Source organism: Carcharhinus amblyrhynchos, chromosome 12 (assembly GCF_965287045.1).
Source record: "Carcharhinus amblyrhynchos chromosome 12, sCarAmb.v2.hapA, whole genome shotgun sequence".
Taxonomy (NCBI): domain Eukaryota; kingdom Metazoa; phylum Chordata; class Chondrichthyes; order Carcharhiniformes; family Carcharhinidae; genus Carcharhinus; species Carcharhinus amblyrhynchos.
In genome coordinates this window covers 87,482,898-87,587,540 of record NC_137335.1, presented here as the reverse complement: position 1 = coordinate 87,587,540, position 104,643 = coordinate 87,482,898, and the positions used below count along the sequence as shown (strand labels likewise).

General features: G+C 45.8%; 2 protein-coding genes across 4 annotated transcripts; one reads left to right on the top strand and one right to left on the bottom strand.

The window, feature by feature from the left end:
* Nucleotides 1–7,342: 7,342 nt before the first annotated feature.
* Nucleotides 7,343–17,915, bottom strand: LOC145350662 (endonuclease 8-like 2). Its single transcript, XM_080199879.1, has 4 exons — nt 17,778–17,915; nt 17,182–17,522; nt 10,464–10,660; nt 7,343–7,645 (listed from the first exon to the last, which is right to left on the bottom strand). Exons 1-4 carry the CDS (start codon nt 17,913–17,915, stop codon nt 7,362–7,364), a joined length of 960 nt encoding a protein of 319 aa, XP_080056005.1. The 3' UTR covers nt 7,343–7,361.
* Nucleotides 17,916–19,300: 1,385 nt separating this feature from the next.
* Nucleotides 19,301–103,977, top strand: gpn1 (GPN-loop GTPase 1). Of its 3 annotated transcripts, XM_080200890.1 has the most exons (14): nt 19,301–19,441; nt 34,474–34,567; nt 34,844–34,883; nt 35,623–35,689; nt 36,087–36,124; nt 47,964–48,042; nt 61,635–61,729; nt 64,455–64,500; nt 65,036–65,182; nt 95,214–95,296; nt 100,269–100,308; nt 100,439–100,535; nt 103,135–103,248; nt 103,531–103,976. In XM_080200890.1, exons 1-14 carry the CDS (start codon nt 19,328–19,330, stop codon nt 103,614–103,616), a joined length of 1,140 nt encoding a protein of 379 aa, XP_080057016.1. In that variant the 5' UTR covers nt 19,301–19,327; the 3' UTR covers nt 103,617–103,976. The 3 variants fall into 3 exon arrangements, with proteins under 3 accessions (XP_080057016.1, XP_080057017.1, XP_080057018.1); XM_080200891.1 differs by lacking the exon at nt 103,135–103,248 and having other exon boundaries at nt 103,531–103,977; XM_080200892.1 differs by lacking the exon at nt 65,036–65,182.
* Nucleotides 103,978–104,643: the final 666 nt, after the last annotated feature.

Below are 104,643 nucleotides of genomic sequence, written 5' to 3'. Positions count from 1 at the left end.
TGGACTGTGTATCGAAGGCATGCAAGACAGCTCAATCATTTCCACATGACTTGTCTTCACAGAATATTACGCATCCGTTGGCAAGACAAAGTACCAGACGCTGAAGTTCTCTCTAGAGCAAGTCTACCATCAGTCCACACACTGCTGTTGAGAGCACAGACCCTGTGGGCAGGTCATGTCATCCGTATGTCAGACGAGCGCAAACCCAAGCAGCTCCTTTTTGGGGAACTCTCTGCTGGAAGACGCTCGCACGGAGGGCAGAAGAAATGTTTCAAAGACACACTCAAGACCTCCCTGAAGTCGCTTGACATTGACATGACCACCTGGGAAACGCTGGCACAAAACCACCCGACCTGGCACTGCCTCATCCACAAGGGCTTTCAAACTTACGAAGCAAGGTGTATTGCTGAAGCACAACTTAAGCGCGAGCTGTGCAAGTCCAGAGCCATCAGCGCAACAACTAGCGTCCAATACATGCCAGGACATTCCGTGCCCGAATTGGCCTGATCAGTCATCTTCGGACACACTGCAACCAGCCTCAAAACGACTAATGGTGTCGAGGTCCTCATCGATGATGGTGGACGAACAACAACACTCCCCAAGACATCAATATTTAATTCCCAAGTTTCCTAACATCCATGCTTTTCTCAACAGTAAATACTGATGAGAAATATTCATTTCAGATCTCACCCATCTCTTGTGGATCCGCACATAGATGACCTTGTTGATCCTTAAGAAGCCCTACTTTTGCCTTTTACGTACTTGAAGAAACTCTTTGGATTCTCCTTTGCTTTATCTGCCAAAATAATTTTGTGCCCCCTTTTTGCCCTCCTGATTTCTCTCTTAACCCTCGATACCTCCTACACCCCCTATACTCTTGGAGATTCACTTGATCCCAGCTGCCTGTGCACATCATGTGCCTCTTTCTTCTCTTGACCAGGGCCTCAATATCCCGAGTCATCCAGGGTTCCTGACTTCTGCCAGCCTTGCCCTTCACTCTGTAAGGAATGTGTTTACCCTGAACCCTGGTTCACACAGTTTTGAAAGCCTCCCACTTACCAGACATCCCTTTGCCTTCCCACAGACCCCCCCAATTCACTTTTGAAAGTTCCTGCCTGGTACCATCAAATTTAGCCTTGCCCCAATTTAGAATTTTAACTTTTGGGACAGACCTATCATTCTCCACAGATATCTTAAAACTAATGGAATCATGGCCCAAGTCCCAAAGTGATCCCTCACTAACACTTCTCTCACCTGCCCTTCCTTATTTCCCAACAGGAGGTCAAGTTTTGCCCCCTCTCCAGTCCGGCCATCCACATACTGAATGAGAAATTCCTCCTGATTTCTCTCCATCCGACCCTCTAATACTATGGCTGTCCCAGTCAATGTTGGGAAAGTTAAAATCTCCGAGTATTACCACCCTATTTTACTTGGAGCTATCTGTAATCTCCTTACATATTTGCTCAATTTCTCGCTGACTCTTTCGGGGCTATTAGTACAACCCTATCAAAGTGATTTCCCCCTTATTTCTCAGTTCTACCCATATAGACTCAGTGGCTGAACCCTCGGATATCTCCCCTCTCAGTAAGGCCGTGATGCTTTCCCTAATCAAAAGTGTAACTCCCCCTCCTCTCTTACCTCCTGTTCTATCTTTCCTATAGCATCTGTACCCTAGAACATTGAGCTGCCAGTCCTGTCCCTCCCTTAGCCATGTTTCAGTAACTGCTATAATATTCCAATCCCTCGTACCCATCAATGCCCTGAGTTCACCTGCCTTGCCCATCAGGCCTTTTGCATTGAAATAAAGCCAGTTTAATCTGGACTTCCCACGGTCTCTGTCTTGCTTCTGTCTGATCTATCTGACACTAGGATTACTGACACTGCCTTTACTAATTAATGTGCTCTCTTTAACTTCCATGCTGTCCTCAAACTTCTCTTGTCTCCCTACTGCTTTGGATCCCACCCCCTTGCCAAACTAGTTTAAACCCTCTCGAGTGGCTGCAGCAAATCTCCCCGCCAGGATGTTAATCCCCAGTTGAAATGTAACCCATCCCTCTTGAAATGACTTGATGGGGCACAGACAGGCGTTTCTATGGCCACAAACAAGCCTCCCTAGTGCCAGGGTCCTGGATGTCTCAGAGGGCACAGGGCATCCTGAAACAGGAGGATAAGTAGACAGATGTCATTGTCCACATTGGCACTAATGACATAGGTGGGAAGAGGTCCTGCGAAAACAATTCAGGGAATTAGATCAGGAGCTGAAAAGCAGGACCACTAGGGAATATTCTCAGGATTATGCCACATACCAGTAAGGCTTTGAATAGGGAAATAGTACAGTTGAACATGTGGCTAAAGAGATGGTGTAGGAGAGAGAGCTTTAGGTAGATGGATCACTAGGATGTCTTCTGGGGAAGGTGGGACTTGCATAAGGACAGGTTGTACCTGAATTGGAGGGGCACCAATATCCTTGGGGGGAGGGGGGGTGTGGGGGGTGCGGTTTGCTAGTGCTGTTTGGGAGGATTTAAACTAGTGTGGCAGAGAGTAGGAACCAAAACAGCAGGCCAGGAAGTGTAAGATAGGGAAAAAAATGTGAGACAGAGATAGACATAGCACAGAGTAAGAGCAGGCAGAGGGGGGCCACAGGACTGGGGGTCTGGAGTGTGTTTACTTCAATGCAAGAAGTACAACAGGTAAGACGGATGAACTGAGAGCCTGGATTACTGCATGAAATGATGATGTTATTGCAGTTATGAAGACATGGTTAAAGGAGGGTCATGACTAGCAGAAGGGGAAACAAAAAAGGGTGGGGGAATTGCATTGCTGATTAGAGAGCAGATCACAGCTATGTTGAGGGAGGACACATTGGAAGGATCTTGTAGTGAGGCATTATGGGTGGAGCTCAGGAACAGGAAGGATGAAACAATGTTGGAAATGTATTATAGACTCCCCAACAGCCCACAGCAGAGCAGCTGTGTAGTCGGATACTGAATAGGTGTGAAAAATGCAGGGTAATTGAGGTGGGTGACTTTAACTTCCTCCCAATATTGGCAGGGATTCCCTCACAGCCAGGGGCTTGGATGGAGGACAATTTGTTAGTTGTATCCAGGAGGATCTTCCAACATAGTAGGTTGACAATCCAACCAGAGAGGGAGCCATACAAGACTTGGCATTGGGGAATGAGCCAGGCCAGGTGATCAATATTTCAGTGGGGGAACATTTTGAGCTTAGAGACCATAACTATGTAGAAGATTTTGGGTAGTCATGGAGAAGACATGACTTCGGGTAATCATGTAAAAGCATTAGTAAGGCCACACTTGGAATACTGTGTCCTGTTCTGGTCACCTTATCATAGAAAAGATATTAAAGAACATATCAGACTTGGCCTTTAGTTTCCACCCCAACTCCATAAATCTCTGCTTAATATCCCCTTCCCTTAACCTCCCTATGTCATGCATCCCCACATGAACTATAACTTGGGGTTGATCTCCCTCTCCCCTAAGAGTCCTGAATACCCTTTCCGATACATCCCGGACCCCAGCCCCTGGTAGGCAACACACCAGCCCTGAGTCCCTACCTTTACTTCCAACTCTCCTATCTGTCCCCAGAACTGTGGAGTCCCCAATCACAAGGCCCAATCTTTTACATCCCCTAACCACCTGAGCTTTTACAATAGGCTCACCCCCAGAGACCTGCTCCCTTCGGTTATCTCCAGTTGATTCCTCCTCAACTGTAGCCTCTAGGACCGAAAACCTATTTTGGAGGGGAACAGCCCCAGGGGATTGTCCCCCCGATTGCTTCTTTCCCCTCTTCCTGGCAGTGACCCAAGACTGATTTCTAGGAGTGACTATCTCCTTATAACTCCTATCAATTTCCACCTCCGCCTCCCGAATTATGCGGAGCTCCTCTAATTCCACCTCCAGCTCCTTTACACGCTCCTCCAGAAGCTGCAATCTAACACACTTCCTACAAGTAAAATCACCTGAAACACTACTAGAGTCCCTCACCACATACATCCCACAGGAGATGCAGCTTACTGCCTGAACTGTCATCCCTGAAGCAATTACCAGCAGAAAAATAAAAAAAATAAAAAAAAACAAACTTCCCCCACACTTATAATTAGGTTAGAGGAGGTGGGAGGGTGGGATTCTCTACTAGTGTAGAGGATCGGGTATCCTCTCTGCACTAATTTATAGGGTTAGGGGCCCGAGAAAAAAACAAACTACAACTACCGGCAAGCGTCCTAGTGACGATTTCCGGTTTCTAACTAATTTTAAAAAAAACCCGCCGAAACTCGCGACTTAAACTATAAAAAAAAGTTAAACAAAATAAACAGAAAAATGTACCTTTTTTGCTGCCTCCTCTCACGCCCAAAAATCGCTGCCTCTCGATACTGCTCCTCAGGAACAATGAGGCCGATACACGGAGGTAGGTGCTTATAAACCCGAGAGAAAAAAAAACTACAACTACCGGCAAGCGTCCTAGCGACGATTTCCGGTTTCTAACTAATTTTTAAAAAAAAACCACCGAAACTCGCGACTTTAAAACTATAAATAAAAAGTTAAACAATATAAACAGAAAAATGTACCTTTTTGCTGCCTCCTCATGCCCAAAAATCGCTGCCTCTCGATACTGTTCCTCAGGAATTATTAAACTAGAAAGAGGGCAGAAAAGATTTACTAGGGTGCTACTGGGACTTGAGCTATAAGGAGTTGTAAGGAGAGGCTGGATAGACTGGGAGTTTCTTTTCTGGAATGTAGGAGGCTTGGGGGTGATCTTAGAGGTGTACAAAATAACGAGGGGCATAGATCAACTAGATAGTCGTTACCTTTTCCCAAAAGCAGGGGAGTCTAAAACTAAGGGATATAGGCTTAAGAATCACAGAACCCTACAGTGCAGAAAGAGGCCCTTCGGCCCATTGTGTCCACAATCCCACCCTGACACTACCCCCACGTCCCCACAAGGGTCCAGAGGGGCATTTTTATTTCCTGACACTCACCACCCTCTATGAACAAGCTGCCAGAGATAGTAGTAGAGGCAGGTACAATTTTGTCTTTTAAAAAGTATTTGGACAGTTACGTGGCTTACAATGGGTACAGAGGCTAATGGCCGAAAGTGGGACATTGGGATTAGCTTAGTAGTTAAAGAAAAAGGAGCGACATCGAACATTTCGGCTCTCAATGGTTCCACTGGTCGGTGCAACAATCTAATGACCCTCTAACCTAAACTATTCCAACGTTATCCATATGTTCATCCAATGACCAATTGAATGCCCTTAAAGTTGGCGAGTCCACAATGGCTGCAGGCAGGGCATTCCACACCCTTACTACCCTCTGAGTAAAGAACCTACCTCTGACATCCGTCCTATAATTACCACCCCTCAATTTAAAGCCATGTCCCCTCGTGTTAGCCATCACCATCCGAGGAAAAAGGCTCTCACTGTCCAATCCTCTGATCATCTTGTATGCCTCAATTAAGTCACCTCTTAAGTTTCTTCTCTCTAACAAAAACAACCTCAAGTCCCTCAGCCTTTCCTCATAAGACCTTCCCACCATACCAGGCAACATCCTGGTAAACATCCTCTGCACCCTTTCCAATCCTTCCACATCTTTCTTATAATGCGGTGACCAGAACTGTACGCAATACTCCAAGTGCGGCCGCACCAGAGTTTTGTACAGCTGCAACATCATCTCACGACTCCAAAATTCAATCCCTCTACCAATAAAAGCTAACACACCGCACATCTTCTTAACAACCTTATCAACCTGGGTGCCAACTTTCAGGGATCTACGCACACCGAGATCTTTCTGCTCGTCGACACCATCAAGAGTCCTTCCATTAGCTCTATATTCTGCACTCCTGTTACTCTTTCTAAAGTGAATCACCTCACACTTTTCTGCATTAAATGCCATTTGCCACCTCTCAGCCCAGCTCTGCAGCTTATCTATGTCCCTCTGCAAACTGTAACATCCATCCTCACTGTCTACAACTCCAACTTGTGTCATCTGCAAATTTACTAACCCATCCTTCTACATCCTCATCTAGGTCATTTATAAAAATGACAAACAGCAGTGGCCCCAAAACAGATCCTTGAGGTACACCACTTGTAACTGAACTCCAGGATGAATATTTCCCATCAACCACCACCCTCTGTCTTCTATCAGCTAGCCAATTCCTGATCCAAACTGCTAAATCACCCTCAATCCCATGCATCTGTATTTTCTGCAGTAGCCTACCATGGGGAACCTTATCAAACACTTTGCTAAAATCCATATACACCACGTCAACTGCCTTACCCTTATTCACATCTTTGGTCACCCTTTCAAAGAACTCGATAAGGTTTGTGAGGCACGTCCTACCCTTCACAAAACCGTGTTGACTATCCCTAATCAAATTATTTCCCTCTAGATGATTATAAATCCTATCCCTTATAATTCTTTCCAAAACTTTGCCCACAACAGAAGGAAGGCTCACCGGTCTACAATTCCCAGGATGGTCTCTACTCCCCTTCTCGAGCAAGGGGACATTTGCTATCCTCCAGTCTTCCGGTACTATACCTGTAGCCAATGACGACATGAAGATCAAAGCCAAAGGCTCTGCAATCTCCTCCCTAACTGAAAAGGCAGAGGCTGGGGGGGGGGGGGGGGAAATCTGATAGAGGGCTACAAAATTATGAGCGGCATAGAGAGGGCAGATAGTCAGAGGCTTTTTCTCAGGGTGAAAGTGTCAATTACAAGGAGGCACAGGTTCAAGGTGGGTGGGGGAAGAGAAGGAGTTTAAAGGGAGATATGCAGGGGGAGTTTTTCATGCAGAGAGCAGTGGGTGCCTGGAACATGTGCCAGAGGTGGTGATGGAAGCAGACACACCAGCAACATTTAAGAGGCATCTGGATGGACACTTGAATAGGGAGGGAAAGGGAGGATATGGAGTGAGTAAGGGCAGAAGGTGTTTTGTTTCATCAGGGCATTGGGTAATTGTTGTTTAAAGAAAACTTACAAGTCCACAAGGGTAGGGTGGGTAGATGAATTGTTCTGTCAAAGAGCCTCCACTTCCATGTCTGTGTTGTTCTGTGAGCCATCCAATCAAATTATTGCTTTAAAGCTGTAATGGACATGTAATATTTAAGCCACAAACTGTGCCTAGAGAATGACACAAAGAATGTCCCCTCCCACCAAAAGAGCCAGTTCATGTGATCCATATTATGTGTCAGGTCCCACAGAAGAACAGGACAATTGGAGAAAATACCTTTTTATTTAAAAAGATAAAGAGAAACAATAACAAACTGACAAAATGCAAAATAAATGCTATAAAGAGACCCCGCTTTCTAGACAAGGTGAACAAACAGCACTGTTTAAGCCAGTAGTTCACTGCACTGCAGGCTGGCACACAGGGCACCACCAGGTGGCTCTCTGGAGGCCATGAGGTGGTCCAAACTCTGCCCGTTCCACAGCATGGCCTTTAGGGCACTGCGTCTGTTGATAGATGTGGTATTTTAAGCCCTTTCCCTTCAATTTGTTGTCCAGCCATCCATAACTGAACTGGATCACCTGGTCCAAGAGAGTCTGTAGTTTCTCGACACTGAGCAGGCAGCCCAGAGACATGGGGTGAATCGCAGACAGATACAGCACCTCATTCTTAATGATATTGCCTGCAAATAGAAATTAAAGGCAAATATTATTTTTTAAAAAAAAAATCACTGAATCAAACTGAAAACAAACAGCAGGGCAAAAGATCAGAGTACAGGATTCAGGTAATTACAGGCCAGTGAGCCTTACGTCAGTGATAGGGTAATTATTAGAGAGAATTCTTCGAGACAGGATTTATTCCTACTTGGAAATAAGTGGGCATATCAGTGAGGGAACATGGTTGTGTGAAGGGGAGGACACGCCTACTAACTTGATTGAGTTGAGTTTTGAGGAAGTGACAAAGATGATGGATGAGGGTAGGGCAGTGGATCTTGTCTACATGGACATCAGTAAGGCCTTTGACAAGACCTGTCATGGCAGACTGATGCAGAAAGTGAAGTCACACGGGATCAGAGGTGAGCTGGCAAGGTGGATACAAAACTGGCTCGGTCAAAGGAGGCAAGAGGTCTCAGAACACCAGGATTATTCAGTAGGACAAGCCACTAGCTTTTGGAGCACTGCCCCTTCATCAGGCGAGTGGGAGCTCTATTCACAAACAGGACATACAAAGACAACCTCAGTTTACAAAACAATGGTTGGAATGTGAGTCTTTACAGGTAAAGAAGTCTTAAAAGGTACAGACAGCGTGAGATGGAGAGAGGGTTAAGCACAGGTTAGAGAGATGTGTATTGTCTCCAGCCAGGACAGTTAGTGAGATTTTCCCAGGCAAGTCGTGGGGGGTTACAGATAGTGTGACATGAACCCAAGATCCTGGTTGAGGCTGTCCTCGTGTGCATAACTTGGCTATTAGTCTCTGCTGAGCGACTCTGCATTGTTGTATGTCGTGAATCTGATAAACTCCAACTCACCTGATAAAGGAGCAGTGCTCCGAAAGCTCGTGGCTTGTGCTACCAAATAAACCGATTGGATTTTAATCTGATGTTTTGAGACTTCTTACTGTGTTCGCCCCAGTCCAACGGTGGCATCTCCACATCATCAGTCAAAGAAAGAGGGTAGCAGTGGAAGGGTGTGTTTCTGAATGAAGGGCTGTGACAAGTGGTGTTCCTCAGGGATCAGTGCTGGGACCTTTGCTGTTAAAATGACTTGGGGAAAATGTAACTGGATTGATTATAAGTTTGTAGACAATACAAAAGTTTGGTAGATTTGCAGATAGCGATGAGGACCAGAGGATATAGCAGGATGTAATCAGTTTGAGACTTGGGCAGAGAGATGGCAGATGGAGTTTAATCCAGACAAATGTGAGGTAATGCATTTTGGAAAGTCTAATATATGAAATATACAGCAAGTGGCAGAACCTTTAAGAGTATTGATAGGCAGAAAGGATCTGGGTGTACAAGTTCACAGGTCACTGAAAGTGGCAATACAGGTGGAGAAGGTAGTCAAGAAGGCATTAATGTTAAAGAGATGTGTATTGTCTCCAGACAAGACAGTTAGTGAGATTTTGCAAGCTCAGGCAAGTCGTGGGGGCTACAAGTATGGCCTTCGCAACACGGCAGCGCAGAGTTGCTGAACAGAGACGGATAGCCAAGTTCCACACGAGGATGGCCTCAACTGGGATCTTGGGTTCACATATCTGTACACTATCTGTAACCCCCATGACTGGCCTGGGCTTGCAAAATTTCACAAACTGTCCTGGCTGGAGACATTACACATCTAACTTGTGCTTAACCTTCTCTCTACTCACATTGTCTGTACCTTTAAGACTTGATTACCTGTAAAAATTCATATTCCAACCATTTTGTAAATTGAGCTTGTGTCTTATATGCCCTGTTTACGAACAGAACTCCCACTTAGCTGAAGAAGGATCAGCGCTCTGAAAGCTAGTGGCTTTTGCTACCAAATAAACCTGTTGGACTTTAACCTGGTGTTGGGAGACTTGTTACTATGTTTACCCCCAGACCAACACCAGCATCTCCACTTCTTCACAGAAGTGAAGAGGTTGTAGAGGATTGTTTTTCAAACTGGAGGCCTGTGATCAGCAGTGTGCCTCAGGGATCAGTGCTGGGTCCAATGTTATTCATCATTTATATTAACGATTTGGATGGAATATTGGAGGCATGGTTAGTAAGTTTGCAGGGATCTTGATCAATTGGGCCATTGGACTGACGAATGGCAGATGGAGTTTAATTTAGACAAATGCGAGGTGATGCATTTTGGTAGATTGAACCAGGGCAGGACTTGGTCAGTTAATGGTAGGGTATTGGGGAGAGTTACAGAACAGAGATCTAGGGGTACATGTACATAGCTCCTTGAAAGTGGAGTCACAGGTGGACACAGTGGTGAAGGCAGCATTCTGCATGCTTGGTTTCATCGGTCAGATCGTTGAATACAGGAGTTGGGACGTCTTGTTGAAGTTGTACAAGACATTGGTAAGGCCACACTAGGAATACTGTGTGGGGTTCTGGTCACCCTATTATAGAAAGGATATTATTAAACTAGAAAGAGTGCAGAAAAGATTTACTGGGATGTTATTGGGACTTGATGATTTGAGGCTGGATAGACTGGGACCTTTTTCTCCAGAGTGTAGGAGGTTGAGGGATGGCCTTAGAGGTCTATAAAATAATGAGGGGCATGGATAAGGTAGATAGTCAATCTTTTCCCAAATATAGGGGAGTGTAAAACTAGATGGCATAGGTTTAAGGTGAGAGGGGAGAGATACAAAAGTGTCCAGAGGGACAATTTTTCAGAGGGTGGTGAGTGCCTGAAACAAGCTGCCATATCATTAATATTTAAATCAGCTTGACACTTCTCATTTGCTCCCCCAGTACATAAATTCTCTCCCAATCCTCATTTCTTTCTATGCTGGAGTATATTACTGACCCAGGCCAGAGAAGAGGTGCTGGTTGAGCAGGGTATAGCAGATAGGCTGAGCTAGTTGCAATGCTTGCAGTGCCAGATTCCTGTTAAACTCTGGGCAGAGGATGTCCGAGGTGTGGCTAGAGGCAGGGCTGCCACACCGATAGATCCGGCAGTTATAGAATACAAGGAACTGCCCTCCTGGGAAATACAGAACCAACCTGCAGAGAGGAAGGAAGACAGTGATTGGTATATTTGCTCACAGAACCCCATTTAAAGTTTCAACCTTCTCACAATTTCCACCCCCCCCCCCAATCCCCCAATGATTTTGCCCCCACTCTGACATTCACCCAGCTGCAGTTGTCTAGGTGCTCAGTGCAAGAGATGATCCTGCCAGTAAACAGTGGATGTCAGTGTGCTGTTTCACTATGGGAGAGGGCCAATCACAAAGTGTAATACATCCTTAACCACTACCCTGAACTCCCACTCTCTTACTCTAAGTCTGGACTCCTCTGTAACTCAGAGAGACTAAGTCCAACCGCATCTCTAACTACTGTCCCAGATTAGAACACGCAGGATTATGGGGAGAACGGCACCAAGAGAATTGCCCATTTGGAGATCTGGTGCAGACAATATGGACTAAACGGCTTCCCTCTGTGCTATAATTGTGATTCAGTTCGATTAGGGCAGTGGTGAAAATATAAATAAAAAGGATCTACACAGAAATAAAATCTCAAATGATAAAAGAGGGTAAAGAGATTAAGGATAGTATTTAATTGAAAGTGCTAAGGATAGTCATCCTTCTCAATGTTATTTAAATGAGAGAGATTGCAAAACTTGACAGTAGAGCAAGTGATTGGGGAACAAATGGAATGTTAGTATTTATTGTCCGAGCAATCAGGAACAAGGAGGAGGAATGTTTCTCTTCAGCCACTCAGGGCCTTAGTCAGACCAATCTGGAGTACTGTGTACAGCTTTGGTCGTCTTCATTAGGAGAAGCTGAGAGAAGATTCACCTGACTGATTCCTGTGATGAAGGGAATGTCTAAGGAAAAGTTGGACCTATACATTGCAGTATATTCAGAGTTTAGAAAAAGGACAGGTGATTTTATTGAAACACAAGATCCTGAGGGGATATGACGGAGTGGATACTGAGAGAACAAGAACAAGGAGACAGTTCAAAAATAAAGAGTCTCCCATTTAAGATAGAGGTTTTTTTCATTAGGGTCATGAGTCTTTTTTATTCATTTAAGGGATGGGGGAGTCACTGTCTTGGCCAGCATTGATTGTCCATCCCTAGCTGCCTCCCTGAAACCGCTGCTATCCATGTACACCTACAGTACTGTTAGGGAGGGAGTTCCAGGATTTTGATCCAATGATAGTGAAAGAAGAGCGATATATTTCCAAGGAAGGATGGGGAATAACTTGGGATGGTGGTATTCCCAAGTATCTGCTGCCCTTGTCCTTCTATGTGATACTGGTTGTGGGTTTGGAACCCTGATGAATTTCCTGTAGTGCACCTTGTGGATGGTACACGGCTGCTGCTGTTTGTCATTGGTGGAGGGAGTGAATGTTTGTGGGAGGGGTAGCAATCAAGTGGGCTGCTTTGTTCTGGTAGTGGTAATATTGGGAAAAGCATTAATCAGATGCACATGTTAAAGGAACATCTGTGATTATGAGCGACTTTAATCTGCATGTAGATTGGGGGGAGTCAAATTAGTCACAGTACAAATGAGGAGAAATTTCTGGCATGCACACAGGATAGTTTTCTGGAGCAACAAGGGTGCAGGCCATATTGGACTGGTTGTCATGCAGTGAGAAAGGATTAGTTGGCAATCTAGTTGAGAGAGATCCGGCAGTTATAGAATACAAGGAACTGCCCTCCTGGGAAATACAGAACCAACCTGCAGAGAGGAAGGAAGACAGCGATTGGTATATTTGCTCACAGAACCCCATTTAAAATTTCAACCTTCTCACAATTTCCACCCCCCCCCCCCCCCAAATCCCCCAATGATTTTGCCCCCACTCTGACATTCACCCAGCTGCAGTTGTCTAGGTGCTCAGTTGCTCGTCTTGGGGACGAGTGACCATAATAGTGTAGAGTTCTCTATCAGGGTGGATAGTGATGTAGTGGATTCTGAGACCAGGATCCTGAATCTCAATAAGGGAACTATGATGGTATGAGGCATAAATTGGCCATGACGGATTGGGAAACATTACTGAAAGGGAAGACAGTGGACCGCATTTAAAGAACGAATAAGTGAACTCCAGAAGTTGTTTATTCCTGTTTGGTGCAAGAATGGTAAGGAAATTGTGGCAAAATATTGCTTCCAAGGGAAATTTGAAATAGTATCAGATTCAAGGAAGAAGCATCTAAATTGGCAAGAAAAAGCAATAGGCTTGAGAATTCAGCAAAGGAGGACCAAGAGATTGATTAAGAAGGGAAAAATGGAGTATGAAAGTAAACTGGTGGGGAACATAAAAACTGGCTGTAAAAGTTTCTATAGATATGTAAAGAGAAAAAGATTGACACAAACAAATGTAGGTCCCTCACAGTCAGAAAAAGGGAGAATTCATAACGGGGAATAAAGAAACGATTGAGGAATTAAATTTGTACTTTGCCTCAGTCTTCACAAAAGGAAGACATGAATAATGTGCCAAAAGAACTGAGAAACGTTTCAATGAGGAGCTGAACATGGAACATTACAGCGCAGAACAGGCCCTTCAGCCCACGATGTTGCACCAACCAATTAAAAAGCAATGACCCTCTAACCTAAACCAAACCCTTTCCATCCATAAACCTATCCACGGATCTCTTAAACGCCCCCAAACTAGGTGCATTTACAACTGCAGCAGGCAGGGCATTCCAATCCCTCACCACCCTCTGGCTAAAGAACCTACCCCTGACATCCGTCCTATAACTACCACCCCTTAATTTAAAGCTACGCCCCCTCGTGCTAGCTTTCTCCATCCGAGGAAAAAGGCTATCACTGTCCACCCTATCTAAACCTCTAATCATCTTATATGTTTCAATAAGGTCCCCTCGTAGCCGCCTTCTTTCTAACAAAAACAACCTCAAATCCCTCAGTCTCTCCTCATAGGACCTCCCCTCCATACCAGGCAACATCCTGGTAAACCTCCTCTGCACCCTCTCCAAAGCCTCCACATCCTTCCTGTAATGTGGGGACCAGAACTGCACACAATACTCCAAGTGCGGACGCACCAGAGTTGTGTACAGTTGCGACATGGCGCTGCGGCTCCTAAATTCAATCCCCCTACCAATAAACGCCAAGACACCGTATGCCTTCCTAACAACCTTATCTACTTGATTCCCAACTTTCAGGGATCTATGTACACATACACCTAGATCCCTCTGTTCATCCACATTATTCAGAGTCCTACCGTTAGCCCTATACTCGACACATCTGTTATTCCTGCCAAAGTGAATTACCTCACTTTTCCGCATTAAACTCCATCCGCCACCTCTCGGCCCAGCTCTGAAGGAAATCAGCATTAGTGGAGAAATGGTTTTGATGAAATTAATGGGATTGAAGATGGATATTCTACCTCCTTGGACTTTGAAATAGTTCCAACAGATTGGAGGGTAGCTAATGTAAGCCCGCTATTCAAAAAGGGAGGTAGGGAGAACAGAGGGAACTACAGACCAGTGAACCTAACATTGCTACTGGGGAAGTTGCTAGAGTCTATTATCAAGGGTTTCATAACTTGGCATTTGCAAGGCAGTGGTATAACCAGACACAGTCAACATGGATTTACAAAAGGGAAATCATGCTTGATGAATCTATTGGAATTCTTTGAGGATGTAACTAGTAGAGTTGACCAAAGAGAACCAGTGGATGTGGTTTATTTAGACTTTCAACAAGGTCTCACATAACAGGCTGCTATGTAAAAAGTTAAAGCACATGGGACTACAGGTAATGTCTTGAGATGGATAGAAAGCTGGTTAGCAGATAGGGAGAAAGAGTTGGCATAAATGGGTCTTTTTCTGATTGGCAGTGACTAGTGGGGTTCTGCAGGGATCTGTGGGTAGGAGCCCTACTGTTCCCATTGTATATCAATGGTTTGGAAGAGGGAACTGAATGTACTATCTCCAGATTTGCAGATGATACAAAGTTGGAAGGGTGAGCTGTGGGGAGAATGCAGAGATGCTTCAGCGTGATTTGGACTGGCCAAAAGGTGTGTGCTTGGCAGGTGCAGTATAATGTGGATAAATGTGAGGTTATCCATTTTGGTAGTAATAATAGGAAGACAGATTATTACTTGAATGGGTGTAAATTGGGAGGGGTAGATATTCAACAAGACCTTGGAGCCTCATGCATCAGTTCTTGAAAGCAAGCATGCGGGTACAGCAGGCAGCAAATGCTATGTTGGCCTTCATAGAAAGAGGATTTGATGTTTTACTCCAATTGTATAAGGCTTTGGTGAGGCCACACAAAAACAAAGAAAATTACAGCACAGGAACAGGCTCTTTGGCCCTCCAAATCTGCACCGACCATGCTGCCCAATTTAACTAAAACCCCCTATCCTTTTGGGGACCATCATCTATCCCCATCCTATTCACGTATAGGTCAAGATGCCCCTTAAACGTCACTACTATATCTGCTTCCACTCCCTCCCCCAGTAGAGAGTTCCAGGCACCCACCACTAAAAAAATTTGCCTCATACATCTAAGCATTGTCCCTTCACACCTTAAACCTGTGCCCCTAGTAATTGACTCTTCCACCCTGGGAAAAAGCTTGAGTATTCACTCTGTCCATGCCTTTCAATCTTGTAGACTTCTATCAGGTCTCCCCTCAACCTCCGTCGTTCCAGTGAGAACAAACCAAGTTTCACCAACCTCTCCTCATAGCTAATGCCCTCCATACCAGGCAACATCCTGGTAAATCTTTTCTGTACCCCCTCCAAAGTCTCCACATCCTTCTGTTAGTGTGGTGACCAGCACTGAACACTATATTCCAAGGGCAGACTAAGGTTCAATAAAGCTGCAACATGACTTGCCAATTTTTAAACTCAGTGCCCCAGCCGATGAAGGCAAGCACGCCGTATGCCTTCTTGACTACCTTCTCCACCTGCATTGCCACTTTGTGAGCTGTGTTTCTGTACATCCAGATCCCTTTGCCTATCAATACTCTTAAGGCTTCTGCCATTTACTGTACATTTCCTATCTGTATTAGACCTCACATTTGTCCTGGAGTATTGTGTGCAGCTTTGGTGTTCTTACCTGAGGAAGGGTGTCCTTGGTATAGAGGGAGCACAATGAAGATTTACCAGGCTGATTCCTGAGATGGCATGCATTTCATATGAGGAGAGACTAAGTCGGTTAGAATTATGTTCATTGGAGTTTGGAAGAGAGAGAGAGAGGGGATCTCAGAAACCTATAAAATTCTAACAGGGTTAGACAGGGTAGATTCTGAAAGAACGTTCCCAATGGTGAGGGAGTCCAGAACTTGGGGTCATAGCTTGAGGAGAAGGGGTAAATCTTTTCAAAGTGAGGGGAGGAGAAATTTCTTCACCCAGAGAGTGGTGAATGTGTGGAATTCACTACCATAGAATGTAGTTGAGGCCAAAACATTGTGTAATTTCAAGAAGAAATTAGTTATAGTTCTTGGAGCTAAAGGGATCAGGATATCGAATTCAATAATCAGCCATGATCAAAAATGAATGGCAGAGCAGGTTTGAAGGGCCGATTGTCCTACTCCTGCTTCTAGTTTCTATGTTCTGGATGGTGTCGAGATGCACGAGTGTCGTTGGAGCTACGCTCAACCAGGCAAGTAGAGCGTATTCCATCACGCTCTTGATTTGCACCTTGTAGATGGTGGACAAGCTTCGGGGAATCGTGAGCGAGTTACCTGCCACAGAGTTCCTAACCTTTGACCTGCTCTGATAATTGCAGTATTTGTTTGCTAGTCCGGTTCAGTTTCTACTTAATGGCGACCCCTGGGATGTCGATAGTGGGGGATACAGCAATGGTAATGTCATTGAACATCAAGGGGCGATGTTAGATTTTCTCTTGTTGAAGATGGTCATTGCCTGGCACTTGTACAGTGTGAATGTTTGTCAGCTCAAGTCTGGATATTGTCCAGGTCTTGCTGCATTTGGATATGGACGGTATCTGAGGAGTCGCAAATGATGCTGAACAGCAGAGTCATCAGCAAACATCCCCACTTCTGACCCTATGATGAATTTTCTTCCCCAAAGTGTAGTAGAGGTAGAGTCATTGAACGTTGTTGAGGAGGAGTAAATTCAATTCTTGATCAACTAGGGCACCAAGTTTAAAAGGGGTTAACAGGAAAGTCATTGATGTCAGAATCAGTTCAGCCGTGGTTGTATCAAATGGCAGAACAGGCTCAATGTGCCAAATGGTCTCTTCCTCTTAATTCATACATAAGCCTGATGATCGAGAGAGTTCTAGATAATAGGAAAGAACATCAATTGGTAGAAGAACAATGATAGCCCCACCAAGGGCCAAGCCCTATTCTGCTCTACACATTGGGCTGTCTTGTTCCACTCTCCAAGCTGGACTTCCCGAGGTTTCAATTTCTACTCTCTCCCTACCACTCTTCTTAAAACTGACCTTCTGCAACCTTGTCGCCCAAGGTTATCAGTTGCTCCCAACTTCCAAACCCTCTAGTAATGGGACAGTGTCACCGTATCACCACTCCTCCCAGGCTTGAGAGCCTCGGCAATGATTCCTCACTCTCATCAGTTCCCTTTGCACATACCTGGGTGATGGATCCTGCCAGTTGCCCCTCTTATTGGCACGATTTGCCCGTGAGAACTCATTAGCCCGGACACTTCCGAACATTCCAAAGTGAAATTGCAGCCATTTCCTTTCTCGTTGGGGCGTCGATAGGCCTTGTCCAAGGAGGAAGCTTCCCCGAGCCTCCTCCTGCTCTCCTCCCTGGGGACCAGCATCCATCACTTGCTGCTTTCTGGAGTCATCCAGTATCAGTACACTGGCTGGATCAGACACACTCTGGGTTGGTACAGTAACCATTCCTGGATCTTTGCATTCCTGTCTGTAAGCAGAAGTGAATCCCAGGTACAGCTTTTTGCCATGGGCCTAGAGCAGAGGGAGAGAGATAATTATTAACCAGAGAGAGTGTAGCAAATGAATGTGGCGAGTGAATGAGACAGTGAGTTATAGCAAAGCAGAGACCCACAATGAGAAACAGCCCAAATAAGTGAGAATGTGTGTCAGACAGCCAAAAAGATAAATGTGACAGACAGCAATATCAAAAGGAACAAAGTGAGAGAGGTTAGAAGGGAGAGAAAGCCATATTGCCACTGTTAAGCTCATCACTCCTCTCAAACTTACTTGACACTGCTGTAGCTTCAGGCCCACCAACTGTTCTGGACATATTTGCCTTGTGCTACCTGTAGCCTTCTGCACAACTCCCCCAACAAACAAGCAAGTCACAGAGTGAAACATTTTCACTGAGGGCCCCTCTGGCATCTTTCTCATACAGAGATATCACTCCTCCACTGGCTGTGAGACAAGCTCTTAGTGCTGAGTACACCCTGTCTCTCTCAGACTCAGCAAGGCAACAAATAAATAATCATCCACCTGAATTCCATTCTTTCTAATTGGCCCAGGGTGGGGCAAATGAGGGCCGTTTAGGATCAGTGCATCATGATCCCAACCCAAAGCAATCAGACAGGGAGCAAAGCATTGTTGGAGGGATGCTGAAGGGCACCACGTTGTCATAGGATTGCTACCGAGGGACAGGGTACTGTCCGTGAGCAACAGTATTGAGGGAGTGTCATGCTGTCTTAGCTTCACTATCAAGGAACAGGGCACGGTCCAAGAGATAGTATTGAGGGAGTGCCAAGCTGTCAGAGTGTCAGTATTAAGTGAGTGCTGCACTGCCAGATGGTCAGAACTGAGGGACTGTTGCATTGTTAGAATTTGATTTGATTTATTACTGTCACATGTATTATCATACAGTGAAAAGTACTGTTTCTCGTGTGCTCTAGAGACAAAGCATACCGTTCATAGAGAAGGAAACGAGAGTGCAGAATATAAAAGAGTTAGACTAAAGTTTTAGAAGCATAGGAGAGTAAATGATAGAATTAGAAGGTGTGCTGGACACAGATTGCAAGATGTTACCTCGCTCAGGTGCCATCTTGAGACAAAAAGGGTTGTTGTAGAGGTTTGTTGCTGATGGATTGCTGCACTGCCAGAGGGTTGTTACAGGGGGAGTGCTTCAAAGTTGAAGTGTCAGTACTGAGGGAGTGCTGTATTGTTGGAGGGTCATCATTGAGGGAGTTCTGCATGACCAGAGGGTTGCTACTGAGCGCAGCATTGTCAGATGGTTGTTGTGAAGGGGGTGTTATACTATCGGAGGTTCGATTCCGAGGGAGTGCTGCATTGTTGCAGGTTCGTGACTGAGGCATTATCAGATTGTCAATACTCAAGAGAACGCCACAATATTGCAGAGTTGGAACTGAGGGAGTATTGCATTATCAGAGGGGCAGGAATAGAGTAGATGGGATAAAACTGTTTCCCTCAGAACCGGGGGCATAGATTTAGGATGAGTGGCAGCAAGTGTAGTGAGGACATGAAGAGGGTTTTTTGTGCAGAGGGAGCGCCGCGCTGTCCATGTCCTGAAGATTGGACTAGTTTTCCTGCTGGTGGGTCATTGTGGCGGATGTAAGGGGAAGAATGTATATGTTTGTTACAGTACCAGTTCTGTGAAACATTTCCATTTGTAACTCCTCCCGTCTGTATATATCATCATCATAGATCTGACCACGTGACAGCAAATGGAAGGGGGCGGGGTCTGAAAGGGTGGAGTCGCGTTAGGCCCCGCCCCGTCTGATGCGATGGTCGCAGGCCGATGGCGTCACTGCGGTGTGGCAGCTGCCATGGAGCCGGCGCGAGCGGAGAGCGGCTCGGAGCCGGGGCCTGGCCTCAGGCCCAGCGCCGTCTGCCTGATCGTGCTCGGTATGGCGGGCTCGGGGAAAACCACCCTGGTACAGGTACCGTACTGTGTGAAATCCTTGACTTTGATCAGGTTTCTGCACCGTCTGTTCCAGAGTCTGGATCATTCTGTCTTTGTACACAGGCCATTTGACCCATTGTGTCGGCACTGGCTCTCTACTCAGTGCCGGTCTTCCCCACGTTGCCATCATTAATCGGTTTAATTCGGAAATCTGTCTTTACTTTCAGGCCCATCATTTCAAATCCTAACCACTAGATTTGTGAAAGATTTTCCTCTCATTACCTGTAATTAACCACCTTAACTCAATGACTTCTGGTGCTGGGCCCTTCCTGGAGTTTCTCTCTCTATTGGGTCTAGAGTACACTTTCAATTGGATTTTGAGGCTCACCAAACTTGTGGTGATCAGCTCACCATATTCACCACCTGGTGTAAAATATAGACAAAGGATTTGGTGAATTTTGTAATCCCTGAAGATGATCTGGAGTTTGGGCACTGGACTCAACCTACACATCTTTGGAATGTTGTGTAATGGTGCATTACAGTGCTGTCAAAGAATATTTATAATCATAGCAACTAGTTGTGTTTTTGTAATTAAAATATTCAAACATGCTTTTACTTTCTTCAATTTACCCCAGGGATTGTAACCTAGCCCCATTAATGTTGCAGCTTGTTTTCCCTGCAGAACCTTGGTTACTTTGTGGCTGTGCATTGTGTCAGACTGAGTCTATAATTGTGTGTTCCCAGTCTAATGAGGCTGCTGTACATTCTAAATGTCTATCTGAACCATTTTTACAAATATTTAAAGTTTATTTATTATTGTCACAAGTCGGTTTACATTAACACTGCAGTGAAGTTACTGTGAAAATCCCCTAGTTGCCACACTCCAGCGCCTGTTCGGGTACACTGAGGGAGAATTTAGCATGACCAGTTCACCTAACCAGCACGCCTTTTGGACTGTGGGAGGAAACTGCAGCAATCAGGCACAGCGAGAATGTGCAGACTCCACACAGACAATAACCCAAGTTGGGAATTGAACCCGGGTCCCTGGTGTTGTGAGGCATCAGCGCTAATCTCTGTGCCATGTGCTGTGCTGCCCCATGTGATATTCACCGTAGCATCCTTACTTTTCTACTGTGCCTTTTTTATGAAACCCATGATCCTGTTTGCCTATTTAACCACTTTCTCCACTTGCCTTGCCACCTTCAACGATTTGTGTGCATTCGTCCCGAGCTATGGCTCTGCTCCTGCAACCACTTCAGATTTGTATTCCTGATTTTAAACTGCCACTGCAGTGAAGGAGATAGTCATCGACTTCAGGAAGTGTAGTGGACGGACTGCCCCTGTTTACGTCAATGGGGATGAAGCAAGTTTTTAGGTGTCCAGATCAACAACCTGTCCTGGTCCCTCCATGCAGACACAATGGTTAAGAAAGCCCACCAATGCCTCTACTTTCTCAGGAGACTAAAGAAATTTGGCACGTCTGCTTCACTTCTACAGATGGAGCATAGGAGGCTTAGGGGTGATCTCAGAGGTGTATAAAATAATGAGGGGCATAGGTCAACTAGATAGTCAATATTTTTTCCCAAAGGGAAGTCTAAAACTAGAGGGTATAGGTTAAAGTAAGCAGTGAGAGACACAAAAGGGTCCAGAGGATGATGAATGTCTGGAACAAGCTGCCAGAAGTGGTCGGAGAAGCGGGTATAATTTTGTCTTTTAAAAAATGTTCAGACGGTTACATGAGTAAGATGGCAATCAAGCAACTTGGGCCAAATGTGGGCAATTGGGACTAGCTGAGTTTTTTTTTAAGAAAAAAGAATGGCATGGACAAGTTGGACCGAAGGGCCTGTTTCCACCTCAATGACTCTATGCACCATAGAAAGCATTCTTTCTGGTTGTATCACAGCTTGGTATGGCTCCTGCTCTACCCAAGACTACAGGAAACTACAAACGGTCATGAATGTAGCCCAGTCCATCACTCAAACCAGCCTCCCATCCATTGACACTGTCTATACTTCCTGCTGCCTCAGAAAAGCAGCATAATCAAGGACCCCACACACCCCAGATATACTCGCTTCCACCTTCTTCCATCGGTAAAAAGATACATAAGTTTGAGGTCACGTATCAGGAATAAGGTAGGTGAACTTGGAGCGTGGATTGGTACTTGGGACTATGATGTTGTGGCCATTACAGAGACATGGTTAGAACAGGGACAGGAATGGTTGTTGGCAGTTCCGGGGTATAGATGTTTCAGTAAGAGTAGGGAAGGCGGTAAAAGAGGTGGAGGACTCCCATTGTTAATCAAAGAGAGTTTAACAGCTGCTGAAAGGCATTTCGAGGGGGATCTGCCTACTGAGGTAATATGGGCTGAAGTTAGAAATAGGAAAGGATCGGTCACATTGTTAGGAGTTTCCTATAGGCCCCAGATAGTAATAGAGATGTGGAGGAGGAAATGGCAAAGCAGATTATGGATAGGTGTGGAGGTCACAGGGTAGTTATCATGGGTGACTTTAACTTTCCAAATATTGATTGGAACCTTTATAGGTTGAATAACCTATAAAGGTTCCAGGTGGAGGAGGTGGTCAAGAAGGCGTATGGTGTACTGGCCTTCATTAATCGAGGGATTGAGTTTAGGAGTCGGGAGGTAATGCTGGAACTTTATAAGACCCTTGTCAGGCCTCATTTGGAGTATTGTGCGCAGTTCTGGTCGCCTCACTATAGGAAAGATGTAGAAGCTATTGAAAGGGTGCAGAGGAGATTTACAAGGATGTTGCCTGGACTGGGAGGCATGCCTTATGAAGTTAGGTTGAGGGAGCTGGGACTCTTTTCCCTGGAGAGACGAAGGTTGAGAGGCGACCTGATAGAAGTTTACAAAATGTTGAGAGGGATAGATAGGGTGGACTCTCAGAGGCTATTTCCCCGGTTTGAAATGGTCGCTACGAGAGGACACAGATTTAAGGTGCGGGGAGGGAGGTTCAGAAGTGATGTTAGGGGTAAGTTTTTCACTCAGAGGGTGGTGAGTGAATGGAATCGGCTGCCGTCAGTGGTGGTGGAGGCGAACTCGCTGGGGTCTTTTAAAAGACTTCTGGATGAGTATATGGGGTTTAATGAGATTGAGGGTTATAGATAGGTCTGTAGGTTGGTAGGTGATGTGGTCGGCGCAACTTGTGGGCCGAAGGGCCTGTTTGTGCTGTAGTGTTCTATGTTCTATGTTCTATGAATAATTCGGATGGAACACTTTTTGTACAGTGTGTGCTGGAGAGTTTCCTGACACAATATGTGGATAAGCCGACAAGAGGTGGGGCTACATTGGACTTGGTACTGGGTAATGAACCGGGCCAAGTGTTAGATTTGTTTGTGGGGGAGCACTTTGGAGATAGTGACACAATTCAGTGTCTTTCATTATTGCAATGGAGAGGGATAGGGTCACGTGGCAGGGCAGGGTTTATAATTGGCAGGGGTAATTGTGATACAATTAGGCAAGAATTAGGGAGTGTAAGATGGGAACAGAAACCGTCAGGTTTGGGCACAAACGAAAAGTGGAGCTTTTTCAAGGAACAAATACTGTGTGTCCTTGATAGGTATGTCCTTGTCAGGCAGGGAGGAAATTGCCGAGTGAGGAAACCATGGCTCACAAAGGAGGTTGAATGTATTGTTAAGAGGAAAAAGGAAGCGTATGTAAGGATGAGGAAACAAGGTTCAGTTGGATCGCTCGAGGGTTACAAGGTAGTTAGGAATGGGTTAAAGAAAGGGCTTAGGACGGGGCATGAGAAGTCCTTGGCGGGTCGGATAAGAGAAAACCCCAAGGCTTTTTACTCTTATGTGAGAAACAAAAGAATGACCAGGGTGAGGTTAGGGCCAGTCAAGGATAGTAGTGGGAACTTGTGCATGGAGTCAGAAGAGATAGGTGAGACATAAGAACATAAGAAATAGGAGCAGGAGTAGGCCATCTAGCCCTTCGAGCCTGCCCCGCCATTCAATAAGATCATGGCTGATCTGTCGTGGTTCAGTTCCACATTCCTGCCCTCTCCCCATAACCCTTAATCCCCTCGCTTATCAAAAACCCATTAACCCTTGTCTTAAAAATATTTAGCGAGGCAGCCTCCACCACCTCAACAGGCAGACAATTCCAGAGATTCACCACCCTTTGAGTGAAGAAGTTCCTCCTCAACTCCGTTCTAAACCGCCCCCCTTTTATCTTGAGGCTGTGCCCCCTAGTCCTACTGTCCTTTCTGAGCGGGAAGAGTTTCTCCACCTCTATCCTATCCATCCCATTCATCATCTTATATGTCTCAATGAGATCTCCCCTCATTCTTCTAAACTCTAACGAGTACAAGCCTAGTTTATTCAGCCTCTCCTCATAGCTCAACCCCCTCAACTCCGGTATCAGCCTAGTAAACCTCCTCTGCACTCCCTCCAAGGCCAAAATATCCTTGCGTAAGTGCGGCGACCAAAACTGCACACAGTGCTCCAGCTGCGGCCTCACCAATGCCCTATACAGCTGCAGCAAGACCTCCCTACTTTTATATTCAATCCCCCTCGCTATGAAGGCCAGCATCCCATCTGCCTTCCTGACCACCTGCTGCACCTGCAGGCTGGGTTTTTGCGACTCATGCACAAGGACCCCGAGGTCCCTCTGCACCGTTGCCTGCTGCAGTTTTTCGCCACGTAAGTAATAGTCTTTCCTACCATTATTCCTACCAAAGTGGACCACCTCGCACTTGCCAACATTAAATTCCATTTGCCAGTTCCTGGCCCATTCGCCCAGCCTATCTAGATCCTTCTGCAGATCCTCCACACCCTCCGCGCAATTTGCCGTTCCACCAATCTTGGTGTCATCAGCAAATTTCGACACCATACGCTCGGTTCCCTCCTCCAGATCATCTATATAAATGGTAAATAGCTGAGGCCCCAGCACCGACCCCTGGGGCACTCCACTAGTCACCAACCGCCAATCCGAATAGCACCCATTAACCCCCACTCTCTGCCTCCTATTTGACAACCAATCCTCTATCCACGCTAACACCCTACCCCAACTCCGTGCCCCCTTACCTTCTGCAGAGACGTTGAATGAATATTTTTCTTCAGTGTTCACTAAGGGAGAGGGGCCATGTTTTTGAGGATGAGTGCGTGATACAGGCTGATAGGATGGAGGAGGTAGATGTTCCGGGGGAAGATGTATTAGCAATTTTGAAAAACCTGAAGGTGGATAAGTCCCCTGGGCCAGATGGGATACATCCTAGGATATTTTGAGAGGCAAGGGATGAGATTACGGAGCTTTTAGCTTTGATCTTTGGGTCCTCACTGTCCACAGGGATAGTGCCAGAGGACTGGAGAGTGGCAAATGTTGTTCCTCTGTTCAAGAAAGGAAATAGGAATGACCCTGGTAATTATAGGCCAGTTAGTCTTTCTTCGGTGATTGGTAAGTTAATGGAAAGGGTCCTGAGAGGTAGGATTTATGACCATTTGGAAAGATGCAGTTTAATCTGGGATAGTCAGCACGGTTTTGTGAGGGGTAAGTCCTGCCTCTCAAATTTGATTGAATTCTTTGAGGAGGTAACTAAGTGTGTGGACGAAGGTAGAGCAGTTGATGACTTATGAGGAAAGGCTGAGGGACTTGAGGTTATTTTCATTAAAGAGAAGAAGGTTACGAGGTGACCTGGTTGAGGCATACAAGATGATCAGAGGGTTAGATAGGGTGGACACTGAGAGCCTTTTTCCTCGGATGGTGATGGCTAACACGAGGGCACATAGCTTTAAATTAAGGGGTGGTAATTATAGGACGGATGTCAGAGGTAGGTTCTTTACTCAGAGGTTAGTAAGGGCATGGAATGCCCTGCCTGCAGCAGTTGTGGACTCGCCAACTTTAAGGGTGTTCAAATGGTCAGTGGATAGGCATATGGATAACATTGGAATAGTTTAGGTTAGAGGGTCAATAGATTGGTTCCACTGGTTGGCACAACATCGAGGGCCGAAGGGCCTGTACTGCGCTGTAATGTTCGATGTCGTAGTCGTGGATTTTAGTGAGGTGTTTGATAAGGTTCCCCATGGTAGGCTCATGAAGAAGATAAGGGTGTGCGGGATAGAAGGAAGTTTGGCCAGTTGGGTAAGTAACTGGCTGTCTCATAGAAGACAGAGGGTGGTGGTGGATGGAAAATTTTCAGATTGGAGGCCAGTTACCAGCGGTGTAAGAGCATAAGAACATAAGAAATAGGAGCAGGAGTAGGCCATCTAGCCCTTCGAGCCTGCCCCGCCATTCAATAAGATCATGGCTGATCTGTTGTGGCTCAGTTCCACTTTCCCGCCCTCTCCCCATAACCCTTAATCCCCTCTCTTATCAAAAACCCATCAACCCGCTTCTTAAAAATATTTAGCGAGGCAGCCTCCACCACTTCAACGGGTAGAGAATTCCAGAGATTCACCACCCTTTGAGTGAAGAAGTTCCTCCTCAACTCCGTTCTAAACCGCCTCCCCTTTATCTTGAGGCTGTGCCCCCTAGTCCTACTGTCTTTTTTGAGCGGGAAGAGTCTCTCCACCTCTATCCTATCCATCCCATTCATCATCTTATACGTCTCAATGAGATCTCCCCTCATTCTTCTAAACTCTAACGAGTACAAGCCTAGTTTATTCAGCCTCTCCTCATAGCTCAACCCCCTCAACTCCGGTATCAGCCTAGTAAACCTCCTCTGCACTCCCTCCAGGGCCAAAATATCCTTGCGCAGGTGCGGCGCCCAAAACTGCACACAGTACTCCAGCTGCGGCCTCACCAATGCCCTATACAGCTGCAGCAAGACCTCCCTACTTTTATATTCAATCCCCCTTGCTATGAAGGCCAGCATCCCATTCGCCTTCCTGACCACTTGCTGCACCTGCAAGCTGGGTTTTTGCGACTCATGCACAAGGACCCCGAGGTCCCTCTGCACCGTCGCCTGCTGCAGTTTTTCACCACGTAAGTAATAGTCCTTCCTACCATTCTTCCTACCAAAGTGGACCACCTCACACTTGCCAACATTAAATTCCATTTGCCATTTCCTGGCCCATTCGCCCAGCCTATCTAGATCCTTCTGCAGACTCTCCACACCCTCCGCACAATTTGCCTTTCCCCCAATCTTGGTGTCATCAGCAAATTTCGACACCCTGCACTCGGTTCCCTCCTCCAGATCATCTATATAAATGGTAAATAGCTGAGGCCCCAGCACCGACCCCTGGGGCACCCCACTAGTCACCAACCGCCAATCCGAAGGTGTACCACAGGGGTCAGTGCTGCATCTTCTGCTATTTGTGATATTTATCAATGACTTGGAAGAGGGGGTTGAAGGGTGGGTTAGTAAATTTGCTGATGACACCAAGGTTGGTGGAGTAGTGGATGAGGTGGAGGGCTCTTGTAGGTTGCAAAGAGACATTGATAGGACGCAGAGCTGGGCTGAAAAGTGGCAGATGGAGTTAACCCTGATAAGTGTGAGGTGATTCATTTTGGTAGGACAAACTTGAATGTGGATTACAGGGTCAACGGCAGGGTTCTGAGGAATGTGGAGGAACAGAGAGAACTCGGGGTTCATTTCTACAGAACTCTGAAGGTTGCCACTCAAGCGAATAGAGCTGTCAAGAAGGCTTATAGTGTGTTAGCATTTATTAACAAGGGGTTTGAGTTAAAGAGCCATGGGATTATCCTGCAACTATACCGGATGTTGGTGAGACCACATTTGGAATATTGTGTTCAGTTCTGGTCACCTTACTATAAGAAGGATGTAGGAGCATTGGAGAGAGTGCAGAAGAGATTTACCAGGATGCTGCCTGGTTTGGAGGGTAGGTCTTATGAGGAAAGGTTGAGAGAGCTGGGGCTTTTCTCATTAGAGCAGAGGAGGATGAGAGGCAACTTAAGAGGTTTATAAGATGATGAGGGGGATTGATAGAGTGGACCTGCAAAGACTGTTTCCTCAGGTGGATGTAGCTGTCACTAGGGGGTGTAACTATAAGGTTCATGGTGGGAGATATAGGAGGGATGTCAGAGGTAGATTCTTCACTCAGTGGTTGGGGTGTGGAATAGAATGCCTGCTGTGATAGTGGAATCAGACACTTTAGGAACTTCCAAATGGAAATTGGATAGGCACGTGGAGCACACCAGAATGATAGGGAGTGGGATAGCTTGATCTCGGGATTGGACATAGCTCGGCACAACGTTGAGGGCCGAAGGGCCTGTACTGTGCTGTTATGTTCTGTGTACCAACTGACTCAAGAACAGCTTTTTCCCTGTTACCATCAAACTTTTGAATAGACCTACCCTGTATTAAATTGATGTTCCTCCACACCCTAGCTATGACTGTAACATCACATTCTTCACTCTCTCGTTTCATTTCTGGTCCAAAACCAGGGATTCAGGGTAGACCATTTAGGACGGAGAATTGGAGACATTTCTTCACCCAAAGAGTGGTGAGCCTGTGGAATTCATTACCACAGGAAGTAGGTGATGCTAAAACATTGAATGTATTCAAGAGGTGGCTAGACATAGCAGTTGGTGCAAATGCAATCAAAGATTATGGGGAAAAAGCAGGATTAGGCTATTGAGTTGGATGATCAGCCATGATCGTAATGAATGGCAGAGCAGGCTCGAAAGGCCAAATGGCTTCCTCCAGTTCTGATCTTTTATGTTTCTATGTTTCCTTCTGTATGTACAGTATGTTTTGCCTGTGTAAGAACTAGGAGCAGGAATAGAACATAGAACACTACAGCACAAACAGGCCCTTCGGCCCACAAATTGCGCCCTTCATATCCATACCTACCAGGCCAAAGAACTATCTATAACTCTCAATCCTATTAAATCCCACATACTCATCCAGAAGTCTTTTAAAAGACCCCAGTGAGATCGCCTCTACCACCACTGATGGCAGCCGATTCCACTCACTCACCACCCTCTGAGTGAAAAACTTACCCCTGACATCTCCTCTGTACCTGCTCCCCAGCACCTTAAACCTGTGTCCTCTCGTAGCGACCATTTCAGCCCTGGGAAATAGCCTCCGAGAATCCACCTTATCTATATCTCTCAACATTTTATAAGCCTCTATCAGGTCGCCTCTCAACCTTCTCTCCAGGGAGAAGAGACGTAGCTCCCTCAACTTAACTGCATAAGGCATGCCTCCCAATCCAGGCAACATGCTTGTAAATCTCCTCTGCACCGTCTCAATACCTTCCACATCCTTCCTGTAGTGAGGCGACCAGAACTGTGCACGGTATTCCAAGTGGGGTCCGACAAGGGTCTTATAAAGTTGCAGTATTACCTCCCGACTCCTAAACTCAGTGCCTCGATTAATGAAGGCTAGCACACCATACGCCTTCTTGACCACATCCTCCACGTGCGAGGCCGATTTAAGAGTCCTATGGACCCAGACCCCAAGGCCCTTCTGCTCCTCAACACTGCTAAGAGTCTTGCCGTTGATATTATACTCCTTCATCCCAATGGACCTGCCAAAATGGACCACTACACATTTATCCACGTTGAAGTCCATCTGCCACTTCTCTGTCCAGTCTTGCATCCTATCTATGTCACGCTGCAACTTCTGACATCCCTCCAGACTGTCCACAACACCACCAACCTTCGTGTCATCGGCAAACTTACTAACCCATCCCTCCACTTCCTCATCCAGGTCATTTATGAAAATGACAAACAGCAAGGGTCCTAGAACAGATCCCTGGGGCACTCCACTAGTGACTGACCTCCATGCAGAAAAAGAGCCATCCTCCACCACTCTCTGCCTTCTGCAGGCAAGCCAGTTCTGAATTCACAAGGCCAAAGCCCCTTGGATCCCATGCCCTCTCACCTTCTCAAGAAGTCTTGCATGGGGGACCTTATCAAACGCCTTGTTGAAGTCCATGTAAACCACATCCACCGCTCTTCCTTCGTCACTGTGTTCAGTCACATTTTCAAAGAACTCAACTAGGCTCGTAAGGCACAACCTGCCCTTGACAAAGCCGTGCTGACTCTTTCTGATCATACTAAACTTCTCTAAATGCTCATAAAGGTCAGACTCACCGGTCGGTAATTTCCCGGGCTATCCCTGTTCCCTTTCTTGAAAATAGGAACTGTGTCCGCAATCCTGCAATCCTCCGGAACCTCTCCCATCTCCATCGATGATGCATCTGGCCCCTTGTGCCTGCTTTGCCATTCAATAAGATCATGGCTGATCTCTTTGTGGACTCAGCTCCACTCACCCGCTCGCTCACCATAATTTTTGAACAATAAAGGAATTAAGAGTTATCTGTCCTTGCATTAAAAACATTCAATGAGGTAGCCTCAATTGCTTCACTGGGCAGGGAATTCCACAGATTCGCAACCCTTTGTGTGAAGAAGTTCCTGCCTGACTGAGTCCTAAATCGGCTTCCCCTTATTTTGAGGCTATGCCCCCTAGTCCTAGTTTCACCCGCCAGTGGAAACAACTTCCCTGCTTCTATCTTATCCATTATGTTCATAATCGTATATGTTTCTATAAAATCTCCTCTCATTGTTCTGAATTCCAATGAGTTTAGCCCCAGTCTATTCAGTCTCTCCTCATAAGCTAACCCTCTCAACTCCGGAATCAACCTAGTGAATCTCCTTTGCACCCCCTCCAGTGCCAGTATATCCTTGCTCAAGTAAGGAGACCAAAACTGTACACAGTACTCCAGGTGTGGCCTCACCAGCACCTTATACAGCTGTGACATAACCTCGCTGTTTTTAAACTCCATCCCTCTAGCAATAAAGGACAAAATTCCATTTGCCTTCTTAATTACCTGCTGCACCTGCAAACCAACTCCTTGAGATTCCTGCACAAGGACACCCAGGTCCCTCTGCACAACAACATGCTGCAATCTTTTACCATTTTAAATAAAAGTCCATTTTGCTGTTATTCCTACCAAAATGGATGAACTCACATTACTGACATTACACTCCATCTGCCAGACCCTCGCCCTCTCAGTTAGACTATCTATGTCCCTTTACAATCTTTTACCATTTAAATAATCCGTTTTGCTGTTAATCCTACCAAAATGGATGACCTCAAATGGAAAGAGATAGGACCAGGCAGGCTAGGAAGGTGTTTATCTGGAGTAAGGGGAAATATGAAGCCATCAAGCAGATAATTGGACGAGTAAACTGGAAGGAGATGTTCTTGGGGGAAAAATACTGAAGGAAGGTGGCGGATTTTCAAGGAATGTTTGACCGGAGCTCTGCATGACAACGTTCCGATGAGACAAGGAGGTTTTGGTAGGTTGCGGGAGCCGTGGTGCATGAAGGTTGTGGTGAACCTGGTCAGGAAGAAGACAAAGGCGTATAAAAGGTTCAGAGAGCTAGGAGATGTTAAGGATCTAGATCAGTATAAGGCTTGTAGAAAGCTTAAAAAGGAAATTAGGAAAGCCAGAAAGGGACATGAGAAGGCCTTGGCGGGTAAGATTAAGGAGAATCCCAAGGCGTTCTACAAATATGTGAAGAGTAAAAGGGTGAGAAGAGAAGGGATAGGACCTACAAAAGGTGAAGGGGGAAAAGTCTGTGCGGAACCGGAAGAAATGGCACAGGTGCTTAATGAGTACTTTGCCTAGGTATTCATGGTGGAAAGTGATCTGGGAGGTTGTTCTGCAGGTTTGCGGCAAACTGGAAAGATTGAGTATGTGGACGTTAAGAAAGAGGATGTGTTGGAACTTTTGAATTCTATCAAGATAGATAAGTGGCTGGGACCGGATGGGATGTACTCCAGGTTACTGTGGGAGGTGAGGGAAGTGATTGCAGAGCCCCTGGCAATGATCTTTGCATCGTCGATGGAGACGGGAGAGGTTCCGGAGGATTGCGGATGTGGTTCCTATTTTCAAGAAAGGGAACAGGGATAGCCTGGGAAATTATGGGGGGAGGAGGTTAGCTCCCAGGTAGGGGAGGACTGCGGGCAGTGTGAGAGGGAGGTTAGACAGGGGCTGGAGAAGGGTAATGCCCAGACTGAGGGGCTGAAGTGTATATATTTTAACGCCAGGAGTGTAGTGAATAAGGTAGATGAGCTTAGGGCGTGGATTGCTGCTTGGGAATGTGATGTGGTGGCCATTACAGAGACTTGGATGTCTCAGGGACAGGACTGGGTACTTCAGGTGCCAGGATTCAGATGCTTCAGGAAGGACAGGGAGGGTGGCAGAAGAGGTGGTGGAGTGGCACTGTTGATCAGGGACAGTGTCATGGCTGCAGAGAAAGAGGATGCCGTGGAGGGACTATCTACAGAGTCTCTGTGGGTGGAAGTTAGGAACAGCAAAGGGTCGAAAACTTTGCTGGGTGTATTCTATAGGCCGCCCAATAGTGACAGGGAAGTTGAGGTGCAGATAGGGAAACGGATTCTTGAGAGATGTAGTAGTAACAGAGTTGTCGTGATGGGAGACTTCAATTTCCCAAACATCGACTGGAATATCCCTAGGGTAAGGGGTTTAGATGGGGAGGAGTTTGTTAGGTGTGTTCAGGAAGGTTTCCTGACACAGTACGTGGATAAGCCCACGAGGGGAGAGGCTGTACTTGACCTGGTGCTGGCTAATGAACCAGGACAGGTGATGGATCTCTCGGTAGGAGAGCATCTTGGGAATGGTGATCATAATTCTATCTCCTTCACAACTGCATTGGAACGAGATAGGATCAGGCAAGATAGGAAGGTGTTTGTCTGGAGTAAGGGGAAATACGAAGAAGTCAGGAAGTTACTAGGACAAATAAACTGGAAGGAGGCGTTCTTAGGGAAAAGTACCGAAGGAAGGTGGCGGATATTCAAGGAATGTTTGTCTGGAGCTCTGCATGACAACGTTCCGATGAGACAAGGGGGTTTCGGTAGGTCGCGGGAACCATGGTGCATGAAGGCTGTGTTGAACCTAGTCAGGAGGAAAGGGAAGGTGTACAAAAGGTTCAGGGAACTAGGAGAGGTTAAGGATCTTGAGGAGTATAAGGACTGTAGAAAGGAGCTTAAAAGGGAAATTAGGAGAGCCAGAAGGGGTCATGAGAAGACCTTGGCGGGTAAGATTAAGGAGAATCCCAAGGCCTTCTATAAATATGTGAAAGGTAAAAGGATGAGAAGAGAAGGGATAGGACCTATAAAAGGTGAAGGGGGAAAGGTCTGTGTGGAACCAGAAGAAATGGCAGAGGTGCTTAATGAGTACTTTGCCTCAGTATTCACGGTGGAAGCTGAACTGGGAGATTTTGCTATGGATTTGCAGCAGATGGAAAAGATTGAGTTTGTGGATATTAAGGTGGAGGATGTGTTAGAACTTTTGAAGTCTATCAAGATAGATAAGTCGCTGGGACCAGATGGGATATACCCCAGGATACTGTGGGAGGCGAGGGAAGTGATTGCAGAGCCCCTGGCGATGATCTTTGCGTCGTCAGTGGCGATGGGAGAGGTTCTGGAAGATTGGAGGATTGCGGATGTAGTCCCTATTTTCAAGAAAGGGAACAGAGATAGCCCGGGAAATTACCGACCGGTGAGTCTGACCTCAGTGGTTGGTAAGCTGATGGAGAGGCTTCTGAGGGACAAGATTTACGAGCATTTGGAGAGGTTTGACATGATCAGGAATAGTCAGCATGGTTTTGTCAAGGGCAGGTCGTGCCTTACAAGCCTAGTTGAGTTCTTCGATAATGTGACTGAACACATTGACGAAGGAAGTGCCGTGGACGTGGTGTACATGGACTTCAGCAAGGCGTTTGATAAGGTCCCCCATGCAAGACTTCTTGAGAAGGTGAGAGGGCATGGGATCCAAGGGCCTTTGGCCTTGTGGATCCAGAACTGGCTTGCCTGCAGAAGGCAGAGAGTGGTTGTGGATGGGTCTTTTTCGGCATGGAGGTCAGTCACCAGTGGAGTGTCCCAGGGATCTGTTCTAGGACCCTTGCTGTTTGTCATTTTCATAAATGACCTGGATGAGGAAGTGGAGGGATGGGTAAGTAAGTTCGCTGATGACATGAAGGTTGGTGGTGTTGTGGATGGTCTGGAAGGATGTCAAAAGTTGCAGCAGGACGTAAATAGGATGCAAGACTGGGCGGAGAAGTGGCAGATGGACTTCAACGCGGATAAATGTGTAGTCGTCCATTTTGGCAGAACCAACGGGATGAACGAGTACACTATCAAGGGCAAGAGTCTTAGTAGTGTTGAAGAGCAGAAGGATCTTGGAGTCCGGGTCCACAGGACTCTTAAATCAGCCTCGCAGGTGGAAGAGGTGGTCAAGAAGGCGTATGGTGTACTGGCCTTCATTAATCGAGGGATTGAGTTTAGGAATCGGGAGGTAATGCTGCAACTTTATAAGACCCTTGTCAGGCCTCATTTGGAGTACTGTGCGCAGTTCTGGTCGCCTCACTATAGGAAAGACGTAGAAGCTATTGAAAGGGTACAGAGGAGATTTACAAGGATGTTGCCTGGACTGGGAGGCATGCCTTATGAAGTTAGGTTGAGGGAGCTGGGTCTCTTTTCCCTGGAGAGACGAAGGTTGAGAGGCGACCTGATAGAGGTTTATAAAATGTTGAGAGGAATGGATAGGGTGGATTCTCAGAGGCTATTTCCCCGGGTTGAAATGGTCGCTACGAGAGGTCACAGATTTAAGGTGCGGGGAGGCAAGTACAGAAGTGATGTTAGGGGTAAGTTTTTCACTCAGAGGGTGGTGAGTGAGTGGAATCGGCTGCCGTCAGTGGTGGTGGAGGCGAACTCGCTGGGGTCTTTTAAAAGACTTCTGGATGAGTATATGGGGTTTTATGGGATTGGGGGTTATAGATAGGTGTTGATGTGATCGGCGCAACTTGTGGGCCAAAGGGCCTGTTTGTGCTGTAGTGTTCTATGTTACCAACATTGTACTCCATCTGCCAGACCCTCACCCACTCACTTAGATTATCAATGGCCCTTTGCAGACTTTCAGCGTCATCTGCATGCTTTGCTCTTCCACCCATACGAATGGAGAGAAATGAGCTGTGAGGTTGAGAGATTTAAGATGATTAAAAAGAGAGGAATGGTGAATTGAACAGGGATATGGGGGGTGTTGTCTGTAGTTTGTGTGTCACCTGAAGATAGCTGTGTGATTCTTTTCTGTATTTTTCTTTTCCTACAGAGACTGACTGGCCATCTCCATAGTAAAGGAGCTCCTCCTTACCTTATTAACCTGGACCCAGCAGTACACGAGATTCCTTTTCCAGCCAACATAGGTAGGTGTCCTGGAACGGGGGGGGAGGGGCTAAATGTGGATCAGGGAACAGATTTTTGATCTTCCTGGGATGTGGGAGCTGGACAGGTGGGTCAAATGGGGATCAGGCTGGGGTTTCATTGGGGAGGCGTGGTTGGGATTTTGGTGGGAGGGATTGTAATATTAGGATGGTGCAAAGGTCCTGGGTCATGGCTGAATTGTATCCACTTTCCCATGGGGCCAGGTCTTTGGAAGTTGGTGGGAATGAACCATGGACTGAAGGATCTCTATTTTGCAGATATTCGGGACACCGTGAACTATAAGGAAGTGATGAAGCAGTATCCTTTTCATGAAGGCTATGACTGGGCGCTGCGAAGCATAATGGCAAATTTGTGCATGAAGTGGAGGGTATATTACGTCTAATATACAGAAACTGGCCATTTGGCTCCATAAGACACCCACCCTGCTCTTCTTCCCCCGCCACCACCGCTGTGTCTAACCTCGGTCTAATTACATTAACTTGCATATGGACTGCAGTGATTCACAAAAGCTGCTCACCACCACCTTCTCAATGGCAACTAGGGATGGGCAATAAATATTGGCCAGCCAGCGGCACCCATGTCCCACGAATTAATTTAAAAGAAACTTATCCTTCTGTTTCTTTTTCCCTCAAGTTTATCTAGCTTCTCCTTAAATGCATCAAAGCTTCTTACCTCAACCACTGTCGCCACACAATTGGTAAAGAAGTTACTTTGGGAATTTCCAATTACATGTACTAGTGACTCGGTGTCTATCCTATACAATTCTTGAATAATAATTCAGTCTTTCTGATACATATAACCTCGGTTTCTGGTGTCATCATGGTAAATAATTTTGTCATTCTCTCGTGCCTCTATGACTTTGTTGGAATATGGAGATCAAAACACTTCACTCCCAAGTAAGGTTTAACAAAATCACAACTCTACACTCTATGTGAAATCAATTTCATTGCTTTGTTTACTCTTTGACTGGCCAGCCTGAGTTAGCCCTTAGCCTCAGGTCTGCCAGGTGATTTGTTTTTCTGAACTGCTGCTCCAGGTACGGTCTTGGACCAAATGGTGGCATCGTCACTGCTTTGAATTTATTTGCCACGCGGTTTGATCAGGTGAGAGATAATTCACTGTAGTCTGAAGTGGGGAAGGATGGGGAGCGCAAAACCAAGGGTCGGGGGGCGCCATGGTGCACTCATGGCCTCCATCGCGCACTCATGGCCTCCATCGCTAATACCCTGACTGGACTCTTTCCTTTTCTCCCTCCTGCTGGCCTCTAGGCATACCCCTTCCCATCTCCCTTGTTCTCCCTCTCTCTCCTCTGTCAACTTCACCAGTTCTCTCTCTTTCTCCCCGCTCCCCTCCCCTTCACAGCCGTGCTGCACCCCTGCTCCATGATTCACTGACATTCTAACCCTTCTTGCATTCATCCTCTCCTGTAACAACTTTGAGGAAAGGGTTATTTTATGTATCTTTTGTTAATGCTGTTCCTCTTCACTTTGTTTGCTGCAGGTTATGAAATTTATTGAGAAGAGGCAGCAGGACTGTCGGTGAGTACATTTACAGCACAGATGGAGCTCACTGGAGCCATCAGCTGGACCATTACTGTATCTGTTCCTATCTCCCTGTGAAGTGATTTCCATTCTCTGGGAAACTGCCCCTAAGTTTAAGACATTCTCAATTGCAATAAGCAAAATTCTTCTGATTGTTCGTTGCACGCCTTCATGAAGTTGTTCAGGTGGAATCCATATAGAGAGAACTGAAATGGGCAAACAAATAATGGAAGCAATCGAGTGAATGCAGTACATTTAGGTTGAATGAAAGAACGATCGAGTAGATCAGAATCAAAGATAATTCCCTGGGCTACAAAAATACAACTTTCAGTGAGATAAGGGATCTAAGACAAGTGAATTGGGTTGAAAAGTTGAACAGGTCAATGGACCAACATGAATAAACTTCAAATTGAGTAGAGTCAATGGGTGAATTCTCTATGTTTGTTTCGAAGTGCGGTGGCAGGCGGTTCTGGCAGCACCATTTCCACTGGCTGGATTGGCATGGAGTCACACTTGATTAATTAGGTACCAGGGAGTATCCAAATTGTCTGACGGGTCGGGAGTTGATTCACCCACCCACCGTCAGCTGGCAGGTTTGAAGTCCCTTTTAGAACCACAGAATGTTTACAGCACAGAGCAAAGCCACTGGCTGTTGTGTCTGCGCTGACTGAAAAACAACCAAGCAACTTAATCCTACTTTCCATTATTTGGTCCGGAGCCATGCAGGTTACAGCATTTCAGGTGCATATAGAGACACCTTTTAAATAAGTTTAGGATTTCTGCCTCTAATACCCTTTCCAGCAATGAGTTGCCCCTGAACTCTTTGAAAGACTTCCTCTCATCTCCCCTCCAATCTTTCTACTTATCACTTTACATCTATGCCTGATTCATCCAGGCTTAAAACGTTGCCAGTCCAAGTGAAGGTAGATTCTCTGCTTCAGAATTTTCTCCAATAGTTTCCCTACTACTGATATGAGACTTAAAGAACAGTAAACACAGGAACAGGCCCTTTGGCCCACCACGTCTGTGCTGACAAAGATGCCTCTTTAATATTTTCTTGCCTCTACGTGGCCTATATTCCTCTATTTCCTGCCTATTCATGTATCTACCCAGATGCCTCTTGAACATTGTTATAGAATCTGCTTCCACCTGTGCATTCCAGGCAGTCACCACCCTCTGTGTGAAAAACTTGCCCCTTACATTTCTTTTAAACTCCACCACCGCCCCCCCCCCCCCCCCCCATCCCCCACATTTTCAACTTAAGTCCCCGAGTAATTGACCCTTCAACCCTGGGAAAAAGACTCTGACTATCCACTCTATCAAAGCCTGTCATAATCTTGTAAATCTCAATTGGGTCTCCCCCTCATCCTCTGACAGGCAAATGAAAATCCAAGTTTGTTCAACCTTTTTTCATAATCTATATGCTCCAAACCAGGCAACATCCTGGTAAATCTCTTCTACACCCTTTCCAATGCGTTAGCGTTGGTTTAGCATAGAATCATAAAAACCCTACAGTGCAGAAGGAGGCCATTCGGCCCATTGAGTCTGCACCTACCACAATCCCACCCAGACTCTGTCCCCAAAACCCAAATATTTACCCGCTAATCCCTCTAACCTACGCACCCTAGGATACTAAGGGGCAATTTAGCCTATTAATCTAACCCGCACATCTTCGGACTGTGGGAGGAAACCGGAGCATCCAGAGGAAACCCACGTAGACACAGGAAGATGTGCAACCTCCACATAGGCAATGACCCAAGTCGGGAATTGAACCCAGGTGCCAGGAGCTGTGAAGCAGCAGTGCTACCTACTGTGCTACCCAAAAAAAGGTGTAAACATTTGCAATCCTTTGGTGCAGTGGCACCACCTTGAGCCTAAGAATGACAAAATTATGGCCAGTATCCTTGCAATTTCCATTCCCGCCGTTTCCTTGGATGCAGCTTATCTGATGCTGGTGACTTGTTAACTTTAAGCACAAACAGTCTATCCAATGCCATCATCTTTTAGAAATCCAAATAAGTTACATCTATTGCATTGCTGTTAGCTATTGCCTCCTATTATTCCTCAAAAATTAAATTAATTTGGCCAAGCAAGATTCTGCCCTTTGAAATCCATGTTAAATGTTTGATGTAGTTTTCTCTCTTTTTTTTATTCTTTCCTTCAGTCGAGAATTCCATCATTTCACTTATTACCAGTGTTAAGCCAACTAGTCTACGATTCCCTGAGCATGTTCTATCCTACTTCTTAAATCTTTCATTTTCTTGGACCCAAAGGCTGTGTCTTAGTCCCATTCTGAATTTGTAATACACGACGACCAGTTATCTGATTGGATTAGCCATTATTTTGGAGGATAGCTTTGATGCTCTCTACTTCATCATCAAGCATGAACGGTGAACAAATGGCTCAGCCCCTTTTTCAGAAAATTGCTGGTGTGATTAGTTGGACATTGCTTACTAAGCAGTTGTGATTGTAAACTGGTTATTGGTGTAAATCTTAGCGCAATGATTAATCAGGCTTGCACATGCTAGAAGGGGAGGTGATGGCCTAGTGGTATTATTGCTAAACTGTTAATCCAGAAATTCATCCAATGTTCTGGGAACCTAGGTTTGAATCCTGCCACAATAGATGGTAGAATTTGAATTCAGTAAAACATATCTGAAATTACGAACGTATTGATGACTATGAAACCATTGTCAATTGGCGAGAAAACCTATCTGGTTCACTGATGTCCTTTAGGGAAGGAAATCTGCCATCCTTGCCTGGACTAATTCACCTAACCTGAGGAAACCCACGTAGACAAGAGGAGAACATATGAATACACAGACAGTAACCCAAGGCTTGAATTGAAACTAGGTCCCTGGCACTGCTTCACAATGAATGTTTTGAGGAGCTAACAGTGTGTAACTAACAGTATTGCCAAAAACAAAAAGGCAGGGGACGCTTTTGGAGACCAACTGAGTGACCAAGCAGCCCAGGCTATAAACTAGCAAGTGGAGAAAGGAAAGAGAGACAGCGAAGGAGAGAGAAGAAAGAGAGTGAGAGGGAAAAGAGAAGTGTTCTCGTGTTGGTCCCCACACCTCGACAGGGTGAGAGGGTGTATTCAGGTCGAGGGCCAGGGTGCGTCCACCGATCGGGGAAGGGGGTGGTTTCTGTGGGAGCACTTGGGGTCCTGGGGCCATCAGGTGTCTACTCACCCAGCTCCAACTGCAGTGTCCCAACATGCAGTATAAATGGTTGTCAGGTCTTATAGACCCTGGCAGTGGACCCATGTACTGTGCATCTCATCTTCTCCAGCTTAATGGTACCTACCACTCCTTCACACGCTGAGAATGCATTGGAGGTGCACCTGATTTTTACCTAAACAGGATTAGTCGTTTTGTCAGGAGTGTAGTGACAACTACAAAATCCACTTGGAATTTTGGCAGCGGTGGATTTAAAGGCACAGGGCAGCTGGGGAGTTGGGGGGAGGCACGAGGTACACTTATGTCTTGATCTAACGTTGCTGCAATCGTCTCAGATATTGAAGTCCAGTAGTTATACAGTGATGGGCGAGCCCAGAACTACATAAGAGGGTGGTGGGAGCTTGCTGGCACCGTTCACAAATGGGGCTTGTACCCGAGTACATTCTAGAGATTTTAACCCTAGTCAGGTATGCTCTGTGAAGGAGTTTACATTGTAGCACACCCAGTCGGCACATATTGAGGCGGAGTGTACTCGATGCAGTACCATGGCCCAGTCCTCTTCTGAGAACTCCTCCCGCGGATCTTGTTCCCAGAAAGATTTAACCACTGATAGAGAGGAGCTTTGTTGGGACACAATTTGAGAATAAAGAACAGAAATGATACCATGCGTAGTAATCGAAGACACTAAGAAGATGTCAATGAAGGCACAAGGTGGGAGTGTTGGAAATTGGGGGTTGGCCCTACGCACAGTCTCAAATTTGCAAATATCTGAAAGTGTGTTGCAGGTAAAGCAAACTTATCCACCATTTGCTGGAATGACGCAACACCCCGTCCACGTACAAGTCCCGGAATGCTCTAATCCTGTGCTTGGCCCAATGTTGAAGGTATCTTCTGAAACAGACGGAAGGAAAAAATGGTTCTCCGATACTGGGGAGGCCAGCAACCAAACCTGAAATCCAAAGTGGCATCTTAATGGTGTCCAAATTTTAAGAGTTGACTTAACAAGTGCAATCCTAGTATATGAGCAGGAGGAAAAATTTACCGGGGAATATATCAAAGCAGCCTAGGAAGATGGAGCACAGGAGAAGGATTCTGACTGCAGCCAACAAGGAACCTCCTGTTGCCTCTCCCTCTGCACCCAACACGCTGCCGCCCTCATATTGGCTGCCCAATAGTAAAATAGAAAATTGGGCAATCCCATACCCACCCCCCCTCCCATTTAGGGCTTTGCAAGACTGTCCTTCGCTCTTGTGTTTTTCCTATTCCAGACAAAGCTTGAAGTGAGCTGATCAAGTCTGTGAAAAAAGGATTTGGGGGTGAACACCGGGATGCACTGAAAGAGATATAAAAACTTATGCGGTATGTTCATCATCTTCACTGCATTGATCTGGTCCGCTAACGATAATGGGAGGATGGACCAAAGTTTGAGGTCCTGTTCCGTCCGCCCCATGAGTGGAGCAAAGTTAGCTCCAAAGAGCCCACAAAATTTGCTAGTCGCTTGCACTCCCAAGTAAGTAAACTGCCGTGACAATCTTGAAAGGCAGGATGAGGAGGGGGAAGGCTACGAGCCGCTGCATTCAAAGGAAGAAGCTCACTCTTATTCAAGTTAAGCTTGTACTCTGAAACACAATCAGACCTCTCGAGTATAGATAAAACTTTGGGAATTGAGTTAGACGGGTTGCTGACATACAATAGTAGGTTGTCTGCATACAGCGATACTCTCTGGTCGATTCCCTCCCAACCAATCCTCACCACTATCACTCGTTTGCTGTTGCGAAGAGCTGCAGCTAGAGGTTCAGTAGCAATGGCAAATAACAGGGGAGAGAGGGGACATCCTTTAACATCATAGAATCCCTACAATGCAGAAAGAGGCCATTCAGCCCATCGAGTCTGCACCGACCACAATCCCACCCAGGCCCTATCCCCATATCCCTACATATTTTACCCGCTAATCCCTCTAACCTACGCATCTCAGGACACTAAGGGGCAATTTTTTTTAGCATGGCCAATCAACCTAACCCATGCATTTTTGGACTGTGGGAGGAAACCGGAGAAAACCCACACAGACATGAGGAGAATGTGCAAACTCCACACAGACAGTGACATGAGCTGGGAATCGAACTCAGGTCCGTGGAGCTGCGAAGCAGCAGCGCTAACAACTGTGCTACCATACTGCCCTTTCTTAGTCCCCTGGATAAAGGGGAAAAAAGCCGAGTGCACATTGCTTGTCTGGACCAAGACTAGAGGAGATGAATTTGGGGCCGAACCTAAACCTCCCGAGAGCATAAAATAAATAATTCCATTCCATCCAACCAAATGGTTTTCCAGCATCCGGCGAGATTCACATCTCTGGGAGCTTGAAGGTGGCAGGCGCATACAAAATGTTAAACAGCTGCTGAATATTCAAGTATAAAAGGAGAGCTGGCTAGATGGGTGGAGAACTGGCTTGGCCATAGAAGATAGAGGGTAGCAGTAGAAGGATCTTTTTCTGGCTGGAGGTCTGCGACCAGTGGTGTTCTGCAGGGCTCTGTACTTGGACCTCTACTGTTTGTGATATATATAAATGATTTGGAAGGAGGTGTAACTGGTGTGATAAGTAAGTTTGCGGACGATACAAAGATAGCTGGGCTTGCGGATAGCGATGAACATTGTCAGAGAATACCACAGGATAGATAGGCTGGAAAATTGGGCAGAGAAATGGCAGATGGAATTTAATCCAGATAAATGCAAAATGATGCATTTTGGTAGAACTAACATGGTGAGGGGCTATACAATAAATGGCAGAACCATCAAGAATATAGACACACAGAGGGACCTGGATGTGCAGGTCCACAGATCCTTAAAGGTGGCAACGCAGGTGGAGAAGGTAGTGAAGAAGGCATATGGCATGCTTGCCTTTATAGGACAGGGCATAGAGTATAAAAATTGGCGTATGATGTTGCAGCTGTATAGAACATTGGTTAGGCCACATTTGGAATATTGCATCCAGTTCTGGTCACCACACTATCAGGAGGACGCGGAGGCTTTGGAGAGAATACAGAAAAGGCTTACCAGGATGTTGCCTGGTATGGAGGGTCTTAGCTATGAGGAGAGATTGGGTAAACTGGGGTTGTTCTCCCTGGAAAGACAGAGGACGAGGGGAGACCTCATAGAGGTGTATAAAATTATGAAGGGCATAGATAGGGTGAACAGTGGGAAACTTTTTCCCAGGTCGGAGGTGACGAGCACAAGGGGTTGCAGGTTCAAGGTGAGGGTGGCAAGGTTTAACACAGATGTCAAAGGGACGTATTTTACAGAGGGTGGTGGGGACCTGAAATGCACTGCCAAGCAAGGTGGTAGAAGCGGACACGCTGGGATTGTTTAAGACTTAACTGGATAGTCACATGAACAGACTGGGAATGGAGGGATACAAACAAATAGTTGAGTTGGAAGCAGGAGTGGCGCAGGCTTGGAGGGCCGAAGGGCCTGTTTCCTGTGCTGTATTGTTCTTTGTACTTTATATGGATTTATAGGGATATAGGATTTAATGGGATTGAGAGTTAAAGATAAGCCTGGCAGGTATGGATATGACCGGTGCAACTTGTGGGCCGTAGGGCCTGTTTGTGCTGTAGTGTTCTATGTTCTGTGTCCATTTTTAATGAACCCAGTCTGGTCAGGCGAATATCCTCCAAGCGAATGGCCAGAATCTTAGAGATCAGTTTGAGATCCACATTCAGCAGTGAGATTGGCCTATAAGAGTTGCAGATTTGTGGGTCCTTGTCCTTTTAAGGATAAGCAAAATTGTCGCTTGCCTCAGTCTGCGGGAGAGACCGTTTCTCATACGATTCATTGATCACGCTCAGTCGTGCAGAAGCCAAACTATCCATAAATGTTTTGTAGAATTTGATGGGGTACCCATCTGGTCCCAGACATTTCCCACTTGGCATAGTTCTGGCCACCCTAACAATTTCTTCAATATCGATTGGTTTCTCCAGTGCCGCGGCCTCTCCCCTGTCCATCATGGAGAGATTCAGTGCCCTAAAGAACTCCTGAAAGTCTGCCTCATTGGCGATAGATTCCGAGCTATGGAGGGTTGAATAAAAGTCTCTAAACAGTTTATTTATTTGCTGCGGATCAGTAGGAGACCCCATTCGGAGTCTGCATTTGTGGTATTAGACTTTTGGCAGTGAATTGGCACAGCTGATGAGCTAGTAGTTTGCTTGCCTTGTCTCCATGCTCATAGTGTGTATACTTAACATCTCTTCCACTTGACGTGAGAACAAGGTCTCAAAGTCTGCCTGAACTTGTAAACATTCCTTATATACCTCTGGAAATGGGCTCACAGTGTACATGGTAAGAACATAAGAGTAGGCCATCTAACCCTTCAAGCCTGTCCCGCCATTCAATAAGATCATGGCTGATCTGAAGTGGATCAGTTCCACTTTCCCGCTTTCTCCCCATAACCCTTAATTCCCTTGTCTATCAGAAACCTATCTACCCGTGACTTAAATATATTTAGCGAGATAGCCTCCACCACTTCAATGGGCAGAGAATTCCAGAGATTCACTACCCTCTGAGTGAAGAAGTTCCTCCTCAACTCCGATCTAAAACGTCTCTATAAGATCCCCCCTCATCCTTCTAAACTCCAACAAGTACAGACCCAGTCTATTTAGTCTCCCTTCATAGGCCAACCCCCTCATCTCCGGTATCAGCCTGGTGAACCTCCTCTGCACTCCCTCCAAGGCCAATGTATCCTTCCGCAAGTGCGGTGACCAAAACTGCACACAGTACTCCAGCTACTGTGGCATCAACTTGGGCGATACGCCCCAGCAATTCCAATAATCTCCTACCTCTCTGCTTCGCCTCGTGAATAAGATATGATTTGGCCCCTTAAATAAACCTTCAATGTCTCCCGAAAGATAGCTGCTGAGATTCCCGACAATCATTAAACTCGAAGGAATCATCGATCTGGGTTAACAGAAATCTAACAAATTCATCATCAGAGAGCAGATTAAATCACCAAGGTGTACAGGGGCTCACCCTCCTCCCCACTACCAAGTCCATTGTCAAGAGAGCATGGTCCGAAATTACAGTGGATTTATAGGAACATGAGTGCACAGCTGGGAGTATCTTATTATCTACCAAGAAGTAATCTATACGTGAATATGTTCGGTGGACAAAAAAAAAATTCCCTACTACGGTTAAGAAATCTTCATGAGTCTGATGCTGCGTATTCCATGAGAAATGATGTAATAATTTCTGCCAACTTAGAAGATACAGCAGTGCTGGAGGAGGAGCAGTCCTGGACAGGATTCAACCAACAGTTGAAATCTCTGCCCGGTGTCAACCGATGTGAATTCAGATCTGGAAGTAGCGCAAAAAATGACCAGAAAAAGTATTCACAGTCCCAGTTTGGGGCATACACGTTCGCTGACACCAGGGACGTCTCATATAAGTAACCCATGACAACGTATCAGCCATTTGAGTCAGAAATGACTCAACTGGCTACTACCAAGGATAAGGACTTGTGGATGAGGATTGCTGCCCCCTTCCCCACCCTGTGCCTTGGTGTGAAAAGTTGAGGGAAAGCATTGACACCCTCCATCCTCTACAGAGCCTAAAATAGCGCACTGGCGTGAGATGGGTCTCTTGGAGGAATGCAATTTGAGTACCTAGTTGTTGAAGATGCTGAAATATCTTACCGTGCTGAACCAGACGATTTAATCCTCTGACATTCTGGCTAGTGGACTTGATCGCTCCTAGGTAAGGGCCTCCTAGCCAGTATCCCACAGTCCTAACAGCTTGGTATCCCTCCTCACTGGGGAGTCTCCCCCCAGCTGCTGACATCGACAGATGCCATACCCCAGGGCCCCACGCTCCACCTTCCCCACCAGCCCCAGGGAAAGAAAAAGTGGACTTGAAAGAGGCCAGACCACACCCACAGAGAAAAAAAACCCAGCAAAGACACAAACACTCACAGATTAAACCCGCAAACAGAGTCGTTGCCCCCACGCCCTCCCAAACAGGGTGCCTGTGCCTCCAACACCTCTATCACAATGTCTTCACAACACATCCGCATGGACCACAATTTCCACCTCCATTGCCATCACAGTCTCAAGTGGTCAAACCTGAAAAGGTCTATAGAAATACCAAACACATAACCAAACAGTCGCAAAACACACGACCCTTTTCTGGCTGACAGTTTGATCACAGTACAGCATGCAGGTTCATAAAAAAACAAATATCAGTTTATATCCACCGTGTGGTCACCTGATTCAAAAATCTGCTCCACAAATTTCATCGCTGCCACTGGATCCGTGAACTTGTGCTTGGCTCCATTGTTGACAGTAATCCTCAAGCAAGCTGGAAAGCGAAGCCCAAACCTGACCCCAGGATAGTCATGCAGAATTCGTTTGGCATCAGCGAAGGTTGCCCTTCTAGCCACCACCAGGGTAAAATCTGGAAATATCAACAGCTTATTTTCCTGGTACCTTCAGAGTGGTCGCCTGTGCTACTTGCCGCAGTCTACGTTTGAGGTGTAATGTATCGTTCAATAATGAGCCGAGGAGCTTCTCCTGGTCTGGGCTTTACCAGTTACACTCTGTGTGCGCGATCCAGAAGCGGCTCATCCTCAAGTTCCAGCACATTCTTAATAGCCGGGCAACAAAGTCTGTGATATTTGGGCCCTCAAGGTCTATCAAACAGATGTTATTTCATCTTTAACATCCTTCTATTAGAGATTCTAATTTCAAATGAGTAACTTGGCTCTTCATTCCACTAAATGCCTCCGAGTCCTCAAGCTTCTTCAAGTGGTTCTCACGGGCGACGGTGACACCTTGGAGAGATTTAATAGATGATCTGAGCTCCTCTCTCAGCTTGTCTATCTTGGCCTGCAACTCAGTGGCCCACCGATCCAATTTACAGTCCAATCTTTGCATGGCCTCCATAATAGCTTCCCCTCTCCTTTTGCTCAGCATACTCTGTTCAGGGATCCTTCCAGGATAGCATGGTGGGGGACAAAGCACCCCCCCCACCCCCGACAACTCTGTTGGTTTGCCTCCTGCTATTTTGCCAGCACCTGTGGGCTTACCCATTTTCCTCCAGCCTGGAGCACTATTTCTTAGTCCATGTATCAAGCTGTCTCGTTGTTCGATCTACCAGAGTTCTTCTCGCCTTACTTTCAGCCTTAACAGGGTGAACAGAAGCAGCAAAGGGTTCCCAGCTGAGCTGCAAGTTGCAACTGTTCTCCCTCACTTTAATTCACCTGTGCTTGGATGAAAGAAGAAACAACACAGTGCCTAGGTTGATCTGACAGTTGCAGTTTTTATGAAACAGGAATTCTTCCCTGGGCTGCCCCCTGCCTTTGACTGAGTGAAAAAACTACAAGACGGTTCCAGGCTAAACTGGAAGTCCCAACATGCCCCTCATACAGCTCTAGCTACAAAAAAAAATCCAAAAGTAGAAATAGCAGCTTGCAATTTGCAGCAGGACCTCAGTGGCTCCTGCTTCCCACTTTAATTCACCCTTTCTTGGGTGAAAAAGAGCAGAGAGTTTGTAGACTGAGCTGCAATCCACAGCTCCCTCCCCACTGAGAGCACACAATGAATTCCAACCAGCAGGAAGGAATCTTAAAAATAAACCTTTTCTCTTAGACTTTCGAAGTTCTCTCTTTGCAACTGCCCTCCAGGTATATTTAAAGTTTGCTTTGTGTACATTAACCTCTCTCTCCAGACCTCAACCAACAGCCAGATTTTAAGAAGGATCTTGCCACCTGTAGATCATGCTTCTCACACCAGTGCTATCTTTGATTCCCTATTTTCTCATTTTTATTTCAAAATTTATAGCAGTCTCATTTGATAAACCCTTTCTCAACAATAAGTTTTTCTTAAAAAGAAACATTGAGGAATCCTTGGCCTTTTAAATAGAGCCATAAAAGTTGGGATGGTTTGCCAAACCTGTATAATAAACTGGCTATGCCTCAGCTGGAGTATTGCTCTATTTTAAGAAAACAAGGCAATGAGTGATAGAACTGGAGCTGAAGATTTAAACGTAAGAACTAGGAGCAGGAGTAGGCCATTTGGCCTACTCCGCCATTCAGTAAGATCATGGCTGATCTTTTTGTGGATTCAGCTCCACTTACCCACCTGGCCACCATAACCCTTAATTCCTTCATCGTCCAAAAAGTATCTATCCATCTATCCTTGCCTTAAAAAACACAATATAAGCTGTTATTTAGAAAGAATATTATAAGCACGCACTCCCAATCAGACAACCATACTTTAAGCCTTCTCCTTTGTAAATGTTAGCTCACCCAAGCCTGCCACACAGTAACTTACCATCTACTGTGGTGGGATTCAAGCCAAGGACCCCAGTGCATTGCTCTAGGTTTATAGATTCTCAGTTCAGTGACCTAGACTACTAGTTCACACTTTGCCACTATGGGGGCACAAGCGAATCTCCACTTGGAGCCCATTACCTGAATATAATTAAACATGCAATTAATATACTGTTAACAATTGTTTCCCACATTTTCAGAAGGCTATCAGAGCTTGGTAAGGGCTCTGGAGATTTACTAGAATTATATCAAAAATGAGGAATATCTATGACAAAGAGAGACTGAAGAAACTGGGATTATTCTTCTTAGACAATTGAGTTGTATCATCTTTTATTTGAAGGTTTGTTCTGATAGACACTCCTGGACAGATTGAGGTATTCACCTGGTCTGCATCTGGAACCATCATCACAGAAGCTTTGGTAGGTATTAAAACCTGGAATGAAGCTTTTAAATGTTGTTGCAAATCCTGAGAGCTCATGTCCGATTAGTTCTTATCCCTAAGGACAATCCATCTACCTGTGCTGAACTGCCTGGAATATGTATTTGATGGGGACAGTGCAGAGGGAGCTTTATTCTGTTTCTAACCCCATGAGGGACCAATATCTGTAATATACTTGGATTAAAAGCATTTGATAAGGAGCCTCACAAAGGCTACTTAAGATGGCCCATGGTGTTGGGGTAGTTAGTATGGATTGACTAACTATTGGAAGATAAGAGTGGCATTTTCAGGATGGCAACTTGTAAGTAGCAGAGTACCACAGGATCCAATGCTGAGTCCATAATTATTTACTATATATGTTAATGATTTGGACAAGGGAAGTGAATATACTATTGCCAAGTTTGCAGTTGACACAAAAAGAAATGGAAAGGCAAGTGGTGAGGATAATGCAAAGTCTAGAGAGAGATATGGATGGGTTAAGTAAGTGGGCAGAAACATGGCAGATGGAATATAATGTTGGAAAATGTGAAATTATGCAATTTGGTAGGAAGAATAAAGGAGCTGAATATTTTTAAATGGAGAAAGACAGCAGAAAGCTGCATTCATTGATGGAAGCGTAGAGAATTCCAATATTGACAACACTTTGAGGGAAGAAAATTCTCCTCATTGCAATCCTCTTCTCATCATGGCCAATCAACCTAACCCACACATCTTTGGACAATGGGAAGAAATCTGAACACCCAGAGAAACCTACTCAGACATGAGGAGAATGTGCAAATTCCACATAGACAGTCACCCAAAACTGGAATCAAACCTGTGTTCTCCATGCTGCCCCAAATCCATAGAATCACTCGTGCAAATGGGGGCCATTCAGCCTTTCGAATCTGCACTGATTCTCTGAAAGAGCATCTTAACTTGCCCCCCCCGCCCCTGAGCTTGTCCGCTTGTCCCAGCAAGATCTCTGACTTGACTATCCATTGCTGAATGACCCTTCCTTGGTCATTTAATTGAGGTCCTTAAGTGCCAATCAATGTGAAATTAACGTCCTTATCTCCCACTGATCCGATGTAGCAAGTGCTGGGAGAGACTTGCACCCAATATGTAACCCAGCAAGTTTAACTCTGCAGGCTGTGATTAACAAAATGGTGGGGAATAGCTCCTCCCTAGGCTTCTGTTAGATGCTTGACTCCCATTGTTTTGCCTTCCCAAGTCCACCCTCTTCTGATAAAAGCAAAATACTGTGGATGCTGGAATCTGAAACAAAAACGGAAAATGCTAGAAAATCTCAGCAGGTCTGACAGCATCTGTGGGGAGAGAATAGAGCCAACATTTCAAGTCTGGATGACCCTTTGTTAGATTCCAAAATGTCCTTTGCTGGAGCTTGTCAGCTTGTCCCAGCAAGATCTCTAACTGACTTGACTGTCCATTGCTGAATGACCCTTCCTTGGTATACCTTCATTACCAGCAGTGATCACTCCTCCTCCCAATGTCAGAGCTGCTGTTCTCCGTTGGCCAGCAGATCTGTGAGGTGGGACTTCCTCCTGAAGTCTTGCCTCATAATAATTAAAGCTTCATTGCATGAAAAAATAAAGCAGGGTGAATCAGCTAAATGGAATTGGTGTCAGTCCTGAAATTTATGCTGGGATGTGGGGCACCTGCCCTGAGCTTAAATTCCAACCCAACCTCTGACTCTACCCTTTCAAACTCATTCAGAATCTTTTACGTTACATAGAACAGTACAGCACACATACGGGCCCTTCAGCCCTCAATGTTGTGCTGAGCTATGTCCAAACCCAAGGTCAAGCTATCCCACTCCCTATCATTCTGGTTACATTGACTAGCTTTATCCTTTATCTCTAGTTTATGCTGTACCTGCCCTAGAATTGCTGATAGGACAGCTTGGCAGCTCTGAATGGGGCCACAGGGAGAAGGTGTGATGTGGAGATGGATTTATGGGGAAAACTGGGAAGGTGCTGCTGGGCAAGTGTTTTGTTTGGAATGGTGATTTTACAACATTGAAACAAGCTATTCAGGTTAAGCTCAACTTGAGCCTCCTCGTGCCTTTTTTTAAATCTCAATTCATCAAATAGTCATCTGTTCCCTTTTCCTTCATTTGCTTGTTTCAGAGGCCTGTATCCAATCTATAGCCCAGCCTATGTTTCCCCCTTAAATGCATTTATTCTATCTGCTTGTAGTAGTCATAGAGGTATTCTGAGGTGGCAAGTTCCATCTTTTCGTAAGTCTTTGGGTGGAGAAGTTTCTTCTGATTTCCATATTGGATATAGAGTCTTAGAGGTTTACAGCAAAGAAACAGGCCTTTCGGCCCAACTTGTCCATGCTGCCCTTTTTTTTTTAAAACCCCAAACTAATCCCAATTGCCAGCATTTGGCCCATATCCGTCATACCAATGTAACTATCTAAATGCTTCTTAAAAGACAAAATTGTACCCGCCTCTACTACTACCTCTGGCAGCTTGCTCCAGATACTCACCACCTTTTGTGTGGAAAAAAATTGCCCCAGGGACATTTTTGTATTGCTCCCCTGTCACCTTAAACCTGTGCCCTCTAATATTAGACTACTCTATCTTTGCGAAAAAATATTGACTATAGAACATTACAGCGCAGTACAGGCCCTTCAGCCCTCGATGTTGCACCGACCAGTGGAACCAATCTAATGACCTCTAACCTAAACTATTCCAATGTTATCCATATGCCTATCCACTGACCATTTGAACGCCCTTAAAGTTGGCGAGTCCACAACTGCTGCAGGCAGGGCATTCCACGCCCTTACTACCCTCTGAGTAAAGAACCTACCTCTGACATCTGTCCTATAATTACCACCCCTCAATTTAAAGCTATGTCCCCTTGTGTTAGCCATCACCATCCGAGGTAAAAGGCTCTCACTGTCCACCCTATCCAATCCTCTGATCATCTTGTATGCCTCAATCAGGTCACCTCGTAACTTCCTTCTCTCCAATGAAAATAACCTCAAGTCCCTCAGCCTTTCCTCATAAGACCTTCCCACCATACCAGGCAACATCCTGGTAAACCTCCTCTGCACCCTTTCCAATGCCTCCATATCTTTCGTATAATGCGGCGACCAGAACTGTACGCAATACTCCAAGTGCGGCCGCACCAGAGTTTTGTACAGTTGTAACATGACCTCATGGCTCTGAAATTCAATCCCTCTACCAATAAAAGCTAACACACCGTATGCCTTCTTAACAACCTTATCAACCTGGGTGCCAACTTTCAGGGATCTATGCACATGTACACCGAGATCTCTCTGCTCTTCAACACTACTAAGAGTCCTTCCATTAGCCCTATATTCTGTACTCCTGTTATTCTTACCAAAGTGAATCACCTCACACTTCTCCGTATTAAACTCCATCTGCCAAATCTACCTTGTCAATGCCCCTCATTGTTTTATAGACCTCTATAAAGTCACCCCTCAGCCTCTGTGCTCCAGAGAAAAACGTCCCAGTCTATTCAGCCTCCCCTTATAACTAAAACCATCAAGTCCCAGTAGCATCCTAGTTAATCTTTTCTGCACTCTTTCTAGTTTAATAATATCCTTTCTATAATGGGGTGACCTGAATTGCACACAGTGTGGTCTTACCAATGTCTTGTACAACTTTAACAAGACGTCCCAACTTTTGTATTCAATATTCTGACCGATGAAACCAAGCATGCCAAATGCTGCCTTCACCATTCTGTCCACCTGTGACTCCACTTTCAAGGAGCTATGAACATGTACCCCTAGATCTGTTTGTTCTGTAACTCTCCCCAACGCCCTACCATTAACTGAGTAAGTCCTGCCCTGGTTCAGCCTACCAAAATGCATCACCTCACATTTGTCTAAATTAAATTCCATCTGCCATTCGTCAGTCCAATGGCCCAATTGATCAAGATCCCATTGCAATTGGCGATAATCTTCCTCATTGTCCACCATGCCACCAATCTTGGTGTCATCTGCAAACTTACTGACTGTGCCTCCTACATTCTCATCCAAATCATTAATATAAATGACAAATAACAGTGAGCCCAGCAGTGATCCCTGAGGCACACTGCTGGTCACAGTTCTCCAGTTTGAAATACAATTCTCTACAACCACCCTCTGGCATCTGTCAAGAAGCCAATTTTGTATCCATTTAGGTAACTCACCCTGGATCCCGAGAGATTTAACATTATGTAACAACCTACCATGCAGTACCTTGTCAAAGGTCTTGCTAAAGTCCATGGAGACAACATCAACTATACTGCCCTCATCTACCTTCTTTGTTACTCCTTCAAAAAACTCAATTAAATCTGTGAGACGTGATTTTCCACTCTCAAAGCCATGCTGACTGTCCCTAATCAGTCCTTGCATCTCTAAATACATGTAGATTCTGTCTCTCAAAATATCTTCCAACAATTGACCCATCAAACTGAGGCTCACTGGCCTGTAGTTCCCAGGCTTTTCCCTGCAGCCCTTTTAAACAAAGGCACAACATTTGCCACTTTCCAATCTTCAGGCACCTCACCCGTGACTATTGATGATTCAGATATCTCAGGGGACCCACAATTTCCTTTCTAGCTTCCCACGACATCATGGGACATGCATCATCAAGCCCCGCAGATTTATCTACCGTGATGCGCTTTAAGACTTCCAGCACCACCACCTCTGTAATATGTACACTCCTGAAAACAGCAATATTTGTTTCCCCAAGTTCCCTAACATCCATACTTTTCTCAATAGTAAATACTGATGAGAAATATTCATTTAGGATCTCGCCCATCTCTCGTGGATCCTTAAGAGGCCCTACTTTTTCCCTTGTTACTCTTTTGCCCTTTATGTATTTGTAGAAGCTCTTTGGATTCTCCTTTGCCTTATCTGCCAAAACAATTTCATGTCCCCTTTTTGCCCTCCTGATTTCTCTCTCAATTCTACTCCTACAACCCTTATACACTTCAAGATATTCACTTGATCCCAGCTGCCTATGCATGTTATGTGCCTCTTCTTTCTTCTTGACCAGGGCCTCCATATCCCGAGTCATCCAGGGTTCCTGACTTCTGCCAGCCTTTCCCTTCACTCTAAGAGGAATGTATTTACCCTGAACCCACTTTTGAAAGCATGCCACTTACCAGACATCCCTTTTGCTGGTGACTGCCTTATATTGGTGGTCTCTTTCAGGCTCTTCCCCACAAGAGGAAACACTCTCTCGTCTTCATTCTATCAAAACAGTTAATAATTTTAAAGACCTCTTGGGTCACCCCACAGCTTTCTATTCGAGAGAGAAGAGACCCAGCCTGTTAATCCTTTCCTGAGATGGGTAAATGGCTAAGTTGTAAGAAGGTATTTTGAGAGACAGGATCTACAGGCATTTAGAGGCTTGAGGATTGATTAGGGACAGTCAGCATGAGGGTGTCATCCAGATAGCACTGGACTCAGCTCAGCATCTGATCCATTGTCTTTGAAACATTGCTGGAGCAGATATGAAACCTAACAGCAATCTTCGGTACTGGAACAAGCCTTTGTGTCGTGATTGTTAGAAATTCCTATGACCTTTCATCCATGTTCATTTGCTAGCAGGCTTGGCTCAGGTCAGTTTTGCTAAACTTTTGGCCTGTTGCCAATCCCACAAAAAGGTCTTCAATGTGATGTAATGGGTACTGTTCAGCACATAACACTGGATTTATGGTGACCTTGAATTCCTGCAAATCTTTGCAAATCCATCTTTCTTGATGACTGGAATCATTAGAATGGCCCAATCATTGATGCTGACAGGTTCCAGATCTCCAATCTTCAACAGTAGGCCTCTATCTTTGCACAGCATATGGTCAAACCTTGCCTTCAAGGATTTTGTTTGGCTTCCATCTTGAACTGCTTCAGTGTCTCTATCTTTTCATTATATGGTGACCAGAACTGTGTGGTCTAACCAAGGTTTGATGCATAACTTACCTACTTTTCAATTCTGTCCCTCTACCAATAAAATCCAGTGCTTGGTTTGCTTTTTATGGTTTTGCAACCTTAAGCAATTTGTGTACTTGTACTCCCAGATCTCTATTTTCCTCTATCATGTCTACACTTCCACCTTCCAAATAATAAGTAATCATCTGCAACTTCCTAAAAAAAAACTGTATTACCTTAAGAACATAAGAACATAAGAAATAGGAGCAGGAGTAGGCCATCTGGCCCTTTGAGCCTGCCCCGCCATTCAATAAGATCATGGCTGATCTGTCGTGGCTCAGTTCCACTTTCCGGCCCTCTCCCCATAACCCTTAATCCCCTCTCTTATCAAAAACCCATCAACTCGCTTCTTGAAAATATTTAGCGAGGTAGCCTCCACCACTTCAACGGGTAGAGAATTCCAGAGATTCACCACCCTTTGAGTGAAGAAGTTCCTCCTCAACTCCGTTCTAAAACGCCCCCCCTTTATCTTGAGGCTGTGCCCCCTAGTCCTAGTGTCTTTTTTGAGCGGGAAGAGTCTCTCCACCTCTATCCTATCCATCCCATTCATCATCTTATACGTCTCAATGAGATCTCCCCTCATTCTTCTAAACTCCAACGAGTACAAGCCTAGTTTATTCAGCCTCTCCTCATAGCTCAACCCCCTCAACTCCGGTATCAGCCTAGTAAACCTCCTCTGCACTCCCTCCAAGGCCAAAATATCTTTGCGCAGGTGCGGCGCCCAAAACTGCACACAGTACTCCAGCTGCGGCCTCACCAATGCCCTATACAGCTGCAGCAAGACCTCCCTACTTTTATATTCAATCCCCCTCGCTATGAAGGCCAGCATCCCATTCGCCTTCCTGACCACCTGCTGCACCTGCAAGCTGGGTTTTTGCGACTCATGCACAAGGACCCCGAGGTCCCTCTGCACCGTAGCCTGCTACAGTTTTTCGCCCCGTAAGTAATAGTCCTTCCTACCATTCTTCCTACCAAAGTGGACCACCTCACACTTGCCAACATTAAATTCCATTTGCCATTTCCTGGCCCATTCGCCCAGCCTATCTAGATCCTTCTGCAGACTCTCCACACCCTCCGCACAATTTGCTGTTCCCCCAATCTTGGTGTCATCAGCAAATTTCGACACCCTACACTCGGTTCCCTCCTCCAGATCATCTATATAAATGGTAAAAAGTTGAGGCCCCAGCACCGACCCCTGGGGCACTCCACTCGTCACCATCCGCCAATCCGAATAGCACCCGTTGACCCCCACTCTCTGCCTCCTATTTGACAACCAATCCTCTATCCACGCTAACACCCTACCCCCAACTCCAAGTCCCCTGACCTTCTGCAATAACCTCTTATGAGGTACTTTGTCAAATGCCTTCTGAAAATCCAGAAAGACCACATCCACCGGCTCTCCTCTATCCACTGCCCTAGACACATCCTCATAGAACTCCAGTAAATTTGTCAGACACGACTTCCCTTTAATGAAACCGTGCTGCGTCTGCTCTATCAAGCAATTCCCTTCAAGATGCCTCGCAATTTCCTCCTTAATGACGGATTCTAACATTTTACCTACCACAGACGTTAAACTAACCGGCCTATAATTCCCTGCCTTTTGCCTGGCACCCTTCTTAAACAACGGCGTAACATTAGCCGTTTTCCAATCTTCCGGCACTTCCCCGGAATCCAGCGATGTCTGGAAAATAACCACCAATGCATCCACTATAACCTCCGCCATTTCTTTCAGAACCCTCGGATGCATTCCATCCGGTCCTGGGGACTTGTCCACAGTCAGCCCCTCCAGTCTGTCGAGCACCGCCTCTCTAGTAACAGTAATGTCGTTAAGACCCTCCAGTCCTACCACCTTTCCATCGCTAACACCCGGCAAATTATTCACGTCCTCCTCCGTGAAGACAGAAACAAAAAAGTTATTCAATACCTTAGCCATATCCCCATCCCCTACCACTAGGTCCCCTTTCTCATCCTCTAAAGGACCAACGTTCACCCTAGCCAGCCTCTTCCTTTTTATATATTTATAAAAACTCTTGCTATCCTTTTTTATATTAAGCGCTAGCCCAGCTTCATACTTTCTCCTACCCTTCTTTATCAACTTCTTTGTCAATCTTTGTTGACATTTAAACCTCTCCCAATCCTCTTCTCGCCCACTACTCTTAGCTACTCTAAATTCCTCCGCTTTTAATTTAACACTTTCCTTCACCTCCTTCGTTATCCACGGCTTATCACCTCTCCTCCTACAGTCCTTTTTGACCATCGGAATAAATTTCTGCTGAGCACCAAGAAAGATCTCCTTAAAGATCCTCCACTGCTCCTCAGCAGACCCTCCCTCCAACGCACTCCCCCAGTCCACATTAGCCAATTCTTCTCTCATCCTACCGTACTCCCCTCTATTCAAACAAAGGACGCGTGTCCGGGAACCCACTTTCTCCTCCTCCATCTGCACCAGAAACTCCACCATACAATGATCACTCTCTCCAAGAGGATCCTTCACCGCAAGGATCCTTACATTTATGAAATACGTTTACCAATTATTTACCAGTTAGAACATAGAAAAACTACAGCACAAACAGGCCCTTCAGCCCACAAGTTGTGCCGAGCATGTCCCTACCTACTAGGCTTACCTATAACGCTGTATCTTACTAAGTCCCATGTACTTATCCAAAAGACTCTTAAAAGACCTTATCGAAACCGCCTCCACCACCACTGCCGGCAGCTGATACCACGCACCCACCACCCTCTGAGTGAAAAACTTACCCCTGACATCTCCTTTATAAGACCCTTGTCAGGCCTCATTTGGAGTACTGTGCGCAGTTCTGGTCGCCTCACTATAGGAAAGACGTAGAAGCTATTGAAAGGGTACAGAGGAGATTTACAAGGATGTTGCCTGGACTGGGAGGCATGCCTTATGAAGTTAGGTTGAGGGAGCTGGGTCTCTTTTCCCTGGAGAGACGAAGGTTGAGAGGCGACCTGATAGAGGTTTATAAAATGTTGAGAGGAATGGATAGGGTGGATTCTCAGAGGCTATTTCCCCGGGTTGAAATGGTCGCTACGAGAGGACACTACCAGAAGGATGTGGAGGCTTTAGAGAGAGTGCAGAGGAGGTTTACCAGGATGTTGTCGGTATGGAGGGTCTTAGCTATGAGGAGAGATTGGGTAAACTGGGATTGTTCTCCCTGGAAAGACGGAGAATGAGGAGAAACCTAATAGAGGTGTAGAAAATTATGAAGGGTATGGATAGGGTGAACAGTGGAAAGCTTTTTCCCAGGTCGGAGGTGACGATCACAGGCTCAAGGTGAGGGGGGTGAGGTTTAACTCAGATATCAGAGGGATGTATTTTACACAGAGGGTGGTGGGGGCCTGGAATGCGCTGCCAAGCAGGGTGGTGGAGGCAGACATGCTGGCATCGTTTAAGACTTACCTGGATAGCCACATGAGCAGACTGGGAATGGAGGGATACAAGCGAATGGTCTAGTTGGACCAATGAGTGGTACAGGCTTGGAGGGCCAAAGGGCCTGTTTCCTGTGCTGTACTGTTCTTTGTTTTTTGTTCTATCTATGTCTCATTGCAACTTCTGACATCCCTCCAAACTATCCACAACACCTCCAACCTTTGTGTCATCAGCAAACTTACCAACCCATCCCTCCACTTCCTCATCCAGGTCATTTATAAAAATCACAAACAGTAAGGGTCCCAGAACAGACCCCTGGGGCACTCCTAGGAATAATGGTAGGAAGGATTATTACTTACGTGGAGAAAAACTGCAGCAGGCGACGGTGCAGAGGGACCTCGGGGTCCTTGTGCATGAGTTGCAAAAACCCAGCTTGCAGGTGGTCAGGAAGGCGAATGGGATGCTGGCCTTCATCACGAGGGGGATTGAATATAAAAGTAGGGAGGTCTTGCTGCAGCTGTATAGGGCATTGGTGAGGCCACAGCTGGAGTACTGTGTGCAGTTTTGGGCACCGTACTTGCGCAAGGATATTTTAGCCTTGGAGGGAGTGCAGAGGAGGTTTACTAGGCTGATGCCGGAGTTGAGGGGGTTGAGCTATGAGGAGAGGCTGAATAAATTAGGCTTGTACTCGTTAGAGTTTAGAAGAATGAGGGGAGATCTCATTGAGACGTATGAGATGATGAATGGGATGGATAGGATAGAGGTGGAGAGACTCTTCCCGCTCAGAAAGGATAGTAGGACTAGGGGGCACAGCCTCAAGATAAAGGGGGGGTGGTTTAGAACAGAGTTGAGGAGGAACTTCTTCACTCAAAGGGTGGTGAATCTCTGGAATTCTCTGCCCGTTGAAGTGGTGGAGGCTGCCTCGCTAAATATTTTTAAGACGCGGGTTGATGGGTTTTTGATGAGAGAGGGGATTAAGGGTTATGGGGAGAGGGCGGGAATATGGAACTGAGCCACGACAGATCAGCCATGATCTTATTGAATGGCGGGGCAGGCTCGAAGGGCTAGTTGGCCTACTCCTGCTCCTATTTCTTATGTTCTTATGACCTCCATGCAGAAAAAGACCCGTCTACAACCACTCTTTGCCTTCTGTGGGCAAGCCAGTTCTGGATCCACAAAGCAATGTCCCCTTGGATCCCATGCCCCCTCACTTTCTCAATAAGCCTTGCATGGGGCACCTTATTGAATGCCTTGCTGAAGTCTATATAAACCACATCTACTGTTCTTCCTTTGTCAGTGTGTTTAGTCACATCTTCAAAAAAGCTCAACCAGGCTCGTAAAGCACGATCTGCCTTTGTCAAAGCCGTGCTAACTATTTTTAATCATACAATACCTCTCCAAATGTTCATAAATCCTGCCTTTCAGGATCTTCTCCATCAGCTTACCAACCACTGAGGTTAGACTCACTGGTCTATAATTTCCTGGGCTATCTCTTCTCCCTTTCTTGAATAGAGGAACAACATCCGCAATCCTCCAGTCCTCTGGAACCTCTCCTGTCTCCATTGATGATGCAAAGATCATCGCCAGAGGCTCTGCAATCTCTTCCCTTGCCTCCCACAGTAACCTGGGGTACATCCCATCTGGTCCTGGCGACTTATCTAACTTGGTGCTTTTCAAAAGCTCCGACATATCCTCTTTCTTAATATCTACATGCTCAAGCTTTTCAGTCCGCTGCAAGCCTGCACCACAACCACCAAGATTCTTTTCCACTGTGAATACTGAAGTAAAGTATTCAATGAGTACCTCTGCTACTTCTACCGGTTCCATACAAACTTTCCCACCGTCACATTTGATAGGTCCTATTCCTTCACATTCTTGTAGTTCTGCAAGTTTATTAACGTTCTGTTGTTTTTTTGCTTTCCTCTTCAATATTGACAAGTGTCATCCACAAATTTAGAAATTGTGTTTTTGATTCCAAAGTTTAAATTGTTAATGTAAATTATGCGCAGCAGTGATCCCAGTATTGGTCCTTGTGAATTACCAATGTCCCCTGACCTCGTTTTCTGACCATATTCAATTCTTCTGTTGTGGGTCTTTTTGAAAATCCAGATTAGTTACAGTTACAGCATTACAGTTGTCTACCTGCCCTGTTGTGAAACCATAAAATCCCTACAATGCAGAAAGAAGCCATTCAGCCCATCAAATCTGTGTCATTTCTCTATAGAGTAGCTTACCCAGCCCCCACTCCTCCATTTGCCATGGCTATATCCTCAAAATATTTAATAAGCTTGGTCATGCAAGACTTTTCCTTTTGGAATCCATAGTAACTCTTCATAGTTCACTTCCCAATTTCTAGATGCTCTTTGGTTCTTTAGTAAGAATTCCATTACTTTTCTTATCACTGATGTCAAATTATCTGCTCTATGATTCCCTGAACACGGTCTGTCCCTCTTAATTATAGAAATTGCACCTAGCTGTCCTCTGGTACAAGACCATTTTTAAACAAACTACCAAATGTGGAGGAGAATGTAGGTAGGTGGGGTTGGGGATTTTGGGGACAGATGTGCAGATGGATTGATGGGGTGAAATGTACAGGTGGGCCTGAGGATAGTGAGGCAAAAGGCATGTAGATGGGGAAGAATATATGGTGAGAAGAGATGAGGAGGAATTTCTTCAGCCAGAGAATGGTGAATCTCTGGAATTCTTTGCTGCAGAAGGCTGTGGAGGCCGGGTCATTGAGTATCTTTAAGACCGAGATAGATTGGTTCTTGATTAATAAGGGGATTAGGGGTCTTGGCGAAAACTCAGGAGAATGAGGATGAGAAAAATATCAGCCGTGATTGAATGGCTGAGCAGACTTGATGGGCCGAGTGGCCTAATTCTGCTCCTGTGTCTTGTGATGAAAGATGGGTAGTTGGTGGCTGGGGACATTAGTTGGCAGAGAATGTGGGTGGGTGGGATTTGGTATATTGAGGATAATAATATCCCAGCCCCCACCTCCCCACCATATTAGCAAAGTGTTTGATAAGATTCCCCATGGTAGGCTACTGCAGAAAATACGGATGCATGGGATTGAGGGTGATTTAGCAGTTTGGATCAGGAATTGGCTTGCTGATAGAAGACAGAGGGTGGTGGTTGATGGGAAATATTCAACCTGGAGTTCAGTTACAAGTGGTTTACCTCAAGGATCTGTTTTGGGGCCACTGCTGTTTGTCATTTTTTATAAATGACCTAGGTGAGGGTGTAGAAGGATGGGTTAGTAAATTTGCGGACAACACTAAAGTCGGATTTGTAGACAGTGAGGATGGATGTTACAGTTTGCAGAGGGACATAGATAAACTGCAGAGCTGGGCTGGGAGGTGGCAAATGGCGTTTAATGCGGAAAAGTGTGAGGTGATTCACTTTGGAAAGAGTAACGGGATTACAGAATATAGAGCTAATGGAAGGACTCTTGGTAGTGTCGACAAGCAGAGAGATCTCGGTGTACATGTGCATAGATCTCTGAAAGTTGGCACCCAGGTTGATAAGGTTGTTAAGAAGGCGTACAGTGTGTTAGCTTTTATTGGTAGAGGAGTTGAATTTTGGAGCCGTGAGATCATGTTGCGACTGTACAAAACTCTGATGCGGCCGCACTTGGGAGTATTGCGTACAGTTCTGGTCACCACATTATAAGAAAGATGTGGAAGCATTGGAAAGGGTGCAGAGGAGGTTTCGTTAGAGAGAAGAAGGTTACGAGGTGACCTAATTGAGACATACAAGATGGTCAGAGGATTAGATAGGGTGGACAGTGAGAGCCTTCTTCCTCGGATGGTGATGGCTAACACGAGGGGACGTAGCTTTAAATTGAGGGGTGATAATTATAGGACGGATGTCAGAGGTAGGTTCTTTACTCAGAGGGTAGTAAGGGTGTGGAATGCCCTGCCTGCAGCAGTTGTGGACTCGCCAACTTTAAGGGCATTCAAATGGTCATTGGATAGGCATATGGATAATATTGGAATAGTTTAGGTTTGAGGGTCATTAAATTCGTTCCACTGGTCGGTGCAACATTGAGGGCCGAAGGGCCTGTACTGAGCTGTAATGTTCTATGTTCTATATTCCCCAGTCCCACCTACGCATCTGTCCATATTTAGTGTCAGTTCAAAGGTCGAATGTCCTTCCAGCCTTTTTCTAGGTTTTGTGTTGTAGCCTGATTATACTTCTGTATCTTACATTAACACTGATCTTCCTCACAGGCCTCCACCTTCTCCACAGTTGTCGTCTATGTGATGGACACATCGCGCAGCACAAACCCAGTTACCTTTATGTCTAACATGCTGTACGCATGCAGGTATGGTCCCAGACTCTGAGAAACTTGTCACTCTGAATTGAGTGATTTGGATTTTAGGTGTGGTTGTAGATAATTGTAAAATGGAAGGGATAATAAATAACTGAGAACCAAAGGAAGCTGCAAAGGAACATTAATACAATGATGTGAGGAATCTGTGGATGTGGTATATCTGGATTTCCAGAAAGTGTTTGACAAGGTGCTGCCTAAAAGACTGATCCAGAACTTGAGATCACAGAGAATTAGGGTAGAGTACTGGATTGGATTGAGGATTGGCTGACTGACAGAAAGCAGAGATTTGGGATAAATGGGACCTTCTTTGGTTGACAAAATGTAACTAGTGGGGTGCCGCAGGGGTCAGTCCTCGGATCTCAACTGTTCACAATCTACATAAACAATCTGCAAGCAGGGACAGATTGCAACATAGCAAAGTTTGTGGATTATACTAAAATAGGCGGGAAAGCAGTCAGCGAAGAGAATATAAAGATTTCACAGATGAATATAGATAAGCAAGGAGAAGGGGTGAAAATTTAGCAGATGGAGTTTAATGTGGATAAGTATGAGGTTGTCCATTTTGGCAGAAAGTATAGGCAAATTATTATCTAAATGGAAAGCAGATTCAAAATGTGTCCCGGTAGAGGAATCTGGATGTTTATGTTCATGAATTGCGGAAAGTTAGTATGCAGGAAATGGAATGTTGACGTTTATTGCAAAAGGACTGGACTATAAAAGCAGAGAAGTGTTGTTGCAATTGTATAGGGTGTTGGTGACATCACATCTGGAGTATTATGTCCAGTTTTGGCCTCCCTATTTGAGGAAGGATGTTGTGGCATTGAAGGCACTTCAGAGGAGGTTCACCAAATTGATTCCGGGGATGAAAGGGATGACGTATGAGGAGACATTAAACAGTTTGTGCTTATAGTTGCTGGAATTTAGAAGGATAAGAGGGGATCTGATCAAGGTATATAAAATTTTAAAAGGGATTGATAGTGTAAATGTAGACCAAATGTTTCCTTTTATGGAGCAATCTGGAACAAGCAGTAATAGATTTAAAACTGAGATGAGGAAGAACTACTTCTGGCAGACAGTAGTGAAATTGTGGAACTCGCTGCCCCATAGCACGGTGGAGTCTGAATCATTGAATGGTTTCAAGGAGGAGATAGATATATTTCTAATAAAGGGATAAGGAGATATGGAGAACAGGTAGAGAGATGTATTTGAGACCAGGGAGAGGTCAGCCATGATCTGATTGAATGGTGGAGCAGGCTCGTAGGGCTGAATTTGTCTATCTCTGCTCCTAATTCCTATGTTCCACTGCAGGAGTTCCTCAGGGCAGTGTCCTAGGCCCAGTCATCTTCAGCTGCTTCATCAATGACCTTCTTTCCATCTTAAGATGAGAAATGGGGTTTGCAGGTAATTGGCCGATGTTCAGCATGATTAGTGACTCCTCAGATACTGAAGCAGTCTGTGTCCAAATTCAGAAAGACCTGGACAATATCCAGGTTTGGGCTGACTAGTGGCAAATAATATTTGTGCCACACAAGTGCCAGGCAATGACCAACTCCATCAAGAGAGATCTAACTATCACCTCTCGACTTTCAGTGACATTACCATCGCTGATTCCCCCAATATCAACATTCTGTGGGTTACCATTGATCAGAAACTGAACTGGATTAGTCATATAAGTAATGTGGCTACAAGCACAGGTCAAAGACTAGCAATCCTGCAGTGAGTAACTCACCTCCTGACTCCCCAAAGCCTGTCCACAAGTCAGGAGTATGATGGAACACTCTCCAGTTTCCTGGATGAGTACAGCTCCAATAACAAATGTGAGGTCATCCATTTCATTAGGAATAACAGCAAAATGGATTATTATTTAAATGGTAAAAAATTGCAACATGCTGCTGTGCAGAGGGACCTGGGTGTCCTTGTGCAGGAATCTCAAGGAGTTGGTTTGCAGGTGAAGTAGGTAATTAAGAAGGCAAATGGAATTTTGTCCTTTATTGCTAGAGGGATGGAGTTTAAAAACAGCGAGGTTATGTTACAGCTGAATAAGGTGTTGGTGAGGCCACACCTGGAGTACTGTGTACACTTTTGTTCCCCTTACTTGAGAAAGGATATACTGGTACTGGAAGGGTTGCAGAGGAGATTCACTAGGTTGATTCTGGAGTTGAGAGGGTTGGCTTATGAAGAGAGACTGAGGCTATACTCACTGGAATTCAGAAGAATGAGGAGCGATCTTAAAGAAATACATAAGATTATGAAGGGAATAGATAAGATAGAAGCAGGGAAATTGTTTTCGTTGGCAGGTGAAACTAGAACTAGGGGGCATAACCTCAAAATAAGGGGGAGCAGATTTAGGACTGAGTTGAGGAGGAACTTCTTCACACAAAGGTTGTGAATCTGTGGAATGCCCTGCCCAGCGAAGCAGTTGTGGCTACCTCATTGAATGTTTTTTAGACAAGGGTGAATAAATTTTTGAACAGTAAAGGAATTAAGGGTTATGGTGAGTGGGCAGGAGCTGAGTAACCGTGTGTACCATCTACAAGATGCACTGCAGGAACTAACTAGGTTCCTTAGTGCTTTCCAAACCTACGGCCATAACCATCTAGAAGGACAAAGGCAGCAGATACCTGGGAACATCCCTTTAGTAAGTGCATTGGATTGTCTGTTAATGGATCTACAATAACACTGAGTTAAATTGTAATGTCACTCTCTCCTCTTTTAGTATTCTCTACAAGACCAGACTGCCATTCATTGTCATCATGAATAAGGTAAGAATTACCTTTACCCAGTTGGGTCCAGTAGGAATGACCTCTTTCACCCCTTGGCTTGTGTTCAGAGGTGTCCCCAGTCAGAGTTAAAGCCTTCTACTGGCTATAAAGGACCAATAGTGACTGGGTCCAATGAAGTTTCACCCCAGTTAATAAGGCTACAAAATGGCTGGTGTGGATAACAGGAAATACTGAGCTGGATGGTAGTGGATCAACTTTTGAAAGATGAGTGTTGGGCATACTTAGGGAGTCTTGCTTTGGATCTAACTACTTGCCCTGGGAGTGTTTGAGGGGGCAATGTTGTTGGGGTAGATGAAGGATATGGGAAGAAAATTAAGTGAGCATAGGCAGTGGGTAGATAAATGTGATTAAAGAATATGTTGAGAGGTTGAGTTAAGGAATGTGATGAAGTGAGCAGTTAATGTGTGCATGTGTGACCAGTTTGTTATACTAGAAAGCTGTCTGTTCCCAATCTTAGCAGAAGAAAGTGTAATGCTGTGATTGGAGATTGATAAATACTTTGCTATGATTGTAGGTTGATATTGTGGACCATTGCTTTGCCGTGGAATGGATGAAAGATTTTGAAACTTTTCAGGATGCGCTGAACCAGGAGACGACATTTGCCAGCAATCTGACACGCTCCATGAGCCTGGTCCTGGATGAATTCTACAGCAAATTGAGGGTGAATTGTGTTCTATATTTAAGTGCATTCTTAGTCTTCCTTTACTCTACTTTCTCATCTTCTGTTTTCTCTGCCTTATTGCCAGTGTTAGTTGGAGAGTTGAGACCACTCTCTTTCTTGATTGTTCTGTAAAAAAGGCTTATGACTGTCAGGCTCATGATACAGTCGTGAACCAAGAGAAATGTAAAATGATAAAGGAGAACTGAAGGACAGAGAGAAAGGTGGGAACAGTAGCTAATGTAACAGGGAACCCAAAAGTTCAATAATGGAAATAATAAATGGGTTTTCAAAGGAGTGGAAATATGTGCTCAGCATGATTCCAGCTAGTGGAGAGTTTCACCCTTGTTTTTAGCACTGATATCCTGGGTACCTGCATTGTTGAGGATGGGCTGCTTGTGGAACTTCTTCCCATAATTAGTTTAATTGTCTCCCACAATTCATAGAAATCCTACAATGCAGAAGAAGGTCAAGAGTAAAAGGATGAGATGTGAAGGAATAGGACCTATAAAATGTGAAGGTGGGAAAGTTTGTACAGAACTGGTAGAAATAGCAGAGGCGCTTAATGAACACTTTACCTCGGTATTCACAGTGGAAAAAGATCTGGGTGGTTGTACTGCAGACTTGTGGCGGACTGAAAAGATCGAATATGTGGACATTAAGAAAGAGGATGTGTTGGAAATTTTGAATAGCATCAAGATAAATAAGTCGCCGGGACCAGTTGGGATATACCCCAGGTTACTGTGGGAGGCGAAGGAAGAGATTGCAGAATCTCAGGCGATGATCTTTGCGTTGTTGATGGAGACGGGAGAGGTTCTGGAGGTTTGGAGGATTGCGGTTGTGGTTCCTATATTCAAGAAAGGGAATAGGGATAGCCCAGGAAATTACCGACTGGTGAGTCTAACCTCAGCAGTTGGGAAGTTGATGGAGAAAATCCTGAGGGACAGGATTTATGAACATTTAGAGAAGTTTAGTATGCTCAAAAATAGTCAGCACGATTTTGTCAAAGGCAGATCGTGCCTTACGAGCCTGGTTGAGTTCTTTGAAAATGTGAGTAAACACATTGACGAAGGAAGAGCGGTTGATGTGGTTTATTTGGACTTCAGCAAGGCGTTTGATAAGGTCCCTCATGCAAGACTTCTTGAGAAGGTGAGAGGGCACGGGATCCAAGGGGCTGTTGCCTTATGGATCCAGAACTGGCTTGCCCACAGAAGGCAGAGAGTGGTTGTGGATGGGCCTTTTTCTGCATGGAGGTCTGTCACCAGTGGAGTGCCCCAGAGATCTGTTCTAGGACCCTTGCTGTTTGTAGTTTTCATAAATGACCTGGATAAGGAAGTGGAACATAGAACATAGAACATAGAACATTACAGCGCAGAACAGGCCCTTCGGCCCACGATGTTGCGCCGACCAGTTACAAAAACAATGACCCACTAGCCTATACCAATCCATTTTCGTCCATAAACCTATCCAGAGATCTCTTAAACGCCCCCAAACTAGACGCATTTACAACTGCAGCAGGCAGGGCATTCCAATCCCTCACCACCCGCTGGGTAAAGAACCTACCCCTGACATCCGTCCTGTAGCTACCCCCCCTTAATTTAAAGCCATGCCCCCTCGTGCTAGCTTTCTCCATCCGAGGAAAAAGGCTATCACTATCCACCCTATCTAAACCTCTAATCATCTTATATGTTTCAATAAGATCCCCTCTTAGCCGCCTTCTTTCCAACGAAAACAACCCTAGATCCCTCAGTCTCTCCTCATAGGACCTCCCCACCATACCAGGCAACATCCTAGTAAACCTCCTCTGCACCCTCTCCAACGCCTCCACATCCTTCTTGTAATGCGGGGACCAGAACTGCACACAGTACTCCAAGTGCGGCCGCACTAGAGTAGTGTACAGTTGCAACATTACACTGCGACTCCTAAATTCAATCCCCCTACCAATAAACGCCAAGACACCGTACGCCTTCTTGACAACCTTATCTACTTGATTCCCAACTTTCAGGGATCTATGTACACACACACCTAGATCCCTCTGTTCATCCACACTATTCAAAGTCCTCCCGTTAGCCCTATACTCGACACATCTGTTGCTCCTACCAAAGTGAATTACCTCACACTTCTCCGCATTAAATTCCATCCGCCACCTCTCGGCCCAGCTCTGCAACCTATCTAAGTCTCCCTGCAGACTATGACACCCTTCCTCACAATCTACCACACCTCCAACTTTGGTGTCATCAGCAAATTTACTAATCCACCCAACTATACCCTCATCCAGATCATTAATAAAAATTACAAACAACAGTGGCCCCAAAAACAGATCCCTGAGGCACACCACTCGTAACTGCACTCCATGATGAATATTTACCATCCACCACCACCCTCTGTCTCCTATCTGATAGCCAATTCCTGATCCAACTTCCTAGAGGGATGAGTTGGTAAGTTTGCCGACGACACGAAGGTTGGTGGTGTTGTGGATAGTCTGGAGGGATGTCAGAAGTTGCAGCGTGACATAGATAGGATGCAAGGCTGGGCGGAGAAGTGACAGATGGATTTTGTCGCGGATAAATGTGTAGTGGTCCATTTTGGCAGGTCAAATGGGATGAAGGAGTAGAATATCAAAGTTAAGACTCTTAGCAGTGTAGAGGATCAGAAGGACCTTGGGGTCGGGGTCCATAGGACTTTTAAATTGGCCTCGCAAGTGGAGGATGTGGTCAAGAAGACATATGGTATACTGGCCTTCATTAATCGAGGGATTGAGTTTCGGAGTCGGGAGATGATGCTGCAACTTTATAAGGCGTTGGTCAGACCCCACTTGGAGTACTGTGCTCAGTTCTGGTCGCCTCATTACAGGAGGGATGTGGAAGCTATTGAGAGGGTGCAGAGGAGATTTACAAGGATGTTGCCTGGATTGGGAGGCATGCCTTATGAGGATAGGTTGAGGGAGCTTGGTCTTTTCTCCCTGGAGAGACGAAGGATGAGTGGTGACCTGATAGAGGTTTATAAGATGTTGAGAGGCATAGATTGGGTGGATTCTCAGAGGCTTTTTCCCAGAGCTGAAATGGTTGCCACGAGAGGACACTGGTTTAAGGTGCTGGGGAGTAGGTACAGAGGAGATATCAGGGATAAGTTTTTCACTGAGGTGGTGAGTGAGTGGAATTGGCTGCTGTCGGTGGTGGTGGAGGCAAATTCGATGGGGTCTTTTAAGACACTTCTGGATGAGTACATGGGACTTAATAGGATTGAGGGTTATAGATAGGCCTAGTGGGTAGGGATATGATCCGTGCAGCTTGTGGGCCAAAGGGCCTGTTTGTGCTGTAGTTTTTCTATGTTCTATGGTAATTTGGCCCATTGAGTCTGCACCGACTCTTCAACAGAGCATCCCACCCAGCCCCTATTCCCACATACTTACCCTGCTGATCCCCCTAACCCACACATCTGGGACACTTAAGGGGCCATTCCACTTAAACTGCACAGCTTTAGACAGTGGTTGCAAACTGGAGCACCCGGAGGAAACCCACACAGACATGGGGAGAATGTACAGACTCCACACAGACAGTGACCCAAGGTTAGAATTGAACCCAGATGTCTTGCGCTGTGAGGCAGCAGTGCTAACCACTGTCACTGTGCTGCCCATCATATTGGATGTGGCATCACTTTGATCAATTGGTGTGGGATTGCTTGCCTCTCCCATCCTTTAAATGTTGTTTAGCATTCATGGAATCTTGTGTTATAGATTCACCAAGTTGGCATCTAATTTTTAGCTTCTACCATGCTCTTGCACACTCCATTGATGGAAAAGGTTTGAACTTTGGTTTTTGGTACTGGTAAAGTGAAGAAAATGCTGACCTGTGAGGTTACGGATTATGATGAAATGGTAACTGCTGCTGATTGCCCACAGTATTTCATAGGTGCACAAGTTGATGTGAAGATGCCAGTGTTGGACTGGGGTAGGCACAGCAAGAAGTCTCTCAACACCAAGTTAAAGTCTAACAGGTTTATTTGGTAGCACGAGCTTTCGGAGCACTGCTTCATCACCAATGTTGTATGATAGTCACCAAATCTGTCTTGGGCAGATGACTGTGTCAGATAGATTAGGGTAAGAATGAGATTAAGTACTTTTTTCTTCCTCCTGTTGGGTTCTCATGCCATCTGCCATAGACCCAGTTTGGCAAATTTGTCCTTGAGGGTTCAGCCAACTTGACCAATAAATAATGCTATCTGGCCACCTTTGGTGGTGGACGTTGTATTTCTCCACTCCTGCAACAGTGAGCCAACAGTAATAATATTGAGTCTGGAATCTCTGTCTTGCAGCTGAAGTGTCCACAAACTGCCACCCTTGTCCTTTAGGTGGTAGAGGTTGCTGGTTTGGGAGGTGTTGTTGAAGAAGCCTTGACAAGTTGTTGCAGTGTAACCAGCCAAAAAGTTGCAGGGCAGATTTGTTAGAAATTTACTAGATAAGTGAGTTCAGTAATATGCAGAAGCTGGAGTAGTACAAACATACAAATCAGGAGCAGAAGTAGACAAGATTTAATGGCATTGTTTCAAAACATGAAAGGGTTTGATAGAGTAAAGAAAGGTTTTCAACACTCGGAAGGATTGGTAACCAGAGAGCACAGATGCGTTTAAGGATATTGAAAAAAGAATCAAGGTTAGCGTGAGGAAGCATTGTTTTCACAGAAATATGATGATCCGAAAGTATGGTAGAGGCAGATTCAATACTAACTACCAAAGTGAAATTGGGTATCTGTTTGGAGAGAAAAGGTTTGCAGAGCAATGAAGAATGAACCAAGGGAGTGTGGTGAGGAGTGAGAGTTAAATCAAGGTTCTAGTATGGGTAGAGAATCTCTGGTAAGTTTTTCCCAAGCTGTAATTTAGATTAATAGTCAAACTCTGATTTGGAATTTTAGAATTCCCACAAAACTCATCTCTAAAACCATGGCCTGAGCCTCGGCTTCTCTCTCTGCGATTGGATCCTGAACTTCCTAATTCCCAGTCCACAGTCAGTAAGGATAGGCAACAACACCTCCACCATGATCATCCTGAACACCAGTGCCCCACAAGGCTGTGTTCTCAGTCCACTACTCCACTCCTTAGATCTACGACTGTGCGGCCAAATTCCCCTCCAACTCAATTTTCAAGTCTGCTGATGACACCACCATAGTGGGTCAGATCTCAAACAATGAAAAGGCAGAGTACAGGAATGAAATAGAAAATCTGGTGAGCTGGTGTGACAACAATAATCTCCTTTGATATCAGTGAAAGAAAGGAGATTGTCATCGACTTCAGGAAGTGTAAAGAAGAACATGGCCCTGTCTACATCAATGGAGACGAAATAGAAAGGGTCAAGAGCTTCAAGTTCTTGAGTATCCAGATCATCATCAACCTGTCCCAATCCATCCACGCTGATGCTATAGTTAAGAAAGCCCACCAATGCCTGTACTTTCTCAGGAGGCTAAGGAAATTTGCGTTTTCACTACAACTCTCGCCATAGATGCACCATAGAAAGTATTCTTTTCTGGTTGTACGACAGCTTGGTATGGCTCCTGCTCTACCCAAAACTGCAAGAAACTATAAAGGGTCATGAATGAAGCCCAGTCCATCATGCAAACCGGCTTCCCATCCATCGACTCTGTCTATACCTCCTGCTGCCTTGGAAAAGCAGTCAACATGATTAAGGATCCCACGTCCCCAGATGTTCTCTCTTCCACCTTCTTCCTTTGGGAAAAAGATACAAAAGTCTGAGGCTACATACCAACCAACTCGAGAACAGCTTCTTTCCTGCTGCCAGACTCCCATCAGACTTTTGAATGGACCTACCTTGCATTAAATTGATCTTTTTCTGCATCCCAGCTATGACTGTAACACTACATTCTGCACTCTTTACTTTCTCTATGAACGGTGTGCTGAGTCATATACAGCGCAAGAAACAATACTTTTCACTGTATAATAATACATATGACAATAACATATCAAATCAAAAAACGCCACATAGTTTAATAGAAACTATCTGGTAATGATAATTATCTGTCAACTAATTGAAAGTGATTGCTAATAGGTGTTAATTACTTTTTCTTGTTCTTTATTCATTTGTGGGACATGGGCATCGCTGGCTGGCCAGCATTTATTGCCCATCCCTAGTTGCCCTTGAGAAGGTGCTGGTGAGCTGCCTTCTTGAAATGCTGTAGTCCATGTTCTGTTGGTTGACCCACAATGTTCTTAGGGAATTCCAGGATTTTGACCCAGTGATTATGAAGGACCGGCGATATATTTCCAAGTCGGGATGGTGAGTGGTTTGGAGGGGAACTTGCAGGTGGTGGTGTTTCCATTTATCTGCTGCCCTTTCCTTTTAGATGGAAGTGGTTTGGAAGGTGCTGTCTAAGGATTTTTGGTGAATTGCCACAGTGCATCTTTTAGATAGTACACACTGCTGCTATTGAGCATCGGTGGTAATGTTTGTAAATGTGGTGCCAGTCAAGCACGCTGCTTTGTCCTGGATGGAACTTAGAACAGTACAGCACAGTACTGGCCTTTTGGCCCTCGATGTTGTGCCGAGCTATGTCTGAACCCAAGATCAAACTATCCCACTCACCATCATTCTGGTGTGCTCCATGTGCCTATCCAATAACCGCTTGAAAGTTCCTAAAGTGTCTGATTCCACTATCATAGCAGGCAGCGCATTCCGTACCCCAACCACTCTGAGTAAAGAATCTACCTCGGACATCCCTTCTATTATACCCCACCATGAACCCTACAGTTATGCCCCTAGTAACAGCTACGTCCACCCATGGAAATAGTCTCTGAACGTCCACTCTATCTATCCCCCTCCTCATCTTATAAATTTCTATTAAGTCGCCTCTCATCCTCCTCCGCTCTAAAGAGAAAAGCCCCAGCTCCCTCAAACTTTCCTCATAAGACCTACCCTCCAAACCAGGCAGCATCCTGGTTAATCTTCTCTGTGCTCTCTCCAGTGCTTCCACATCCTTCTTATAATGAGGTGACCAGAACTGCACACAAGACTCCAAATGTGATCTCACCAGTGTCCAATATAGTTGCAGCATAACCCCTCGACTCTTAAACTCCAACCCACTGTTATTAACACACTATAAGCCGGAGTTGAGGAGGAACTTCTTCACTCAAAGGGTGGTGAATCTCTGGAATTCTCTGCCCATTGAAGTGGTTGAGGCTTCCTCGCTAAATATATTTAAGACACGGGTAGATAGGTTTTTGGTAGGGAAGGGGATTAAGGGTTATGGGGAGAAGGCGGGAAAGTGGAACTGAGCCATTTCAGATCAGCCATGATCTTATAGAATGGCGGGGCAGGCTCGAAGGGCTAGATGGCCTCCTCCTGCTCCTATTTCTTATGTTCTTATGTTCTTTTTTTAAGCCTTTTTCACGGCTCCATCCACTTGAGTGGCAACCTTCAGAGATCTGTGGATATGAACCTCAAGATCTCTCTGTTCCTCCAAATTCCTCAGAACCCTGCCGTTAACCCTGTAATCTGCATTCAAGTTTGTCCTACCTAAAATGAATCACCTTACACCTTATTAGGGTTAAACTCCATCTGCCACTTTTTGGCCCAGCTCTGCATCCTATCAATGTCTCTTTGCAGCCTACAAGAGCCCTTCACCTAATACACTACTCCACCAATCTTGGTGTCATCAGCAAATTTACTAACCCACCCTTCAACCCCCTCTTCCAAGTCATTGATAAATATCGCAAATAGCAGAGGACCCAGCACTGACCCCTGTGGTACACCGCTGGTAACTGGCCTCCAGCCTGAAAAGTTTCCTTCTATCACCACCCTCTGCCTTCTATGAGACAGCCAGTTACTTATCCAATTGGCCAAATTTCCTTCTATTCGACACTTCCTTACTTCATGAGCTTACCATGGGGAACCTTATCAAGCGCCTTACTAAAATCCATGTATACAACATAAACTGCTCTACCTTCGTCTATACACTTAGTTACCTCAAAGAATTCAATCAAATTTGAGAGGCAGTTCTTACCCCTCGCGGATTATCCCGGATTAAGCTGCATCTTTCCAAATGTCATAAATCCTTTCTCATCAACTTACCGACCACCAAAGTAACACTAACTGGCCTATAATTACCGGGATCATTTCTATTTCCTTTCTTGAAGAGAGGAACAACATTCACCGCTCTCCAGTCCTCTGGCACAATCCCCGTGGACTGTGAGGACCCAAAGATCAAAGCTAAAGGCTCCACAATCTCATCCCTTGCCTCCCAAAGTATCCTAGGATGTATTCTACCTGGCCCAGGGGACTTATCGACCCTCAGGTTTTTCAAAATTGCTAATACACCTTCCCTCAGAACATCTACTTCCTCCATCCTATCAGCCTGTATCCACACACTCACCCTCAAAAACATGGCCCCTCTCCTTAGTGAACGCTGAAGAAAAATATTCATTCAACGCCTCACCTATCTCTTCTGACTCCATGCACAAGTTTCCGCTACTGTCCTTGGCCAGCCCTAACCTCACCCTGGTTATTCTTTTATTTCTCACGTAACAGTAAAAAGCCTTATGGTTTTCCTTGATCCGACCTGCCAAGGACTTCTCAGGCCCCCTTCTAAGCCCTTTTTTTAACTCATTCCTTGCTTCCTTGTAACCCTCAAGCGATCCAACTGAACCTTGTTTTCTCATCCTTACATATGCTTCCTTTTTCCTCTTGACAAGACATTCAATCTCCTTTGTGAACCATGGTTCCCTCACTCGGCCATTTCCTCCCTGCCTGACAGGGGCATACCTATCAAGGGCACGCAGTATTTTGTTCCTTGAACAAGCTCCACTTTTCATGGTGTTAAGTTTCTTGAGTGTTGTTGGAGTTGCACCCACCCAGGCAAGTGGGGAGTATTCCGCCTTACTCCTGACTTGTGCCTTGTAGATGGTGGAAAGGCTTTGGGGAGTCAGGAGGTGAGTTACTCACTGCAGTATTCATAGTCTCTGACCTGCTCTTGGAGCCACTGTGTTTATGTGATGAGTTCAATTGAGGTTCGGGTCAATGGTAATCCCAAGGGTGTTGACAGTGGGGAATTCAGTAATGGTCATTGCCTGGCATTTGTGTGGCACTTGTTACTTGCCACTTGTCAACCGAAGCCTGGATATTATCCAGATCTTGTTGCATTTGAACATGGACTATTACAGTATCTGAGAAGTTGCGAATGGTGCTGAGCATTGCACAGTCCGGCTAACATCCCCACTTCTGACCTTATGAGGGAAGGGAGGTCGTTGATGAAGCAGCTGAGGATTGTTGGGCCTAAGATGCTCCTGAGGGACTGTTGCTGAGATGTCCTGGAGCTGAGATGACTGTCCACAGTCATCTTCCCATGTGCCAAGTATGACTCCAGCCAAGGAAGAGTTTGCCCACTGATGACCATTGAGTGCCGTTTTGTTAGGGCTCCTTGATGCCACATTCAGTCGAATGTGGCCTTGATGTCAAGGACTGTCACTCTCACCTTCCCTCTGGAATTCAGCTCTTTGTCCACGTTTGATCAGGAGGACGTGAATAATTTGCCGGGTGTTAGAGATGGAAAGGTGGTAGGACTGGAGGGTCTTAATGACATTACTGTTACTAGAGAGGAGGTGCTCGACAGACTGGAGGGGCTGATTGTGGACAAGTCACCAGGACCGGATGGAATGCATCCGAGGGTTCTGAAAGAAATGGCGGAGGTGATGGTGGATGCCTTGGTTATTTTCCAGACGTCGCTGGATTCCGGGGAAGTGCCGGAAGATTGGAAAACGGCTAATGTTACGCCATTGTTTAAGAAGGGTGCTAGGCAAAAGGCAGGGAATTATAGGCCGCTTAGTTTAACGTCTGTTGTAGGTAAAATGTTAGAATCCGTCATCAAGGAGGAAATTGCAAGGCATCTTGAGAGGAATTGCTTGATAGAGCAGACGCAGCACGGTTTCGTTAAAGGGAAGTCGTGTCTGACAAATTTACTGGAGTTCTATGAGGATGTGTCTAGGGCAGTGGATAGAGGAGAGCCGGTGGATGTGGTCTTTCTTGATTTTCAGAAGGCATTTGACAAGGTACCTCACAGGTTATTGCAGAAGGTCAGGGGACATGGAGTTGGGGGTAGGGTGTTAGCGTGGATAGAGGATTGGTTGTCAAATAGGAGGCAGAGCGTGGGGGTCAATGGGTGCTATTCGGATTGGCGGTTGGTGACGAGTGGAGTGCCCCAGGGGTCGGTGCTGGGGCCTCAGCTATTTACCATTTATATAGATGATCAGGAGGAGGGAACCGAGTGTATGGTGTCGAAATTTGCTGATGACACCAAGATTGGTGGAACGGCAAATTGTGCGGAGGGTGTGGAGAATCTACAGAAGGATCTAGATAGGCTGGGTGAATGGGCCAGGAAATGGCAAATGGAATTTAATGTTGGCAAGTGTGAGGTGGTCCACTTTGGTAGGAATAATGGTAGGAAGGATTATTACTTACGTGGCGAAAAACTGCAGCAGGCGACGGTGCAGAGGGACCTCGGGGTCCTTGTGCATGAGTTGCAAAAACCCAGCTTGCAGGTGCAGCAGGTGGTCAGGAAGGCGAATGGGATGCTGGCCTTCATAGCGAGGGGGATTGAATATAAAAGTAGGGAGGTCTTGCTGCAGCTGTATAGGGCATTGGTGAGGCCGCAGCTGGAGTACTGTGTGCAGTTTTGGTCGCCGTACTTACGCAAGGATATTTTAGCCTTGGAGGGAGTGCAGAGGAGGTTTACTAGGCTGATGCCGGAGTTGAGGGGGTTGAGCTATGAGGAGAGGCTGAATAAATTAGGCTTGTACTCGTTAGAGTTTAGAAGAATGAGGGGAGATCTCATTGAGACGTATGATGATGAATGGGATGGATAGGATAGAGGTGGAGAGACTCTTCCCGCTCAGAAAGGATAGTAGGACTAGGAGGCACAGCCTCAAGATAAAGGGGGGGCGGTTTAGAACGGAGTTGAGGGGGAACTTCTTCACTCAAAGGGTGGTGAATCTCTGGAATTCTCTGCCCGTTGAAGTGGTGGAGGCTGCCTCGCTAAATATTTTTAAGACGCGGGTTGATGGGTTTTTGATAAGAGAGGGGGTTAAGGGTTATGGGGAGAGGGCGGGAATGTGGAACTGAACCACGACAGATCAGCCATGATCTTATTGAACGGCGGGGCAGGCTCGAAGGGTTAGATGGCCTACTCCTGCTCCTATTTCTTATGTTCTTATGTAATGAGATCAGGAGCTGAGTGACCCTGGCGGAACCCAAACTGGGCATCACTGAGCAGGTTATTGCTGAGCAGGTGCTGCTTGATAGCGCTGTTGATGATCCCTTCCACCACTTTACTGATGATTGAGAGTAGACTGGGCAGTAATTGGCCAGGTTAGATTTGTCCTGCTTTTTGTGTACAGGACGTAGCTGGGCAATTTTACACATTGTTGGGTAGATGCCAGTGTTGTAACTGTACTAGAAGATCTTGGCTAGGGGAGCAGCAAGTTCTGGAGCACAAGTCTTCAGTACTATTGCCAGAATGTTATTGGGGCCCATTGCCTTTGCAGTATCCAGTATCACCAACTGTTTCTTGATATCACGTGGAGTAAATCAAATTGGCTGGAGACTGGTATCTTGAGATACTGGGGACCACTGGAGGAGGCTGAGATGGATCATCCACTCAGCACTTCTGGTTGAAAATCGCTACGAATACTTTAGCTTTATCTTTTGCACTGATGTGCTGGGCTCCTCCATCATTTGAGAATGAGGATATTTGTGGAGCCGCCTCCTCCAATGAGTTGTTTTAATTGTCCACCACCATTCCCGACTGGATGTGGAAGAACTGTAGAGCTTAGATCTGATCTGTTGGTTGTGGGATCGCTTAGCTTTGTCTATGTAAGTTGGCCTATTTGGTAGCTTCATCAGGTTGACACCTCATTTTTAAATATGCTTGGTGCTGCTCCTGGCATGTCTCCCTGCACTCTCCATTGAACCAGGGTTGATCCCCTGGCTTGATGGGAATGGTTGGGTGGGGGATATGCCGGGCCATGGGATTGCAGGTTGTGCTGGAGTATAATTCCACTGCTGTTGCTGGCCCATGGCGCCTCATAGATGCCCAGTCTTGAGCTGCTGGATCAGTTTTGAAGCCTACCCCATTTAGCACTGTGATAGTGCCACACAACACGAGGGAGACTATTCTCAATGTGAAGGCGGGATTTCATTTCCCACAAGGACTGTGCGGTGGTCACTATTACTGATACTGTCATGGGCAGATGCATCTGCAGGCAGCAGATTGGTAAGGATGAGGTCAAGTATGTTGTTTCCTCTTGTTGGTTCCTTCACCACCTGCTGCAGACCCAGTCTAGGAGTTATTTCCTTTCGCGGTGGACATTGAAATTCTCCATCCAGAGTACATCAGGGACCCCATGCATCCCAGGCATACTCTGTTTCACCTTCTTCTGTCAGGAAAAAGGTACAGAACTCTGGGGTGACCTACCAACTAACTCAACAACAGCTTCTTCCCTGCTGCTGTCAGACTTTTGAATGGACCTACCTCGCATTAAGTTAATCTTTTTCTACACCCTAGTTATGACTGTAACACTACATTCTGCATGCTGTCCTTTCCTTCTGTATGTACAGTATGCTTTGTATATTGCGCAAGAAATAATAATTTTCACTATACTAATAAATGTGACAGTAATGAATCAAATCAAAAAACTCCATATAGTTTAATAGAAACTACCTGGTAAAGATAGTTATGTCAATTGAAAATGATACCTAATAAGTGTTAATTATTGTAGGGGAAAGCTCATTTAACAGTTGGAATTCTTCTACAAAACAGGTAGGTTTTGCTACCACGTAGCGTGAGCAGAATGAGTTGAGGCCAAATACAATAAGGAATAAGGGTCCTAGCAAGTTATGTACATGCCATTATTAAATATATTTAAGGCTTGATGGACAGATTTTTGATTTCTTGGGGAATTCTGTGAAAAGGGGAGCAGGTGGGAAGGTGGAGTTAAAACCCAAGACCATTAAATTGAATGGTGGAGCAGCCTTAACATCCCATGATCTACCCTTGGTCCAATATCTTGTGCTCTTATGAATCGGCCTAGTTGGATAGCTTTTCCAAAAAACTAGTACAGGCACAATGGGCCAAATGATGCAGGGACTGAAGGATTGGTTGCTAAATTTGCTGAATACTCAAGATAAGGAAAGTAAATTGTAAAGAGGACTTAAGGAGGCTACAAAAGAATATAGATAGGTTAATTGAGTGGGCAAAAATCACCCAAATGCACTTTAATGTGGGTATATATGAAATGGTCCGTTTTGGCATAAGAACTAAAAAGAAGCTTATCTAAATGGTAAGAGATTGCACAGTTCTCGAGGTACAGAGAGATCTGGGTGTCCTCGTTCTTGAATCACAAAAGGCTGCTATACAGTTACAGCCAGTATTTAGGAAAGCTAATAAAATGTTATCATTTATTGAGGGCGAATTGATTGCACAAGTTAGCAGTGCTTCAGTTGTACAGGGCATTGATGAGATCCATCTCAATTACGTGCAGTATTGGTTTCTTTATTTAAGGAAAGATGTAAATGCATTAGAAGCAGTTTAGAGAAGGTTATGAGACTAGTACCAGGAATAGGCAGGTTGTCTTATGAGGACAGATTGAAAAGTTAGGTTTGTATCTGCTAGAGTTTAGAAGAGTAAGAGGCAACTTAATCGAAACCTTTGAGATCCTGAGAGGTATTGCCAGGGTAGATATGGAGAAGTTGCTTCCACTTGTTGAATGTAGAATTAGGGCTCACTGTTTAAAACTAAAGATGACAGATGAGGTGCTCAAGATTGAGGAGCATGGACAGGGTGGATAGAGAGCAGCTGTTCCCCTTTTAGCTGAAGGGTCAGTTACAAGGGGACACAAGTTTAATAGTGAGGATGGGAGGTTTGGGGGGGATTTGAAGAAAACTCTTTTTACCCAGATGGTGGTGATGGTCTGGAATGCACTGCCTGGGAAGGTAGTGGAGGCGGGATGCCTCACATCCTTTATAAAATACCTGGATGAGTACTTGGCATGCCGTGACATTCAAGGCTACGGGCCAAGTGCTGGCAGGTGGGATTAGGTGGGCAGGTTCGGGCATTTCATGCATCAATGCAAACTCGATGTGCCAAAGAACCTCTTCTGCACTGTAATATTCTGTGATTCTGAGAATAAATCTTTTCTCTGAGGGTTTAGTGTCTCTGAACTTCCTCTCAAAAGGCAGAGGAAGCACTATTTGAATATTTTTAAGGCAGAATTAGATAGGTTCTTGATTAACAAGGAGATGGTGTTATCAGGAATAGGTGAGAATGTGGTAAGTTACAGGCCGATTACCCAAAATCTTTTGTTATATCAAGTTGCTTTAAGAACTGGTCACATGATTTGATGGTGATATCATTAGGGTGTTTGCAGAGGCTGCTGTTTTACTTTACATTTTGTATTCTGCAGCGCATAGAATATTTCTTCCAATAAAACCTGTGTTAATTTGAACCTACGTGGACAAAACCATGTTCTTTTTCTTTCCTTTAAAACTCCCAATCCCAGACAGGACAATTACTGAAGGAAAATTGGCGGTGAAGATTGGATTTTGTTTCATAGAGAACATTGAAAAAAGATCCTCAGTAGAGGAAAGAAAATCATTGTGGGTCCTCACACTTAGAATATTCAAAGAACGTAAGAACTAGGAGCAAGAGCAGACCATCTGGCCCCTCAAGTTTGCTCTGCCATTCAGTGAGATCATGGCTGATCAGCTCCACTTACCCACCCGCTCACTATAGCCTTTAATTCCTTTATTTTTCAAAAATCTATCTATCTTTGTCTTAAAATCATTCAACTAGGTTGTCTCAATTGCATCATTCAGCGGGGAATACCACAGCTTCACAACCCTTTGGGTGAAGAAGTTCCTCCTCAACTCAGTCCTAAATCTGCACCCCCTATTTTGAGGCCATGTCCCCTTGTTCTAGTTTCACCTTCCAGTAGAAACAACTTCCCTGCTTCTATCTTATCTATTCCCTTCATAATCTTATATGTTTCTATAAGGCCTCTCATCATTCTTCTGAATTCCAATGAGCATAGTCTCAGTCTCTCCTCTCAACTCTGGAATCAACCTAGTAAATCTCCTCTGCACCCCCTCCAGTGTCAGTATATCCTTTTTCAAGTAAGGAAACCAAAACTGTCCACAGTACCCCAGATGTGGCCTCACCAGCACCTTATACAGCTGTAACATAACCTCGCTGTTTTTAAACGCCATCCCTCTAGCAATGAAGAACAAAATTCCATTTGCCGCATTAATAACTTGCTGCACCTGCAGACCAACTTTGTGATTCATGCATAAAGACACCCAGGTCCCTCTGCGCAGCAGCATGCTTTATTTTTTTTTTAACCATTTAAGTAATAGTCCATTTTGCTGTTATTCCTACCAAAATGGATGACCTCACATTTACCAACAATACACTCCATCTGCCAGACCTTTGCTAGCTCACTTAGACTATCTATATCCCTTTGCAGTGTCCTCTTCACACTTTGCTCTATCGCTCAGGACCTGATTCTAAGTTCATAGAACATAGAACATTACATAAGATATAGGAACAGAATTAGGCCATTTGGCCCATCAAGCCCACTCTGCCATTTGATCATGGCTGATATGCTCCTCATCCCCATTTTCCTGCCTTCTCCCCATAACTTTTCAACCCATTACCAATTAAAATTCTGTTTTGACTCCTCCTTAAATTTACTTTGTCCCAGCATCCACCGCACTCTAGGGTAGCGAATTCCACAGATTCACAATCTTTTAGGAAGTGGAGTTTCTCCTCAACTCTGTTTTAAATTTGCTGCCCCTTATCAGAAGACTATGACCTCTCGTCTCAATGTCTCACCAGCGGAAGCATCCACTCCACATCTAGCTTATCCATACCTTTTATCACCTTGAATACCTCAATTTGACCTCCCCTCATTCTTCTAAATTAGAACAAAGAACAACCCAGCACGGGAAACAGGCCCTTCGGCCCAACGAGCCCGCGCCGCCGCATCACCCTACGCCTATTCTACCCTGCATGTCTACGAATGGGACCCTACTCAGTCAGATTCAGGGAAGAAATAGTGTCAATTTGGTAGAAACCGATTAGCCTAAGAGCACATCTTTGGGGTGTGGGAGGAAACCGGAGCGCCCGGAGGAAACCCACGCAACCACAGGGAGAATGCGCAAACTCCCACAGACACAGGCCCAAATCCATGTGTCTGCACAGCCAGCAGTGCTAGTCACTGAGCTGTTGCGGCGTCCATCTACCGGTCCAGGATCAAGCACACACACCGACATGAAGTACTAGGCCACTCCTGGACTTCCAAGAGCAGCCCACGCACGACCCGCTGTGTGCATGCCCCTCGCTTGACACGAGGTGGACCTCCACCTGTGGAATAAAGACAAAAAATATTAATCATACAGCCTGCCCTTCCGGTGTCTCCCGAGGTTTAACCCTATTTAATAGCCCCTACCATATCCCTCCATTCTCGTTTCACTCATGTGCCTATCTAACTGCATCTTAAACGAGTCCAACGTTCCTGCCTCCACCACCCTACTCGGTAGCGCATTCCAGACCCCCACAACTCTCTGCGTAAAGAACCTTCTTCTTACCTCCAAATTATACCTCCCCCCCCTCACCCTTAAGTGATGACCTCTCGTGTTCGTACCCAGTCTAGGGAGCAGTCTCTCACTATTAACTCTATCTATTCCCTTCAGTATCTTTATATACCTCTATCATGTCCCCTCTCAATCTCCGTCTTTCCAAGGAGAATAGCCCCAGTCTCTTCAATCTCTCCTCGTAACCCAGTCCCCCCATGCCAGGCAACATCCTGGTAAACCTCCTCTGCACCCTTTCCAGAGACTCCACGTCCTTCCGGTAGTAAGGTGACCAGAACTGGACGCAGTACTCCAAATGCGGTCTAACCAACGTTCTGTATAACTGAAGCATTAGACGGCAGCTTTTATACTCTAAGCCCCTTCCTATAAAGGCTAACATCCCATAAGCCTTCCTAACAACGTTCTCCACTTGTGACGCAACCTTCATGGATTTGTGAACCTGCACTCCCAGGTCCCTCTGTACGTCTATACTCCTAATCGGCCTACCTTTTATCACATAGCTCCTCTCTGCATTATTCCGTCCAAAATGCATCACCTCGCATTTGTCAGGATTAAATGCCATCTGCCACCTATCTGCCCACTGCACCAACCTATCTATATCCTGTTGTATCACCTGACAATCCAGTTCCGTACCCGCCAACCCTGCCATCTTGGTGTCATCAGCAAACTTGCTGATCACACCACCTACGCCCTCTTCCAAGTCATTTATGTAGACTACAAAGAGGAGAGGTCCCAGTACTGAGCCCTGCGGCACACCACTGGTCACTGGCCTCCAGCCCGACAAGGTACCCTCCACAACTACCCTCTGTCTCCTATTTCCCAGCCAGTTCTCAATCCACCTAGCTAGCTGGCCTCGTATCCCATGCGCCTTAACCTTTTCTACCAGCCTACCGTGAGGGACTTTAGAACATAGAACATAGAACATTACAGCGCAGAACAGGCCCTTCGGCCCACGATGTTGCGCCGACCAGTTACAAAAACAATGACCCACTAGCCTATACCAATCCCTTTTCGTCCATAAACCTATCCAGAGATCTCTTAAACGCCCCCAAACTAGACGCATTTACAACTGCAGCAGGCAGGGCATTCCAATCCTTCACCACCCGCTGGGTAAAGAACCTACCCCTGACATCCGTCCTGTAGCTACCCCCCCTTAATTTAAAGCCATGCCCCCTCGTGCTAGCTTTCTCCATCCGAGGAAAAAGGCTATCACTATCCACCCTATCTAAACCTCTAATCATCTTATATGTTTCAATAAGATCCCCTCTTAGCCGCCTTCTTTCCAACGAAAACAACCCTAAATCCCTCAGTCTCTCCTCATAGGACCTCCCCACCATACCAGGCACCATCCTAGTAAACCTCCTCTGCACCCTCTCCAACGCCTCCACATCCTTCTTGTAATGCAGGGACCAGAACTGCACACAGTACTCCAAGTGCGGCCGCACTAGAGTAGTGTACAGTTGCAACATTACACTGCGACTCCTAAATTCAATCCCCCTACCAATAAACGCCAAGACACCGTACGCCTTCTTAACAACCTTATCTACTTGATTCCCAACTTTCAGGGATCTATGTACACACACACCTAGATCCCTCTGTTCATCCACACTATTCAAAGTCCTCCCGTTAGCCCTATACTCGACACATCTGTTGCTCCTACCGAAGTGAATTACCTCACACTTCTCCGCATTAAATTCCATCCGCCACCTCTCGGCCCAGCTCTGCAACCTATCTAAGTCTCCCTGCAGACTATGACACCCTTCCTCACAATCTACCACACCTCCAATTTTGGTGTCATCAGCAAATTTACTAATCCACCCAACTATACCCTCATCCAGATCATTAATAAAAATTACAAACAACAGTGGCCCCAAAACAGATCCCTGAGGCACACCACTCGTAACTGTACTCCATGATGAATATTTACCATCCACCACCACCCTCTGTCTCCTATCTGATAGCCAATTCCTGATCCAACTTCTTAGATTACCCACAATCCCATACATCTGCATTTTCTGCAGAAGCCTACCATGGTGAACCTTATCGAACGCCTTACTAAAATCCATGTATACCACGTCAACTGCCTTACCCCCATCCACCTCTTTGGTCACCTTCTCAAAAAACTCAATAAGGTTAGTAAGGCACGACCTACCCGCTACAAAACCATGTTGACTATTTCTAATCAATTCATTACACTCCAAATAACTATAAATCCTATCCCTAATAATTTTTTCTAAAACCTTGCCCACAACAGAAGTAAGACTCACCGGTCTATAATTCCCGGCAAAGTCTCTGTTCCCCTTCTTAAACAATGGGACAACATTCGCTATCCTCCAATCCTCCGGGACTACACCAGAGACCAGTGACGACCTGAAGATCTGAGCCAGAGGCTCTGCAATCACCTCTCTAGCCTCCCAGAGAATCCTAGGGTAGATCCCATCCGGACCAGGGGACTTATCTATTTTCAGCCCCTCAAGAATTTCCAGCACATCCTCTTTATCAACCGTAATACTGTCTATTTTACACCCCTGCAACCCAATGTCCTCCTCAGCTATATTCATGTCCCCCTGCGTGAACACCGAAGAGAAATATTGGTTCAATACTTCTCCAATCTCCTCCGGTTCCACACACAACTTCCCCCTGCTGTCTGTAACTGGCCCTAATCTTGCCCTGACCAACCTTCTGTTCTTGACATACCTATAGAACGCCTTAGGATTCTCCTTAATCCTATCAGCCAAAGTCTTCTCATGTCCTCTTTTAGCCCTTCTCAACTCACTCTTCAACTCCCTCCTAGCCAATCTAAAGCTTTCTAGTGCACTATCTGAGCCCTCCAATCTCATCCTAACATAAGCCTCCTTTTTCTTTTTAACCATCGACTCAACTCTTTTAGTGCACCACGGTTCCCTAGATCTACCAAATCCACCATGCCTGACAGGGACATACCTATCAAGGACTCGCAGTAGCTGCTCCTTGAAAAAACTCCACATTTCAGACGTTCCCAGTCCCTGTAATCCCCTAATCCAATCCATGCTTCCTAATTCACTCCTGATAGCCTCATAATCGCCCTTACCCCAGCTAAAATTGCTGACCCGAGGTTCATGCCTATCTCTTCCCATCACTAAGGTGAACGTAACCGAATTGTGGTCACTATCACCAAAATGCACACCAACTTCCAAGTCTAGCACCTGGTCTGGCTCATTTCCCAGCACCAAATCCAATATAGCCTCACCTCTAGTTGGCCTGTCTACATACTGAGACAAAAAACCTTCCTGCACGCTTTGTACAAACACTGACCCCTCTAGCGAGCTAGAACTATAGCAACTCCAATCAATATTCGTAAAGTTAAAGTCCCCCATAACAATTACCCTATTACTTTCACTCCTAACCAGGATTGTCTCCGCAATCCTTTCCTCAACCTCTCTAGAACTTTTAGGAGGTCTATAAAAGACTCCCAACAGGGTGACCTCTCCTCTCCTATTTCTAATCTCCGCCCATACTACCTCAACTGACAAGTCCTCATCAAACTTTCTCTCCGACACTGTGATACAGTCCTTGACTAGCAATGCTACCCCACCCCCCCTTCTACCTTCTTCTCTACTCCGACTAAAGCATTTGTACCCCGGAACCTGCAACATCCATTCCTGACCCTGCTCTATCCAAGTCTCAGAAATGGCCACAACATCAAAGTCCCAGGTACTGATCCACGCTGCAAGTTCATCCACTTTATTGCGAATACTCCTCGCATTAAAGTACACGCATTTCAAACCCTGCTCCGCCCCACCCCCACTATGCCGTGCCTTGCATTCCCCAACTATGCCCCCCTCACTTTCACCCCCTTTCCTCACTATCCCTCCCCCCCTCCGAATCAGTTTAAACCTTCCTGCATCGCTTTTGCAAATTTACCCCCCAGGATATTGATTCCCCTCTGGTTCAGGTGTAGACCATCCCTCTTATAGAGGTCCCACCTTCCCCAGAATGAGCCCCAATTGCTCAAGTACCTGAACCCCTCCCTCCTGCACCATCCCCTCAGCCACGAGTTCAAACTTTCCCTCTCCCTATTCCTCTCTAATCTATCCCGTGGCACAGGCAAGAGTCCAGATATAACTACTCTTTCTGACTTCGCCTTGAGTTTCCACCCCAACTCCATAAATCTTTGCTTAATATCCCCTTCCCTTAATCTCCCTATGTCATGTGTCCCCACATGAACTATAACTTGGGGTTGATCTCCCTCTCCCCTAAGAGTCCTGAATACTCTGTCCGATACATCCTGGACCCCAGCCCCTGGTAGGCAACACACCAGCCCAGAGTCCCTACCCTTACCTCCAACTCTCCTATCCGTCCCCATAACTGTGGAGTCCCCAATCACGAGGCCCAATCTCTTACCCCTAACCACCTGAGGCTTGCCAATAGGCTCACCCCCAGAGACCTGCTCCCTTTGGCTATCCCCAGTTGATTTCTCCTCAACTGTAGCCTCCAGGACCGAAAACCTATTTTGGAGGGGAACAGCCCCAGGGGATTTTCCCCCCAACTGCTTTTTGCCCCTCTTCCTGGCAGTGACCCAAGACTTATTCCTAGGAGTGACTATCTCCTTATAACTCCTTTCTATGTCCTGCTCCACTTCCCGAATTATACGGAGCTCCTCTAATTCCCCTTCCAGCTCCTTTACACGCTCCTCCAGAAACTGCAATCTAACACACTTCCCACAAGTAAAATCACCTGAAACACTGTGGGAGTCCCTCACTACATACATCCCACAGGAGATGCAGCTTACAGCCTGAACTGCCATCCCTGAATCAATTACCAGCAGAAAAGTAAAAATATATAAAAAAAAAACTTCCCTCACACTTATAATTAGGTTAGAGGAGGTGGAAGGGTGGGATTCTCTACCAGTGTAGAGAATCGGGAATCCTCTCTGCGCTAATTTATAGTGTTAGGGGCACGAGAAAAAAAAACTACAACTACCGGTAAGCGTCCTAGTGACGACTTCCGGTTTCTAACTAATTTAAAAAAAACCGCCGAAACTCGCGACTTAGCACTAAAAATAAAAAGTTAAACGGAATAAACAGAAAAATATACCTTGTTTTTGCCTCCTCGCACGCCCAAAAATCGCTGCCTTTGACTTTGTCAAACGCCTTACTGAAATCCATATAGATGACATCAACGGCTCTCCCATCGTCAACCGTTTTTGTCACCTCCTCAAAGAATTCCACCAGATTCGTAAGGCAAGACCTCCCTCTAACAAAGCCATGTTGCGTATCCCTAATCAGATCGCAACGCTCCAAATGCTCATACATCCTACCCCTAAGTATTTTTTCCATTAACTTCCCTACCACCGACGTCAAACTCACCGGCCTATAATTCCCAGGGTTATCCCTACTACCTTTTTTGAACAACGGGACCACATTTGCTACCTGCCAGTCTTCTGGGACCTCACCTGTGTCCAAAGAAGAGACAAAGATGTGCGCCAGAGGCCCAGCAATTTCATCTTTCGCCTCCCTAAGCAGCCTGGGATAAATACCATCAGGCCCCGGAGCTTTATCCGTCCTTCTGCTACCTAAAAGCCCTAGCACTTCCTCTCTCGTAATAACTATATCCTGCAACTGAACCTCCGCTCCCTCCAAGAGACCGCACGATTCCGAACCCCTCTCCTTCGTGAATACCGACGCAAAGTATTCATTCAGGAGCTCCCCCATTCCCTCCGACTCAATACACAACTTTCCGCTCTTGTCCCTAAGAGGACCAATTTTCCCTCTAACTACTCTCTTGCCTCTAATATAGGAATAAAATGCCTTAGGATTATCCTTAATCCTACCAGCCAAAGCCATCTCATGCCCTCTCTTCGCCCTTCTAATTCCCCTTTTTAGCTCCCTCCTACTCTCTCTATATTCCTCCAGCGCACACTCCGTACCCATTTGTTTTGACCTAACATACGCCTCCCTCTTCTTCCTGACCAAGTCTTCAATATCCCCCGTAATCCACGGCTCTCTAATCCTACCTTTCCCATCCTTTCGCTTAACCGGAACATACCTCCCCTGCAACCATTTCATTTTGTCCCTAAAAGCCTCCCACTTGCCAACCGTGGACTTGCCAGCTAACAGTCCCTCCCAGTCAGTTTGCTGCAGCTCCCTCCTAATCCTGCCATAGCTCGCCTTTCCCCAGTTCAGCACACTCCCGTTTGGACGGCACTCGTCCCTTTCCATTTTTATCCTAAAGTAGACGGACTTGTGGTCACTGTTCGCCACATGTTCGCCTACCTCTACCTCACCCACCTGCCCTGGCTCGTTTCCCAACACTAAATCCAGTATAGCCCCTCCCCTAGTCGGGCTAGTTACATACTGTTCTAGCGACCCTTCCATAACACATTTCACAAACTCCTCTCCCTCCGTACCCCCAGCTCTAGGCCCCCTCCAATTCACTCCGGGAAAATTAAAATCACCCACTACAACCACTCTATTCTTCCTGCACCTGTCCAAAATGCCTCTGCAAATGCCTTCCTCCACTGACTTTGGGCTGTTGGGTGGCCTATAGTACACCCCTAGCAATGTGATCTCTCCCTTTTTATTCCTCAACTCCACCCACAGCGACTCAATCCCTATCTCTTCCATATCGCCCTCCCTCTGCACTACTGTGATGTTTTCCTTGACTAACAGTGCCACCCCTCCACCTCTCTTCAACCCTCCTCTGTCACACCTAAAACACCTGTACCCAGGAACATTCAGCTGCCAGTCCTGCCCTTCCCGTAACCACGTCTCCGTTACAGCCACCACATCCAACTGCCTCACAAACATCAAGGCCCTAAGCTCATCCGTTTTCCCTGCCACACTCCTAGCATTGAAACAGACACAGTTCAACCCACAAGCGTCCCTCGGAACCACCTTCTCCCTTATAATTTTCCTTTCACCCATCTCTCTCCCAGCCACCTCCCCACCCCCCCTCCCTATTAGTTTAAATCATTCCTGAACACCCCAGCTAACCTCCCTGCTAAGACACTAGTCCCCATCCCGTTCAAATCCTCCCCACCCCTCCTGTACAATTGCCTTTCTCTCCTAAACACCTCCCAGTGATCCACATAAGTAAACCCCTCTACCCTACACCAGTCCCTCAACCATGCATTCAACTGCATGATCTCGTCATTCTTAGCCCTGCTCGTACTGGGCAGCAACCCAGACAGTGCCACCCTGGAGGTCCTGCTCTTTAGTTTGGCCCCCAACTCCCTAAATTGCCTACGGACCTCTCCCCTACTCCTCCTTCCTATATCCCCCTCCCCTACGTGTACTATGACCTCTGCCTGGGTCCCCTCCCCTTTCAAAATTCCCTCTACCCTTTCCATTATATCTTTTACCCCTGCTCCAGGGAGGCAGACCACCATCCTGGAGTCGCGCCCTTGCCCACAGAACCTCCTATCAATCCCTCGGACCCTCCCATCCCCTACCACTATCACCTTACCAGCCCCCTTCCGTCCCTCTAAGTCAGTCTCCCCTTCCTTCCTATTTTTCTGTGCCCCTGCTGACGAACCTTGGGGGGCCTCCGGGGAGGCCGGGGGACCCTGACTACTCTTCTTCTTCCTCTTTCCCCTCCTAACAGTCGTCCATCCTCCCTTCTCTTCAGCCCTTGAGACCTCCTCCTGCTCATGTTTCCCAGCCATTATCTCCTCATTCTCCCTAACTAGAAACGCATCTTCCAGTCGCCCCTCGAGTTGCCTGATCCGGGCCCTCAATCGCTGCAGTTCTAAACATTTACTGCAGATGTGTACCTTGGGGACATGTGACACCACCAGGAACTCCCACATGTGGCACCGGACGCAACTTACATTCCTCCCTATATTCCCTACCATGTCCCAACCTCCTGTAAGTGCCCAAGGTAGAAATCTGTCACTCACCTTCTCCAAGCCTGCACTCGCCTCAGCCCAGCAAGCCAAAGCCCTTCTCACTCAGTTCCCACTCACTCCGCTGCCCGCTCCCGACGCTGCCCGCTCTATACTGCTACCCCTTTTTTATACCCCCCGCTCCCCCTTAACGACAATCCCCTGGCCTAACTTCCGGTACGGAAGTAAACTACACTCTAACAAGCCCCGAGAACCGGAAGTACAGGAAAAAAGCGGTTTTTAATTCAAATCAGTCACTCGCCACAGCCACAGCCACCAGGTTCAATGCTCCGGAGAACAAATTCCAGAGAGTGTCGGCCTAAACCGTTCAATCTCTCTTCATATGACAAACCCCTCATCTCTGGAATCAATCTAGTGAACCTCCTCTGAACCGCCTCTAATGCCACTACATCTTTCCTCAAATATGGGGACCAAAACTGCACAATATTCCAGGTGCGGCCTCACCAATGCCTTGTATAGTTGCAACAATACTTTCTTACCTTTCTATTCTATTCCTTTAGCTATAAATGCCGACATTCCATTTGCTTTCTTTGTCTGCTGTAGCTGCATGCTAGTCTTCTGTGACTCATGAATGAGGACACCCAGATCCCTCTGCACTAGAGCACCCAAAAATCTCTTCCCATTTAGATAATAAGTTGCCTTCCTATTTTTGTGAGCAATAATTGTAATTGTTATGGGGGACTTTAACTTTACTAACATTGATTGGAATTGCTATAGCTCTAGCTCGTTAGAGGGGTCAGTTTTTGTTCAAAGTGTGCAGGAAGGTTTTTTGACTCAGTATGTAGATAGGCCAACTAGAGGTGAGGCTATATTGGACTTGGTGCTGGGAAATGAGCCAGACCAGGTGCTAGACTTGGAAGTTGGTGTGCTTTTTGGTGATAGTGACCACAATTCGGTTACGTTCACCTTAGTGATGGAAAGGGATAGGCATGAACCTCGGGTCAGTAGTTTTAGCTGGGGGAAGGGTAATTATGAGGCCATTAGGAGAGACTTAGGAAGCATTGGTTGGACTAGGAGACTACAGGGACTAGGAACGTCTGAAATGTGGAGTTTTTTCAAGGAGCAGCTACTGTGGGTCTGTGATAGGTATGTCCCTGTCAGGCAAGGAGGAATTGGTAGGGCTAGGGAACCGTGGTGCACAAAAAAAGTTGATTTGTTGGTTAGGAAGAAGAAGGAGGCTTATGTTCGCATGAGGCTTGAGGGCTCGGGTAGTGCAGTAGAAAGCTTTAGATTGGCTAGGAGGGAGTTGAAGAGGGAGTTAAGAAGGGCTAGAAGAGGGCATGAGATGACTTTGGCTGATAGGATTAAGGAGAATCCTAAGGCGTTCTATAGGTATGTCAAGAACAGAAGGTTGGTTAGGGCAAGATTAGGGCCAGTTACAGACAGTAGGGGGAAGTTGTGTGTGGAACCGGAAGAGATTGGAGAGGCATTGAACCATTATTTCTCTTTGGTGTTCACACAGGACGATATGAATGTAGCTGAGGAGGTCACTGGGGTGAAGGGGTGTAAAATAGAAAGTATTGCAGTTGATACAGAGGATGTGTTGGATATTCTAGAAGGGTTGAAAATAGATAAGTCCCCTGGTCCAGACGGGATTTACCCTAGGATTCTATGGGAGGCAAGAGAGGTGATTGCAGAGCCACTGGCTCTGATCTTCAGGTCGTCGTTGGTCTCTGGTATAGTACCAGAAGATTGGAGGACAGCGAATGTTGTCCCATTGTTTAAGAAGGGGAACAGAGACTTCCCTGGGAATTATAGACCAGTGAGTCTTACTTCTGTAGTGGGCAAGGTTTTAGAAAGAATTATTAGGGATAGGATTTATAGTTATTTGGAGAGTAATGAATTGATTAGAGATAGTCAGCATGGTTTTGTAGCGGGAAGGTCGTGCCTTACTAACCTTATTGAGTTCTTTGAGAAGGTGACCAAAGAGGTGGATAGGGGTAAGGCAGTAGACGTATATATGGATTTTAGTAAGGCGTTTGATAAGGTTCACCATGGTATGCTTCTGCAGAAAATGCAGATGTATGGGATTGGTGGTAATTTAGGTACTTGGATCAGGAATTGGTTAGCAGATAGGAGACAGAGGGTGGTGGTTGATGGTAATTATTCATCATGGAGTTCGGTTACAAGTGGTGTGCCTCAGGGATCTGTTTTGGGGCCACTGCTGTTTGTAATCTTTATTAATGATCTGGATGAGGGTATAGTTGGGTGGATTAGTAAGTTTGCTGATGACACCAAAGTCGGAGGTGTGGTAGATTGTGAGGAAGGGTGTCGAAGTTTGCAGGGTGACTTGGACAGGTTGCAGAGCTGGGCCGCGAGGTGGCGGATGGAGTTTAATGCGGAGAAGTGTGAGGTAATCCATTTCGGTAGGAATAACAGATGTGTTGAGTATAGGGCTAACGGGAGGACTTTGAATAGAGTGGAGGAGCAGAGGGATCTAGGTGTATGTGTACATAGATCCCTGAAAGTTGGGAATCAAGTAGATAAGGTTGTTAAGAAGGCGTACGGTGTCTTGGCGTTTATTGGTAGGGGGATTGAATTTAGGAGTCGCAGCGTCATGTTGCAACTGTACACAACTCTGGTGCGGCCGCACTTGGAGTACTGTGTGCAGTTCTGGTCCCCACATTACAGGAAGGATGTGGAGGCTTTGGAGAGGGTGCAGAGGAGGTTTACCAGGATGTTGCCTGGTATGCAGGGGAGGTCCTATGAGGAGAGACTGAGGGATTTGGGGTTGTTTTCACTGGAAAGAAGGCGGCTAAGAGGGGATCTTATAGAAACATATAAGATGATTAGAGGTTTAGATAGGGTGGATGGTGATAGCCTGTTTCCTTGGATGGAGAAATCTAGCACGAGGGGGCATGGCTTTAAATTAAGGGGGGGTAGTTATAGGACGGATGTCAGGGGCAGGTTCTTTACCCAGAGGGTGGTGAGGGACTGGAATGCCCTGCCTGCTGCAGTTGTAAATGCGCCTAGTTTGGGGGCGTTTAAGAGATTGGTGGATAGGTTTATGGACGAAAAGGGATTGGTTTAGATTAGTGGGTCAATGTTTTTTTTTAAAAATAAGACTGGTCGGCGCAACATTGTGGGCCGAAGGGCCTGTTCCGCGCTGTAATGTTCTATGTTCTAATATGCCTGATCCCACACTTATCCACGTTAAACTCCATCTGCCACATTTTGACCCATTCTCCTGACCTATCTATATCCATTTGTAAGCTTCTTATTTCCTCACTGCAACTTACTGTCCCGCCTATTTTTGTGTCATACACAAATTTAGCTATAGAGCCTTTTATCCCTGTGTCCAAGTCATTAATATAGATTGTAAATAGTATGAATAAATGAAGGAGCAGTGCTCCGAAAGCTCGTGATTCCAAATAAACTGTTGGACTTTAACCTGGTGTTGTGAGACTTCTTACTGTGCCTTGCCTGAGATGCAGTGATGCTCAGGTTAAATCGCCACAAGTTGGCTCTGCCATTCAAAGGGGAAGGCAGCCTATGGTCATCTAGCACATTGGTGACTTTACTTACGATGCTAAAACACACCCATAGTACCACCTGGATAAATACAAGAGTGTATTCGAAGAGACGCATGCCTGAATAAAGGGAGATCAGGTGAAGCCTAATAGTAAATCAAAAGGTTTCAAAGCAAGAGTATGGCTGACAAATGGCAGGTGGAGTTTAATTTAGACAAATGTGAGGTGATGCATCTTGGTAGATTGAACCAGAGCAGGACTCATTCAGTTAATGGTAGGGTACTGGGGAGAGTTAAAGAACAAAGAGATCTAGGGGTACATGTTCATAGCTTCTTGAAAGTGGAGTTACAGGTGGACAGAGTGGTGAAGAAGGCATTCGGCACGCTTGGCTTCATTGGTCAGAACATTGAATACAGGATTTGGGATGTCTTGTTGAAGTTGTACAAGACATTGGTAAGGCCACACTTGGAATACTGTGTACAATTCTGGTCATCCTATTATGGAAAGGATGTTACTAAATTAATACCACAGTCCAAAGATGTGTGGGTTAAGTTGATTGCCTCTTACTGTCCTGAGATGCAGAGATTAGAGGGATTAGTGGGTAAAATATTTGGGGTAGGGTCTGGGTGGAAGTGTGGTCACTGCAGACTCGATGGGCTGAAGGCCTCTTTCTGTACTGTAGGGTTCTAAGATTCTAAGAAAGTGAGCAGAAAAGATTTACTAGGATTGAGTTATCAGGAGAGGCTGGATAGACTGGGATTTTTTTTTTCTCTGGAGTGTAGAAGGCTGAAGGGTGATCTTAGAGGTCTATAAAATAATGAGGGGCATAGATCAGCTAGATAGTCAATATCTTTTCCCAAAGATAGGGGAATCTAAAACTAGAGGACATAGGTTTAAGTTGAGAGGGAAGAGATACAAATGTGTCCACAGGGGCACTTGTTTCACACAGAGGGTGGTGTGTCTGGAACAAGCTGCTAGTAGTAGAGGTGCGTACAATTTTGTCTTTTAAAAAGCATTTAGGTAGTTACGTGGGTAAGATGGGTATAGAGGGATGTAGAACATAGAACACTACAGCACAAACAGGCCCTTCAGCCCACAAGTTGCACCAATCACATCTATACCTACCAAGATATGGGCCAAATGCGGGCAATTGGGATTAGAACATAGAACACTACAGCACAAACAGGCCCTTCGGCCCACGAGTTGTGCCGATCACATCAACACCTACCAACCTACAGACCTATCTATAACCCTCAATCTCATTAAACCCCATATACTCATCCAGAAGTCTTTTAAAAGACCCCAGCGAGTTCGCCTCCACCACCACTGACGGCAGCCGATTTCATTCACTCACCACCCTCTGAGTGAAAAACTTACCCCTAACATCACTTCTGAACCTCCCTCCCCGCACCTTAAATCTGTGTCCCCTCGTAGCGACCATTTCAACCTGGGGAAATAGCCTCTGAGAGTCCACCCTATCTACTCCTCTCAACATTTTGTAAACTTCTATCAGGTCGCCTCTCAACCTTCGTCTCTCCAGGGAAAAGAGTCCCAGCTCCCTCAACCTAACTTCATAAGGCATGCCTCCCAGTCCAGGCAACATTAGTTCAGGTTTTTTTAGAAAATGGGTGGCATGGACAAGTTGGGCCGAAGGACCTGTTTCCATGCTGTAAACCTCTCTGACTCAGAGTAATTCAACATGCAGTTTGTTCCAATGTCAGTGATTTCTCGGAATCACTTCCAGATGTACCAATTTCTTCTCAGAGGACAATGAGTGTCTGGAACAAGCTGTCAGAGGCAGTAGTAGAGGTGGGTACAATTTTGTTTTTCAAAAAGCATTTAGACAGTTATATCAATAAGATTGGTACAGAAGGATATGGGCCAAATGTGGGCAATTGGGAGTAGCTTAAAGGTTAAAATCTAGGTGGCATGGGCAAGTTGGGCTGAAGGGCCTGTTTCCATGCTGTACCTCTGACTTGGTAACAGTGACATTGGGTTTTTTCAGATTGCTCTAATGCCTGCTGTTTCTGTCAGGTGGTTGGAGTATCGGCAATGGATGGCAGTGGGATGGATAGCTTTCTCCAGCAAGTCGCTGATGCAGCAGCTGAGTATGAAACGTGAGCATGGCAATTGATACCTGGCACGATAGATAAGATTTTTAAAAAAATTATTCTTTCCTGGGATGTGAGTTTTGCATTTGTTGCCCGTCCATAATTGCCTGTGAACTGAGCAGCCTGTCACACCATTCCGGGGAGCAGTTAAGAGGCGGCCACATTGCTGTGGGTTTGGACTAGGCCAGACCAAGTATAGATGGCAGATTTCCTTCCCAGAAGACGTTACTGAACCAGGTGGGCTTTTACAACAATCGTCTATTACTGAGGCTAGTTTTCAGCTCCAGCAGCTATGGTGGGATTTGAACCTTTGCCCCCAGAAAATTCGCTGAGACCTCTGGATTACCAGTTTATCTCAACTGTTTTCTGCCAGTTAACCAACCCCTAATCCGCGTCACAACTGGAGATTAACTAACTTCTGTTTCATAAGAACATAGAAAATAGAAGCAGGACAGGCCATTCGGCCTTTTGAGCCTGCTCCACCATTCAATATGATCTTGGCTAATCATGCACTTTCAGTATCCCACTCATAGACGTAGACATAGAACATTACAGCGTAGCACAGGCCCTTCAGCCCTCAGTGTTGTGCCGAGCAATGTCCAATCCCAAGATCAAGCTATCCCCTCCCTATAATTCTGGAGTGCTCCATGTGCCTATCCAATAACCATTTGAAAGTTCCTAAAGTGTCTGACTCCACTGTCACAGCAGGCAGTCTATTCTACACCCAACCGCTCTGAGTGAAGAATGTACCTCAGACATCCCTCTATTATCTTCCACCATGAACCTTATAGTTATGCCCCCTAGTAACAGCTACATCCACCCGAGGAAATAGTCTCTGCACGTCCGCTCTATCAATCCCTCTCATCATCTTATAAACCTCTATTAATTCACCTCGCGTCCTCCTCCGCTCCGAAGAGAAAAGCCCCAGCTCCCTCAACCTTTCCTCATAAGATCTACCCTCCAAACCAGGTAGCATCTGGGTAAATCTCCTCTGCACTCTCTCCAATGCTTCCACATCCTTCTTATAGTGAGGTGACCAGAAAACTCAACACAATATTCCAAATGTGGCCTCAGTAGCGTCTGGTACAGTTGACCATAACCCCACGGCTCTTAAACTCAAACCTCCTGTTAATAAACATTAACGCACTATAAGCCTTTGTCATGCCTTTATCCACTTGAGTGGCAACTTTCAGAGATCTGTGGATATGAACCCCAAGATCTCTCTGTTCCTCCAAATTCCTCAGAACCCTGCCATTGACCCTGTAATCTGCATTCAAGTTTGTCCTACCAAAATGAATCACCTCACACTTATCAGGGTTAAACTCCATCTGCCACTTTTCAGCCCAGCTCTGTATCCTATCAATGTCTCTTTGCAGCCTACAAGAGCCCTTCACCTAATCCACTACTCCACCAATCTTGGTGTCATCAGCAAATTTACTAACCCATCCTTCAGCCCCTTCTTCCAAGTCATTGATAAAAATCACAAATAGCAGAGAACCCAGCACTGACCCTTGTGGTACACCGCTGGTAACTGGCCTCCAGTCTGAAAATTTTCCTTCCACCACCACCCTCTGTCTTCTATGATACAACCAGTTACTTATCCAATCAGCCAAATTTTCTTCTATCCCACACATCCTTTTCTTCTTCGTCAGCCTACCATGGGGAACCTTATCAAACGCTTTACTAAAATCCATGTATACGACGTCAACTGCTCTACCTTCATCCACACGCTTAGTTGTTACCTCCTCAAAGAATTCAATCAAATTTGTGACATACCCCTCACGAAACTGTGCTGACTATCCCAGATTAAACTGCATCTTTCTAAGTGGTCATAACTCCTATCCCTCAGGACCCTTTCCATTAACTTACTGACCACTGAAGTAAGACTAACTGGCCTATAATTACCAGGGTGATTCCTATTTCCTTTCTTGAAGAGAGGAACAACATTTGCCACTTTCCAGTCCTCTGGCACTATCCCTGTGGAAGTGAGGACCCAAAGATCAAAGCTAAAGGCTGTGCAATCTCATCCCTTGCCTCCCAATGTGTCCTGGGATGTATCCCATCTGGCCCAGGGGACTTATCCACCCTCAGGTTTTTCAAAATTGCTAACACATCTTCCCTCAGAACATCTACCTCCTCCATCTTATCAGCCTGTATCACTCCTGCTTTCTCTCCATACCATTTGATCCCTTTAGCCACAAGGGCCACATCCAGCTTTCTCTTGAAATAGTTAATGAAATGGCCCCAGTTTTGTGTAGTCGAGAATTCCACAGGTTCACAACACTGAGTGAAGAGCTGGTTCCTAATCTCAGCCCTGAATGGTTTGCCCCTTATTCTGAAGCTGTGACCCCTAGTTCTGGACTTCCCCAATATCGGGAACGTTCTTCCCACATCTAGCCTGTACAATTTTATCAGGATTTTATGTTTCTATGAGATCCTGTCTCATTCTTTTAAATTCCAGTGAGTACAAGCCCAGCCAGTGAATCCAGTCTTTCTCCGTATGTCATTCCAGCCATCCTGGGAATCATTTAGTGAATCTCCACACCTGGACTGGAACTAGACCTTGGACCACCACCACCACCCCCCACCCCACTCCCCCAAACCTGGGAAGGGACTTGACACAAACCTGAGAATGCTGGGATATTGGAGTGTCATAGTGTGTTGGATGGGGCTATGGGTTGATTCGCTGTTTGGTTGGGTTATAGATGGAGTCATTGTGTTCATAGAATCCTGGAATCCCTACAGTGCAGAAGGAGGCCATTTGACCCATCGAGCCTACCACAACAACCATCCCATCCAAGCCCTAACCCCATAACGCCACATGTTTACCCTGCTAATTCCCTGACTAAGGGGCAATTTACCATAGCCAATCCACCTAACCTGCACATCTTTGGAGTGTGGGAAGAAATCGGAGCACCCGGAGGAAACCTGCATAAACACGGGGAGAATGTGCAAACTCCACACACAGTCACCCGAGGCTGGAACTGAATCTGGGTCCCTGTCGCTGTTGGGTGGGGTCAAGGTAGGTTGGGGTCAGTGCTGGGTGGTATCACTGGGTGAGGTGCTACATGGCATGTTGCTATTGGGGTGTCGCACCATTGGGTTACAGGGGCTACCTACGTGTGGCAGGTTATGGGAAGGGGACACTGACTTGGGATGTGACCAAAGAGGTGGATAGGGGGAAGGCAGTAGATGTGGTATATATGGATTTTAGTAAGGCGTTTGATAAGGTTCACCATGGTATGCTTCTGCAGAAAATGCAGATGTATGGGATTGGTGGTAATTTAGGTACTTGGATCAGGAATTGGTTAGCAGATAGGAGACAGAGGGTGGTGGTTGATGGTAATTATTCATCATGGAGTTCGGTTACGAGTGGTGTGCCTCAGGGATCTGTTTTGGGGCCACTGCTGTTTGTAATCTTTATTAATGATCTGGATGAGGGTATAGTTGGGTGGATTAGTAAGTTTGCTGATGACACCAAAGTCGGAGGTGTGGTAGATTGTGAGGAAGGGTGTCAAAGTTTGCAGGGTGACTTGGACAGGTTGCAGAGCTGGGCCGCGAGGTGGCGGATGGAGTTTAATGCGGAGAAGTGTGAGGTAATCCATTTCGGTAGGAATAACAGATGTGTTGAGTATAGGGCTAACGGGAGGACTTTGAATAGAGTGGAGGAGCAGAGGGATCTAGGTGTATGTGTACATAGATCCCTGAAAGTTGGGAATCAAGTAGATAAGGTTGTTAAGAAGGCGTACGGCGTCTTGGCGTTTATTGGTAGGGGGATTGAATTTAGGAGTCGCAGCGTCATGTTGCAACTGTACACAACTCTGGTGCGGCCGCACTTGGAGTACTGTGTGCAGTTCTGGTCCCCACATTACAGGAAGGATGTGGAGGCTTTGGAGAGGGTGCAGAGGAGGTTTACCAGGATGTTGCCTGGTATGCAGGGGAGGTCCTATGAGGAGAGACTGAGGGATTTGGGGTTGTTTTCACTGGAAAGAAGGTGGCTAAGAGGGGATCTTATAGAAACATATAAGATGATTAGAGGTTTAGATAGGGTGGATGGTGATAGCCTGTTTCCTCGGATGGAGAAAGCTAGCACGAGGGGGCATGGCTTTAAATTAAGGGGGGGTAGTTATAGGACGGATGTCAGGGGTGGGTTCTTTACCCAGAGGGTGGTGAGGGACTGGAATGCCCTGCCTGCTGCAGTTGTAAATGCGCCTAGTTTGGGGGCGTTTAAGAGATTGGTGGATAGGTTTATGGACGAAAAGGGATTGGTTTAGATTAGTGGGTCAATGTTTTTTTTTAAAAATAAGACTGGTCGGCGCAACATTGTGGGCCGAAGGGCCTGTTCCGCGCTGTAATGTTCTATGTTCTATAGATTTGGGGAGGTTTATTGTGAATGAGTGGGGGGGTGGCGGAAAGTATGTAGAAGTTCAGGTGTGTGGCAGGCAGCTACTGGGCTGATACCCTGACAGGTGTGGGATGGGGCATAAGTCAGCTAGAAAGTGGAACTGAGCCACGACAGATCAGCCATGATCTTATTGAATGGCGGGGCAGGCTCGAAGGGCTAGATGGCCTACTCCTGCTCCTATTTCTTATGTTCTTTCTTATGTTCTTATAGTTACCATCTTTCCCAAAGGTAGGGCTGTCTAAAACTAGAGGGCATAGGTTTAAGGTGAGAGGGGAGATACAAAAGGATCTGGAAGGGCAATTTTTTTCAGAGGAGGGGCAGTGTCTGGAACAAGCTGGCAGAGATAGTAGTAGAGGTTGGTACAGTTTTGTCTTTTAAAAAGCATTTAGACAGTTACATGGGTGAGATGGGTATCGAGGGATATGAACCAAATGCAGCCAATTGGGATTAGCTTAGTGGTTAAAAACTGAGCAACATGAACAAGTTGGGTCGAAGAGCCTATTTCCATGCTGTAAACCTCTGTGACTCTTACGTTGGTGCTGGCTTTATTAGGATCTGTTCATCTCTCCACAGTGAATATCGACCACATTATGAGAGACTGCGACAGGATCTGGTAAGTTAACTTTACAGATCGAGCCTGGGGCCTTTCCCCTTTGCTCGGCTCCGATCCTCCCTTGCTCCTTTCCTTTCCCTTCCCATTTTCCGGAACTACTTAATCCCTTCTTCTCTCCCGTGTATTCCAGGCTGAGGCAGAGGTAAAGAAGAGAGAGGAACAACTGGAACAGTTACAGAGAGACATGGGGGATATTGCCATGGATTCGAGCCATGTTCACGCTAGTGGTAAGTAAGTATAGGACCGATGATATGGTCAACAATGTAAAGATTGAGGGGATGCGGAGGAGTTGTTTACCCAAGTAATCCTTTTGTGTCTTTGATAAGAGCCCATTGTGGCAAGGACAAAAACCTGACTGGAGGGATTCGAACATGGAGTTCTGGGAAAGATGAACCAATGGATTTGGGCCAACACATTTAAAGAAACATAGAAAATAGGTGCAGGAGTATGCCATTTGACCCTTTGAGCCTGCACCACCATTCAATATGATCATAGCTTGATCATGCATTTTCAATATCCCACTCCCACATTGCCTCCATACCTAGATCCCTTTAACCACAAGGGCCACGAGCAGCCCACTCTTGAATATATCTAACGAACTGATTCCAACAGCTTTCTGTGGCAGCAAATTTCACATCAAGCGATAATACCACTAGGCCACTGCCTCCCCAAGTACTGCAAAGATCAGTACTTGGGGTCCAGCTATTCATAATCTACATTAGTGATTTGGATGTGAGTACCAAATGGAATATTTCCAAATTTGCAGATGGTACAAAACTAGGTGGGAATATGTGTTTTGAGGAAGATGTAAAGTGGCTTCAAGGGGATTTGAACAGATTTAATGATTGGGCAAGAACATAGCAGATGGAATATAACGTAAAATGTGACATTATCCATTGGTAAGAGGAACAGATGTGCAGCGTATTTTTTAAATGGTAAGAGGTACGAAAGTGTACGTATACAATATGACCTGGGTGCACTTGTCAATAAATTACTGAAAGCTAACAAGTAGGTGCAGCAAGCACTAATGGTACGCTCATCTTTATCGCAAGAGGATTTGAGTACAGGAATAGCAAAGTCTTCGATTGTGTCGAACCTTAGTTAGGCTGGACCCAGAGTAGTGTGTGCGGTTTTGGTCCCCGTGCATTAGAAAGGCCATCATTGCCACAAAGGAAGTGCAGTGAATGTTCGTTACGCTTGTTCACAGGTTGGTGAGACTGTCCTATGAAGAGAGACTGGGGCAACAGGACCTGTTGAGGAATGAAAGTTGATCTTATTAAAACCTACAATATTCATAAATGGATAGACAAGGTAGATGTAGTTCCTTTTGGTTGGAGAGTTCAGAACTAGGGGGACATAATTTCAAAATAAGGTGTTCCTTAAGGCGAGATGAGAATTTCTTTTGCTAAGAGGGAATTCCTCAACCCAAGATGTGGAGACGCCAGCATTTGACAGGGGTGGGCATAGTAAGAAGTCTCACAACACTAGGTTTATTTGGAATCACGGGCTTTCAGAGCACTGCTCCTTCATCAGGTGAGTGGAGAGTGGGTTCACAAACATGGCATATGTAGGCAAAGATACAATTGCAAGCTAATGGTTGGAATATGAGTCTTTACAGGCAATCAAGTCTTTACAGATACAGACAGTGCAAGTTCATCAGTAGATCAGGAGAGAGGGATAATCACAGGTTCAAGAGGTGTGAATTGTTGGAATTTTGCTAGTCCGGGCCTAGTGGTGGGGGTTACATGTAGTGTGACGTGAACCCAAGATCCTGGTTGAGGCTGTCCTCATGCATGCAGAACTTGGCTATCAGTTTCTGCTTGGCAATTCTGCGTTGTCATGCATCTTGAAGGCCACCTTGGAGAACGCTTACCCAAAGATCAGAGGCTGAATGCTGCAATTTTGAATTCAATAAATAGAATCATAGAATCCCTACAATGCATAAGGAGGCCATTCGGCCCAACGAGCATGCACTGACAACAATCCCACCCAGGGCCCTATCCCTGTATTTACCCTTCTAACCCCACACCAAGGATCAATTTAGCATGGTAAATCCACCTAGCCTGCACATCTTTTGGACTGTGGGAGGAAACTGGAGCACCCGGTGGGAACCTATGCAGACATGGGGAGAACATGCAAACTTCGCAGACAGTGAGCTGAGACCGGAATTGAATCCGGGTCTCTGGCGTTGTGAGGTAGTAATGTTAGGCACTGTGCTATCTTCTGAATTAAAAGTCTAAAGATGACCTAAAACCTTTGTCGATTGTCATAAAAACCCTCCTGGTTCACTGATGTCATTTAGGGAAGGAAATCTGCCTTCCTTGCCTGGCCTGGCCTACATCTGATGGCAGTGTGGTTGACTCTCAACTACCTTTTGAAATGGCTGACTCAGTTTAAGGACAAATAGGAATTGGTAATAAATCCTGGCCCAGTCCATGACACCCACATCCCAAGAATGAGTAAAAAATGTGCCCCAAGTCCAGAGCTGTGCATTTCCCTTTCTAACTCCCATTCCTCCTTTAATTCACTAATTAAAGCACATCTTCCTTACTACCTGCCCAATATCTATTTGTAGCTCAATATTTTACACCTGGGAAAACAACTTGTCACAATGTTCATAAAATGTTTGTAGCTTGATAATAGAAGTTTTGCTACCCCATTGCTCACTCAGTGCTGGCTGCCAGATCCTCCCCCTCACTTGGCCACCAAGCCATCCCCCACCCTCCTTTCATTGGTGTTTTGTGCGGATGTTTCGGGGGGGGAGGGGGAGTTGGTGATTAGTTTCAAGTCCTGGGACTGATTGTGTCTCTTGCCTGTTGTCCCAAGTGGATATTGAGCACGATGAGGAGCCAGGACCCTCTGCCCTGATCCTGACCCGTGGAATCACCGATGAGTGTGATGAGGAAGTGGATTCAGATACAGATGACCTGGATCATAACAGTAAGAAACGCAAGCCAGGGAGAATTTGTCAGGGGTACGGATGATGTGTTGGTGTAATGGACTGGGGAATAGAGGGTGGTGGGATCTGGTTTGGCAATGGGGGGGGGTGGGTTGATGGGCCTGCATGGGGATTGTAGCGAGGGTGGGGGTTCTCTGTGGGGTGCCAGGCTGGAATTGTGTTCATACTCAGATCTGAGTTCTGTGTTCAGGTCTGGGCTAAGCATGTTTCCATACTAATTGTCTGTAATGAAGTTGGTCTGAATGTTTATTTTTGATGAGCAGAGGCAGAAGAACAGAGTGAGGAACCTGCATTCCAAAGATACCTGGAAAAGAGAAAGTGCAGAGTCCACACTGCAGCCAATAAGTGAGAGAAAGTGAATCAGTACTCCAGACAAGAACAGCAACCCTGACTGGACCTGATCTCCCAGCAGCCCCTGTACCACTGCTGGGAGTTCATCAGTGGGACCTTGCGGGCCCTGGCTCAGGATCAAGCTGGAGGTGCTGTCGTCTATTGACATTCTGCTCCTCAGACTCTAATGGTCAGACTACCTGGACCCAACTTGGACACTGAGTGAATGAATGAATCATCACCCCCTGTGTCTACCACCCCATCCTCAAACTGGACACCATCTTGTCTCGTCTTCTCCAATATTTGAGCCTTCTCTTGCCTTTAACTTCAGAAATCACGGATTATGGGATATTTATTTTAGAAATAAAACTTTAATTTCAGTTAAAACTCAGGCATTTCCTTTGTGTGTGAAGGTGTGTACGTGCAATGGGGAGAGATGCAGTCTTCTCAGTGCCTGACAGCGAAGTATTCTGTGTACGTCCTGGAATTCCCAGCAAATGTGGAGGAGATTCTGAGCCAGACTTTTGTTTAGTGTATTTTCATATGTGCACTAATCTTCCTTTTGGAGAATAGTGGTGAAATGATGGAAGGATTCCTGAGCTGATGAGCAGTCTATTGAACTGCATTAAGAACGCTCCTTGCATAGCCAATAATTCCTGGTGTTGGATTTGAACCCAAAGGTTCTTGCTCATGGGTAGGGGTGCTATCACTGCAAAAAGTCCTTGATACAGTAATATTGTCGAATAATAACAACGCATTGCATGTAAGCATCATAAATTCAGAAGGTGGGTAGGGTTTTTAGTTTTTGTAGGATAATAGTCACTGACAAGCCAACATTTGTTGCCCATTCCTAATTGCCCTTGAGAAGGCAGTGGTGAGCTGCCATCTTGAACCTCAGCAGTCAGTGTTGTGTAGATACACCCATAATGCTGTTAGGGAAGCAATTCCAAGATTTTGACAGTGAAGGAATGGTGGTATATTTCCTAGTCTGGATCATGTGTCGCTTGAAGAGGAATTTGCATGTGGTAGTGTTCCCATCTATCTGC

What these genes read in the sequence shown, in the direction of transcription:
- gpn1 (XM_080200890.1), top strand. Translation starts at nt 19,328, where the DNA reads ATGGAGCCGGCGCGAGCGGAGAGCGGCTCGGAGCCGGGGCCTGGCCTC. An exon ending in CCATCATCACAGAAGCTTTG is followed by an intron (nt 48,043 to 61,634) that starts GTAGGTATTAAA and finishes TCTTCCTCACAG; the next exon opens with GCCTCCACCTTCTCCACAGT. An exon ending in GAGCCATGTTCACGCTAGTG is followed by an intron (nt 100,536 to 103,134) that starts GTAAGTAAGTAT and finishes TGTTGTCCCAAG; the next exon opens with TGGATATTGAGCACGATGAG.
- LOC145350662 (XM_080199879.1), bottom strand. Translation starts at nt 17,915, where the DNA reads ATGCCAGAGGGGCCCTCAGTGAAAATGTTTCACTCTGTGACTTGCTTG. An exon ending in TGAAGCTACAGCAGTGTCAA is followed by an intron (nt 17,523 to 17,777) that starts GTAAGTTTGAGA and finishes CCTCTGCTCTAG; the next exon opens with GCCCATGGCAAAAAGCTGTA. An exon ending in TGGCAGGATCCATCACCCAG is followed by an intron (nt 10,661 to 17,181) that starts GTATGTGCAAAG and finishes TCCTCTCTGCAG; the next exon opens with GTTGGTTCTGTATTTCCCAG.